This window comes from Xenopus laevis, chromosome 5L (genome assembly GCF_017654675.1).
Source record: "Xenopus laevis strain J_2021 chromosome 5L, Xenopus_laevis_v10.1, whole genome shotgun sequence".
Lineage (NCBI taxonomy): Eukaryota > Metazoa > Chordata > Amphibia > Anura > Pipidae > Xenopus > Xenopus laevis.
Window position 1 is genome coordinate 83,607,239 of NC_054379.1, and position 125,998 is coordinate 83,733,236.

Genomic DNA, 125,998 nt, shown 5'->3' on the forward strand with positions numbered 1-125,998 from the left:
TCAGTAAAATCTGCATCTTAGTGAATCTGACACATTTACATAGGCCTACACAAAGATTGTTCATCATATTGTCCTTGCCCCAGTGCTTACAGTTTAACATTCGTATGATATTCATACACTCCATGGGTAATTTTGTCAGAAGCTAGTTTGCTTGCCTTTATGTTTCTGGAGTGGGAGGAAATGCAGGCAGACATTGGGAGATAAATACAAGAGTCCTCTGCACTCAACCCATTATCGATATATTTAAGACAGAGACATTCTGTGCATACTGCTACTGAAAAATGCCTTACCCTTTAAACAAAACAGGGATTGTTTGTCCATATATTGCAATATATTTAAATTGGCCAACCATGTCAAAATCATCCCTGGTGTGGCCAGGCAAGAAGTTTCACGTTTTTTTGCCTGGTTTATTTTTGCTCAGGTAAGCGATCATTACTCCGCAAATTCATTAAAGTGCGAATTTTCCATTACGTTACCCATTTTGCCAGAGTTTCCTTCTCTAGCTTAGACCTGGCAGACTGATAAGATGAAGCTACCTCCTCCTCAGTCTTATGTCAGTGACATCATATCCTGTGTGCCGGAAACACATAAAATTTATAAAAAATGCTGGCGTTTTTTTCATATTTTAAAACGGGGTTGTCTTTAAAAGTTGTTTTTAACATTTTGAGGGGCATGCCACATTTGTTTTAGGGTGGGCTCATGTCTAGGGCAATAGAAGATTTCTTTTGTCTTTATTCAGGTTCCTTGGCCATTTGTAATAAGTGGCCACTTCAAGTGTTTGCACCAACATCTCTAATAAAGCCGTCTATTCAACCTATATGTACCAGTCCTATTCAAATTGACCTAAGAGTAAGAGTACTAATGAACTTTCACTAGGTAGAAATGAACGCTGGAGAAAGTTTGCTATGAAATGGTCGCACTGACAAATTTACGCTAATGAAACTTCACCAGCATTCAGCTGCTGAGACGCAACTTTGCATTTAAGTGAAGTTGCGCCTGATGAAGCCTTCATAGGCGAAAAAACGTCCATTAGTGAATTTGCCCCAAAGTTTTACCTGCAAATTACTTGCTTTTAAGTTAAAATTCCCAAATGGGGAGAACATACAAACTCGTTGCAGTTAGGTCTGGAAACCCATCTTCCAGAAAGCTGAAAATATATTCAGAGGAAGAATTTATGTGCAGATAATAGAATATATGATATTCTATATTGGAGGGAAAATTAAATAAACACAAGTCCCATTTTAACCTCTTAATTGCCAGGCTCCTTTTATCCTGCTGTATCACATGTTGCCAATAATCAAAAAAATCAAAAGGCATCAGAGAAACCTAGACTGGACCCTGCTGAAAGGATGATACTTTTGTTTTGGTGCCATAGATTACATGGCTGGTGGCTTTTTTTTATATATTTTGACGCAAATAATAGCCATAAGCAAGGAAAATAAGAAGAGAAGAAAACCCATAAAAGAAATAACAGGATACAGCAAGGTAACACAAGATATAACAACACATCACAGCGTGGAATGGGACATAAGGTGGCAGAACAACATATCCATTGTCAATTATAATATAGTCTGGTGGCATTTTAAGCCATATATAAAGCATATTTTCCCATTACAAAGTATTTGCATGCTTATCCATGTGGATGTCTCTGTATGTGTTGCAAATAAAGGAGGTTGGAAGCAATAATACAGCCTTGTTGGCTTTCTCTGTCTTCCCGGCAGCTAAGACATTATCTCCTGTTCTTCATTTCATAGAGCTGAATAGAGCCTAAGAAAACTAGAACAAGACAACTGTAAAGCAATCTGAGAGTAGGCAGATAGACTGGAGTACAGCTGGAAAAAGGAGAAGGCAAGGAACGTCCATGGGATTGGGGAGGTAAACACGGCTAGATGTTTAACCATTCTGCTGCACATTAATAGATATTATATTCAAGAACAGAATCAGTAGTCTCATGCCATGGACTGGGAAAACATTATACAGTCCTTGGAATCACCCAGAAAATAGAAATCATTCTAGCGGGAAGCAGAATATTGTCCTAAAAGGAAGTCTAGGAACATCAGCTGTACCTAAAATCGTCTTCCACTGGTACTGCATGTTTAAAGGGGCATTCTGCTGACCATTTCTGGAATCATAATTTTATATTTGTATGGCAGCTGTTAACATCATAATAAACATAAATGTGTGCAGAACTATCTTTTACTGAATATTTAATATTTAAAGTGAAAAATCTTTTTTAAAGTGAAAATGAAAGATGATATTTTCCCTACAAATAAGAGTTCTGGTTGTCAACTTGGAGATTACTATTATACCTGTTCTGCACTGCCCTAACGAAAGAAGCTGACATTAAAGGGGGTTGTTCACCTGACAAAAACAATTTTGTCCATTTAGTTATTTTCATATTGAACCAGAAATAAATACTATTTTCTCATTTCCAGCTGTGACAGTTTTTCTAATATTGAAGTTTAAAGCTTGATTTTTCACTTTTTTATGTCTTTCTATAGCAGCTCTGAGAGGGGGGTCATCGACTCTGTTCTAAATTGATACATTAGTTGATACATTTCTTATCTTTGTCCCTGCTGAGCAGAATCTTTGGGTTTCATTAAAGGCAGCTGTTAGAATTGATACAATAGTTGTTCACACAGATGCTGCTGAGAAATGTATCAACTAATGTAGCAAATTGTAACAGTTCAGAATCTGCACCTGAATTACTGAGCTGCCAGACTCAAACACCAGAGACATTAACTTTAAAGTGGTGGTTCACCTTTAAGGTAACTTTTAGTATGTTATCGAATGGGCGATTCTAAGCAACATTTCAATTGGCTTTCATTGTGTATTTTTCATATTTTTATAGTTATTTGCTTTTTTCTTCTGACTCTTTGCAGCTTTCAAATGGGCGTCGCTGACCCCTTAAAGAGAAAATGCTTTGTAAGGTTACATATTGTTATTACAAAAAAGAAGGGTTGTGGGTGCACACCTGAGGCCAATTTCAAAAAGTCTAATTCCCTGTCTCAGTAATTAGAGTTAAAATGCTAGTGCATGTAGTTTTTTTAGTTACAAAGTTATGATCATAAAATTGATAAGCCACCATACCACGTCAAGGTAAACCCCATACGGTGGTCCCTAACTTGTTTACCTTTAATCATAGTAAAATAGGTATCTTACCTCTCTTCTTAATAGCATTACTTTATGTGAAAAACTCATGTGCCTTGGTTTCAAACCACCCCTTTAGATTTTTGGTGGTCCTATTGTCCCTTTAACATTGTGCTTTGGTTTGTGCAATCACTCTCCCTTAAAAGCCGAAAATGCTAGCGGCATGGGAGGATCTAGCCTGAAGGCAGTCTCTCCCACTTAAAAGCCACATAGCAGTTGGCGGGGGAGGATTTAGCTCACAGTTTGAAACCAAGGCACATGAGTTTTCACATAAAGTAATGCTATTAAGAAGAGAGGTAAGATTCCTATTTTACTATGATTAAAGGTAAACAAGTTAGGGACCACCGTATGGGGTTTACCTTGACGTGGTATGGTGGCTTATCAATTTTGTGATCATAACTTTGTAACTAAAAAACCCTGTTTCAAAACTACATGCACTAGCATTTTTACTTGAATTACTGAGACAGGGAATTAGACTTTTTGAAATTGGCCTCAGGTGTGCACCCACAACCCTTCTTTTTTACATATTGTTATTGCTAATTGTTATTACTTTTATTTTTGATCAGGCCTCTCCTATTCATATTCTAGTCTCTTATTCAAATGAATGCATGGTTGCTAGGGTAATTTGGACTCTAGCTACCTAATTGCTTAAAATGCAAATTGAAAAGCTGCTGAATAAAAACCTAAATAACTCAAAAACCTTCAATAATAAAAAAATGAAAACCAATTGCAAATTGTCTCAGAATATCACTCTCTGCATCATACTAAAAGTTATCTCAAAGGTGAACAACCCCTTTAAACTTCAATTTTGTAAAAACTGTCAAAAATAAAGAAATAAAAAGCAACTGAAAAAAAATAATTCCTTAATTTATATTGCCAAATTGGAAAATAATATATGTAGACATTTATGTTTCTTTTATAGGAAAGGTTCCTATTTAGTTGCACACAGGATTTTTGGGAATTCTAAAGATGTCCAGATAACTGACATTCTTGGATGTTCAACATATCCTACTAGTTTTTTTATCAAATGAAAAAGTCTATACCTGTATTAAGCTCAGACTGTATAAAGGGACAAGTCATAGTAGTCTATGTCATAGAGTCAACTGTACCTATTAAGTGTCGTTCCAGCACTGTGCAAATAATAAACCTTAATTCTACCATGGGAAATGCTCATATTTAAACACACGACATTAAGATACTATTTCCAGAAGACCCCAGTTAATGCTTAAAAATAAGAACAGAAGAACACAGAAATGTGAATTTTCATGTTGGTTAATGCAATATGGCAAGATGTTATTACCTGTAGATCTGTATTGTTTACTTGCCATGTAAAATTGCACTAGTTCTATCTTTATTCTTGTCAAGTAATAACCTGATGAGATAACTCTACTGCCCATACCATAATAGATCGGTCAGCGTGCTGGAGGCAGGCAATGTGGGTTGAAGGCACCATGTAGTTTTCTAATAACATAAAGCCATTCAAATATATTAACAGGTAAAAATGACTCCTAACTCTCCTAAGGCTTATGAAGGAGTGATGCAGGGCAGAGTGGACACAATTATTATTTGCAGTTGTGTACACATTGTCCCCGTTTAGTTCTTATGCTATTTAACACTTTAAAAACCTGCTCACAATAATTGAAAAAGTATTAAGATGTGTGTTCTACCACTGAGGAAGGGGTTCAGGAACCCCAGAAACATTTGGTTGTTACACACTCCGCAATAAATCACCCAGAGGTATTTTTACACCAATTTATTTGTAAGTGTGTGTCCTTCCTATTCCTGCTGTTTTGGATATCCCTGCACATTAAACCATGTGAGTTTGGAGGGGGCTGCACTGACCGGATGAATGCTGGATAATAATGTGTACTTGCTGTAACCATTAGTGTTGACTGTTATTTATAAGTATTAAGATGGGCTGACCAGATGGGACCAGTGGCTTTTTCTTACATAGATGTTTGTAAGATTCTAGTTTGCATTTTTTAGGCTTCATACATATCTGGATTCAGATGTAACTCAGATCTGGTAAACTCAGATTAGAACTGCACCTAATATTGTTTGGACCAAAGCTTTAGCTGGCCCCACAGTCTGTGCATGTGCTATATAACATTATCTGATGGCATTCTAATGCACCTGGCTGTCTTAGATCAGATTCGTATAAAATTAGTGTAAATGTATATAAACCAATGTGTGCCCTTCACTACAGAATTAACAAGGGATGCAAAGTATATTAACATAATCATAAACTCCTGCTTAAAATGATAACAAATTAAAGTAGCTCATATAAAATGCATAATATAACTGTCCAATATGGAAGATCTAAAGTACATTATGAAAGACAATTAGATAAGTAAAAGAAATATATTGTGTCCAGTATTGATCTTTACTATTTCAAAATACTTCTTTTTTAGTCTGTACTTATTAAAAAAATCTTCTTATATCTGAGACGCTAAAAAAAACAAGGATAATCATTTTAAGGATGGCATAAAAATGTCACTTTTGGCTTAGATACAAAAAGGGACCAAATGCAAAATGAATAAACATTTTACAGCTACTGATATTAGCAATGATCATGGGCCTTGTACCACTGCCATAGCAACATGAGGCCTCTGATTGATCTGCTCAGACTGCACTTGACAACAAGCAATGGAAATGCGTTTGCAATTGCTTAACCTTTTCCAGATTTTAAGTAAAAGCTGGGCTGTAAGTTATTTTCAGAGCAGGAAAATGTAAAAGATGTCTGTTTCACAATATAAATATTGCATTGTACCTATTTATATAGTACCACAAATGCACACACTGCTTAACAAGACATAGACACAAACAGGGGTATCATTATTATAGATTATAAAGTGAGAATAAATACTTAAGTGCTAGGAGTTTCAGTACACGGTTGGGACGAGGTCCCTTCTCCAAAGATTTTGCAATCTACTAGAAAATGTATGTGAAATGTATGTCTAAATGTATGTGAAATATCAGTATTGAAGAGCACAAATTAATTATATCTGAATGTTTCAGTGTTTGTTTCTCAAATCAGATGTAAATGAAAAAAACTTGTCATGTTGTACAGTAATTGTATTGTATTCTATATTTAATGTTTTATTTTCCTTGGTTATATTTATGTGAATGGTGTGTTTGCCTAGTGGTCTTAATAAAGTAAATTAACATACTTACATAGTTAAATCGGGTTGAAAAAAGTCCATCAAGTTCAACCTCTCTAGATGAAACCCAGTGCCCATACACACTGACGCCTCTATACATTCACATAAACTATATATACAAATATCTATGCTAACTATAGAGTTTAGTATCACAATAGCCTTTGATATTATGTCTGTCCTATAAATCATCCAAGCCATTCTTAAAGGCATTAACTGAATCAGCCATCACAACATCACCCGGCAGTGCATTCCACAACTTCACTGTCCTGACTGTGAAGAACCCCCTACGTTGCTTCAAATGAAAGTTCTTTTCTTCTAGTCTAAAGAGGTGGCCTCTGGTACGGTGATCCACTTTATGGGTAAAAAGGTCCCCTGCCATTTGTCTATAATGGCCTCTAATATACTTGTAAAGTGTAATCATGTCCCCTCGCAAGCGCCTTTTTTCCAGAGAAAACAACCCCAACCTTGACAGTCTACACTCATAATTTAAGTCTTCCATCCCTCTAACCAATTTAGTTGCTCATCTCTGCACTCTCCAGCTCATTTATATCCCTCTTAAGGACTGGAGTCCAAAACTGCACTACATACTCCAGATGAGGCCTTACCAGGGACCTATAAAGAGGCATAATTATGTTTTCATCTCTTGAGTTAATGCCCTTTTTTATGCAAGACAGAACTTTATTTGCTTTAGTAGCCACAGAATGACACTGCCCAGAATTAGACAACGTGTTATCTACAAAGACCCCTAGATCCTTCTCATTTAAGGAAACTCCCAACACACTGCCATTTAGTGTATAACTTGCATTTCTATTATTTTTGCCAAAGTGCATAACCTTGCATTTATCAACATTGAACCTCATTTTCCAGTTTGCTGCCCAGTTTTCCAGTTTAGTCAAACTCACATGGAGTTTTGAATGGCTATTTAGAATGGTTCCTGTGGGCACAGTCTCTTTTTTATCCTTTTATTGATTTCATGTAGAGGTTGGACTGTTTTTGGATTGTTTCCCTCGCATTCACTGGGGCAAATTTACTAAAGGGTGAAGTGACTAAAGCTGGCGAAAATTTGCCAGTGTGACGTCATTTCGCTCAATCGCCAATTTACTAACGGGCGCAGGTGTAACTTCGCTAGCGAAAAAGACTGACGCTGGTGCTCATTCACACTCAATCGGCAGGCGAAGTTGCGCTCTGACAAAGGGATGTGTCTGTGCAAATTCACTAAGATGTGGATTTTACTGAACGTTACCTCTTACGCCAGACTTGCCTTCGCGACCAGGCGAAGTGCAATAGAGTAGATAGGAGTTCCTAAAAAAATTGTTAAAATTTTTTTTCCAAAAAACACTAGCGTCTTTTCTTTTTTTCAGGGTGATAGGCTGCAAAAGAGCGTAAATTTTTTTTGTGTTAACCGGCTTCCCCCCTACATTTCCTTACATATGGCACCTAAACTATACACTGGGCTCATGTGTAGGGCAATATAACAACTCTATTTTCTTTTATTAAGGTTTCCCGGGCTTGTGTAGTGTAATGTATTTGCTGCAACATATACATCCATTGAACTTTAACTTCCCTCCGTATACAAATTAGACCCTCTGTTTGCCGAATTAACGCTAGCACAAGTTTGCCAGTGTTCGGCGCCCTGGAAGCAACTTCGAATGTTAGTGAATTAGTGTTGTCTGAGCAAATTTTCACCTGGCAAAGTGTTGTGCTGCCTGTGAAGCCGTCGCTGGCGAATTTCGCCGCTTAGTAAATTTGCCCCACTGATTCATGTTTTTCCATTACAGTTTTTTCTTAAATCAGAAAACATCCGGATTGTGAGTACATTTGAGGTATAAAAAACCTCACAAACCTCTAAAACTCGACCTTTGATAAATAACCCCCTTAGTGTAATGACCTATATTTATATAAAATTATGTTTGTTTACATTTTGCTATTGCTTGCCATTTTAAGTGAGCGTTTCAATGTACTCTAGATTTTCTTTTGTTCTTTGTTGCATCTTCTCTATTGTGAACATTACATCTCGTCAAGGCTAGCATTCATACTTAAATGCAGTGAAATACATGGGCTGACAACTCATCTCAAAAGAAAAAAATCACTAGACTTTTGTATTTTCTACTATTGGACACATTAGGAAGCCTTTCTAACAGTCAGAATTAATCAGTTCTTGAGGTGAAGAATAATAGTTAATGATACCTTAGACAGCCCTACTTCTGTTAAGAACACAAGGAAAAAATGGAATCCATCAAAAGAGAGAATAATTGTCAAAGATAGAATTTTTGCTGATAACAACATTCTTTAAAAATGTTTAAATATACAAAATAATAAATGGTCCATAATTAATGCCTTGCACAAACACACAAAAAATCCACTTAAAGAAATGATGCTTGGTGTAAGAATATAAGCATAATGCTGTTGGTACTAAGGCCATATACGACTGCCTTGTCAATAAAGAGAAAATCAGCTTTCTTGACAAGGTAAAAGTAAAATATTTGTATTATTTAGCAGAAAACAACATACTGTTATTTCAATAAATAGTTAATGACATTTGGTGTGGAACCCTATACACAATTGTGCACAGGATTGTCCTGCCTCCGCCCCAAATATATTTGGTCGGAGGCAGTGAGGGAGGATGGGGATTGGAGTGCGCCGGATCCCTCTGAAGATTTTTTTGCAGGGAGGCCCAGCACACTCTAGTTATGCCATTGTCAACAAGATTCCATTTTTGGCTTCTATGAAGAACTCACTCACAGTGAGCAGGTCAGATGTCACCACCATTATCCTTTTATAAGCCATCATTTAATGCACTCTAATAATTATGTTTTGTGTAGCAGTTTTGCCTGAAAGTAAGATAATTAAATTGGGATTGGTATATTATTCTACCGTTTCACCGGGTGAATAAATTAGCATCACTAACAGAAACATAACGGTCTTTAAATGAGCAAAAAAAAATAAAAATGTGTAACCTGTAAATCAATGAAAGGTTGTGCCAGAATTGTGACTTGTAGTTCTGTACCCTGAACTCTACTGGGGGTTATTTACTAAACTCCGAATACCCGAAAATACCCGAAATCTGAAGAATTTGTGATTTTTTTGTGTTATAATAGTCTTTTAAAAAAATCACGAATTTTTGGGAATTTATTAAACACCGAGGGCTAAAAAGCCCGAATATAAAAACACGGCATCTCAAACTCGACGAGGTTGCATAAAAGTCAATGGGAACAGTTTCACAATGTTTTCGGAGCTTTCGAGGGAAAATTCATGAAAAAAATGTGAAAATCTGAGCTTTTCCCGCAAAGGTAATTATCGGGAAAATGCTTAAATAAATAAGCATTAAAAACCCGAGCGGCTTAGATCGGAGTTTGTAGCAGCCAATATTGAGATAAATTCGGACCTTGATAAATAACCCCCTTGATGTCCATAATCTCAATCACTAATCAACCTTGTTTTCAGCATATCTTCAAGTGCAAAAAAAAAAACACAGAGTCTATTATAAAGGAACATTGATTAATAAATAAGGGCTATTGTGTAGTATTGGTAGTGCTTCACAATGTCTATGGAAGTAGTCTGGAAATTCAGAGCAATTTTACACTGTCTATGAAAGAAAATGGGTTAAGTTGGAGAGATGTGGCTGTTACCATAGCAACACAAACAGGCCCCCTCTTGCCTTGTGATGAACTGAACTGTCGATGCTTATAGATTGGCTACTGCATGAAATAATGTAGCTTAGGAAAGGAGATGGCATAAAACACAGAAATATGAATGACACTGTTACTTCAGCCATGGATATCAGGGATTTTCTTGTAAATCTATAATAACTGAAAGCACAGAAGTTCTGAATTAATATGGAGCCAGGCAATCATTTTGTAACATTGTCATTTTGCATATACTCTGGCAAGCTCACCGTTATTGATGTTATGGTATATTTATTGTATGGCTTTGTTCACGGAGCAATTAATGTGCAATGATAAAATGATAGTAACTAAACAAATTGAAATCTGTACTAAATTAATACTAGTTTAATCTAATTTAATAAGGCATGCAATATCTGAACAAGCATTATAGCACAATAAAGCCATTCTATCTCCTTTAGCCTCTTTGTCCTTCAGTCACTGATTGTTTCAACTACTATTGTTCCATATTAGCGCTTGCTCACTGATCCTGCCTCTCGAGGGGAGCCTTTGCCTACACAGCACAACATTACAATGGAGACACTCACTAAACATGAGGCTTTTGTGTCTTTTACTTTTAAGATAGGAAAGCAATGGGCATGGAAATAATAAAGCTGCACCTTGTCAGCAATTCTGATTGGCACTGGCCCATTTATGAATATGATCTTCCATATGAATTTATATTGTAAGATTTATTCTGCTGTTATAAATGCTAAAATGTGGCAAGCTTTTCCTGCACTATATAAATGACTCCTAAAGTGGGAAAATGGATTACAAACACTGTTTATGAGGAATTATCATCTGTTTTATTTGTGTAAAAGGTCATTTGTCCCTGCACTTATATATTTCACATTTCAAATAATGATTCCCATAGGTCTCTATGATCATGTTGATATTGCTTTTAACCCTTCTATTGTGTTTAATGTTGTGTTATATTTTTGTGTCCAAAGGTGACTGGAATTGGACTTAATGACAAGAGACTGTAATTGTCACAATAATCAAGTCCTTATATAAAATAGCTTAAAGGCCTTGTTTTTTTTTTTTAATAAAACACAAATCAATATATTGTAGGGATTTTAATATGGGGCCTGTAGTTTCTGGAGGATTATATTCCATAAATTTGCAGCATAAATTTGTCTTCGCAGTAACATAACTAAGCAGGGTCAGGCCCGGGTGCAGGCCGCGCAGCCGTGTCCCCCACCCCCTTCCAGACACAGTTTTCCATGCACCTTCACATAGGGCTCCAAGGGGGTGCAGGCCCAGGTGCACCCTTGGTAGTTACACCCCTGTGTCTTTGGCCCTCTTCTATTGAAAATCTAAAGAAAAAACTGCAGTTGCCAGATCTGGTAAAAAAGGGTTACTGCTAACTAGTAAGAGTACAAAGACCTCAGACAGAAGTTAAAAAAAAAAGTACTCAGTAATTTCAGGGACCACTTCTGTTCAGGCTCTGGCTGCATTCTCCACTTCGTGCCTGAAAAAAATATATAATAATAATAATAATAATAAAGGTGCAGTATTTGTGTGCACACCACTAACTGACTTGCCCAACTGAATGACCTATATGTTACGGAGGCAGGACATGTAGATGGCAGGAGAGGGGATGCCTATCGTAAATAGAGTATGGTTTAACAGCCTCTAGAAACCTCCTATAGCCTTTGATGACTGGATTCTGGATGGTGGTATTTTTGACCATTCGTCCCTACAAAATCTCTCCAGTTCAGTTAAATTTGATGGCTGCTGAGCATGGACAGTCTGCTCCAATCATCCCATAGATGGCCATTTCAGAATATTGTTCAGAATAATTATCAAAACCCCTGTGGAACTTCAACTTTGTGACTTTGTGACTGATGCTTGAAATTTATCCTGAAGAATTTGTTGATATTGGGTTGAATTCATCAGACCCTCGACTTTAACAAGGGCCCCAGTCCCTGAACTAACCACACAGCCCCACAGCATGATGGAACCTCCACCAAATTTGACAGTAGATAGCAGGTGTTTTTCTTGGAATGCGGTGTTCTTCTTTTCTTTTCTGACCAAATAACTACATTTTTATCTCATCAGTCCAAAGTACTTTGTTCCAAAATGTTGCTTGTCTAAATGAGCTTTTGCATACAACAAGTGACTACTGTTTGTGCCGTGAGTGCAGAAAGGGCTTCTTTCTCATCACCCTGCCATACAGATGTTCTTTGTGCAAATGGAGCTGAATTGTAGAACGATGTACAGATACAGACCTGGGTTTTGCAGCAACAGTGCCTGTGGCCTTCCATTTCCTGACTACATTCCTTACAGTTGAAACTGACAGTTTAAACCTCTGAGATAGCTTTTTGTAGCCTTCCCCTAAACCAGGGATGTCCAAAGTGTGGCCTGGGGGCCAATTGCGGCCCGTTTTCAAATTTACACCGGCCCTCAGCCTCAATCATGAAATTAATAATAATGAGGCCCCCTAGCACAGTGCGATCAGGAATCCCTTAGCAGTAATATTAAGGTACATTAGTAAAATGATCTGCCAATTACTGGTATGTACAGACGCGCTGCTCTCACATACTTCTTTAGGGCTGAAGGTGTCAATAGACATACTGATGTGCCAGTACAGTAAACTAAAGAAGTATGGCGTCACTACGTGCCAGTATGTGTCTATTGCTATCACCTTCAGCACACAGGCAGCAGTATAGACCAAATGGCAGATCATTTCACTAATGTGCCCAAATATTACTGCTACGATTACTCGATTCCTGTAATTTAATGTTAATGGTTCAAAGAATGTTGGGCTGAATGGTCGGCCGCCACATATTTTCACCTCACCAAATCTGGCCCTCGTTGCAAAAAGTTTGGGCATCCCTGCCCTAAACCATGATACTGAGCAATCATTGTTTTCAGAACTTTTGAGCATTGCTGTGAGGATCCCATGCTGTCACTCTTCAGAGGAGAGTCCAACAGAAGCACAACCTGCAATTGGCCACCTGAAATACCTTTTCTCATGATTGGACACACCTGCCTATGAAGTTCAAGGCTTAACAAGCTAATCCAACCAATTTGGTGTTGCCAGTAATCAGTATTGAGCAGTTACATGCATTCAAATTAGCAAAATTACAAGGGTACCCAAATTTTTGCACAGCTGGTTTTTCACATTTGATTTAATTTCATACAACTAAGGGCGAAGTGGCTAACGCTACAACGCTTACAGAGGACCTGGAAGATGGATGCGTAGAACTCTGCTGGAAGAATCTGCGGCAAGGGGTAAGTATGGAGTATGGGGCATTTCCCTGGGGGGGGGGTAGGGGGGTCTACGTGGGGTGGGGTATGTGTTATTTTGCCAAAGGGTTTCCTTCTCCTTTAAATAAGAAACCATTCCTGTTGTGAGTTCATTCGAGGTTTGATAAAGGAGTGAACCACCCCTTTAAATAAAGAGGGGAAAATTTCAAAAGCTAAAGAAGAATTGAATATGTATGGTAAAACAGCTTCATATTTATATAAAATATCAATATGCTGATTTTGATATGTAAATAAATAATGTGTAGGCTATTTCTTTACCTTTAAAGAAACCTAGTTAGATACAGCAATCCCCGCAGCACCACATCAGAACTATATACCCAGCCCCTAAACTTCATATACTCGGATCCATACAGAACGATCTACACCCTCCTTGTTTCTTTCAGTGGGTATTAATTTGACATTGCTCCAGTAAACCTTTCAAAGATATTTATCTTTTGCTACATACTCATGCACTCTGGCAAGCTTCCAGCTAAGTTATAAAGAAAATAATTGTAAAGGTGAACCTTTAGGGGCATATTTATAAACTTGTGAAAATAGAGTAGGTCCCAGTTGTGGAATTCCCCAGCTTTTTGTTCACTTCTATATTTGATAAATATGGCTCTAAAATACTACAAAAGTACACAGAAGCTGTGGAATTTGAGTGGTCAGTGCTTAGTGATGTACAACGTAACTTGTGTTATGTGACTCAACTAAACTTGTGGATCATAAAAATAATTATGTACCCCCCTTTGTTATAAAATATAAGGATATTAGAAATTACCTTGGAGTACTATGTATACCTGTATAAAAGCACTGAGGCTTCTGCCTCGTGCCTTTATAGGGTCATAGAACTCCTCTGTGACATATAATATGCTTATAATACACAAAAGCCATGAATATCCTGTAAATTATATCCTTATAAACGGTGAGTTCTGATGTCATCAGTTATAAACGGTGAGTTCTGATGTCATTTCTGTCACATGACTCATTGAAATTTGTGTATTATAATAAATAAAGTACCCCCAGTTGTAAAATATGAGGATATTAGAACTTACCTCGGAGTTCCATGACCTGTATAAAAACACTCGGCCTTCGGCCTCGTGTTTTTATATGGTCATGAAACTCCCCGGTAACTTATAATATCCCTATATTTTACAAAAGGGGGTACTTTATTCACTATATATTTTCCAATAGAGGCACATTAGTCTCTATATAAATAATATTTACATATGACATATAAAATAATGTTAAAGGGGATCTTGAGCAGGCACCAGCTTTTGTATTTTCTACACCAGAGAGAAAAAACAATTTTTACTAGTAAAAATGCAGTCCTGGAATTTCCTGTTTTATTATGTTAAGAAGGAATAATGCTCAACTAAGTTCATATTTGGATGGGTGTAAATAACAGTAAGATCAATGGAAGTGGTTAGTTACATAAATGTTTTCTCTTATTCTTAGAGGATTTCACGTCAAGTAAAAATAAGTGAATATAGATAATATTGGGAATCTTTTGTTTCTATGCAGACATATCCAGTATTTCGGCACATTAGTGAAATGATCTGCCTGTGTGCTGAAGGTGTTAGCAATAGACATGTACTGGAACGTACTGGCACATATTGCTGAAGGTGCAATAGACGTACTGACGTGCCAGTACAGTTAAATAAGGAAGTATGTGAGAGCAGCGCGTCACTACGTTCCAGTACGTGTTTATTGCTAACACCTTCAGCACACAGGCAGCAGTATAGACCAAGTGGCAGATCATTTCACTAATGTACCAAAATATTATTGCTACGGCTATACAATGCTTTGTTTAAATGAGTTAAATTATGTTAATGGTTCAAAGAATGTCGGGCTGAATGGTCGGCCCCCACACATTTTCACCTCGCTAAATCTGGCCCTCGTTACAAAAAGTTTGGACACCCCTGCCTTAGGGTTTGCAACACACAACACATTATAATTGTATTTTATTTGCTGGTGCCAGCATTAAGTATGAAAATGTAACATTTGTATTTTAGTTTCTATAGATGCCACATGTACTGTATGTATATTATACTATATGTAGATATTGCTACTTGAGAGTGAAGCACTGTACAGCATAACTATAAATTAATAGAACAAACAGGGTGTCATTACAATAAGTACAAATAAGTACAAAATACAATAAAATAAATACAAAGTACGGTTACAATAAAGATGAAGTGCTTAGTGACAAGGAGACAAGAGGATGGAGTTCACTGCCCCGTAGAGTTTACAATCTGAATGGAAGGGTAATTTACAGACACAAATAGGGGATATTATGTGCTGTAGATTACAGTGGGTAGCACTGCCATATAATGTGCCAGTTCCCAGTTCATGACTTATTGATCCTCAATCCCCCATTCCCTTCATTCCCAATAATTAACACTGACACCAAAACTGGGTGGAAAGGCCACAGCTTAATTTATTATACATGTTACCGTAAATACCTTCAACATCCAAATAATTAACCACCCATACATATACTTAAACAATCTTACAGTTACCAAACCTGAGGCTAGTTCCCAACACGCCCACTTACTTTGGTAAAATGTCTACCTCTTCTCCACGACCAGCCTACTTATACCCTCAGTTACTCCTCCCATCACTCTACCAACTACAATCCCCACAATTCTACACCCCCCGTGAAGGCCCTGATTCGTCCCTGTCCCTTAACCCTTCGGCTATGCTCCCAGGGGCCCTGGAGTTATGCACATGCTCCAAGAGGTAGTCTTTGAGTTTAGTTCTGAAGAGACTGAGGGGGGGATTCTTTCCTGAAGAATTCAGGAATGGCATTCCAAATATATAGAGCAGCAAGACAGAAGGGTTTGGGATAGGAAACAGCATTAGTAGTGGGGGGCACAACCAAGTGGTGGCTCTGAGAAGAGAGATGGATCTGGCCAGGAACATATAATGACACAAGAGATGAATGTAGTTAGGTGCAGAGGAATGAAGGGCATTGAAGGTTATGAGGAGGAGTTTGTAAGTTATTCTTTGTTTTATGTGAAGCCATCATAATCACTTAAGCAGGGAGGAGTCTGTACCTTCTTAGATGAGAGGAGGAGAATTCTGGCAGCAGTTTTTAATACAGACTGTATTGAGGAGATGGGAGTTGGGGAGGCCAGTTGCAATAGTCTAGTCAACCTCTCCTCCTCTGTCATTCCCTGCACTGGCTTCTCTTGATACTTGCTCCTCAACTCTTCTCTTATTACTTCCTCAGATACTCGCATTTAAAACTTTGCAAGGGCTGCACCCCTCCTCTGGAATTCTCTCCCACAGTCTGTCCAACTTTCTCCCAAACTTTCTACTTTCAAAAGATCTTTTAAAACACACTTATTTATAGAAGCCTACCCTCACTTTATTTAGCTACCAAATGCAATTCCATATGCTACATCTCTCACCTGTATATTTCTGATCTTGCCCACTCCCACACCTTGTGTGTCACTCCCTTCCCTTTAGACTGTTAGCTCTTTTGCACCGGGCCTTCCTCACCTTTTGTACCCGTACTGGTTTTTATTTATGGAACTCTGTATGTTCTATGCATGTAATTCATGTGATTTCTTTGTATAAACACGTTTATTTTACAGCGCTGTACAATATTTTGGCGCTCTTAAAATACATGTTGATAATAATAATAAACTTGAACTAAGCATGTGTTGATTTGTGACAGGGACCCCATATTATAAAGTCCAGTAAAGCAGGAACTGATGTGAATGATAAACAATTTCTGTAAATTTGTCTGGGCTTTTTAAATGTTTAATAATACAGAAATAGAAATCGCTTTGGCTTGTTGATCACCCTAGCTGGTCTCCCATACTGCTCCACTTGGTCCTGACTCCTTCCTTTGTTCAGTAGTGATCAACAGCTGCAACAACAAAAGAAAAACTGGTCAGTATGGTTTCTTTGTTCAGGTAGCATCTCCACAACCTTTAAGCCCACCCAGTTTCTCCAGCTCAATCTTTTTTCCAGCTCCTTTCCTTGTTCTTGTCCTGCAAGGTGAGTCTATTTTTTAGAGCTTCTTTTGCTCTTGCCTACTCTAGTTCTGTTCAGGGTTTTTGAACCCTCTGCCCATTACCAGCATTTGTTCACAGACTGCTGCTTTTCTCAGTACAGCCATTCTATTCCCTGGAGTGTGGCTGTCCTTCTCCTTCAGCTGTTGTTGTTTTTCCGTAGGATGCTCTCAATGGTTCACAGCTCCCTCCCCCTCCACTTGTGGGGTAGAAGCCATGCTCTTTATTAAGAAAACCAATAGAGAGCTCTGTGTTTGTCCTGTCCATTCTGTGAGGGTGTAGGGGGCGCTGCCACCCGGGATCATCCCCACCCCTGTGTCCGCATGCGCACAGTGCAGGTGCACCCCTGTCCTCTCACTGTGAGATGGTAGAGCTCAGATCATTTGTCCCCTGGGCAGTAAGTAATTCATTTGTGCTTGTCCGGACGTAGCTTCTGTTTGTTGCTTCTTTTGCTTGCTTCCTGTTGCACGACATGCCCTTTCTAGTTCTACGGCTTCCATTGATGATGCGGGTGTGTTGTCTTCATAGATATATATATATATATGTGCTTGCTACTTTCTTCTTCCATCAGTCAGTGGTTATCTTAGATATCTGAAGCCTGAAGGAACGCTCATAATACACTGCCTCGCTTTTCAATTGAATGGAGCCTCTGTTCGTTACGAATCCAGATCAATACATTCATGCTGTGTGCAGTGGGGGCAGGGCTCTTACAAATAATTCACGGAAGGACCCATGTGCACAGCTAGAATGTAAGCACTGCTAATATTCCATAGGGGTTGCATTTCTTTGGATGGGAGCTACACAGCGAGTTCTACCATTGCCGCTCATAGAACTAGTGGTGTCCAGCCATGCAGTCCTCCAGCTGCTCTTCAGCCTACTGTCTCCCTGTGCTGATAGTGGGAGTATTTTTACAGCTAATACACATAGGCTGCTGTAAGTTGGACACTTTTTTTTCTAGTTCAGCAATTTTGTTGGAAAGGAGTTTTGTAGGTGGATTTCTTTTTTAATTTGGAGGCTATATAAAGCAAGGAGGTATACAGTATCATGTATGTATAGTTTATTTGCAGAAGGTTTAAATAAAATGAGTTTGTTTGGGTTTTCTACTATGTTATATTGTAACATTTGCAATGAAGGCCTTTATTGATGTGCAACTGCTAAAGCAGATTGATATGCAAGATCATCAAATTAGAAGGTCAGAGGTGGCTAACTAGGTTGGAGGTCATACAGCTCATTTTCAAGCAGTCGGTTTATTTTTTTCCAGTGCTGAACATAAAGTTTGAAATATTTAGTGACGAGGCCTAGATGTTTGTTTTCCATGTAAACACAGAAAATATACTTTTTTTCAAATTGTGATGCAGTTTAGAGTATAGACTCCACCTGCCTCTTCCTATTTGAATCAACATATTAATTTTCATTCTGTATAGTTGCATATTATTGTGACTTTTGCTGTAATTGTTTTTGGAAATACACAGTAGGGACATTGTCTTTTATGTTATGTTATGCTGTCCAGCTTTCTACAAATTGATGTTTAATTTGACACTTTTTACTGTTTAACTTATTTCAAATAAAATAAGTCACTACTAAATAAGCAGTGATGCAGTGACATGTACATGGAATATTTTCTGGTGAGATTTTATATTGCAGTTAATGCTGTCTATGATTGTTTGGAAATAGTACGAGAGTGATGAGTAGTTTTCTATAAAATAATTTCAGGCAGTGATATGGTGTGTCACTAATCTGATTTTCTATTTAAAAAACTGCTTTTATTTTTAAGATACTATATCCTTTTAATCACAATTTTTGATTTATATTATTTCTGTTTTGTATGTTTACTACAGCAGCAGGGGTTTTACTATCATTATATATTCTGAAACCACAAATTGTCCGTTACTATCTCATAATCCCCAAATAGTAACTATATATATATATATATATATATATATATATATATATATATATATATATATATCTATATATATATATATATATATATATATATATATATATATATATATATATATATATATATATATATATATATATATATATATATAGTTACTATTTGGGGATTATGAGATAGTAACTTGAAAAGACTTTTGCTGCATCTCTTTTTACACATATACAGGTGTGGGATCTGTTATCCAGAAACCTGTTATCCAGAAAGCCCATCTCCCCTAGACTTCTTAATTTTAATCAAATAATTAAAAATTTAAATAAATTCTTTCCCTTTTCTCTGTAATAATAAAACAGTACCCAACTAAGTTAAAAGTAATTAGAGGGAAAACAATTCCATTGGTTTTAATTAATGTTTAATAACTTTACGTTATGGAGATCCAGGTCCCAAGCCCCAGGTCCTGAGCATTCTGTATAACAGGTCCCATACTGTATGTATATGTGTATATATATCTATATATATATATATATCTATATATATATATATATCTATATATATATATATATATATATATATATATATATATATATATATATATATATATATATAGATAGATAGATAGATAGATATTGGTGGAGTTTTTTTGCCTTCTACTCCAGTATAAGAAAATCTTTATGGGTTTTTTTTTTCTAACCTCAATATCTATGCTCTATGTGCTAGTATCTTATATCATTCTTCATACCTCACAGCTAAGGACACTATGTCCTTTGCTAGCAAACCTCGCAGGGTGGTTAACTGTTGAATAGTACACTGGCACATAGCTCTTAACGTTAAAAACAAAAGTCCACAAAGATCTTATGTCAGAGCCGTCCGCTGCAAGACAAACAAAGACTCCACTGGTAATATCCTATTTTGTCTGAAGGGGGCGGGATGAGATTCCTAAATTAAATCTGGTTTAGGATCTAATAATTTTAGCAAAATTTGGATGTTTTTTATTTACTCTTCATCTTAGTTTCTGTACAATTGCATCAGAACTGGATATATATATATATATATATATATATATATATATATATATATATATATATATATATATCTATCAGTAAGCTAATATAATTAAATTATTGGACAGAAATGTATTAAAAGATAGTTTCTCAAAATATAAAAGTGCAGTATTATAATAAATATTTGTATTTGCATCTATTTGTATTTAACATCAGAGTTAAAATGCTTTTAATTGCACAAAATTCTAGAATAATAATATAAATGCTTGCTTACTAGGAATGAAGGTTTGATTCAGGCAAAAAACATGTTAATCACTTAATTTAAAAAACTATGTCATCTAGACTATATCAAATAATTTGCATATTAAGGCCCACTCATTGTGTGCCTGAAATAAAAGAGAAACATTCTTTGCAGTTCTATCATGTTTATGAAAAGAGCTTATTGTTGTTTCTTTAGCCTCATACTTAACAAGTAATGGAGATCACCTGCTCCAAAAGTAAAAGTTAGTTATAAATTAAACGACTCTTGTTTTCTTTATATAAGACAAAGGGACAGATTTATTATAATTCAAACTGGGGAATCTTAAATTACCTTCCAGTTTCATTACATTTGTTGACAGCAGGAAAGTCTAATAAACTGGCACATTTATCAAAGCATTCACTGATTTGATCAGTGTCAGTTCATCAGAAAGCATTAGAGTGCTTTTGACTACTTTGAACAGCGGAAATACATTCTTTTATAGGGATGTTAAAGCTCAACAGCACTACTAAGCACTAACACCCCACCAATTCCTTGAGCTCCAGGTTAATAATTAAGCAATTTGAAAAAATCTTACACAATTAAGAGCTTATAAAATCTTAAGCGATTAAGGTATTTTTTTTTCTTTTGTTCTATCCATTCAATTTCTAAATCAGATTACAGAGATGATTTGTATATGATATATAATATTTGCTTGAATAAATTATTTTAAATATTGTGTGCTTATATTTAATAATAGTAGACCTTCATATTATTCTATTGACTGCTGAAATAAGCTTTATAGAAACTTTCTGTGATTTTTTTGTTAAATGTGATTGCGCTTAGTATACACACACATTACATATATACATACCTACATGCTATGATGGTTTGTAAGTGCATAATAATGTTTGTCTAGAAATAATTTTGATGTGTTTGTCATTATCATCAGTATGCTGATAACAAGGAATTGCTTTCAATAAAAAATGTTGCATAACGGAACAGTATATTAGTTAATGTGGTTTGTCATTTGCAGAGCAGGAAGGAAAGGAAATACATTTTAATTTGATAAAAACATGATTTTTTTCTGTAAACAAATCAGTATCTCTTAACTGTAGGCAACCTAGATTAATCTCGATTAAATACCAAAATGTAAGTTATTCTTTCAAGTTTCACAAGTGTCTTTTAGAATACTTTGTTTGCTACAATACGAGAAATCCTTTCTAACCTCTGCTCTTTTAAAATGCAAATGTAAGACATTTTATAACAACAAACGTGTATTTGTTTGGAAAAGTTGTGACACAGAGCATAGTTTTAATTTGGTTTAAATTGATAAGATTTTAGGAAATCGCCTAACTTTGTTAGTAATTTCAGCATGAATTGCATTGCCTACAGCACTATGCCAACACATCACTTAAATTGTAAGTAAAAACTGTACATGAACTGAATTTTATTATTCAAAAAGTGTACAATTATTTTCAGCAGGGGAAATTTTGGTAAGAAATTATATATCTTTCTCTTTTACAGACATTGAGGTGAATTTTGCAATTTTTTTATTTAATTTAAAACATAAAGAAATTCTCTGGAGGACGAAATAGTTAATAAAATGAAGAAATACGTTATCCTTTGTTTTGGTATTTATCATTAGATTTTTCTTAATAAAATGTACCATTTCTTTATTCATCTTTATATAGCTACATAGTAATAAAGGCTTCCGTCTTTATCAAATAATACTTAACAGCAACTTGTTAAATTAACTTACATGCACACCCAATGCAGTTTTCTGTAAAATTGAATTGCCTGCATAATTTTAGTTTCACAGCAGTTTAATATTTAGAAAGTACAGATAGTTAATACTGAAATGTATTAGAAAACACAGACTCTTACAACTATTTTTTCTGTAATGCCCTCTAAAAGATCGTTTCAGTAAATTGAAATAAAATACACTATCCTTTTTTCTTATTGGACATTTAGATATTAAATAATGACATCAAATTTTAGTTCTGATATGCTCAATAAGTGAGAGAATTTTTATAAAAAAATAATTAAATGTCACTCGAAGTGTGACTTTTCTTATCAGTGTGACTAATATAGCTTTAATATCTACACTTTGAAAAAAAATAGGAATGCAGTGCATTGGCACACGGTTTAATTACTTAATTAAAATTCAGGTAGTACAGATGTATTCGTTAGCCCTTACATTATTATTTTTGCCATTGTTCTTCTTAAATAGAAGAACTTATTTTCACTGGTTTCCTCATTATCAAAATGATCAACATTTAAGCTCGCCCTTACAACCAAAGACTTTATCCAACTTCAAAACACTGTACAATGGTGATAAAAACTAAAATAAAACTTGCTAAACGTGTTTATAAGGACCCCAGATAAAATTACATTTTTTATGATCAATAGATATTTAGAATAGTTTGTAACAAGGTATTGGATGCTTGCAGATCTTAAATCGAATTAGCCAACTGAATTCAGTTTTAACTGACTTAAACGTTAAACTCTGTGTAATTTCACATTATTCTTATAAGGAATTTCAAATTACATGCAGCACTGTATTCCCCACAAACATCTCAAACTTGGCAAATTCCAGTCTCACCTATAATCTAAGAACAGATTAAAGGTTTATTTGACAAAACTGAGATTACAAGCAGTAAAAAGGAATATGTTATGTTCCAGTTTAACGTCATGGCCTAGAAATCAGCTCCTACATTTGCCAAAAAAAAAACCCATCAACAACTTGAAACATTTTTCTAATACAATGTCAACACTTGCTAGGCATTCAAAATGTTTTTCTTGTACCAATATGCTTGAAAGTTGCTACATTTACTTATTATCAGGAGAGAAGTAAAATAACTATAACTTTATTTATATCATTATTATATAGTTCACACTATTATCTAGATGTAGCTACCAAACCTCCTTTCATTTATGGCTATATATAATATCTACATACAATATATTTTCCTAATTTTGTCTCAACAGTGAATATTTCTTCCCCAATTTTATTGCCAAAACAATTAGAGAAGTACTGAACAACAGACAACAGAGCATAATCCTATTGGGTTACTTAAGAGCATAATTGTTACATATTTTGGTTGTATTTTGTATAAAACATTAATAAGTTTGTAGTAACAAAAAAATAAATAAATAAAAAAACACTAAAATAACAATTCCATTATGGGAAACAAACAATAACAATAATGTAAGCTTAATATTGCAGTTGTATTCATGAACATTAGGTTTCTGGCAATCCAGCTAAGAATTTGAAGCTTAAAGCTAACATTTATAAAGTTTGGCATTGGAAATAACTGACCTTGCATATTGTATGCTCCAGAAGGATATTTTCACTGATAACATTTTCTAATAAAATTCACTAATGGAATTAAAAATTTACTTTTGGGTTCAAGTAATCTTCTCCGGTTACTCTTACTATATTTGAGTTTAAGGGATACAGTCATCAAAAGTGTTCAATTATGGTCAAAAATGAGACATTTTGGGTAATAATATTTTATTTTACTAATGACAACTTTTTGAGCTTGCATGGAAAAAATAGCATGCACAGGAAAAATAGCAGGATCAATAAACCTTTGAAGGCTGATTTACTTTATTACACTGTTGCCTGGAGATGCCTGTGACAGCCAGTTGAAGAGATAAGAAAGCCTGGCTGAGGCAGAGCTGATCCTTTAAAAATAAAAATAACAGCACATGACACACAGCCCTTTTACTATATCTGTATATATTAGGTTCAACAAGAAAGTAGCATGATAAAATTATTACAATCTTTAGCCTAGATTTTAAAATCCTACATAGTTCATGGGACATTGATCTTAGCCACCAAAAAGCAGACTGAGGTAGACACTATATTATTACATGTTCCCTATCTTCCACCCCTCTCTTGTTTTAAAATTTGGTCTGTTATTCAGACTACTACCAAGAAAGTTCAATTTTAAGCGAGAGGGCCACAAAAAAACACAAAATTGCAAACCATTGTCTACAAAATACTAAAAGTTGACTTAATATTTTCCCATTTAGCCATCTCAGGATTAAAAAAATACCTGTGGAATAAAATTCTGGATGTAGTCAGCAGTAGTTGTTTATTGTGTTTGTGTGTGATAAATAGAAAGTTTTATTTAAAAAAAATGCTGTTTACATCATAGTTATTTGCGTTGCTTTAGAATAATCTACAAACAAATCAAGAAATTTCTACTTTCGGTTAGCCCAACAATGTCTACTGAACCTGCTTATTTATACTAGTCATAAGGTACTCATATATATATATATATATATACTGTAGGTATGTTGTATTATCTGGAAAGCTTGGGACCTGGGGATATTTCTGTAATTTGGATCTCCATGCCTTAAGTCTGCTAAAAATCATTTAAATATTAAATAAATCCAATAGGATTGTTTTGCAGCTTAGTTGCAGGTACAAGGTACTGATTTATTATTACAGATAAATAGGAAATACAATGCTTAAAATGGGGTCTATGGGAGATGGCCTTCCTATTATTAAGGGATCCCATACATGTATATTATAAGGCACACACTGGGGGTCATTTATAAAGTTTGAGCTGAGCATATTTTTTTGCAAATGGTTGTATTGCCCATGTTTTTTCCTGATAGCTAAAATATTGCACTCCTATGCCGTCTTTACGTATATTTTGCGAATTCGCATTACAAAAAAATTTGCATATGTGATGGGTGTTTGCAGCCAGTGCAGGCACTGTGTGAGATCATTGTTCATTGACAGTAATAAAATTCGCAACTTGCAAAAAGTGTTTTGCGAGAATTTTCTCCGATGCCACAGTCCTGCTGTAACTCAAATGCAGCGTGTTCACATATGTATTCTCAATTTGCGATTTTTGCCATATTTAAAAAGCTCTTATGGACATTCGCAGTGCGAAAAAAAATTCACAAATCTGTTTGCACACCATTCTCCAGCTTTATTAATATAACCATGTGCAGGGCAAATATATTCACTGTGCAAACCCATCTTCCCTGCACAATGTTTATAAATGAGCCCCACTGTCTACGTTGAATTACAGCATCATTTTATTTTCAATCAGTTCTGATCTACAGCACATGTATCAATAGATCTGCTACAAAAACTGATGTTTGTGCTAGTCAAGATGCAAAAATGACACTGGTTTATCAGCACCTGCAAATAGATCATTATTCAATTCCTATGAAAGGCGCACAATGGTTGATTTGCTTGATGCTGGAAATAATGTTAGGTAGATGAAGCACAGTAACAGGTAACAGGTTTACAGTGGATTTTAAATTAGACGTTTTATGTCTAAACACTAGTAAATGCAAAGTGGTTATAAATGTAAATTGTCTTTCATAAAAGTTATGTAATCTGCCATAGCAGTATTCTTATCCAACCTACATCTTAAACATTTATGTTAAGGGTTATCTAGAACACAATTTTTAGTACTTCAAATTAAAAGGGACAATAACCCTTAAAATAAATCCTCTCAGTCAGATTTATCATAGGTCAAATTGTTTTTGATGGGTAAATATAGAATTGTTCCTCTTTGTTTTGCATTTATGAAAGCTTTTCCTAACATTTTGAAACTTTCATGACTTTTCTACAGAACTAAAATTACTTTACCAAATCATTTCTTCACTTCACCCATTTTTTTCCTCCAGAAACCATTCTCCAGCATTGACAAGTCAAACATTCTCTTCTATGTTCTAACAACTTCAAAGACTACTACATATTCAAATCAGTTGAAGAAAGCAAAAAGTTTGGAAAATGTTTTCCATGCTGCAGGAAACTTATCACAATACAAGTGCATGGGAAGTTCCTGTAACTCAGTAAAACAGTTATGGTAGGGTATAAATACACGAAAATCCTTATCATCATCAATTGTTTATATAGTGACAACATGTTGGGGCAAAGTAATGAAGTGTCGAAAAGAAAATTCAAAGTAAAAAAAAAATCGAATTTCGAGCTATTTCTGTGTACTTCGACTAGGGAATAGTCCAAATTAGATTCGAATTTGAAAAAAATTCAAAAATTCCAATATCGAAATTTATCATATTTTGTCTCTTTACAACTTCGACCATTCGCCACCTAAAACCTGCCTTATTGCTGTTTTATCCTATGGGGGACCTACTAGAACCAAATTGGAGTCAATTGGTGGACTTTTTTTGAAAATACTTCAAATCTAATTCAATTGAATACAATTTTACTTTGATCCGAACAATTGAATACAGCCTATTCACAAGCAGAATTCTAATTTCGAAGTTATTTTATTTATTTTCAAAAAACTCCCATTACTTCAAAATTTGACCCTTGATAAATCTGCCCTGTTGTGCAATGCTTTACAGTCAGTAATGTATAACAAACAGGGTTTTACTAATAATTTAACAAACAAGAGTTGCAGATTAAAAGAGGATTGGAGGATCATGCTCACAATAGCTGGCAGTTTTTTTCACTAATTATAAAATATGAAAAATACTATTTCCTGGCAATATTTGTTTAAGTGCCCTTTAACGTGATATAGATTAGGGATGCACCGGATCCACTGTTCGTCCAAATCACAAATCTTTAATTAAGGATTCGGATGAATTAAATCCAAACTCTAAGTTACATATGTGAATTATGGTAAGGAAGGGGTAAAAATAACTGCAAACAAACCACAATTTCCTTGTTTGCGTGACATAAAGGTCACATAACTTTAAGGATTTGGATTCATTTGGCCAGAATTTTTTAAATATATAACATTTTTTTCAGTAGCAGCAAAGGCATAGTTTCACGGTTGCTAGGACTACTGATCTCAGCAACCAGATAGCAGCCTAATTTACAGGATGGAAGGAGCAAGAAGAAGAAAGGAAATACAATTTCCATAGCTGGAGTCTTGCATACAACAGTGTGAGCAAACTTTATGTCAAGGTTACGTTAAGAAAAAATTCCTCAGTTGGCCACTGCAAATGCAGGAAAAAAATGTAAGGACACTATGGGGCCGATTCACTAAGGGTCGAATATCGAGGGTTAATTAACCCTCGATATTCGACTAGGGATTAAAATCCTTCGACTTCGAATATCGAAGTCGAAGGATTTAGCGCAGATAGTTCGATCGAACGATCGAAGGATAATTCCTTCGATCGAACGATAAAATCCTTCGAATCGAGCGATTCGAAGGATTTTAATCCAACGTTCGAAGGAATATCGATCAAAAAAAGTTAGCCAAGCCTATGGGAACCTTCCCCATAGGCTAACATTGACATCGGTAGCTTTTAGATGGCGAACTAGGGGGTCGAAGTTTTTTTTAAAGAGACAGTACTTCGACTATCGAATGGTCGAATAGTCGAACGATTTTTACTTCGAATCCTTCGATTCAAAGTCGTAGTCGAAGGTCGAAGTAGCCCATTCGATGGTCGAAGTAGCCCAAAAAAAACTTCGAAATTCGAAGTTTTTTACCTTTGAATCCTTCACTCGAAGTTAGTGAATGGGCCCCTTAGCTTTGTAGCTCTCTTGATTTCCACTGATTGATTACCAGTAATCAGGGTTGGACTGGGCTGGTATGACACCGGGAAAAAACCTAGTGGGCCCCAGCTCTTGTGGGCCCTGCAGGGCCAGACCCACTCCCTGCATTTCTTCTTCCTGTCACGACCTTCCTTCTTCGAGAAAAAACACAGTGCACGCGCATGTGCACTCACACGGCACAGGGGGTCGGAGGGGGTCCTGAGACAGCAGCCCCGATGGGCCTTGGGCCCCCCAGTCCGACCCTGGCAGTAACCAATCAATGACTTGGGGGGGTCAGATGGGTCATATCTGTTGCTTTTGAATCTGAGCTGAATGCTGAGGATCAATTACAATCTCACTGAACAGTTATGTCCCATGTGACCCCCTTCAAGTATGCTGGAAAGCAGGAAGTTGTGTTCTGCTCTGTTATGTTAGATATTTGCTCACTCCAGCCTTTATATATTCAATTTTTGGCTAACTGACTATATTTGAAACATTTTTTATCTTGCACAACTGGGTTATTTTGCAAAACCCAGTTTTTCTTTTTACACTTAACTGTTATTTCTTGTTATAATGTGTAATTTGTTACTCCCCATTTACTTTACATTTATGAAAAACTGCAAAGAAAGAGGAATGGACCAATAATAAACATATACAAAAAGGTCAGGTTTCAGCCCTGTGTAGTGTAGTATCCCTGTGCTTCAGACCCCAAAAACATGTAAAGTGGGAAACGCAGTCAGGTTTGAGGAATTCTGTTTTAAAATGGAAAGCTGAATATGTACTGTTCTATGAATAAGCTTGAAGTTAAGCATTTCCATGCACTTATAATTCCCTGAATTTGACAAAAATATTTTTCTGAGGTAAAAGATAAAATAAAGTTTCAAATCAGAGTATAAATTCAAACACTGAATCCTGTCCACAAATGGGTTGACTTTCTGGATAACCTCTAGATTGGATCACAGGCCAGACATTTGTACGAATTTACACCAGATGTTGATGGAGATATTCATTGCCAAATTGCATTGATGAGTGCTATACAGTAGTGGCGGTCCTTGCAATTTTATCTCAACAGATTCCGAGCACGCTAAAAATGAGGAAATCAGCTGCCCAATCAGCAGTGGTCATGCAATGCAATAGAAAATGAACTGAACATATAGGGTTACTAGGGTTGCCACCTGGCCGATGGTTCATCCCAATGTTATTAATAGGGAAATAAGATAAATATATAGGAAGGCAGGTATTTTTTTCCAGAAAAGGTGGCAACCCTAAGGGTTACTGAAGATCACATTAGGAGCATCAAACATTATGGGGGGAATTCACAAAAGTGGTGATATTGAGATAAAATAAAGTGGAGATAAAAATGTCAGATTTCCAATCAAATTCAAAAACCTCTATCTCCACTTTTGCTAATTTGTCTTTTAAACAGTCAGTTTTCAGATTTTGTCTTTTGCACAACATTTTAAATACATTTTTTCGGAGTTTGTCTTTAACTCTTACTACACCTGTCGGTCAGACATCAAATTAGAATTTTTGGGGGAGGGGGTTTATTTTACCTAGGAATAGTATACATCATTAAAATTCGAAACTCAAAGTAATTTTTTTGGATACTTCGACCATCGAATAGGATACTACGACTTCGAATCGAAGTAAAATAGTTTGAATATTCGACCATTCGATAATCAAAGTACTGTCTCTTTAAAAAAAACTTTGATTTCAATACTTCGCCAAATTAAACCTGCCAAAGTGCTATGTTAGCCTATGGGGACCTTCTAGAGCAGTTTTCTACGTTTTTTGAAGTTGAAGAAAAATCGTTCGATCGATCCTGAAATCCTTTGATTGAACGATTTTACTTCCACTGCAAATGGCCAAATTCGATGAAAAAAACTTCGACTTTGATTATGAAGTATTTTCAACTACGAAATTCGACCCTTGATAAATCTGCTCCTACATGTTTGTGTAATTCCACTTCTGTAAAAGGATACAAGGTTCTAAATACAAGAAATGCTATTTTGCATAATATTGAGATTTGTATCATAAATATGTTCTATCTTAGGTCTAGTGTCTAATTGCTGCTAAAACTAAAAAAAATGTCTGGGAGGCTTTACTTTTACTTTAGATAATATATTCACTCAAATTGCTAATCATTCATTAATCTTAAACTAGTAAAATAACGCAAGTGAGAGTTAAAAACGTTTTACATATTAAATTGTATAAAATACACTATTTTGTGTAATCAGTGTTTTACTAAGGATTATAATAAGGATTTTATACCTATAGGGTTAGACTGAAACTTGTGCCCTGACTATAAAATGCTTATCCCTATTAATATGCTAATAATTAGCCAATGGGGCACCTACAAGAGGTGTGAAGTGAAGTTTGGGAGAACCAAAGCAGAGCAGATTATATTAGAATTGATCTGACACATGGGGAAGAGTTACACTGAGCTTTACTCCATTTTTAAAATGTCGGGAGAAAATGTTGTTTAAAATGTCGTTTTTGTGCCATTTTTATGTTGTTTGAAAGACAAATTCATAAAAGTGTCTGTAAAGTGTCTGTCTTTCACTAAAATATCAAAAGTGGCAGTTGAGTCGGAATTTAGGCAGATTTCTGTTTGTGAATATGGAGAAAGTATTTTACTCTAGTTTACTACCACTTTTAGACAAAAATGGGCTATCTCCACTTTTGTGAATTACCGCCTATGAGTCCACTCAGAACAACACTGATGCCACTCGGTTAAGTCCCCTGACAGACAGCAGAAGTGGAAGACAAAGACGGAACTAGGTGGGGGCGGTCCCTGGTGCGGGCCGTGCGGCTGGGCCCCCGCCCCCACCCTCTTCCGTGCGGCGCTGCAGTGGGCGCGTGGGGCGTGTGACTGCCGGGGGGGCCCTGCGGGGGTGCGGGCCCTGGCCCAATTGCACCCCCTGCTCCCCCGGTAGTTACGCCACTGGTGGAAGATGAAAAGTAAATTTTCTCATGCAGCATTAAAATCCATCATATCTTGTTCCTGTATACTTATCAAATATTTCAGTTGAAATGTATTTGTGTGATTGCAGCCATATGAGCAGTTCACATAATTACAGGGTCCATCATGTACAGCAAAATTGCAAACAGGTGTCAACACACACCATGTTCTTTTATCAGTCCTCCTTTTTAACCTGGCCATATAAGAGATAAACGCCCATGGCCTAAACAACTGAATAGCATGATCATGTAGTGGCCTTATAAATGAAGCCATAAAACCTAGTTTGTTGGGCTTTTGATAGCTCTAAATCGTTATAATGGGGAACACAGTTATTTGGAATTTGGTTGAAAAGCAAACAAATTAGCTAATTATATTAGCATATAATGGCAAGTGAATAATTAAGTGTGTTTGTTTGCAGTCAGAAGGCAGATATGAACATATCTGCATGAAAGTAGGAGTGCAGTGTGGCCTCTCTCTCCTTCTAGTCTGCCTATACCACATCCCCAACCCAATTGGAAGCATCATAGAAGCAGATCAGGCTGCCCCCTCCCACATCATCTATTGTTTAGACACCGTGAGGGGGAGGGAAGCTTTAAAAGTTGGCAGTCTGGAGACTCTGAACTATTTACCCAACCCCCATATGCAAGATTTGCTAAATGTTTCTTTAATAAAATCTGCTCTTTTTTTTAGGTACTTGGTCCAGTATCAAGAATTACGGTCCTCAGCATAAAAATGAATTCTTGGTTGATTTGCAACGCATCCCTGCACACATAGGCCAGAAAACAATACAGTATTTACTCTGTATTGCCATTGCAAAGACTCACTGTAATGCGCACATTACACTGCAGAGACTGCCTTCATTCGAACACTGTGACACAGATATAGTGAAACAGTGAACAATGCTTTCCATGCATTTACAGATGTGTATTCACTCTAGTTTTGCACTCAGTAATATTCAGGCCCCTCTTCTTCTATTCATATGGGCAACACAGGATCAATGCAGACATAGTACTGTTAAGAGGCTACAAAACCCTTTACTGCTGGGTGCCACATGAGCAGGAAAAACCTGAAATGCAAGTGTATTAGGAAGGGAAGTCACAGTGTATGGCATTCCTTACACCATGTCCCCTGCTGGCTTTCTGTAAGCAATACAGTTTTGGTAGGATATAAGGAATAGTGTAGGCAACCAATAATACCTATAGAAGTTTGGGAAATTAAGGAGGAAATTTTGAAGGCCCTAAATGAGGGGAGCATAAAGATTTCAGGCTTCATTGCAGTTACAGATACAGTTGGGACAATGGGCTGTTGATCGTTATAGTGAAGAGGTCTAAATGTTTTCTATTTATGTCTTGCCTGTCCTTTAACTTTTATGCTTGAATATATTGAAATGAAAATAAAAGGAACTCTTTATAACATTAAGGTAGCCTTTTTTGTTACTTTTTATTAGTTCCATAACAGTTAAGGTTGATAAGAAAAACAATTCCACCTTTCCTTTTATTTAAAGGAAAGCCTTCTAGCCATTGGCAAGGAAAATTATACAAAAGATTTTTGCGCAGTTGACAGTGTATTGCCAATGCATAACACAAACAACACCGACATCAGATATTGTACAGTGCAAAAAGTTTTTTTTCCTCTGTAAATACAACTGTAATGTTACATTCACTGCATACCACACATTATCAGAATGATCAAGCACATATTGTACTGTTTTGAGAACATGCTTGGGGCAGTGTATTTCCATTTGTGTACGTAAATATGATAAGAGATTGATCAATGCTGAAAGGATTTTTGTCCTAGACACCTAAACAGACAAAGTCATAACGGCATTCAGATTAAAAGGGAATGCAGACTAAAGGGGAATGCAGGCAGGATATTTGTTACTGGACTGGTATATATTATGGACTGGCTTTTTAGTGTTGCCTGGAAGCGAACACTGCCTGAGGGGATTTCCATTCCCACCTATCTTTTATACACACACAACTGTTTCTGGTTCCAATTTCAATTTGCACCAGGTTTCCTTCAAGTCTCTCCTTGTTGTTGGGAATCTACTAGGTATTGTATAGTCATATCATATGCACGAGAGGCAGGGTCACTTTTAAACTGTTGCTCTGCATACACAGTAGTGTAAGGTTATACTATTTATAAAAAATCTACTTATAAAAATTAACACAGTCACCTTCATTCTGGGGTTTTAATTCGTTTTTTTTACTTACAAAATGGTATTTATGTTTGAAAATTTGACTCTGGTGTACTAAATTTTCATTGTTTCCATAAGTAAAATGGGCTACTGCCAAAATTGGATAATACTGTACTGTATTTCAGGAGAGTCCTGCGTAATATAAAGGAGCTGGATGTGACCCCTATTTTTTTAACCGTTAGTACCTTTCCAAGTGCTTTTTTTGGGGGTGGAGGAAACTAAAATATGTAATCTGCCTACTAAATGTAAGGACTCAAACATCACTAATGCCTACAAATTTTATTAAAGGCTTTTTTTCTTATTTTATTTTTAAGCATCTTCTGAAAACATTACCATTTGCAGTGGTAAAAAATGTATAGAGAATGATCATTTGTGTGCAGATATCAGGGTATAAAAATAATGAAAGAAGAGATCCGATATCAGGATTGTCTGCCCAACCCATGTATGGAAAATCGTATCAATGTAATGCAGTCTACACTAACCAACTACACAATTCTTTTCAAAATCTGGTGCACATGACCCATGGTCCACTCACCAACTGGATTATAGAACTCTAATATTCAATACAACACTGCTGAAGTATGAAGTTTTAAAAGCCTTTATTTATGAAATATGGCTTTTGATCTGTTGCAAAGTTTCTGGCCTGCTCCGATAAAGGACCAGGAGCAGGCCAGAAACATTGCAATTGTCATAGATTGAAAGCCTAATGTAAATAAAGGCTTTTTAAACTTCATCTTTGGGTGGTGCTGTGTCGTATACTAGAGTTGGAAAATTATATGAAATTTGTTTTGTACATCTTATTATTTTCTGTTTTATCAGTTTGTAATTGGTCAACTAACTTGTAGCTCTCCTGGCCCCCTCTCCAGTGATGCTACAAATATATTTGGAATAGCACAGGCTTACTTGGAAGGCAGACAACAAGTGAATTCTTAATTAAACAATAGAGCTCAAAGGCGTTTGTTGCCATTTAAGAGAAAATTATATAGACCATTCAGCAAGTTCAGAGCTGGGGTAGTTCTGCGGTGTAGTTAAAACTAGAAATTAATGTCATTTTTTAGTAATTATTGGCAAGTAGCTGCTGATTTTTGTTTTGTTGTACAACGGTGGATTTTTTTTATTCATGTTCCACAAAGCTATAAGGAATTATACAAACTGCTGCTTAAGAGCACTGCTAATTTTGAACCGGCCACTTTCTGCAAGGCGAATGTAGGTTTTTTTCAGTATCTGTGGGAGGATATCCTCAGAGGAAATTGGTTCTAGTGATATTAACCCTAGTATAGACTGATGTCATAAGGATCTTAGACTCTGTGCACCACTGGGACACTGGGGATACATCATCTCTGAAAAGCCCTATGTAAATGTGTCAGTGCTATATACAGTAAGTAAAGAATGATAATATTTTGCCCACAGCTGTGTTAAATCCACAGTTACAAGTCAAGAAATTTGTAAGAAAATGGTTAATATACAGTCAGGCCAAAGATTTTCCCACTCCCCCGGCATAAGGGCAAGCATATCAATATACTGATCACGCTTCTGATACTTTATCAATGATGGATTGGAGGAAAGGGGATTAATCAAGAGCCATCATTAATTCAACAGATCTGCATCCTTTCTGTCACTAAACTTGCCGGGAGCGATTGATTTGAAATTTGAGCAGTACACAGTCAATGATATGAAGTACATGTCATTGATGCAGAGTAGTCTAATTAACCTGATCATCAAGGGCCCCATAGTTACTCAGTCATTTCTATTGACCTCTTTGTGCAGTATAAGCATGGCTGAGGTATAATAACTTGTCCTCTGGTTTCTTTTTTGCCATGAAATATTAATAGGTGGAAAGAACACCTTCTATTGTACAGGGGATGTGAGGTTTTCTGATGTGATACCATCTATTGTATGACAGACTGTCAGTGTTTACCTTGTCCTGTCAAAATACGGCAATGGCCTTGATAAAATTGGATCACTGCTGGGTTTATGCATATACAATGTTTTAAAATTGGTAAGATTTCCTTACGTTAAGACACAGGTTGACGGCTTACCATAATTCTTATTCTGCGGTCTTGTGCTAATTGGGGATTTGAAGCAATGTTTCATAATTATAAGGTCGAACAGACTCAAATGGCCATGGTACTGACCTGAGATCTGACTTCTAGGTGCTGCAGAAGATGATTAGACCTTTCAAGAAAATGTCCATGGCTCCAGGTCAGTTAATTCTGCATGTATGTGTTGGCTTCATTTCTCATTAACCCATTTATTGGCAAATGCTCTTAATAGAGCACTGATTCCACATCTCATTAGAGAGAAGCTGACATTTTAGTGGGAGGCAATCTATGCTTTTAGGTACTTTTTAAAAATAGTCAAATCATATTTATTTTAAAAGCAAGGGTAATTATAAGCAGGGCAATTATATGTAATGCTACAAATGTAGGATATGCAGATGATTATTTTGTAATTTATAGGAAAAGGAATATTATACAGAGTTCTGTTTGATAAATCCACTAAAATATGGCACATTTTGCTTTAGCCAATTATTATTTTTTTTAATGGCACCCAGATAAAATCTGGCAGGCAGCCTTGGGGCCCAAGATTCAATATATAAATATGACCCAGTAAATAGCCCATGTTTCAGAGCTTCTGTAAGACAGAATAGCCCAGTGATACAGAAATCCAATCTTGGTGGTCTCTCTATGCATTGATTGCAAATCTGGTTGTATGTGTAATGTGTGTGCTCCTTAGTACTTTATGAACAAAGTCTCTTAACATGGCTCTGCATGCATGGTCATTGAATAGAATGAATTGGATCAGGCATGTTGCAGCATCAAAGTGGTTAGTTTAACTATCAACAGGGCTGCTATACCTCAAAATATGTACAGCAGTCGCTATGGTATAAATTAACACAACATTATTGCTTTCAAATAGCTTTAAAAATATACCAAGGAATATTACCAAGATGTTAGTGACATATAAAGAAGGCTATTATAATAATAGGCCACTCACATACCTTATAGCAGTAAAGCACATTTACAAACACAGCCACTGTACTCGTGCAAATCGTTGTGTATTTAGACAGCACTCATTAAGGTACTGTACTTGCTTTTAAACATTCTCCTATTGTTGCAGGGGAACCTGGAGCTGTTACCACCCTGAAGGTGACAGTGATTCCAGAGTTCCCACAGAAGGCTGTGTCAATAGGCACAGCAGGCTTACACAATAAAAATTACACACAGATTTCAATTTTAATGCTAAGTGCCAGAAACGATGCCGTCTCACTCCTATTTGTGAAAAACATGGAAGCGCAGTTAATGCATGGACACAACACTGCTGGGATTATTGGTAAATATACTGCATTCTGGGTAGAAAACATGGCACATGGAACGTCACATAAATCTTACAAACTCTAATTTATGATAAAATATCCTTCAAACTCTTATTTAATTTAATAAGCTTTCCTAGTTCAAATCAACTGCTGTAGTGATAAAATACACTTATTACTATGTGTTCCAGCATGAGGACTTGTCAATTCCAACATGGAAATTATGTTTGCGGAATGTTATTTATGCTGACCTGTTGAATTTACTGCCTAGCCATGATGAAAAGGTAATAAGCAACATGGTTTATCATTGGAGCACTGGTGGAAGGACAATTTAATCAGAAGCTCTCCTACCTTCCACTATTTTTGTATGGCAGTTAGAAACAAGAACACCTACATAAAGCTCCCTAAACACAAACAAAAAAAATACTGTCTGTGTTCAAATGCAGCTCCTAAGTCACTACCAAACCCAAAAACTCAGGGTTACAAGGTACAATGCTGGATCAAAACACACTGGGAAATCTAACGTTTAATACAGGCAAATGTTTATGTTAAAGGCTCAGCCTTTTGCAATGCATGATAGATGTCTACAGGGCAGCCATCGGGGGGGACAGGGGGGAGAGTTGTAGGGTGCCCCGAGGTAAGGGGCCCCCCATCTTTCTGAGAGCTGCTGACTTCGGGAAGGCATGGACGTTTAAGGGGCCCTGGCCACCAATTTTTTTTCTCATGTGGGGTCCTAGCCACCAATATTTGTTAATGGGGGGCCCTGGCTATAAAATGTTTTTTTATGGGGGGCCCTGACCACCAATATCTTTTTATTTTTTATTAACATGTGGGAACCCTAGCCACCAATATTTTTTTTGTTTTTTTAACTGTGTGGTGGGGGGCGGACCTGTGGGGTGGGGAGGGCGGACCTGTGGGTGGTGCTTGCGGTGGGTGCAGCCCAGGGGGCCCAGGAAATTTTGTCGTATGGGGCCCTGCGATTTCTGATGGCGGTCCTGGATGTCTACATGTGATCAGTCTGAAATGAGTGATTCCATTTTTATCATGTGTTATGTATGTGTTCATTCCTTAAATATGTTATGCTAATGCAGATGAAGCATTATTGTTAATACCACAATCAAGATTTCAATAGCATATTTTTTGAAAGACTAAATTTCTCCTATATATGTCTACCCCCTACAAAACTTGATCAGCTAGGATAAAAAGTATGACGGACATCTTGCAGAATTCAAGGCAGCACTGCAGGGGGGTCATAGTAGAAAACATGATTCTGGCCTTTTAAGAATCCCAAGCAGGATTATCATGGAGATCCACAGACCCCATGCAGAGTTTTTCAGTTTAACCCTACTGCTGTCAAAGGCACAGAAAGACAAGTTACTTTCGATATATTTTAATCCCTCTTCAAGAATGATGTTGCCTTATACACTGCATTGTTGTTGATTATAACCAGTGTGATTCATTAGAAATAGAATAAAACAAAATAGAGTGAAAAACATGAACTTCTTTCTTCAGAATAAAAAGTAGAATGGTGTGATTTAAGTCACAACTGTTTGGATATAGTCCTTACAATTCAGGGGATCGATTGCACTCCAGCTGAGCATTAATGGTCACTGTAGTAAATAGCAGTGACAGCTGGACTAGAACATAAAATACGTAATTTGCCTCTAAGGTAATATAACTATGACTGAAAAACACTATCACACTCAGATCTTACACAGTAACACTCAATGTGAAGAAGTAGGATAGTTATTTTCAGTGTGTATGAATGACTGCATATTTCACATTTACTGAACTATATATTGCATTATTATCTAATTTCATGATGTGCCGACTATAATACTAAAGGTACTTAGTGATTAAGGATATTTACTGTATACCCACTGGCTGCTGGGGTGCCCAGGAACATAGAGGCACCATTGGGGACCTTGAAGTGAAGTTTCAGTGTAAAGCTTTTGAATCCTTGTTGTCTGGGCCTCTGAGCCTAGTAAGGTCTAGTAACCCCACTAATAACTACTGCAATGACATTTAGTAGTTCTTTAAAGTATTATGATGTAATACAGCAAAAAGTAAACTTGATTGATCATCTCTGTTATGTTATAGCAGAGTTCTGCAATTTAATCAAAACACTTCAGAATATCATATTTGTATGTTTTTTTTAAATTGTACAGGAGAGAATCTCTTTAGTTGTAAGATTTTGCGAGTAATACCATTTTGTTCCTTTGGTTCATTATGTAATTATGTGTTAATTTATTGAAAGTCCCCTATTATTGAATAGGGCTGCATAATTTGCTATCTATGCATATGATCATGAAGATCCATAACAACATATATCATTGTATGTGTGTTTTGCCTTTTTCACTATCATCAATGATCAAAGGATCATGTTCTGAAAGGTGGAAAACAGCAGGTACTTCTGAATGTTGTGTGTAGTGAGGGGTTGTTTTTTTACTTTATGTTTTACAGATTACTTCATTTTCTTTTTTTTTTTTTTTACAAACTTGAACCATGTATGGGCAAATAGTTTTCCCAAACATAGACATCATCAAGTTTAATGTGGAGGTATTGCCTTAAAGGGGTTCTGTCATGATTTCTATGGTGTAGTTTTTATTTCTAAATTACACTGTTTAAACTGCAAATAATTCACTCTACCATGGAAAATTTCATTTCTAACCCAACAAGTGTATTTTTTTAGTTGTGATATTGGTGTGTAGGCAGCCATCTCAGGTCATTTTGCCTGGTCATGTGCTTTCAGAAAGAGCCAGTTCTGCATATGGAACTGCCAGGCTATTGTTTCTCCTACTCAATGTAACTGAAGCAGTCAGTGGGACATGAATATTTACTATTGAGTGTTTTTCTTATATCTACCAGGGAGTTATCTGGTTACCTTTCCATTGTTCTGCTGATGGGCTGCTGGGGGGTAAGGGAGGGGATGATATCACCAGGGGCATTTTAGGGGCTGCTGCCACACCAATGTTAACGGTCTTAAATATATTGATAATGGGTTGAGTGCAAAGGTTCTCACCATGCCTCATGGCAGGAGTGGCCCTGGATATCACTCCAACTTGCAATGCAGCATTAAAGAGTGACTGAAGTTTATCAGTCAAGTGCAAGTCACATGACTGGGGGCACCTGGAAAACTGACAATATGTCTAGCCCCATGCTAGATCTCATGTTTTCCCATGATAGTATCCCTTTAAACCATCACTAGCCAGGATATTCTCCAGTCTAGTGACTGGCCAATTTGTACTAAATGGAATGCTTCACAGTTGAAAAAAAAACATCTTTATGCTGATGCAGCTGCAAAAATGTCTGTCTTTCTAATATTAATGTTCAACCCACGAGTGAAATGACCAGTGCAAACAACTAGAAATGCAAGAGAGGGTTTATTCCTGTTAAAGAGTAGGTTAATCTGCAGTTAAGTCTCACCACTACAGTAGAGCTAGAAAAAATAAGCATTTTTGACAATGCATTGATTTAAAAAAAATCATAATAATAATTTAGCATCCCACAATTTATTTTATGTCTTCTGATGTTAGTTTGATTAAGACGCATACAATGAAAAATGCTAAACATTTTAATGCACATTGCTAGTTAATGCACATAAAATGCTTATTTTGATAAGTTATTCATGACATTACTGGTGTGACTTAATTTGTACGTGAGCTTTACCTACAAGACAAAATAATAAAAACAGAATTTTCAATTTTCTATAGAGGACTGGCTTCACATAGGTTGGGACATCCCCAAATCAACATATAATTGTATTCCTAAACTTTTGTATAGTAAGTGATTTTCTCTGCCTCCCTTATTAGGCAGATGTTTATGCTTGCAATCTTTCTCTGTCTACACATCACATGTCTATGCATTACTTTTAATCTGTAACGAATTTATGCTTTTGATACAATAAGGGCCCCACTAAGGAAGAATGTATCTGCAAGCCTCCTTATATACATTCCACAACATTCCCTCATTTAAAAAAATCCAAAATTGTTGATTGACTTTGGATCCAGAACTGTTATTTTAATAGGATAAATAAAACCATGCCTTCAGGCCACATTACCAACTTAGCAAGCGGACAATTTAGATCTTGTCACAGGTGAAGGACTCTTACAACTAACTCTTGTATAACAAATGTGAAGTAACCAAAAAGAAAGAACCAGTACTGTCATGCTGAGGTGGGTTAATTTTTGGTGCAGTCGCTTTGAGGTGTATTTCTTTCCAATTAGGGCATTCTGTTTACTTACAAAATTGTGCCATTCAGAAGCCATTTAAGGTTTCTTTCTCTCATGAGATCCATTAAAAAAAAATACTTCCTTTTTATGACATAACAACATAAAGTGTTGCCTTATGATCCGGGAGATTCAAACACAGACAGAGATTCAGCATCAGGGAAAGAGAAATTGTAGACGTTAGAAAGGCTTGAGCACTTCTGCACATGCGTGGTCATTCATTTGAATACCGTTAATCATACAGACAACCTATCGGCAAATTATCTATAACAGTGAGGGCATGCGCATAAGTACCTATTATCAATCTCTCCACTGTGGCTCCTTCTCTCGTTCTGTCTAAGCACTATACCTAGGAATTGTAACTTATCACATAAAGGAAACATTTAAAAAAAAAATACATTGGGAAAAGCTGTATGAAAAATGCTTGATAAATCTGCCACACTGACTTCAGTGATTAAAACTGAATAAGGTATATCTGATGCAATGTATTCTAGCTGATAGAGGGGACATACTAACATAGTAAGTTTTGTTGGAAAAAGACACACATCCATCAAGGGACGAATGGGAATGTTGATATCAATCATGATCGCATTTTACCAAGGGTTATTAGAAAATCTTCCAGTATGTTGCCTTTTCTATGTAATATTGGAATGATTGTTCTATGTACACTTTAAAAAACAAAATTCACAATTTGAAAGTTGGCGAGTCCATGTACAAATCAATGGGAGTTCAAATGTCAAGCTACTCCTCAATTTTAGTTTTCGAGAACTAAATGAAATTTGTTGTAAATTTCAATGTGATCCAGTTGTTTTTTCATGTTTATAAGTGATTTTTCGATTAAAAATAGGCTTTTTTTTGCTGATAGTCTTCATTGAATTCGTTGCAGCTTACAGAATTTAGCATTATCTATACATTAAAATATAATTTTTTTTAATAGTTCAAAGAAATTTTTTTAAAAAAGTAATATAATTTTTTACTTTTTACTGGTCAACCAATTTCATCCAATAAGACAACTATTTTGGTATTAAACATTGATACTTTAGAATATTTTTAAGGAATATATTCGCTGGTGCTTATTTTAAATGGAAGCCAAAAATGTAAAGGCTGCTACAGTCAACACCATATAAAGATCTGCAGAAAAACATGTGGAAATTGCATTTAGGAAATACAAGCATTTCATTACAAAGTAATTCAGGTTTCTAATATCTTTCAATACATTTGAACTGAGTAAACATCTCATGTAAAGGAAATCATACTTTTTTAAGATGAAATCTGCTTTTTATCCATATATAAGTGTGTTGGGGAAAATGTGGTCAATTTGTTGAGAAAAGATGCCAAGGGATTTGAACAAAGCCAGGAGTAACGGCTATGCCAAAATCTATTTTTCTGTTTATATATGTCTCATTAAACTTCAGCACTGGTCTTCTTTTTGGCACAGCTAGACATTTTTGGCATAGCTGTATATTATGGTCAGTATTTTAATCATGTCATTGTAACACCCTGGTTGAAGGTTTTTGTCTTCTTTATAGCAGTTTATAACTGTATTTGGGGATGAATTATGAGGGAGACTATTATTTGGCTACACTCAACTGAAGGCACAATAGCAGCATCAGGAAATCACTTGTCAAAAATTGCATAATGGGAAGCATGCCAATGTGTAACAAAATTGTACAATAGCAGCCTTAGGACATCACATGTCAAAAATTGCATAATGGGAACCATATAAATGTGTAACAAAACTGTGCTACCAACTCTAAATTACCACTCAGAATTGAATTGCAATAATATGTCTTATAACTAATAAAGGTGAAATAACCTTTTCTAATTAACACATTAAGGGGCACATTTACTTAGGGTTGAATATCGAGGGTTAATTAACCCGTGATATTCGACCCTCGAAGTTAAATCCTTCGACTTCGATATTCGAAGTCGAAGGATTTAGCGCTATTCCTTCGATCAAACGAATAATCGTTCGATCGAACGATTAAATCCTTCGAATCGAACGATTCAAAGGATTTTAATCCATCAAACGAACGATTTTCCTTCGGTCAGAAATTGGCTAGAAAGCCTATGGGGACCTTCCCCATAGGCTAACATTGATGCTCGGTAGGTTTTAGGTTGCGAAGTAGGTGGTCAAAGTTTTTTTTTAAAGAGACAGTACTTTGACTATCGAATGGTCGAATAGTCAAACGATTTTTAGTTCGAATCGTTCGATTCGAAGTCGTAGTCGAAGTAGCCAATTCGATGGTCAAAGTAGCCAAAAAAATACTTCGAAATTCGAAGTATTTTTTATTCTATTCCTTCACTCGAGCTAAGTAAATGAGCCCCTAAGTATTCGGAAAAGTGTATATTTTCTTTTTTCAACTATAGTAACTATATACATTGGCAAAGGCTGTGTGAGGATAAAATCTATGAAATATTTTATAATCAATGTGTTTCAATTTGGTCAAAAACTTTTCATTTTTAAAATGATTTGCTCTTTGTTTAAGTGGTCATGATGCCTGCAAATATCTGTAGACTGCACCACTTTGCTCTTTGGAAAGGCAGACATCACTAGTTGACATCCATTTGTTGCATGGTTGATTAACAAATACTTTACATACATGCAACAGACTACTTAACTTTCTAAGCAGTCATGCAGTATCTTCATATAATCTTGCCATCACATTATATTTTAATAACAAATGCATTTAAAACATAGCTATCACTTGTTACTATACAGAGGATTTGTTCATTAAAGAATTGTTTTATTGAAATGTATTTTTAAAAAATGAATGGATTTGTTCTTTTTGGGTAATTCATTAACATTAACTCAAGTTGTTGAGGCATTAAGTTATTAAGTTAAAAAAGGATACAATTATTACTGTACAGATAAAAGTGGATTTCTTTTCTTTTTTTATCATAATCCTCAATCAAAACTTCATGGTAGGATGTCACAGATGAGTTAAAAAGATCACTGATGTGCATTAGTAACGTACATTAATGTCTGTGGTATCCTATAATGATTCTACCAAATGAGTTAAATTATGAATGTTATTTGAATCATTTGAATATTTAATATAATCCATGTTCGTGATAGCATAAAAGCACAAGATCTTAAAGATACATTTAAACTGTGAAGAAACTGCAAATGAGGCAAAGAAATGTGCAGAAACCATGAAAAATTGTCTAATTTGTAAAATATCGAACAATATCTGTGTAATATGTGCAAAGCTTAATATATTAGGTATCACGGTTTTCAAAATCACCCCCTAACTCACACACACAAATTTACGCTTTCAAGAGTATGTACATACAGTTTTCTTGATTGCCTCTCTAATCTGCTGCATGTGGACAAGATGGAGAACACACGTATTTAAATTTTTTTTGATACTTTCTGAACATATACTTAAGTTGTCTTCTTCATAGGTCACATTTTGCACTGTAAAATACACAAATTCAAATTAATTACACGATAAAAGAATTTATTATTGAAGTTCTACTTCGGCATGGTGTAAGATGCATATATGTATATCAACTTCTGAAGGCATTAAAGATATATGTAAGCATGCAATACACATATTTCTAGTCTAATATGGGGTGCCATTTGTAAAAGAATAACATTTATATTTATATGTGGCTATTGAAACAATGTAGCAGAAGATACTTGATAACAGAACTGTGAAAAAGAATGCATGACTGTGAGAAAAGGAGTCTTGGCTGGAAAAGTACTGACTTCTGCTCCTCTATTGTACAGCGCTATGGAACACGTTGGTGCTTTACAAATACATGTGCACTAACACATTCATTAGCAATTATATTTAAATACTAGAATGTATTTAACGTACATACTTATATTTTCTTTCATTGGGTAAAACTGTATTTTTGGGTTTCCATCCTCTATAATATCTTCCAACAGTGCCTGCTCAGGGGGTGAAAGCATAGCATGAAATGTAGAGTGATGTTAATAGCAAGCAATCATTTCATTGTATTTATATAATCCCAGTACATATTATAGTAGTTATTTTATCAAACATCAACAATAAATGAACTAACAAGGGTGCGAGAGTTAAACTGGAGGATGAGGACAAAGCTACGTTTACAATATAAAACATTTACGGTAAATAATATAGGGATATAAAATAGAAATCGATTGTATTATTGTGTATATCTGTAAAATGGCCGGTCAGTGTTGAAATGAAGGCTAGCAATACAGTATCATCTAGTAGCTTTATTTCTAAATATAAACCAAAATAGCAGTCAACTGGTAAGGTGGTGCCAGTGTGCAGATGAGACAGCCTGGTCCATCTAGGCACCCGTTCTCATAAACATTCCACTGATATTTAGCTGTTTTCTCAAGGAAAGGGTTGCACAGAGATTAGATATAAGGCTGGTTTAAACCAACAGTGGCATAAGGGAGAATGAAGTAGAGCGATATCGAGACGAATTTAATTCTCTTATATGTGATGTGTTTGCTTTTCAGAGCGGCAAGGGGAGTTAACCCCACCAGTGCCGCCTTTTGTTTCACACAGCCATCTCGCATTCATTTGCTTAACAAATGCAATAGGTGCAAGGTCCAGATTGACCGCGTGGGATTCTGGGTAATGGCAGTGCGACCTCCCGCGCGCGCTACAGACACAGAGGGCTGCCTACTGATGAGCAATGTACAGATTAACACGAATTCGAATCCCGTCAATTTACGGAGACATGATTTATAGCATGTGTGTGTGTCCTAGTGTCAGGCTCTGTTTATGACTATCTAGCTAAATTGTTACAATAAACCGAAAGGGGTGGGTTAGGTCGAGTAGATCGGCGTCATATCCCTTCACGGTGTGGTAACTAGTAGTGCTGATAATAAAACGGGAGATACTACCTTGGCGGTTGTAGAGGGTGGTGGTCCTATGATTAACAGGGTGGCTAGAAATGCCGCAATTTAGGCAATTAGTATTATTTTAGGAAAGTACCCAGTCACTAACAGATGAGGTATTGCTTTCCGGCGCTAATTATTCGCGCTGACAATGACTAACCATTCAAGAAGGCTGTATAAACGCTTATCAAGTATCTTTTTGCCTCTGTTGCGCTTTTGCTTCATACGCACAGCAGAAAGAGCGGGAATTACCCACGGCGGGTCACGTGCTCCGCGGTGTTGCACCGGGTCACATAAACCAGCACAAATTCCGAGCACAGAAAATTACGTCACGGACCGTCTTGTGAAAGCCCTCTGGCCGGTGTTAATCACCAATATGCCCAGGGCCAGGCGAGGACATGTTGAGCGGCGGAATGTTTGTGTCGCAGCCGGGTTCTGTTTGGTTTTATGCCGTCTTTCTAGGAAACGCCACTTACTGTCGCCAGAATGGCGGGGTCCGCATGTTAATTGTGACCAATGTAAACAACACATACTGGTACAGCTTTTGCCTGATACCCATTTAAATATGACACATATGGAGCGTGCTGGTTAACCTTATAGTAATGGGAAGGCAGAATGTCTGCTGACCAATGAAGAGAATGAAAAAAAACGATATCATCTGACCCCAGTCACCGAATTAATGACCCCGACCTTTATTTCCTCAAGTACAGCCGGCTCACTTCCTATACATAGTAAATCTCACCCCAACTGGCAAAAATACTCATTTAGATGCCTTGCGGCCAGTCATGTTGGACCACGGCAGCTCCCGTCCAGCATGGGATTCATGGGAGTTGTAGTTCCAAACAATCAGCTGTAGCTATCCATGTGTTACAACATGGCAGCAATGGAACCTGTAACAGATCAGGAGAAGACTACAAAAATGTCCACCCTTAAAACTGAACAATGCTAAAGAGATTAATAATATTATTAATAATAATATAAAAAATAATTATTTAAGAGATGCAGGAAATTGAGTGTGAGCTTTAGCTTCTATTTGCATAGAGGAAACTATATCCATTTAATGTTAGAACTACTAAAGTGAATTTACTGATGATACAAGCAGATAGGAAAGACTCCCAATAACTGAGAACAAAAAAAAACAATTACAACAATCACACACCATTATTTATCTATACTCACATTAAAAACCCATCTGTTATTCCTTTTTTGAGTCAAGAATGAACTAAACATCAAGAAAATACCGTTTTACTTGATACAAGTACAGGAAAAAGCAATCACATTCTACTACTCTCTAATCTCTATCATTCCTAAACCCCAAACCGTTTTGAAAGAAAACTTTAATGCTATCTGTACATGTATTCTCAATTGAAAACATGTAAACACATTCTCTAAACGTCTGGTTCTGACTCTTGAACCAATGTAGCCGCATTGCATTTACATATAACGTTTAATAAAAAAATGAAATGTGTGATTTATATAGGAAAGTTGCTTAGAATGACATGTTTCAGTAGTCAAACTATTAACAAAATCGTGTTGGCTTATTCCCTTGTTTCTGCAGTATGTGTAATAATGTGAGTGTGCTCCACATTTTATTCCCTCTGTATGTTTATAGACCTAAAATACAATGTAACAATATAGGAAGCTTTTAAACATTCTACTCCAAGCTATTTTTGCTTAATAAAAGAAATTGTAACGCTTAGTTTCCAATATATATTAAATATTTTCAGAGTATGTAAAAATAGCACTGCTACTGAAAAGGCAATCAGGCTGTTTACATTCTTTGCACTTATGGGTCTGAATCCTGTAACAATGTTGCAAGACATCTGATTAAAAAAGACCTGGAGGAGATCTGACTCCTATTACATTGTTTTTAAAGATTCAGACAGAAAGCAATAAACAGACATTGGTTTCATTGCATTAATAAATAACTTTAAAACCATTGAACATTTTCAGTGAATGCACATTGTATGTAAAGTTGCATATTTTCTTTCATTAAGCAATGATGGAGCACCCCTAAAATTCCAGATTGAGTTAAACATTTTAACAAGCTTTAGTGGCTGCACAGAGAAGTGGTGTATATTATTGTGTGTTTTTACTACGAATATACGATGGAATGTTAGTCTTTATTATTCATAATGGGGCGTTCACACCCCCCCCCCCCGACAAATTCAAGCTGGCAAGAATGTAAAAGCAACTCCTCCCTATGTGAAGGGCAATTACTATTAGTTGTTGTTTTTGTAGAAAAGAGCTGGGTGTGCTTGGGAGAATGGAAGAAGCAGACTCGTTTGGTCATCACAGTGTAAATTGCAAGTGTTACAAATATAATATGTTCATATAAAAGATAGAAACTATCCTAGCGATTAAAAGATTTTAGACAGTAAATTCCAGCCAAGGTGTTTAGGTATTTTGTGCTATTGCACTAACGCAATAGTTTGATTCATTGTATCAGTTACCTAAACGAACATCCGTGTAATGTCCTGACAGTGAATATAATATTAATATATATCTACAGACGATACGATCAAGTCCCATCGATGGCGTTGTTTTCCAAAAATGCCCTCCAAAGAATATTTTCCGAGCTGATCTCCTAATTAGACTTACACTGCTTGACTCGAGGAATGTTTGAGATATGCCAATAAATCTGAATGAACAGGAGTAAGTTGAAGGGGGCTGCCTTTAATTCCGCTCCGTGTTATTCCCAGCGCCTGTTTGATAGTAAATGTGCATTCCACGTGGGAACAGCGCTCAGTGATTAGGCCCCGCCTCTATATGGGAAGGGCAGGTCATTATAGGACAGATATTGCCAACACAACCTATTGAGAATTTACGGTTCAAGACTGCAAAGGAATTTCGGGATTAGGCTTCTGCTCCATTTATCCGATTGCTTTTAACTTTGTTTTTTTGTTGGATGGGAGGGGGAGAATGTTGCTTTGCACCCCCAGTTGCACCCCTTATTGTAGCTGGCTACCGGTGTGACTGCTTTCTTTATATAGAAGTGGGTAACTCCAAGAAGCAGTGCCTGTCCTAGATAAATAACGGCATATTTACTAATCTGAACCCAAGTGTGTGCCTATCGTGGGTTATTTAATTAGGATGCGGTATATAAGTAACTTGCAGTGAGTCAAATACAACAATGTGTAACTAAGGCGCTAATATGGTGAACGTATAGATTTAATTTGCTAGATGCCACCTATACACGTTGCAGCCATACCTACCCCACTGAATAGGATGTTTCTCAAGCAACGCCATCTATGCCAAGAGCTGCTTTATCGCTCTATTCTGATGGACGGGCATTGTTAGTTTCGGCTGCAGAATCGCAAGTAGCAGGAGGCAGTTCTCTCAGTGAAGTGCTACTTGTATTCGGATAGAGAATGCCTGGCGTTCTGAAAGGTATTAGCGACCCTCCCCCCACAGCTGGGACTCGCACATCAATTGAGGCAAATACCTCCTGGCATTTGGGAAGCAAGCTGTAGTGTTTGACCTCACACTGGTAGGTCAGCAGCACACTTACATGTCCTCAACGTGGCCAAACGGTGTGCTTTTTGGGCTAGTTAACTGCACCCAGAATGTGGGGGGCCCTTTGGCCAGGGACTTCTTATTCATCATGTCATAGAGCTCTGAATTTGATGACAAATTGATCTAGATATAGGTTTTTGTATTAAATGATTGGCATCTCAAGGATTAAACCCATACATAAGATTCTTATATCATAGTAAGTTGAAAAAAGAAGACATGTCCATCAAGTTTAACCTTTTTAGCTCTATTTAAACCTGCCAAACTGCTAGTTGACGCAGAAGAAAGCAAAAAAAAAAAACCATCTGAAGCCTCCAAATTGGGGGAAAGAAATCCTTCCTGACTCCAAAATGGCAATGGGACTAGTCATCAACTTGTCCTATCTTCCATAACCTTGTATTCCCTCACTTGCTACAAAGCCATCCAACCCTTTCTTAAAGCTATCTAATGGCTGATGCCTGTACAAGTGACTCAGGGGGACTGAGTGGAAATAGACCTATACTTGTATCTAGACTAGCTGTGGATAAGGTGACCAGGCTAAATTAGCTTCATGGCATATGGAAGTGACTTGTGCCAACATGTTAGCCATGTCGGCTCAGTGTGCGTATGAGAGATGACAGTGGCTGAAAGCAGCCAAGAACAGTTGCAAGTTCCTAATTGCAGACACAAATAAAAAGCCTGCAGTGGCTGTATGAAATACATTCCTGTTGTATGAATAGGGTGATACAGGCACATCTCCAATGGAATGGTGCTTACTCAGTCTCTCAATTTTTCTCCTTGTCTATTTCTAGCCCCCTCCAGTGACTCCCAAAGAACAATCCACGTTGATGAAGCCTTTTTTATTTTTCTCCCCCTTCCAATGCTTGGCTCTTATTTAGGAAGTCATTAATCACATCCCCTCCCCCGGAAAGAGATGGCTGAGAAACCTGTGAAGTCTGATCCAGCACCCGCCTCTTCCCCACCCCCTCCTTTAAAAACACAGGGAAACCTCCACGCTTAACCCCACTGCTGCCACGCCATGTGGCCTTGCCACGACGTGCTTAATGAAGCGCATTTTGCCACCAGAAAGTCAGTGTTTGCCAGGAAACCCCCTCATGCTATTAAATAAAATGGGCAATATGTTGCACTGGCCATGGACTAAAGCGCAGTAAGAATCAATAACCAGTAGTTGTTGTTGAGTGAATAGAGCACATCTGTCCGTGCATTGTCAGCTGAGTCAGAGCAAACGTACTCTAGTCACACAGCTGTCAAGCAAGCCATTGTATAGGCGGCACTCTATTGTAGCAGGAATCTATCAGAAAGCACCGGCGATAAAGACGGCCAGAGTTAGGCCACGCTATTTCCATAGCGATCTGCACACTGCAGGACCAAACATGCACATCCTCCTCGTAGTAAAATGACTCGGCGTGTGCGTGTGTAAGAGCTCGGCGTGTTTATAAGGTTTTTTTTTTTTTTCCCTCGTTCATTCATAAATGTTTTCCGTGGCAGCCTCGGTCGACGTAGCGATTGGCTGCGCCCAGCTCTTGCCAGCCCCTTCAGGATGAGCCCTGAAATTAGCAGCGAGAAGGCATGTAATTGACAGAGTCACGTGTGCTCGAGGGGCCAGCGAGCTGAGAGCCGAGAGAAGGGAGCAACACAAGAGGGAGAGCACGCTAGACCATGCGAGCTAAATTTGGGATCGCTTCAAATCAGGATGTCACATTGATGCTACAGATCACCCCCAGCAAAAAGGAAACTTTCCATCTGTCGTTTCTAGAGCAAGAGGCATCATGGCCGAAGGTGCATTAGCCGTATTCATTGCTGCTGTTTTCTGGGCATTTTCCTTTCTCACCGCGATGTTCGGTAGAGGGGCACCAGATTAGGAGGAGGGGCACCTTCCAGCTGCTTACATATCACACTTGTATCGCGGTCGGGGAGGCAAGCACTGCTATTCTTTTTCTGCAGGCGTTTCTTTTTCTGCGTCTGTGAGCGCTTTTGCGTGTAGAAGTCATCCCCGGGTTTCTGCCTGCCCCACCTGCACGCTGCGCGTTTTTATTTAATTACACTTGACACTTGCAAGGGATGCACACTGTGAAAACAATATGAGATCCCGTGCATAGGCAATAACAAGTTGTGCAATAACCCTCGTACCTCGCTTCACCTCCCTCCCCGCGCCGCCCTTCACCAGGGCCATTCGCTTTTTGGAAGTGCTTTATTCTCTTAACAATAATATAGAATGGCTGGAGCACCGAACTGGCCGGCTGCATTGCAAGCACATGGCTTTATAAATAAACACGCTGCGATCTGAGTTCTAAGGTAGCTTTCTTATTCCTATGGTTCATTGTGCTCAAGAACTAAATGATAGATGCAAGTGTTAGTGTGCACTCTTTATGGTTTGCCCTATTCTTTCTGTTTGCTATGCTTTGGGACTGATTTTTATTGTTTTCTTCTATTCTCTCCCAGGAGGGGCTGCCAGAGGTACAAGAGAAGAACAGGGGAAGCTGCCAGAGCAAGAAGAAGAGGAGGAGGAGGACCCCCAGGTCTTGCGTGGCTCAGGCCATTGCAAGTGGTTCAATGTGCGGATGGGCTTCGGTTTCATATCTATGACTAGCCGGGAGGGAAGTCCCTTGGAAAACCCTGTTGATGTTTTTGTCCACCAAGTAAGTCTCTCCATTGCCCCCTCCCTTCTCTCACCACCCACAAGGAGAGGGGAAAGCCACCCGCTTTGGCGTTTCTCCCCATTTCCTGGTGCAGCAGGAATGTGTGTGCTTAATAGACACTTGCTCTCTCCGTGAACTCCTCACTTTCCTTGTGTGCAGCCACTGCCTCTACTTTTTTTTATGGGCAGTCGTTAACTCTGCTCTCTTGTCATTCTTTGTATCTGCAGGGCTCTTTGCTCTGCCTACAAAGGGTTAATCAGTGCACTCCTTTTTGTTTAAAGAAACCTCTTTTGAGTGCAAGTGAAACATAACCAATGAAGAGCATGGTGTGCGACTCCACTCTTCTGCTCTAAGCATTTGTAAGTTATCCAATTAAGACCATTAGATGTGAAATATGTACCTATCTGCAAGCTACAATTCTGACTGCAGAACTGGGTTCAGTACTCAAGGTTATACCACTGTTGCATTCTAAATAGTCTGGTAGGTAAGGTCCAATTGTAGTTCTTACTGTTTGCCCTAAGGAGTAAGAAAGTAAATAACCACATTTGTTTAGCGCTGTGCATTTTCCTCCCCATTGTGAGTAGCAGGAAATCTCGTGTGAGCTGCTCTGCCTCTTTAAGGACACTGAAGTCAAGAAAGCATGTGGCCAGAGGCAGTTCATGTTTACGCTTTAACTAAGGAGTTGGCTGTGCTCCTCCTGCACTTTCTCCTGTGTGAAATCACAACAGCGCTCCACAAAAAATATAGGTTGCCATTTTCATGGATTAGATCTGTGTATAGATATTGTTGTTTGTGTAACCATGACCATGGAGTGTTATTACCAAAAAAGCAAATACAGTTTGAGAATGGATTATCACCTGTGCATGCATTTCTTTGAGTGCTAGGAAGGAATACCTTTAAATGTAATACCATGCATTACAGTAGTGACCTACAACTGTGCCTCTTCAACTGTTGCTGAAATATGAGTCCAAAATCCCCAAATTGTGTACTGTGATTTATTAACAGCCGTAGTGATGCAGCTTCTATATTTCTGGTTTATGCTGTGATCTTGGTGTTGTTGACTGGCTTTAACAAAGACTATTGCTGAAGAGTATTTGGTATTAATTGCAAGATTTAGCATTTTTTCAGTCACTGATTACCTTAAATACAGAACAACAAAATTTACATGTATACATTCTAACTGTAAAAATTCTAAACTATAATCCCATTTACTTGTATAACAATGAAAACAAACACATTTTTTTGTAGTAAGATACGTTATTATTGGAACCTTGGTATTATATGACCCTCTGAATCAGTTTCTACTGCAATCTTTTAAATTTGCATTCACAAAACTGATGATGTGATTCTAGGGAAAGCAACCCTAATGTTTGCTGATCTATATTTCTACACCTTGATGAGCACTTATTGTTGGTTCTGATTTTCAAAATAGCAAAAGAAGCCATCTTCATTGTACACTTTACTTCCTGTTGTGCTATAGACAATAGAATAATTTACCACTGTTGCAAACAAAGAACAAAGAGTAGAAGTGACAGTGCAACATCGCTGATATGACCTTTTTTTTTTTTTCTTTAATATCAATAACCTCTACGTTGTTATATGCCTACATTTTATTATAACTACTCTTTTTCCATTAAGGAAAAGCTTTATGACACTGCTTTGTCAGGCATATTTAGATATTCCGTGGTATGTGTTGTGTGTCCTTTTGTGCTCAAGTTTGTCAACAAGCCCGTTATAAAAAAATATATATATATATATATATATATATATATATATCAGAATATTATAATCATAATATGTTTTTTATATCTCATTTAATTGCAGCTGGTTTATCTTTACCCTTCTGGTTTGTTCTTTTTACCTTTTTGTGTTGCTTTGAGTTGGGCCACAGTTTAAACCCAAAGAAACAAAGCTTTGGTGACATGACTCCTGATGGGTCACATGGGGACATCTCTGTCTTATTTGCTGTGTAGCATTTCCTTAGGCCCACTCTCAGTGCTTTGTCTGGTACAGAAAATAAAATGTGTAACGTGTGAAACCAAATGCATGCTTGGATTAATTTTATGGAAAGAGCATGCTGCATTTGTTTTTCCATTCTTGCTTTTTGTGATTTGAATCATATGGTCATGTTTTTAATCTGTTCTCAATATTTAGTTACCTTTTTTTTCGTCAGATCTGATTGCTATAAGTCTCATGGCTCCTTTATTCATGTGAACCTCTCTTAGGTCGTTAAATTGTTTTTTACGATCTCATAAATTTAGTTTTATAGATGAATAAACTAAAAATGAAAGGAACTTCCTCTCTATGTAATTGTATCTATTTGTTTTATATCTTTTCAAATATATATATATATATTTAACGAAGGATGAAGCTGGCCTTCAGAATTTTATATCTATAAATATTTTTCATAAGACTGCTGTATACCTCAAATAACAATCAAATAATATTTTAATTACTTGTAGTAAGAAAAAAACCCTTGATTTTCCTGTTTCACATTGGCAAGTTATTTTGTAATTTTATTCCCCTTGATTTTGATGGTACTTTAAGACCTTCATATGCTTTCACATACTGTTTTAAATATTGGTGTCTACATGAGGTCTCAGATAGGAAAATATACCGTTATAACTTTGTTGGTTTTAGCTAAATTTCAGACTAGTATTTGTAATCACTAACTAACCAAACAATATACAGGCAACTCCTGCCTATGATAAGACCCTGGTAGGAGATTGCTAGGAATACCATTTGCTAAATGCTGAAATGACTTAGCCTTGTACAAGCATATATACTCTTTCCTCTCCCTCTGTATGGATGGATGTAGGTTTGTATATAAAATATATATATTTTTAATATCAAACTTTATTTAAGGGGATAATTCAACTTTGTCAGCATTGCATTTTTCTTTTATATGGCTATTTTATAGAGATATTTAGAGATGTCTTATGCCAGGTTTTCTGTTTTGTACCAGTAACTTAAATCCATTCAATAAGATACCATTTCATACCTATATTACCTAACGTAAGTGCTGTAGTAGAACGGTGTAATACATTATGGATACCCTTTAATTCACATGTCTTGAATTGATAATATTTCTTAATGAGCTATTTTTGATTTTGTTTATTCGAGAATTTGATTATTAGAAGGCTGTAACATTGAACTAAACAGGTTTACATTCATTGATACAGTCACTATCCAAGTAAATGTACGGGTCCCTCCTAGTATTTTATAAGAATTAGAAGAGCATACATCTTGAACACTGTCGTAGATTCAGATACTTTTTTAAGCAAATAGAATAAATCTGTAAACAGTAATTACCTTATTAAAACATGTATAATAAACAAGCTTCTTACTGATCCTGTTCTTAGAAAACAAGACTTTAACATTCTTATTCTGAGGAAAGAATAGTAACATTTTGCATGTGATTGGACAAGATAATATCTTATACGTTATAATAATAGAAATGTACCAGGTTCTGATTACTTTGTTACTGAATTCACCAGCATAACAATAAACCATTTGTCATCCTTTACAGTGAATATAATTTTCTATAAACACTCCGTATATTTAATAGAAGGCTACTAGATATTTTATTATGTTGTGAACAAACTACGTGTTGCACTGATCAATGCACAATTTTACTTAAGGTAAATGGTAAACATTTGTTTTAATCCTTCAGAAAAAGGTTATCGTATGTTAAACATGGACAAACCTGTTGGATGTTGGGCATTTTAATAGAACAGTAGATGGAAGACTCTAGGTTTGGCATACTTCTACATAGAAATTATACACTTTGGGGCTAATTTAAGAATACTTGAGCCCTTGGGTACTAAAATCACAAAAGCGTTCCTAAACTCTTGCATGGTTTCTTCCTTCAAATACCTTGGCTTCCTGCTGAGGGGATTTTTTTGCACCCCCCAAAAAAAACAAACTTGTTGCCTAAATCCTGCAGGTTAAGAAAGACACCACCCAAGAGTTTATGAACTTGCAAGGTTTTTGTACCCCAAGTAGGGCTGCACTGAATCCAGGATTCAGTTTGGTATTTGGCTGAGTCAAAGTGCCTGGCTGAAACAAATCCTTAAAATCACATGTCTTTTCATCACATAAACAAGGAAGTAAAACATTTTTCAACTGCACGCTTAGATCTCTTTCACCATTCCTAGCCCTAATTTGCATAGGTAAATTATGTTTCGAATTCTGTTCTGTATTCGACTGAACCTTTCAGGAAGGATTCAATGCATCCCTTATCCAAAGGCTCAAACATTCTTACATTGCCCCCCCCCCCCATTTAGGAGTGTAAAACAATAATTTGTTTTAAAATCCCTATTTCAAAATCTGTTATTTATGCTTGCTGTGTACAATTGTGAATATCATCTGTCCTAGTGGAACACAGTAGGTCTGAAACCCTTTGTAGTCCCTTTGTGGTATATAAACGTATACCCAGTGCTCCTCACGGTCTCTTCTGTCTTGAAAAAGGGACAGTGATACTGTTACTGATTGTGCCTAAAGTGCTTATTACAGGTGCAGTTTTCAGTGGCTATACACATATACCATACATTTGTAATGTGGACCTTTACTACCCAAAATCAAATTTGGATATTTATAAGTGCTATCCAGTCTTTTTTGACTGGTCATTCTCAGCCTAATGACACTTTTGCCTTAGAACCAATTTGAACCTGTCTCCAAGCAAACATTATAAATAAGAAATATTGACCTGTAAATGCTGCTCAACTCTGCAACAGTTTCCATCAGATAATGTGTCCATAGCTACTCTGCATCTTTGTTTTGATCCCAAAGATTAGTTAATGCAAATACATATTTTGACAATCGAACACCTTCCAGAAGAGTTTAAAATTTCTTTGCTCAGGCCTCCCTGTGATTCATAGGGCTGGAATTAACCACGCAACTGTGATATTGAAATAAAAAGTGACTAAATTGAAAGTTTCTGAAAAAAACAAAAAAAAAATTAACAAATGAAATTCACATTTTTGCCATTTTCAATAAAGTTACATAATTGAGACTGGCAGAAAATAACCTGAACATCAACTTGTTTGAATACTGAAGAGATTCATAAATGGCATTTTTTGGTGGCACGAAATTTCCTTTAGTTTTAGATCATAAATCTACTACTAGAGTAAGAACTCAAATGTGAAAATAATAGTTTTTGAATATTAATAAACCTTCACCTAACATTAATTCTTAATAAATGTCTCAATGTTGGAATGACAAAAGATTAAAAGAACCAGTAAGTTTTCTCCATATTCAATCCTGTAATTACCCGTGCTTCATTCCATCAAGCCCAATGCTAAGTGATTGGCATATCTACCTATATGGGTGGGCACACGGTGATTGGTGTAGGTGAACCTACTATTTAGTAACCAATCCTCTTAATACAGGTATGAGATGTGAACCGTATAATCTGAAAGCTCTAAATTATCGGAAAGCCATTTCACAAGGCCTTCATTCTAAGCAAATAATTTTCCATTTTTAAGATGTTTACTTTGCGGTAGTAATAAAACAGTACCTGTACAGTGACGACTAAACTGCATACTCCTGATTGGTTGCAAACAATCTTATTGAGTTAGTTAATGTTTTAAAAAATGTTTTGGTAGACTTAAGGTATGGTGATTCCAGTCGGTGCCAAGTACTCTGGATAAAATATGCCATACCAGTACTTAGCTTGAGGGAATGCAGGAGCACGAATTATAGATGAAGGCATGGGGAAACCTTTCTAACTCTTAGTGGTAATTACATGAGCAGGACTGGCAGTTTGATTACTGTACTCTTGCACATGGGAATAATCATCATTTAAGTGGTACACACAGCAAGGTGTTTATCTAAAATAAAAATATTTAATATTAGACCATTTTTTGAAGTTACTGTCCACTTTATATATAAACTTTTAGTATGTTATTAATCTGTTCTAAGCACCTTTTACATCCGTCTTCATTGTTTGTTTACTTTAATGTCTTTTCTACCTCTTTGCAGCCTGCATCTGAAAATGCTGTATGACTTTTGGGGTAACTGATCTCCATAATTCTAAAAAGAAAAAATAAACTGTTTTATTGTGTTTTCTTTTTTTTAATTTCTAAATCTTTCTTTGCAGGCCTTCTTCTATTGGTGTTTCTGACGTCTAAAATGCTTGCTAGGGTAATTAAGATGTGCAAAATAAAAAAAAAATGTAGATATTTTAAAACATGACATTCTTTCAATGAATTACAAATTTGAATACTGCTACCCATAACATATTAAAAGTAGGTTTTAAGGCAAACTTTACCTGTTATATTATTCATAACAATATCCTGTCTGTCTATACCTTCTGTTCTTACCTAGTGGGAAAATGGCTTGGTAAGAATCCAATGAAACCTTGTTACAGAGAGCAGAAGCAGGAAAAGTAAACTGTTCCCCCAAAAATTTGCTCAAAACATGCAATGTGAAAGTACATGTAACTGCATCTGTACATGTGCTGTATAAGAAGTACTTTGACATTTCTTTTTTTTTTTTTTAAATGTACCTCTAAGTTGCCTTGTGTGAAGACTATTTAGTCATATTGTTTTTGCTAACAAGTATAAAATACTCAAAGATTTGCATACAGATTGCAATTTGTATTTTAATTATTTTGTTATAAGTAAATTTTTTTCTTTTAATCTGTGTAAGTTTAAACATTTTTATGAAACCATTAAGCAAAATATAATTAAAGGACTTGCAAAATATTTAAATGTATTAAGAGAGATATATGTGCTCCTTCTGTTTGGCATATGGATAACAATATATGACTGCCATGATTTTCTTAATGGCTCCTAAATATTTTAAATGAGCACAATACGTCACTACAGGTATATGGCTTTCTATAAGCATAATAAATAGGACATTTGTCCATTACCTTTGCTTTTATATAAAGAACTAATGAAAATGGTTTTGTTTTCACCTTCACTCCTTCCACCCTTATGTATGAGGTAACTATTTATCCCTGGACTGGGGATTTATTTTACCATTTAGTAGTCACTCAACAGGACCAGTAAGTTATGAGGTAAAAGTGGTAACATGTCTTGTTTATTGTAATAAATAATGAAAACAATTCTTAATGCAAGCAACAGACAAAAAGATTTTTTTTTTTTATTGACTGAAATCTACCGTAGAACATAGGTTCTGGAATTTGTCTGGTGCTGAAGAATGAAGATATTATTCATTTGTTTGTTTATAATACTACATACTATACATATTGTATAGTAACAGCGGTTGTATGCTGTGTATAAAGTTACATTACAAATAACCAGCTTTTTGTTTTTAAGGTAAAATGTCTTATGATTGGGCCTGTTCTTTATTGTAAGGCAGTATTGCACCAGCCATTCTAAACGAAGTACAGTTGGCTTTGATCAGTGTTGCACAGTTGAAATAACAGATTTTAAACTCCAGTGTGACAAGGGCTGGTGTGAATAGGTGAACATTTTGTAGTTTATGGCTTAATGTGTTGATGCTGTATGAATAGGTTCTGCTTTCTAATAAAGAAAGTAAAATCCAATTTATGTGGGTTACTGCACTTGCGAACTTGCACCTGCACTTGTAGATAAACCTTAGGGGTAGATTTATCAAAATGTGAGATTAGAGCTCACCACAGAAAAAAATATCAACCACTCTCCATTCATTTTAGAAGCATATTTATCATTAGGTGAAAGTTAGAGTTCACTGTTTGATAAATCTGATTCTAAAAATCCCATAGGAATGAATAGAAAGTGGGTGAGTTTTTTTTTTTTTGTGGTGAGCTCTGCCCTTTTGTGTTGTAAAGAAAAGGTGTAAGAACACCTTTTTCATCAACTCCAACTATAAACCTTAAAAACAAGTATAGGGCGTCCGTGTGTATGTATGAGATGTATGTGTAACAAATATTCAGTATTCCACAGAAGTAGGAACGCACACTGGGATTTTAAAATTCTTAATCTTTATTTGTTCATACCTTTTAAAAGAAAACAGGTCAACGTTTCGGTCCCCTACTTAGACCTTTATCAAGATAAGGAAATAATGCCTTTGTTTAAAAAGGATTTCCTTTTCTCTGTAATAATAAAACAGTACCTTGTATTTGATCCCAATTAAGATATAGTAATCATAATAATCATCCTTGTTCAAGGCAAAACAATACTATAGTTTATTTAATGTATATATTATTTTTTTATTCGACTTCATATTTGGAAAGCCCCAGGTTTAGTGCATGCTGGATAACAGATCCTATCCATGTACAGTTTTACAAAGGTAACATAAATATATGTACATGGCTGCTATTAATGCATATACTTGTACAGGTATGGGATCTGTTATCCAGGAATCCATTATCCTGAAAGTCAAGGAAAGGCCTTCTCCCATAGACTCCATTTTATCCCAATAATCCAAATTGTTAATACTGATTTGCTTTTTCTTTGTAATAATAAAACAATACCTTATACTTTATCCCAACTAAGACATAATTAACATAACAGCCCACGGGCTTATTTAATGCTTTTGTGATTTTCTAGTAGACTTGAGGTATGAAGATCCAAACTACGGAAACATCTGTTATCCGTAAAGCTCCAGGTCCCAAGCATTCTGGATAACAGGTCCCATACCTGTATTAACAATAAAATAATTGGAATTATCAGCAATTATTTTAATGTAATGCTTAGCTACTAATGTGGCTATATGACTTAAAATAGTATAAAAGCAGTACTCTCAAAGCATTCATTCCTCTTCCTGATAATAAAATTGTTATCTTTTTCTTGTACCAAGATATATTTGTTATCTGCAGCATGTGAATTTTAAGGGTCAGGGCACACAGGCAGATTTGGGGAGATTAGTCGCCCGGCATCAAATCTCTTCTGCTGGGCGACTAATTTCCCTGAACTGCCTTTCCGCCGGCCAAAATGTAAATCACTGGCAGGATGGCACTCAGAGCGATTCGTTTTCCGAAGTCGCCAGAAATTGCCTCACGAGGAAGGGAAGGCAGTTTGGGGAGGAGAAGAGGAGATTTGTCGCCAGGTGTCCTGACCCAAAGTTTTTTTTATCTCTTATATTTTTTTTACATTCACACAGAAATATCTTAATTTATTGCAGTTTTATAATGTTTACCTTGGTTACCAGACAAAATAAACGATAAGAAATTAACCCCTAACTATTAATTATTATTATTATTATTAATTCAGTGCAAATTGACTATAGATAGATTTCTTTTGACACTGAATTGAAAATAAAACATGCATTATAGGCTTGATGAACTACATTCCACCAAAATCATATTGCTTGGTTTGGGCAAGTGGGCAGAGCAAGCAGTCTAGCTACAGTAGAGAAAGAGTTAATGGTCCCCCCCCCCTCCATTGAAGAATTTTGAATGAGAGGAATTTGCACCCTTTGGCTCAGGTTGCAGAAACTCTTGATCAAACCAGGGCAGTGGGGGCCATGCTTATTCCCAGAATACGGTTTCCTTGGGTGTTTTTTTTTTTTTTTTGTTTTGTTTTAAACCCCCATGATTCCACATAGTGTTTATAAAAAATACTAGACTAGGGCTTTAAAGCTTTAACCACACATACTGCATATTTCTAAACTGAAGAAAATATTGCTTTTAAAACAGCACTTTATCCTTTTTACACATTTTATAATTAGAAGGCATGTTCAGATGACCGTAGGAGATGCTGGGAATTGTAGTGCATAGGTTTGACTGCCAGTTGTTCTACAAGAGATGAGCATTGTTATTCATTAGTTTTATAACTGCTATAAGGCTATGTATGTAATTGGTTGCATGGAAATGTTCAGTCGGTTTTTTTTTTTTTTTTTAAATGATCCTTTAAAATTTCCCAGCTCAGTTTTCTGTATTTTTCATTTAACTGTTTTTTATCCTTTTTTTTTTTTTTTCTCTAAATCATATGGTTTAGTATCCTTTTTAAGTATAGGTTATTGTAGCGTGTTTGTACGTTTATTGATGGACAATTGTCAGTATTTATGTTGCTAGTTGGCGTAATGGGTTGCATCAAAAGTGATCTATATTTACAGAGAAATATAAACATTTTAGTGTACTTCTTAGACGAGGCCTACTATTAACACTTGGTTATTTCTTTATCCCCAATAATGTGCACAGCGGTACCCAGCAAGCAATTCAGAACCATGGAACCACCAAAGTCATTGAATTCTCCTTTTAATTTATTCATTTGGCTTCTGAAAGAAGAATGCAGCATTTACATTTGATACTTGTCTAGTGACAAAAATTCCCCTCTTATTAATTGGAGGGGGATATGTTCTATGTGTCACAGATGAGTGACCTTGTGCAGACAGTACCAAGTTTTGAACTACAAAATGTTTTCCCTTTCAGAAAGGAAGGAAAATGGTTCTTTCTGTTTCACTGGTCTGATCACGTGACTTCTTTTTAGTGAGTAACTAAAGGTGAATCATAGAATGATTCAGGCAACAAAAAATGTCTTTTGCTGTTAAAATACCTCTTCTGGAACATAATACCATTCATCTTTTAAAAAATGTATAGGTATTCTTTACAGCCCTACTTCAGTTTTCAAGACCTGCTGTTTTGTGTTTTTTTTTTTCTTTCTTTTCTTCTCCAGTGCCTTTCTGTAATTGTATTTTTAGTATTCATCTGTATCCGTTTATAACAGTAGTCATGTGTATTGATTTGTCGCCTGTATGTATGACAATGCCTCATGTATATTTTAATTTGAAAACAGATGCACTTCTGTCTGTATATTAAGAAAAGATATATACATATGTTTAATAATGTGCATATGTGTTACATATAGACAAACAAATTGAAGCAAGACCAAATTTGTTTGCCTACCCTTTTCACTCTTTATACTAAAAGCAGACATTTAGTAGTTATGGATAATAGGACACTGGTGTAAATGAGCTATCATTGCTGTCATCTAAAATGGTTTTTTCCTGTTTAATTCCATGTCATTCTAGCTCTCTGTTTTTTGAGGGTAGTGAACGTTACCATATTTTCTCAGAACTCACATGGCAACTACAGTGGGGGAGGGGTCCCACCCACCAAGCTCCTGATGGGGGCTGGGATTCTTCCTAGAGAACTGTGTGATAAACACTTTTACAATTTTTTAAAGAGCAATAACATAGCAAACCATTTCAAAGGTGTAATGCCTATTCATACAAGATGTCATATCTTGGCAAAGATTATGTAACCTAGTAAATTTGAACTAAAATTAAAAATGATTAATGCATATATTCAGGATTTCTTTTTGACATGCATCTGAGCTAAGATTGTGCTATGTCAGTTTACCAGAAAACCTGTTAGTATGTTCTTGTTTATTTATGAAAGAAGCATTTATGTTTTTTATTATGTTATTTTTTTTGTGTGTGTAACAGGTTAAAATTTTTTGCACTTTTCCGTACATCCAATACTGTTACTGTCTTTACTTTGAAATGAACGATCAATCACTATAAGTAAATTCTGCTTTACGCTTTGTAATAAGCAACATTTGTTGGAATACTCCTAAACTAAAAAGTAACATTATTCTAGTAATTTTGTGCATGCGGCAACCTAACTTTCTATACTTTTCAAACTGGTTTTAGCTTTTTCTCTGTCCAATTTCACATTATGTAAATAAAATCATAGAAATATATTTTTTAAGTTAATTCACATATTAATTCATCGTATTTATTTTACTGTCACTTTCGAGATCAAATGCTGCTGTCTAATTGTAACTATAAGGTCTATTCCTAAATGTTAAACTGTTCTTGTGCCAAGAGGTCTAAAAGATTTTTTTTTTCTTCTGTTAACGAATAAACAAAATCTTTCATTCAAAATTCATGGAGTATTCTTTTGTTCCTCTTGTAGCTGTTGCAACCTTTAATTGACTGCAATTTGAATGGTGTATATACCTGCTAGAAAATAAGGATGTTAAAAAAATTTTAAAATTGCAAATTATGCAATCCTATGAGTTTACAGGTTAGTTTTGTGCAGGCATAATATTTTTGATTCCCTGACGGCCTTTGTTTAGCCTGTTTAGCCTTGAATGCAAATTAGTATCTGTGTTCACCAGTGTTCTGTAACATCAGCATTGATCAAGCAGATTTTGTCAGTGTCCAGTGTCCTATTTTAGTGGGGGCATGTTCTTATGGGGAAATCTTGCCTATAATATTAACTGATAGCAAGCAATTAATGGTGTCTATATTTTTGGTTACCCTTTTAAAAAGGTTTATTTGCAAGTTAACCTAGGGAAACATTTCCTCAGACTGTTTTGTTCAAAATACTTTTTCACTGGAGGGAAACATAGTTATGCATTTTCACATTTGTTTTTATTTTAAAATTTAAAACAATAATATATTATAATTACTGTGTAGAATTTTAATTATGATGGACAGTTATCTGCAGCTTTCATTTTGTTATGGAAACTATTCTATAAAAAATTTGCAGAACTTAATAAAACCTGATATATATCATTTTTAGCACTTGTCAATGCCAATGTAATGGTATTTCAAATTATGGACTTTGAAACCTAATGATGAAATAAAAGAAAGCTGATGCAACATAAAATAAAAAAGTTAGAAAATACATTAATGAAAAAACAAATCTGTCAAATATTCTACTATAACATCTAACATTGTTGAAGTTTTCACTTTTTGTTTGAAGTTCGTAATTATATGGACATAATGCTTTTGTTTTATTATTATACAGACAATATATTGAGTAATGTAATGCAGAGATTATTATCATCATCATCATCACCATCCTCTTCACCAGCACTGTTTACAACCCTACCAGTTTACAAACTCATTGGGAGTTTGGAGTGGGAGAAGTTGGAATACTTGGAGGAAAGCAGTGCCAAAGAACACAGACTTTATTGTCAAACTAAGGACCCCAGCTTTTCCATTTTTGTGTGTTCACAAGTTCACAAGTAGTGCTGGGCAGATCGGTGGTTAAAACACACAGAATTGCAGTCACTATCTCAGGGATGGCATACACTCTGTACAGGTCTTTTAGGCTCGTAATATACTGCTTATGTACTCAGGTTGAATGGATAAAAGGCATACCTGGGATTGGGGAGAGAATGGCAAAGGAAATCTGCATTTGTAAAAGAGGCACACCAGCCCAGGAGTTATTGTCATTGATTGTTATTTAACCTCAAACTACAGTATATGCCACTACACAAATATTAAACCCTATGACATATACTGGGTATAAACTGTAATCTGCAGGAAAATGTAAAGATATAGTGGTCTTATGACACAAGGCGTGTGCCCTATGCTTGGCCGGCTTTCAGAGATGGGAGTTTTCATTGCCAAGTTAATTTTGCCACTCTAAGGGTGGTGTTTGTTTATTTTACATTGAAGGGTTGGAATGTAAAGTGTTTGTGTTGATAAAATACAGCAGGCCCCTTAAAGGCCCCAAGGAAGTTAAATATTGCTAGGTCTGCATAAAATATAAAGGTATGGGACCTGTTACCCAGAATGCTCAGTACCTGGGGTTTTCCGGATGATGGATCTTTCCATAGTTTGGATCTTCATACCTTTAGCTACGTTAAAATCATGTAAACATTAAATAAACTCAATAGGCTGGTTTTGCTTCAAAAAAGGATTAATCATATCTTAGTTTTGATCAAGTACAAAGTACTCTTTAATTATTATAGAGAAAAAGGAAATCATTCCATTTGGATAAAATGGAGTTTGGACGATGAACGTTACGTAATTCAGAGCTTTCTGGATAACAGGTTTCTGGATAATGGATAAGTTGACTTTTGGCTATCTTTTGTGTAAAAGTGGGTTAAAAGCATTTTTTGAGAATATCGAAATAAATAAATACCATAAGGGAATTTACATATAAATAAAGGGACCACCACTGAAAAAACCTATGGCCACATGGTTTACTGAACATGGATACATATACATTTATGGACTTGAACAATATTGTGTAGTTATGCATTCTGTGTAATGAAAATTGTAAGATATACAGTCATATGAAAAAGTTTGGGAACCCCTCTTAAATCTTTGGAGTTTAGTTAACCATTGGCTGAGCTTTCAAAATAGCAACTTCCTTTTAATATATAACATGCCTTATGGAAACCATAGTATTTCAGCAGTGACATAAAGTTTATTAGATTAACAGAAAATATGCATCATTACAAAATTAGACGCATAGGTGCATAAATTTGGGCACCCCAACAGAGATATTACATCAATACTTAGTTGAGTCTCCTTTTGCAAACAGCCTCTAGACACCTCCTATATAGCCTTTAATGATTCTGGATGGTGATATTTTTGACCATTCGTCCATTTATGGCTGCTGAGCATGCACAGCCTGCTTCAAATCATCTCCTAGATTTTCCATGATATTCAAGTTGGGGACTGTGACGGCCATTTCAGAATATTGTACATTAATTTGTAGATTTTGAAGTGTGTTTTGGGTCATTGTCTTGTTGGAATATCCAAGCACTGTGTAACTTCAACTTTGTGACTGATGCTTGAACATTCACTGAGGCAACTTTGGGCGACTATTGAAAACGCATTGCCGCGTGTGCATTAGCGCAGGCGACTTTTCATTGTAGCCTATGGGGAAAAACGATGAGGCAGTTCGGGGAGCTAGTCGCTCAAAAGACAAGGCGATTAGTCACCAGGCGACAAAATCTCCCCGAATCTCCTCGTGTGGCCTTACCCTTACAAGATTCAGTCTGCTTCCTTGCTACAATCAGAGACCACACTGTCAACACCAGAGTTGGAGCACAGTAGGTGTGCGAGCTTGCAGTAGACAAGTCCCTGCACTGTGCTGTAGAGACATACCGGCTTATTGTCTTTCCACTCTGATCTGTAGACAGTAGGCCACTAGCAAGGGAATTTGATCTTGTTCTTGTTGGTCCATCCTCTATTCAATAACAATTGGACCCAAAACAATGGAAAACAGGTGTCTTCATGCATACAAATGTAAAGCAATTAAAAAAATAAAACCATTTTTGAGTTTAAATCAGGGTTTTGAGCAACCGGCAGCTTTTCCTATGTATTTAAATGGGGATTCATTTGTGACATGTGGTGTGTTAAGGTGGCCATACACGGGCCAATAAAAGCTGCTGACAGACAGTCGGCAGCTTATTGGCCCATGTATAGGACCCTCCAACAGGGTTCCCCGATCAATATCTGGCCGAAAATCAGCCAGATGTTGATCAGGCAGGGTTAAAAATATGGTCGGATCACGGACCACATCTGTTCGTTGATCGCTAAATGAGCGAATCTCTGTGTAAGGCCGCCTTAAGTCCCTAAGCTCAAGTAACTGACAGCAGTGTGAATAAGCAGAAAAGAAGATGGGGAGCTACTGGCAACATCTATGTTGGCACAGATTTTTACTGCTAAGGGGCTGTGGTTGCCATTTTCTGGTACAGACCCCAAACATAATGTACATGATTTCTACACTACTGCTTTAGTTAAAAGAAAATAGAAATTAAGGGGCATATTAAAGAATCTTACCAAACTGGAATACATATGTAAATATTGCCCTTTTACATCTTTTCCATTGAGCCCCCCTTTTGTGATGGTCTGTTTGCTGCCTCAGTGATAACCTGATCAGAGCAACTCTAACTGTAGCAGGAAGACATATGGAAGCAAAAGACAGAACTTTGTCCGTTAATTGGCTCATGTGACCTGACATGTATGGTTTGTTTGTGTGCACTGTGAATCCAAGGATCCCAGGGGCGGCCCTTAATTCTTAAAATGGCAATTTTCTATTTAGAATTACCCGATGGCACATACAGGTATGGGACCTGTTATCCAGAGTGCTCGGAACTTGCGGTATTCCAGATAACGGATCTTTCTGTAATTTGGATCTTCATACCTTAAGTCTACTATAAAATCAAGAAAACATTAAATACACCTGATAGGCTGGTTTTGCTTCCAACAAATATTAATTATATCTTAGTTTGGGTCAAGTACAAGGTACTTTTTTATTATAGAAAAAAATTAAATCAGTTTTAAACATTTGGATTATTTGGATAAAATGGAGTCTATGGGAGACGGCCTTTCCAATAATTCCCAGTTTTCTGGATAACAGGTTTCCGGAGAACAGATCCCATACCTGTACTATTTAAAAAAAGTATATTATTATGAATTTTTTTTTTTTTTTTTTTTTCATAAAGCAGGATTTTACATATTAGCTGTTTTATGTAATATGCTTTAAGTTTTAGCTCTCCTTTAAAAAAAAAGGCACATTTGGAGGATAACTGCCACCTGAATGATAACTGAATGAATTAATTGGTTTTAGTTGGTCATAGCACATAAGAAGGAAACCTCAATTTGAGTCATAGCCATATGCTAGGGCGAATTAAAAGGAGTGCATACTATGGGACCAAATGTCCCATTGCAGCCCTTCCCCAGCAGCGCAACAGGGATGAAGCATTTTTTAAAGATGGCTTATGTCACCTCTAGTTACGAGCTGCTCTCAGTCAGACCAAGCTCTTGCGCAATTCGTTCATTTAAAATTCTGTGCATCCTGTGCATGCGCTCCTATGATCCAGTGCTTCTGAATATACAGTAACAAGGATATCACGCGATAGAGGTGAATGGATTCAACAAGTGGATTGCTGCAAAATTGGTTGTGTTTTACTTAAATCACAACCAATTTTGCAGCAATCCATTGCGTCTGACTGAAGTTCATCACACCTCTCGTTTGTGAGGATATCACACGGTACCAGTTTCCTAGGTTACCCGCAGTTCGAAGCAGAAAGTTTAAGCCACAAAGCTCTTCTCTTTGCTGCCTTGAAAGACAAGTAGCTTGTGATCTTTAATATTACACGCATAAGAACTGATTTCTTAGGCAGGATCAGCGGGTATGGATATTCTCAGCTTAAACAAATTGTCCCAGAGGATGACATTGGTTGAGGCAATATGGCGGTTGCAATCCTCCCAAACTAGGTGAATATGCCCAAAATCACTGCAGCCAAAGTATGGGATTTAGAGCAGAATCAATATAGCACTTGGCAAAGGGCTGTGGTGGTATTTGTATTGGGTGTTGCCTTGTACTTTAAAGGGTAGTAGTTACAAACCACTTATTGGAATTGCAGCAAAATGAGCCAGGCCAACATACAGCTGGAACAGTTGGAGTTTTGCTTCATCTGCCAATGCACCATGCACTGTCCGACATATGATGATATCCATAGCACTATAGCAATATTGATAGGTATTATCTGCCCAGCATTAATATGCACAGAACTGTATGAAACATTGTTTTATGCAATTTTATTGGTACCTGGATAGCCAGTTTTGGAACCACAGTTTGTGATGTCCCCTGCATTAAGCTGTTTATTGTGGGCTAATAATGGCTGATTGTAACATCCAATTGGCCCATGTAAGAAGACATAACAATAGCCACATTGACAGATAACCTATTCAAAGCTAAGTAAAGTATCAAGCATGATGGTTAAGTTGTACCTGGAGCAAAGATTGCATTTGGCCATGGATGACCACTTTCTGGATGTGAGCATTGGATTAGATTTTGTTATGATTGTAGGACAACATATTATTTATCTAATAAAACTAATATCCAGAATGGGATATTTATTTTGAGTACAATGCACAAATAAAACAAATCATTGAGAGATCCAGAGAAACATTTGTATTTTGCACACTGTACCTTCCTCTAATCAACATAGAATAGTTTTATAGTGGGAATGTTACAGTATCTGTAATTTACAGACTTAAAAGGTGCTAAATCCATAGTGTTTCATGTGTAGAAATCTGTATGTATGAAACAATATTTAAAACATGGCAACACGTCGCAGCATTCATGAAGACGAGTTTAGATGTGATTTCCACCAGTGGGTCCCATTCAGTTTGGCGGTGATCAGCTTGCAAGTGTCTCAGGGTGCCAGTGGCCCACTAGTATCTCAGTGGCCCACTGGTATCTCAGGGTGCCAGTGGCCCACTAGAAAACATTAGACCAGAGACCCAAACGCCAAACTATTTTTTTTTTGTTTGTTTGTTTTTTGCTATGGTTGAAGCATTTTCCGTAACAAAAATAAATTTTAACATAAATGGTGCTGTTATAAAATGATGAATTTCTAGCTGTTTTATTACAGAAGATCCCACTTATTTGTACAGACATGCCAAGTTGGGAAAAAAGTGAAGTCTAATAAAGGAAAAATGTTGTGCTTCAGAAAAACAGGGAGGGAAGGCATGCCTTATTCATGAGTGTGTCTTATGTGACTAACATATGCATTTTTTCCCCTATTGCGTAGATGTACGGTGCATGTAAATGTTTTACAATCCTTATAGCAGGCTGTGCTACTTTCGGTGGCTCTTCAAAAGCAGCTAATGTGCCAAAAATGAAATAACTGCGGATTCTTCATGTTGGTTGGAAATACATTGTAGTAAATTAACAATAGACTTGCCAGTAATACAGTTTGCTCATTGTATTATCCCAGATATGCCAGTAATACCACTATAGTCGGTGAACTCTTTACACCACAACAGAGGATGACTCTGCATTTCATTAAACCCAGATATGCCAATAGCACTATTATAAGGAAATCTAAGTTTGTGCATTGCATTAACCATCATCAAACCAGCTACACCCCTGTCTGTAGTAAATGGACTCTGTACATTGCATTAACCACTAAACACAACTTTCTTTCCTATTCCTGCCTTCTTTTGCAAACCTCACTCTTCTGGCACACACACACTCTTTTGCCATTTTCACCGCACACATGCTTCCTCCCCCATTTTGCTGTCCCCTGCATACAGCCTGCATCCACATCCTCCCCCTCCTACACACAGCCTCCTTCCCCATCCTCTCTTCCCTGCACACAGCATTCTTCTCGTCCTTCCTTTCCTGCACATAGCCCATCCATACTCTCCTGTATTCTGACTCCTCCATTTTTCCCTGCCTCAGGACCATCTCTTTCTCCTTCCTTTTGCACACAGTCACCTTTTCCATCCTACCACTCCTACACAGGCTTCGGAATAGGTGGACAATTGCTACAATTGAATATTTCCACAACAGTGTTTAACTGCAGGTTTTATATACTGTTTCTTTAATCTTTTTTTATGTGGGTGTCTTCTCACATAAAGCTCTTCAACTGCAATTGTAAACTTCAAAAATAGTAAACAAAGACTTTCAGTTTTCACCAGTGAAACTCCTGTATTTGTCCTATTCTAAACATTTCCATTTGTTTTGTTAGTGAAGAAGTGGTGTTGAAACTGCTACTCTCCCATGAAGGCTGTCTTTATTGCATTCAGCTGAACTATATTAACTGTAGTGGCAATAATACTTAGGCACATAGGTGTTTTAAATACATTCCAGGAGGTTGGTTTGTTGTGCATGGGGACACATGTTAATAGAACCCATTCACTTCTAGTAACTTGTACTCACGGGCCACACTGAACGCAGGTAAAGCACAACATACATTGCCTCACCTGCCTTTGGTGGTTCAGTACATAAAGCAAAAAAGCCAACGAGCTGCAATGCATTTTAATACACCTGTGTGTAAGAGCCTTAGGGCTCTTACTCATGAGCGTTTTTACCTGCGCTCCCCTGCGTTCCGTTTTTCGGCGTTCAGCCGCAGGGGAGCGCAGGAATAGACACATTTCATTATTTCAAATGGGGCTGTACTCACACAGGCGCATGTAGGCGCCGAACGCAGGTTGAGACGCAACATGCTGCATTTTTCCTGCGTTCGGCGCCTACACGCGCCTGTGTGAGTACAGCCCCATTTGAAATAATGAAATGCGTCTATTCCTGCACTCCCCTGTGGCTGAACACCGAAAAAAGGGAACGCAGGGGAGCGCAGGTAAAAACGCTCATGGGTAAGAGCCCTTAATGCTAATCTGTAATAGTTGTTAACATCCAACACACACATAATGATATGTGAATAAAGTGACTATAAAATTATTATGAATAAATCAATAAATACTCTTGAACAGATCTTTGCAAAGTGATTTATATTAATTACAATTAAAAAACAACCCTTTTAATATAAAATATCAATTGATTAAAAGTATTTCTTTTTTAAATAAAAATTCTTCTTGTTGGATTTTTAGACCGTACTGCATATGTTACTTGTAATGTGCATTAGAGAATATTTTCATTTATCAGTGCTGCATTTTTAACTTTTAATCTTGTTTAATCTTTTTTTTTTTGTTGTTTTTTTAAATTCTAGAGCAAACTGTACATGGAAGGATTTAGAAGCCTGAAAGAAGGAGAGCCAGTAGAATTTACATTTAAGAAATCCTCCAAAGGTTTTGAGTCATTACGGGTAACTGGCCCCGGAGGAAACCCATGCTTAGGAAGTGAAAGACGACCCAAGGGGAAGACCGTTCAAAAAAGAAAACCAAAGGGGGATAGGTATGTCTGTTTGTCATCTGCCCTTAAAGGGACACTGTCATGGCAAAAAATGATTTTTTGAAAACGCATCGGTTAATAGTGCTGCTCCAGCAGAATTCTGCACTGAAATCCATTTCTCAAAAGAGCAAACAGATTTTTTTTTTTATATTTAATTTTGAAAACTGACATGGGGCTAGACATATTGTCAGTTTCCCAGGTGCCCCCAGTCATGTGACTTGTGCTCTCATAAACTTCTTATCAATATTTAGTCGGGAATCCATATCTGATTTCTGTGTATCCTCCATCAAGCCTGAGGGACTTGCCCCAGTTCCACGGGCAATCAACGTGCAATAAATTATATCAAAGGATATATGTCCCAATGCTTTTCATTAGTAAAAACAAAATATTTATTTATAATTGCATTAAAAAATTCGATACATACTGGCCCCACATGGCCCACCTTATGCGTTTCGTATCCTCCGGGACTTAGTCATAGGTGTCTCTGTTGACAGCATGTTCCAACCCCTCCCATTTTACTTTAAAACCAATCTGCATTCAGTGGGTATTAACCCTGTTTTCTTAGTATACCAATCTGCATTCAGTGGGGATTAACCCTGTTTTCTTAGTATAAACACAAAACCTCCACTGTGGGGCATTCGTATCTTATCCTATGTAACATTAGTTACAGGTTAAAGTTACATATTAATTTTAACAACGTTGATTAAATTCTTGTATAGCATGTCATAAAAAATGATCAAACATCAATTGCACATATGTGCTCTGATAAACTTTTGTCACTCTACTGCTGTACTGCAAGTTGGAGTGATATCTCCCCCTCCCTTTCCCCCTAGCAGCCTAACAACAGAACAATGGGAAGGTAACCAGATGGCAGCTCCCTAACACAAGATAACAGCTGCCTGGTAGATCTAAGAACAGCACTCAATAGTAAAATCCAGGTCCCACTGTGACACATTCCGTTACACTGAGTAGGAGAAACAACAGCCTGTCAGAAAGCAGTTCCATCCTAAAGTGCTGGCTCTTTCTGAAAGCACATGACCAGGCAAAATGACATGAGATGGCTGCCTACACAACAATATTACAACTAAAAAAAATACAGTAGAAAAAAAAGAAAATTAGGCTACTTCAAACTCACCCCCTGTGTGTTCCTCTTAATGTAGCTCCATTCTTGTACTCCGGGTGCTCTGCCATTAGCGTTCGCACTGAAATAATGTTTGTTCAAAGAAATTGGAAAAATCGGCACTCCGGTTAAAAGAAAAGGTGGTTTATTCTATGATTAAGGCAGTTGCTCCCTAATCGTGTCAGGTGATGTTGGTCATGTGACCTGTTGGAATAAACCACCTTTTCTTTTAACTGGAGTGCCACTTTTTCCAATTTCTTTAAAAAAAATACACTTGCTGGTTCAGGAATTAAATATTATATTGTAGAGTGAATTATTTGCAGTGTGTAATTTAGAAATAAAAACATCATAAAAATCATGACAGAATCCCTTTAACTTTGCTATGTTGTCATAATTGTTGTTTTCTGTAAAAGGTTATCATGTTTCTTTAGCAATGAAATATTTTCTGTGTTAGGATGTTTTATTCTTGCTACTCCTTGGAAATAATCATTGTATTGCCTGTTAAGCACTATTCAGACAGAAGAAAGAATATTGGGTTTTTAGCCTAGGACCCCAAAGGCAACTTGGCTGGTCAGATGTATTTAACCCCAGGAGGAAATAGCCAAATCAGTCAAATCAGTTAGTGTGAGCCTTTCATCATTTAGGTGCGCCTTGAATTTATTGTAGTACATGCAGCATTTAACCGAATGATATATAGCACTGGCTATGAGCATGCATAATGCATCAAGAATTGGAATTCTTCAGACTGCAGTTGTACAGAGACTCTACTGGCTATTTTAGACTTTGACTTGGTTCTTAAATGCCAGGTAAAAGTTTGTCTGTCTTACAGTGTGCATAATATTTTTGTTTTAAGCAAACACACACACAATTTTTTTACAAGTGCAGGGTAAGAGCATATTTAATGTTACTGGTCTCTGTTAGTGTACAAAAATGGAAGTTTCAGTTATGACTCCTGCCAAGGTAGCAGATAGGCACTAGACTTTAAGAAGGGTGAGCTCCGTTTATATCATTCACAACCCGTGTTTCTCAGGCACTAGACTTTACATGTATTTCCACTGAGCATTTAAGAGGTTGTTCACCTTCCAACACTTTTTTCAGTTCAGTTGGTTTCAGATAGATCACCAGAAATAAAGACTTTTTTCCAATTACTTACTATTTTCTATGTGTGACTGTTTTTCTAATATTGAAGTGTAAAATTTAATTTTCACCTTCTAAAGCAGCTCTGGGAGTGGGAGGGTCGTTGACCCTGTACACTGTTCTAAATTGATACATTTAGTTGATACATTTCTTATCTTTGTCCCTGCTGAGCAGAATCCCTGAGTATCATTACAGGCAGCTGTTTAAATTGATACAGTAGTTGCCAGTACTCCAGAAATTCTGCTAAAAATGCATCAACTAAATGTTGCAAAATTGTAGCAGTTTAGAGTCTGCACCTGAATTACTTGGCTGCCTGACTGAAACCCCAGTCAGGGACATTAAACTTAAAGGGGATGTATGGTCAGAAATATTAATCCCCCTTTGCCTTTGTCAAACGAATATAAGCATATTTCAAATAGGAATGCATTTTCTTTTTATGAGCCTGTTTCAAGTTGTCATCTGGTTACCTGGCAGCACATTAAATTTCCCACATATCCGCTCACTTCATCAGCGCTCCAAATCTTCTCCTGATTGGCTTGTCTGCCTCTTCTGCAAGTCTCACCCGCCAACCAATCAAAAACTAGTAGGCAGTCTTGTTTACAGATGCCTGAAGGATGTGCGTGTGCCTCGCTTTCAAAGGTGGTAGCGACTTGCGAGCCGAGCAAGCGCAGGGGAAAAAAGCGCTCTGGTATCCACATTTTTAAATAAATATATTCGGTCACACAGAGCGAGCCCAGCGAGCGCATGGGAAAAATCGTTCTTCTCTTTCTGCATCATTTGAAATTCTGGCAGGGAAGGAGGAATAAACACTGATATTACAAATTGTAACAACTTCTCCACAGCTTACAGACAGCATGCAGGAACTACATAACCCACAATGCATTGCACTGTGATGTTTGGAGGATGCAGGCTGAGGACAGCTGGCTGTGGATACAAAGTAACAGTAGTCAGCCAGCTCAGCAAAGTAGTCAGACAGATCAGCAGGAGAGCAGATGGCTAGCTAGGCTTAGGGAATTGCTCCAAACCATTAAAAAATCATGAAAAATCTGCATATTTTTTAATTGATGTATATTGATAGTTGTTTGAAATTATGTTTACTTTTCAAAAAGCTTGTTATTTTTTGTGGAGTTCCCCTTTAAATTTTGTAAACGGTAAAAGATAAAAAATTGAGTTATTGAAAAAAGTCTTTATTTCTGGTGAACAATCTGAAAACAGTTTAACTGAAAAAGTGTTTGGAAGGTGAACAACCCCTTTAAAATGTATGGGCATCTATTGTATGTTGACTTGGATGTACAGTGCCTTGCAAAAGTCTTCACCACCCCACCTTTGCATTTTTCATGTTTTGTTGCCTCACAACCTGGAATTAAAATAGATGGTTTGAGAGTTTGCACCATTTCATTTACAGAACATGCCTACAACTCTGAAGATGTTTTTTTTAATTTATTTATTTTTATTGTGAAGCAAACAACAAATTGGACAAAATAACAGAAATCTTCAGCGTGCATAACAGTTAACCCCAACCCTCCCCCCCCCCAAAGTCAGTACTTTGCAGAGCCACCTTTTGCGGCAATTACAGCTGCAAGTCGCTTTGGATAAATCACTATGAGCTTGCCACATCTTGCCACTGGGATTTTTGCCCATTCCTCAAGGTAAAACTGCTCCAGCTCCTTCATGTTGGATGGTTTTTGCTTGTGAACAGCAATCTTCAAGTCTGACCACAGATTCTCAATTGGATTGAGGTCTGGACTTTGAGTAGGCCATTCCAACACATTTAAATGTTTCCCCTTAAAGGAGAAGGAAAGCTATGGAGGCATTTTATTGCCAATAGATTAGCTGCAATAGTGCAAGCTAGAATGCTATATTTATTCTGTATAATGTTTTACCATACCTGAGTAAAAAGCTCTAGAAACTCTCTGTTTGTTTAGGATAGGAGCTGCAGTATTAACGTGGTGTGACATCACTTCCTGCCTGAGTCTCTCCCTGCTCTGGGCTCAGATTACAGTAGAGAAGGGAGGGGGAGGGGGAAGAGGAGCAAACTGAGCATGCTCTTGCCCAGGGCAATGAGGTTTAAGCTGAAGGCAGGAAGTCTGATACAGAAGCCCATGTGTACACAATAGAAGGAAAGAAATGCTGTGTTTCTTTTGACAGGGGACTCAGAGCAGCACCACTTTGGGGGTTTACTGTTATATTTAGATGGGCCTTTCTGATAAGGCTTACTTAGTTTTAACCTTTCCTTCTCCTTTAAACCACTCGCGTGTTGCTTTAACAGTATGCTTTGGGTCATTGTCCTGCTGGAAGGTGAATCTCTGTCCCAGTCTCAAATCACAGGCAGACTTTCACACGTTTTGCTCAAGAATATCCCTGTATTTAGCACCATCCATATTTCCCTTGGACCAGTTTCCCAGTCCCTGCTGCTGAAAAACATCCCCACAGCATGATGCTGCCACCACCATGTTTCACTGTGACGATGGTGTTCTTGGGGTGATGGCATGTGTTGGGTTTGTGCCAGACATAGCATTTTCCTTGGTGGCCGAAAAGTTCCATTTTAGTCTTATCTGACCAGATCACCTTCCTCCATACATTTTGGGAGTCGTCCACATGCCTTTTGGCAAACTCAAAACGTTCCTGCTTATTTTTAACTTTAAGTAATGGCTTTTTTCTGGCCACTGTTCTATGGAGTGTACAGCTTATTGTGGTTCTATGGACAGATAGTCCAGTCTCTGCTCTGGAACTCTGCAACTCCTTCAGGGTTACCTTTGGTCTCTGTGCTGCCTCTCTGATTAATGCCTTCCTTGCCCTGTCTGTGAGTTTTGGTGGGCAGCCTTCTCTTGGCAGGTTTTTCTTGTGGTACCATGTCAGAAAAGGTGTGTTTATACTGACAGATCATGTGACACTTAGATTGCACACAGGTGGACTTCATTTCACTAATTATGTGACTTTTGAAGGTAATTGGTTGCACCAGGATTTTTTAGGGGCTTCATGGCAAAGGGGGTGAATACATATGCACATGCCAATTTTCATTTTTCTTTTTTTTTTTTTTATATATATATTTTTCTCATTTCACTTCACCAACTTAAAGTATTTTGTGCAGATCCATCACATAAAATAAGAATAGGAAGGCAAGGCAGTGTAGGTATTCTATTTATATTGTGCTGTGCATGTAGCACTATTAGTATGTTTAGTATGTAATATATTTGCAATATCAATGTTTTCATCAATTTAAATGTATTTTAAATAAAATAAGTTACATTTAGCATTTATGTTTAGTTATTTGATGCATTTATATTACATATGGTTCTTCGACAGGAATATTATAATATGTCTGATTACTCGGCACTTAGAAACATTAGAGTACCTAGAAGATTGCAGTAGGTAATATATATATATATATATATATATATATATATATATATATATATATATATATATATATATATATATATATATATATATATATATATATATATATATATATATATATATATGTAGTTGGTGCCTATTTCCAATGTTTTGCAGACATGCAAAAACTGTATGGTGGGGTATGGTTGTGATGCTGGTGTGCAGGCAATACAAATGCACATGGGGTGTATATTCCAGTTTCTCAGACTGTACATTGTTTTATTAAGACTGGAATGAGGGTCTCCACAAAGTATAATTATTACTCCCCACATTTGGGAAAAATACTATGGAGCAGGCACTCAAATGAAGGCAATCTTCCACCAGGTAGTTGAAGCACAGTAAAAAAGTGTATTTTGTCCAAAGCCTAAACATTTGAGTGCCTGCTCCATAATATTTTTGTGCATTCTTTTAAAACTGGCGATGTCTATGTGCATGATTTTTTGCTACTCATACATGTAGGTGAAACTGCATCCTACAGAGGCTATTTAAAATACAGGCAGTCCCCGGGTTACATACGAGAAAGGGTCTGTAGGTTTGTTCTTAAGTTGAATTTTTATATAAGTTGAAACATACATTTACACATTAAATGCAACAATACAGATGTTTATCTTAACATAGTATTTATTTTTACCTTTCTGAGCTCTGCAGTAGACAACACATGCCAGAGGGGATTGGGGCAGGTTATTTATTAAAGCTAATTGCTTATAAAGGCCAAGCAAACCACAGTACATTACTGTAATAGCCTCTGTCTGTAAGTGTGAGTTGTATGTAAGTCAAGTTTATGTAACTCGAGGACTCCCTGTACTAATTTGCACAAATGTGTCTTAAAAGTTTTTTTATACTCCTAAATATAACATTCAAGCTGACCTAGCAACAGATCTTTCTGTTTTTCTGAAGAGGCAATTAAACCGTTTTTAACAATGCCTACATCAATCACAAAACACGCAATGCCTACATCAATCACAAAACATGTAATCTTTTCATTTTCTTGTGTGTTTGTTTTTTGTGTGAAAGTTTTAAGTACACCAACTGTACTGCATCCCTTCTAAAATGTATTGCTGTAAATGAAGCTGTTAATATATACCTGCTTTAAGGCTCTTGCACATGGGTGCTTTTTTTTTTTTTTTTTTTTAAATGTCTTTACAAACCCAGGCTGCGTGTGAAAAAAGAATAAATGTGTTTGTCAGTTACAAATGCAACCCTCTGCTATTGGTTTGTGAACACTCATCAAGAGCAAGAAAATGCAGCATGCTGTGTCTAAAAACGTGATGAAATTCCAGTGGAGTAAAATGTACCTAAACACTCGGAATATAATGGAATCAGCTAAGTGTTATAAATAATGTAATTTTCCAAACCCTTCCTTCTTATGGTTGCTGTCAGTATTGTTGCAATCTGTTACCACTGTAATACTTATGTAGTGGCACAGAGTCCCCTGTGCAGGTGAAGGGGCACAATTTGGTATCCAAATGCTGCTAGTGGCAGTGCGTGGTCCAATAGCAATTTTATTTTCGTAGATACAGGTATGGGATCAGTTATCTGGTAACCCGTTATCCAGAAAGCTCTGAATTACATAAAAAATACATTATAATAAAATAATCCAAATTTATCTGTAATAATAAAACTGAACCTTGTACTTGATTCAAACTAAGATACAATTAATACTTATTGAAAGTAAAACCAGCCTACTGGATTTATTTAATGATTAAATGATTTTCTAGTGGCTTAAGGTATGAAGATCCAAATTACGGATATAAACCCCCAGGTCCCGAGCATTCTGGATAACTGGTCCCATACCTGTTCTACCTGGGGCGTAACTACAGAGGAAACAGACGATGTGGCTGCAGGGGGGCCCAGGAGGTATAGGGGGCCCCATGAGGCTCTAATCAATGAGCATTTTAAATATATACTGGTAATACAGGACAACCTCTGAATATGTTGGGGGCGCTAAAATTTATTTGCTGTGGGGCCCAATAACATCCAGTTACACCACTGTGTACTACGTTCATCCAAACTGCAAAAAAGGTTGTATTGACCTGTCCGTGGTTTATGTACCCTATCTGCAAAAAAAGTTCTCTTTTTTTTTCCTTTTTTATTTTTTTTTTACAATGTTGATGTTGGGTACAATTAACTTTTGTTTTGCATGTGCTGGAAACCATGAAAATACACCACACACCAGCAATTAAAACATCTGTGGGGACGTACCCTTCACTATACATCACCCTATACAATTAAACCTCTGCTGTTTACCACCAGAGGAATAAAGTTGAAATGTGTAGCAATTCTGTTCAGTATCATATTTCATTGTTGTCGCCCCATGGGCCCCATTTTATCATTATTTTTGATATTGTCTCCACAGCGGTGATACAACATGCATTTTTTTACCCTGTCTGTAAGCTGGCCGTATAGCTGTATTTCTATTTTTTGGTTCTGGCACAAGAAACAAATGATCTCTGGCTGTTTTCTCTATACATGCTGATCTGCTTTTGTTGTGAATGTGGAATTTTGCAAACAGAGAAGCAGCTGCAGAGTGTAATAATATGCTTAGATCCAGCTGCAGTGCTTGATGTATTTAGTTCTGTTCTTTTCAGTTCCCTTGGCCTCAACCCAGTCATTGGTATTTGTGGTAATTCAGATTGGTGACAGTAGGTAGAAATATTGACCTGAATTAAGCACACCTCAGCCTTTTGATGCTTCTAAGGCATAGATTAGTATTTTTTTTTTTTTGAATATTATTTTTTTCTTTTCTCTAATATTTTTGTTTATTAAACAAAGGGTGTTTGTTATTTTAGATTTGTGTATTCTCTTTAGATGTATCATTGTACTTCAAGAATCGAAACTGTAGCATATGGTAAAGGAAATCCTTTTTTCTTTTCTTCTCTGACAGTTTGCATGTGCAAATATTAGTAGAACATCACCCTACACTTGTATAATATAGAAGTTGCTTAGCAACCTGGAAATGCTGTTCTTGCATGATCTGCAGTGTCAGGTGGAGCTTCTGAGACCTCTCAGTGTTTTTGTTGCTAGGTAACCAGAGGTAATCTTGAGACCCCAAAGGAAAATGGATACGATTAAAATTGAAAGAGAATATTGCACTGCAGAGGCCATTATATCAAGCAACCTGTTGCCATGAACTGATATGAGAAGTTGCAGTTTTGTGCTTCCTTCATGTTTTTCTCTCATAAAAACGTATTGTATTTGCAGTGTATTTGTTCTACGTGGCATTTATCATTTTGGATGCAAGCCATTTGAGAATGTGCATTGTATGTTCCATTGTCATACAAAACCAAACTCACAGCAACACCGTCGTACTCTAAAATGCAAATAATTTTTTAATCAGAAATTGTTTATATTAATGATTTCCTTTCGTCCCATTGTAAATTTTTTTTTGGTAAATATTGCAGGTCTTAGAATGCAGAACCCTTTGTATAGCCAATATCTTCGATTTCTAGCCTTGTAGAAAAAGCCATATGACTTGCATACTCTTATAAAATGTTCAGATGTTCTTCCTCCCCCACGCTACTGCATGTGGCCTTTTATGCCATCTTTCAAGTAGAAATCCTGTGATGCCTGCTGGGGGAGGGGAAAGATAACACTATTCATCCAATGCATAATGAGACTCAACTTAACCCTTTAAATGAATGACAAACTAAACATTAAATGAAAACATAATTATCAGATTATTAGTAATTGTAGGAAAAAGTACACGACTTCTTCATATCGACAGGCAGTAGCATTTGTAGCCGATTGATTTTTTTTTTTTTTTTTTTTTTCAATTTAACATTTAAAGCTGGTATGATCAATAAGGGCTAAATAATCCTAGTTCTTAAAAAATAAAAAAACACTCTGAATACTTACACAAGATATTAATGTGTAGTAAGCAGCATTGTATAAATTCTGAATGGGCATTCTATTATTTTAAAATAGACGAGCGATGCAGTCCATACATAATACGAACAGATGAAAAAGGTGGGACGGCCTTACAAATGGGATATTATCCTTCTTTGTTTATGAAGTGCTGACATTATCTGCCATACTCTGCAAAGGGCAATGAAATAAATGTATGTATGCAGTGTTATAACCCAGTTTGGTGCTTTATAAACATGTATTAATTATAATGTAGAGAGGATCAGCTTTGTTGTGAAAGCTGAATGGCATAAGATACTGGTAACTCTTTAGACTGAAAAATTAAGATTTGTTATTTATGTTTAAGCGACAAAATCATTAAAATTTAAAATAAAACTGAAAAATTAAAATGTTAACATACAATATATAAAGTTACTACTAAAACATATTTTTTTTTTTTTAGATCATATAATATATTATATGACATTTAGATTTTGATATACTTACCATGGTTTTAGGACCCCTGATTGTTTTAGATATTTAAAATATTTTCTAAAAAAAAATTAAATGCTGAGAAATGTTTACATGCGCTTTTGTTGGGTTCTCTTTGATGGGGTACCCAAAGACTTTTCAATGGAGGATTCCACCTTTGCCATTAATATGAAGTTCCTATCCTCTGCATGTGCATAAGTTACAGATATGACATTTATATTTCAAACAAACTTTTCTTGCCTTGTCTACACAATCACACATTGCTTTGAAAAGAGGAGCTTGTGCAAATGCTACTGTAGTGCTAGAAATGGTCATGCAGTCATATATTTAATATATCATACACAACATTCCATATTTCTGGCCACTTGTGCTCTGATTATGCACATGCTTAGATTTTAATGAAAAAATGGTCTTGTACAGTTTTTAAAATACAGGCTGTCCATTAAACCGATTTTGATGGGCAGACTTTATTCACGTGTCATTTCTTCACCTGCAATAATACATTTCTAGCAAATATTTTTATCTATTATTTCTATAGTGTACTTCTGCAGTGATTATACGTCATTTAAATCAGTCCCTGCTCAATTGAAGCTTACAGTGGAAGGTTCAATCACATTCACACATAGCAGCGCAAATTAATGTTTTTTGCTGCCATATTAGTCACCTGTATGAAAATGAATATATACATGTTATTTATTGTATTTGCCATTAGTCATGAGCAAATCTGTCCCGTTTCACAATATTTCGCAAAACTGCATATAAAAGCTAAATATTCTCAAAACACATTGAAGTCAATGGGCATAGATTTTTTATTTGCAGCAATTTTTCTCACTCTAAATGCATTAAAGTCAATGGATGTTTTTTCTTATGACAACTTTTTTTTGTCCAAATGCATTTTTATTAGTCCACAGGCGTTTTGGTTTTTTTGTTTCTTTTAACATTCCAAAATTTGCAGTTGGTATGTGTTAACTATTTTGGTACTCATATCATATTAAAAACTAGCGAAAATATGGAATTAAAATTGCTTAGTGAACATATATATATATTGAGGTCTGTGTAAGAGACCTGGGCCACTTGCTGGGGTACATGTGATTGCCAGCAAATCTCACTAAATAAAACGTATTTTATACATTGGCAAGAAAGACCGTTGTTGATCCAATTATTTTTACCCAACAAATTTAAGAAAAACTTGAAAAGTAGACTACAATATAAAATGTTTCTACTGATGGTAAATTGGTGACAGATTTCTACATTAGCTTTGCAGAGGACATGCTACTATGTAAGCATATATAATACACAAAAGCCATGAATATCCTGTAAATTATATCCTTATAAACGGTGAGTAGTGATGTCATCAGTTATAAACGGTGAGTAGTGATGTCATTTCTGTCACATGACTCACTAAAATTTGTGTATTATAATTAATAAAGTACCCCCAGTTGTAAAATATGAGGATATTAGAAGTCATCTCGGAGTTCCATCACCTGTATAAAAACACTCGGCCTTCGGCCTCGTGTTTTTATATGGTCATGAAACTCCTCGGTAACTAATAATCCTTAAATTTTACAAGAGGGGGTACTTTATTCACTATATAATATATAAAAGCCATGAATATCTTGTAAATTATATCCTTATAAACGGTGACTAGTGATGTCAGTGTTATAAATGGTGAATAGTGATGTAATTTTTGTCACATGACTCACTAAAATTTGTGTATTATAATAAAGTACCCTTGTTGCAAAATATGAGGATATTCGAAGTCACCTCGGGGGTTTAATGACCTGTATAGAAACACTCGCCTTCGGCCTCATGCTTTTACACGGTCATGGAACTCCTCGGTGACTGATAATATCCTTATAATTTACAAAAGGGGGAGTACTTTATTCACTATATTATTTTCTTGTAAGTGGTATGGAAATCTATAGTGAATAAAGTACCCCCTATTGGAGAAATATACAGATATTATAAGTCACAGAGGAGATCCATGACCAAGGCCTTGTGCTTTTTTAAGTCATGGAACTCTAAGATGACTTCTAATATCCTCATGTTATTGAACAGGGGTTACTTTAGTAGAATACACATGTTCTAGTGAGTCATGTGATCTAAGTGAATTCACTAAGCTCTGATTATAACTGATGACATCACTAAGCACCATTTATAAGGATATAAGCTTCAGGGTATTCATGCTTTTGTGTATTATATAGTTATTCTCTTTTCTGAGCCTTATTTACTTCTGTATAGTAATATTAATGGGCATAACTATTGTAGATACTTTGCTGTAAAATTGCGGTTTCACATTGGAGTGTAAATAAATAATACAAAAAGTATTGTAGAAGTGATACCTATATTGGCTAACAATAAAAATACATTGCAAGCTTTCGGAGCTCCAAGGCCCAATCATCAGGCAAAACTTGGGCCTTGATGCTCTGAAAGCTTGAAACACCACAGTTTTCGTTTTATGCTTAACTTTGGAGTGTAGAAACAAGATTAGCCGTTGGATAGAACATGGTGGAATGCTGTTTGGTTTTTCAAAGCAGATCATGGTAAGACAAATTAGAAAGAAATTACTAGCTGTTTCTTGTGGAAATAGGTGTCATTCCTTCAAGTAATAACTAACGTTCCTTGCTTTCTAATCTTGTGAGCCCTTTACTCCACTAACCCTGTTTGCTTTGTGGACATGACAGACTACTCTCCCAACAGTAAACCGTTCTATATTTAGCTACAAGTAGCCAAGTTTTTCTCTTTGACATAAACCTTAGGCATTCCTCTGGTGATGAAACACCAGTGAATTTGTTTAGCTTGCATCTGTCTGTCACTGTACACATGGGCCAGATGTCCGTCTGTAAATTAACACTTTGATGTTTTCAGACCAAATCTACTTTTGTGAACACGGTGTAAAAACACTTTTTGGATATGTCTGCAACATGAAATACTCTTGATTTGCCTTTTATAATCTAAACAGACAATACATTTAATGCTTGGACTAGCTAAGACATTATTTTGAGGTGTGGCTTTATGTACAGGGAGAGAAGAACGGTCACCATCCGTCTTTCATTTTTTTGTTTTTAACTTCCAAAGACAAATGGCACAGAAGGCGTGTCAGTGGCTATAGTGCATTCAGGGAGCATTGCAAATGTCACAACATCTTTTCCTGGCTGCAGCTGCCTCCTGATCATATAAATGAGAAATGCATTGCCTATAGAAGATATTAATGGTGACAGGCAGGAATCACTCAAGAATGCTCACTTCTGCCAGTGTGCTTCTAGAAGACTTACTGCCTGTTTAGAACAAAAGGGCACAGAGATCTGATCGAATGCTAAGTAAATAGCATGGGGGAAAAAGTGACATCTACAATGTTAAACTCAAAAATAGCAGAATCCCACATGATTAGAATGAAAATTTAAAAATCCTTTATTTTTTTTCCAGACAACTGCTTTTTGAATTTTTAGAGATCAGAAAAGTTACTCGACACTAGAACTTAATTATTAAACTATTATTAAAACTTGTGCCATGATAGGTATTGTTTTGCTAAGTATGGTTTATAAGGTTTTTTTCGTTGTTTTTTTTTTTGTACATTTGTTGCTTCACACACATCTATGTGCCTGTCTTCACTTCCAATTGAGTGGCAGTGCAATCAGGTGTATGTAATCAGTAATACAGGGCTATTAAATGGTGACATTGTTTTTTCTTCTTGTATACTGGGTCATACCACAAAATTCCACATGCAGTTGATATAGGAGTCATCACCAGAAAAGCAGGCATCCCTGTGCCATAGTGCAGATATTTCATGACTGAGGCAGTCATTTCCTCCATTATTTTTAGTAGCTATATTTATTTGCTATCTTCAGAATATGAAGGAAATGGGTGCATGTGCCCATTGCTGCTTTTGACTTTCCAATGGTTTCTTATGATCATTTACCCTGAAGTCACACCTCCTTGCTGACATAGTGTTAGATATTCATCTTATAATTATCTAGTTAATAAAGGATCTTTCAAAAGAGAGAATGATAATCCACAAACCACAGAAGATGATGGGGCTTACCGGAAAGATAAGGGTCTATGGGCTCATGTAGCAATGTGTGATCAAAAAAACCCACTGATGTTCTTTTAATTGATAAAGAAAATATGGGGAATCTAATAATAATTTGTAATATGTAAATATATTTAAGAGTAGATGATAAAATAATTTGTGAAATATTTTTATACATCATGGTTCTATACAAACTGACAAAATAAAGAACTGAATGTTCTTACGCATTCCATGCAAAATGTGCTATTCTTTCACCAAGCCGCCCTAGTGTTGCCTTTACTTCAACTTGCACACAGAAAATGAAAGCCATGGTATTTGAGGAATGTTCAGACATTTCAAAAGCGAATGGAACATCTTGTTGTTTTCAACTACTACACAAGGGATATATGTGTATACTTGTTCTATTCCAATGGTTCGTTCTGATGATTCTATCTGATGTTTTGAAAATTTGGGAGTGGGCTAAGTCCACCAAACATACAGGTTTTTATCGACAAGAAAGTAAATACTGTAAGGTAAATGGCAAACAAGACTTTTTTTTGGGAATTTACTGGGCTTTTAATAACCCCAAGCAGCTACCCCATATATTCTATTATAAATCAAGTGCCTGTATCAGGTTTTGTCAGTTGATAGTAGCCTGGAAAAGTGTAATGATGCATATCCATGCTACTATTGGCTAATCTGTGCTGTTGTTGTGCACTTGTTGTGTATTTATGTTCAAGGCTGTGGGGGTGTTTTTGTGACACATTCTGAGCTACTAAAAACAGTGGTGCTTTATGGTCCTATGTGGAATTGCTCAAACAATGCTATGCAGTGATTTAACTTATATTATTTAGAGGTCACTGCAGTTTTGTCTGACAGTTAGCCTGCAATTTGTGAAATTGTCCTTGTGTTTTTACATAGCTTTTGCTGCTTCCATAGCAACATGTTGTTAAATGTGTTTTTCTACATAATTGCATTCCGCCCAGTTGTTCCGGTTTCTGGGCTTGGTATTTAATCAAGGACCACCCACAAAAAGGTGTGGTTAACAGAGCATGGACTGGGTTTTGATTGTAGTACAAGTGGGTGGGGCAGTGCCATTTTTATTATTTTAATTAGTTGGGAGAAATTATTGTAAGATCTTTATTTAAAGAATAAACGTCTTAGCTACTTCTAGTTAAAATCCTTCAAAATAATGGTACCGTGACTCCATAGTCATATAATGACTGAAAATAATCACTATGGGGCAGATTTATCAAAATGTGAGTTTAGATTTTGATAAATAAAAACATATCTATCTATCTCCTTATAGTATGTAGCAATGCAAGCAAAGAAAAAGCAGCATCATTCAGATCCGTTCCTTCCAAGACAGTTCTCTATCACATTCACACAACGCACTGTGAGCCAATTAACCTACATAAATGTGTGACCTTAAATTATTAGCTCCACTTCAGATAGGATTTATGTGAAAGCTGTATGCAATATGTTGGCACATAATACATAATAATAATCTTCTAAGTGTCATCTTAGAATGACTAAATCTGAAAAGGCACGAATGTTAAGTGGCAGCAGTTTCTTTTGCTTTTCTTTGAAGGTCTGCTATGCTTTTGTCATCTGTAATCCGCCATGTTTGGTTATCGCAGAGACCACTCCAAACAGAAATACCAAGTCCAAATATCTGAGTAGTTTTGCTTAAATGGTTTAGTTTGTGTCACCATATAAGTTTTCAAATGTTTAACCAGCTGTCTGCCACTGACGACAACCTCTATGAAGCTGGTTGTACTTGACTTTTAGCACCATAGATACTATGTTTCTGGTTTTCTCATTGATTTATGCAGTATCATGTATTGTCTGCTAATAGGAGGCACAATAAGACCAGAGGCTTATGCAGAAAGGGTTAATTTATGTTTTTCATTTCATTTAGAGATACCTTACCCTGTAAAATGTAGAAAGTCTTGTTTAGTTTAAGACAGAAACAGTGGGTATTTTATTGTTTCCATAGTAAACCAGATAAAAATATATATTATGCTGTTACTAATGGTCCAGCCACACATGCAGATTCGGGAGATTAGTCGCCCCAGTGACAAATCTCCTCTTCATCAGGGTGACAATCTTCCTGAACTGCCTTCCCCCATGTCCTCCGCCGGCTAAAATGAAAATCGGTTGCGGGAAGGCACACGCGGAGCTTCGTTTTCCAAAGTCGCCTGAGTTCTCTCACGAGGAAACCAGAGGAGGGCAGAGGGAAGGCAGTTCGGGGAGATTGTCGCCCCGAAAAAGAGATTTGTCGCTGGGGCGACTAATCTCCCCGAATCTGCTCATGTGGCCTGACCCTAAAGGGGATCTATTGGGAAAGCTTCATCTCACTGAAATAAAAAACGTTCTAATACATTTCTAATAAATTTTGAAATAATCAAGTTATTCTTCACTGTCCCACACCCTGCAACCGCGTGGAGTCGGTTTTTGACGGACAGGCCTTATACATCCTTTGGGGGGGGTTGCAGACTTTGCCTGAGTCTGCCAGAGTCTGAGCTGAAGCTGATTATTTGAGTTGGCTCTAAAACATCTGCTAGGAACATGAGCCCCCCTAAAAGATGTATTAGTCCTACCTTTCAATCAAAATCTGACTGAGACCTCTGCATGAAGAGAGCACTGATCGTGAAAGGTTGCTGAGAGTGAGTTACTGAAATGTAACTTTATCATTTCATAAACTGTACTGCATGTTTGATTGTATTTAGAAAGTGCCTTGTTTCATTTTTAAAGCTTATACATTTTCATTTTTGCAATAGATCCCATTTAATATTGCTTTCTGCATTTGAACCTTATGTGCAGCAGTTAATCCATTTGATCCCATGAAATCTGTTTGTCTGGGCAGAACAATCTAGGTTGCAATTGCCTCGGCCTCTAATCGACAGGTAGAGAAGTTATTGACTGAGTAGTAAGTGGTAGAAAGTGTCATTCTTCTGAGCTGCTTTGGTATTAGCTGGATGACTGGATCAGTTTAGTTTTTATCTGTATGGGGAAAATTGCACAAGATCTGTACCTTAGGCCCAAGTTGCTGATCACAAGGGAGTTTAGTTCCATGTGTTGTATACAGAATTTATCTATGTATATGCTGCTTTGCTGCACTTATGTCACGCATATTAAAGCTTCAATTATATTGGGTTTTGAACTATGCTTTTAAAATGCATTATTTAGAAAGATATTGTTTAGGGCTCTTCAATGCAAGTGATTCAGGCTGCATTACCTTTGAGCAGATCTCAGGAAGAACTGCAGCCCCTTTTTTGAAATTGCGCAGGCAAGTGCCGAATACAGGTAGTTGTGTTCATCTGCGTTTGTTGCTTGCCTTTTGGAAAAAGGTGTTTAATTTCTTTCTTCGTTCTCCTGCAGTGCAATGCAGAAGAGATTCACTGCAGGAAAATGGGGCCAGAAAAGCCCTTGTGTAAGAGCCCTTATAGTTCAGCACTTATGAAAATGTTAGTAGTGTTTTGCAACAGGGTTTCTTCTTACAGCCCCCCAAAATTGAAGTTGCACGTTTTACTCTGAAAGGAAAAGGGCGATTAAATTGAAGCAGACAAGCCCTGGGATGAAGCAGAAGGGGGGGTACTAGTGTAGTAAAGTGAATGTTTCAGAAAATGAGTGGGAAGATTATAAGATGACCGTATAAACAGATGAAAGCATGCATAACAAAATACCTTTGTAAACAACCAATGCTTCCATTTGATCGGTGGCCTCACTTTTCTATGGCTATTATTAATGTATAATTAATATGTAGTATTTTTTATAGCAAAATATTGGAAATTGATCTGACTTCAGGCTCACTCTTTATTTATGTTTACTCTCCCCACAGAAGTTCAACTGACTTGTGTAATGTATTTAAAGTACTAAAATAATGTTTCTTCAAGAGCACATAGATTTCTTTTCCAGACTTTTTAAAAGTACTTACTAAACTATGTTCCACAGTGGGAGAACACATTGAAGAAATTAACTTGCTAATTAAAACCAGCCAAGTTGTATGGTGGTGTATTGATTGCGTAAATACATGCAGAACAATATGGCAACACCAATCTGGCTAGTAATTGGATTAATGTGGTTAATGTGCTTGGATAACCTATAAAACTGAGAAACCGTTTTACCATGTATAATTTGTGTGTAGTTTCTTGTGCTAATGTATTAAATACAATTTAATAGTATTATGTTTGAAAAATGTTTCCTGGTGTATCATGTTTTTTTTTATGTATGTGTTTGAATAGATTGTATTTATAATGCATAAGACATTCCATTCAGTTGATCATTTAAAGCTTTTTAAGTTATTTCTCCTATAAACTCTCTATAGTAAATTGTTCGTAATAAAGTAAAAATCTGAAGGCAGGAGATTAGACTGTTTGGATATGTTCAATACTAAAAAAATTTTTGCCTATGGGACAATTTTTTTATGAAGAGATACTGATTACCTATTGAAATTTAACAATAGATCATCACCTGACTATCTTGAGCAAATCTGCCTAGAAAAACAGGCACATTTCTTGCAAAGCTGGTGTATGCTTCGCCCAAATGGCTTAATTCTGTTATTATGAAAAATATGTTTAAAAATTAACTGTAGGCAGAGAACTTGTACAAAGAGCATAATAATATAGGATCTATTATGATGTTTCAGTCCTTTTGGGACACAAAATGGGACATAATAAAGTCTGTTATGAAGTCCTGGGCTTATATATGGCTTTATCTTGCTCAAGATAGCACCCGGGCATGTGCTATATATAGATAGATAGATAGATAGAAATATATAGATATAGATAAATATAGATATAGTCAGTGAAAAAAGACCGCACTCACAGGACTTTGTATGAAAAAAAAGCCACAAGGGCTGTGATTTTATTCCTCAACGTTTCGCCTATCAAACCTTTGATAGCCGAAACGTTGAGGAATAAAATCACAGCCCTTGTGGCTTTTTTTTCATACAAAGTCCTGTGAGTGCGGTCTTTTTTCACTGAATATATGTAAATTTTACCATCACCAAGGCATTTAACCATTTTATTGTGGCGTGCACCAGGTCGGATTCTTGATATATAGATATATATAGCTTTATATGTAAAATCCCACAGTACCAGCACTCAAACAGATGTGGCCAGCGGTGCACGATCAATAAAGCATGTATGTAGCACGATGGATCAGCACACAATGTTTTGAAATTGAAGTAATAGTGTTTATTTCAAGCAAAACACATTTTTATCCGACGATTTTCAAAGATAATGTCGTGCAACAAACAATGGCTTAAATACCCACCCCCTGAGTGAATTATGGCGCCAACATGACGTCATATAAAAATTTAATCTATTCAAAACTGGGAAGGTTACTTAAAAAAAAGAAATTAAATAAGAATTGTTTTTAACCCTTTGTATTGATTAGTGTATTTATGTGGTAGCTTATATTTATCATCTACTATTCGTTATATTTCTGTGGAGAATTTTTTTTTAATTATTTGTACGATAATATAAATAAATAAATAAATATATATATATATATATATATATATATATATATATATATATATATATATATATATATATATATATATATATATATATATATATATATATAAACCTTTTGCACTTGATAGTCAGATTTGTTCTATAGGAAATACAGATTATAGCCAGAAAACTAGATTACTGCAGTGCGTTTAGTAATATGAATGTGATATTTTAATTGATGACGATTTGAACTAAAAATTAACATTAACATTATTTTCTTTAGTATGATTCTAAACTGCTAAAAATGTTTCATTGCATGTATATTTCACCTGTCACCTTAAGAAATAGTTGCAAATCATTTTCTATGGTGTTGGTTAAACCAAGTAAACTTTACTTACATTATATAAATTATTTAAAGGGGTTGTTCACCTTTGAGATAACTTTTAATATGATGTAGAGAGCGATATTCTGAGATAATTTGCAATTTGTTTTATTTTTTTATTATTGAAGGTTTTTGAGCTATTTAGCTTTTTATTCAGCAGCTTTTCAATTTGCATTTTAAGCAATCTGGCAACTAGGACCCAAATTACCCTAGCAACCATGCATTGATTTAAATAAGAGACTGGAATATGAATAGGAGAGGCCTGAACAGAAGGATCAGTAATAAAAAGTAGCAATAACAATACATTTGTAGCCTTACAGAGCAATTGTTTTTTTAGAAGGGGACAGCGACGCCCATTTGAAAGCTGCAAAGAATCAGAAGAAAAAGACTAACTATAAAACTATAAAAAATAAATTATGTAAACCAATTGAAAAGTTGCTATACAATTGGTCATTCTATAACATAATAAAAGTTACTTTAAAGATGAACCACCCCTTTAAATCATTTTTCCTTCAGTTTGGAAATTAACAAGCAGGCAACCACCATTTTGTGGACACTGTTATTAAGGCAAGCTTTGCATCATCCCAAAATCTTGTTTATGTGACAATATATGGGTCCTCATGCACAAGCACACAATTAGACAGTGAGGAGGGATGGGGATTGTGAGGCGAGCAGTATGATCTAGGAAGTGCTAAATGGAAAGTGAAAGTAATTGATTGACAGCTGAGATTTCAAAATACCTTTTTATAACAGGTATGGGCACTTTATTAAAAAAATTAATTTGGGTTTCATGTTTAATTTAAAAAAGATTTAATTATACAGATTTTTATGTCTGTGTGACATGTCCCCTTTAAGTAATGGAGAAAAGTCCATCTACCATTTAAACGATATGTATGAAGGACAAAGAAAACTGATGATTTGTAAATTGTGTTGTCTGTGGGAATACACAGAGGCAGATAAAAAAAAAAAACCCTTCATTTTTCAATGAGTCTACTAATGAATGCCAAACTCAAGTTGAAAACTTTCATAATTATTAAGATAAGGCTATTAAAATATCTAATTCCAGTGGAAAAGAACTGTTTCTTTGGCTCGGTTAGCCAGCTTTTGCTCTGAAAAATGTTCCTATAATTACAGACCAACATACACAGTTAACAGGACACCTTGACAAGAAAATAAATGTGCACCGATGCATTGAGAACGCAGGAGCACTACCCTGCCAACATGAGAATACAATGGTGATTATGTATGTATAGCTGAATATATCCTCGTAATGTGGACATTTGTGCAAAAGGTTAGATCTACATTCACCAAAAAAATGTTCTATAGCCTTTTGGCTGTTTAGCACCCTTTCATGCAATCACAAGCAATCTGTTACCAAACAAAAAACATATCTTGAGCAGAAAACACAGTATAGGAGTTTACTCTTATTTCTGACATCACATGTAGTACTGACTGCTAGATAACATCTAACCGTTTGGTGGTACTACACAAGATTTTGTAGGATGGTGCGCCTGTCGGAAGGGAACGCTGTATGCTTATTCTTCATCCAATTAAATAAAATCTGATGGAGACATTTCATTGAAATGCATTGACTATCGGATATAAGTGTATGAACAAGACTTTATTTAATTTGACTTGAATTGCAGCTGTGGGAATCATATTATGTATAATCCTACAAAATCGAATGCTGTACTTTTGAATCACAAGATTTTTTGGGTCAGATAAACTCTCTTGTGTAGTTTAGCAGAATTATGTTACGTTGTCAATTTTGGAATAATAATCTGTAATAATAGAAACACCCACTCTCAAAGAATATACTTTTCTGTCTGTGCCACAAATTCTTTCAGACCATGCTTATGAGTAGATTAAGATGAACAGCAAGACTCCCTTCAGTCAGTCACAGTACTCCCCATTTGCAACAGTACAACATAATAGGATGGGTAAAGGGAGAATGATTCAAACATTTCTATTTCAGGGAATGTGGCAAAAAGCAGTCCTACGGTACATCAGGTAACCATGGGAGACTCGCAATGCAGGGTCAGTGTGCACCAGCTCAGGGGATTGGGTAAGTGATCATTATCACTTGGGATTGTGAACATTTATCATTCCCCCCCCTCCAGTGATTGAACCCTTTCTTCTCCTTTAATGCAAAAGCTATAAAAATAAATAGTGGAAAAGACTGGAGAAAAGTCTGATCCTGCCAGCAGCCGCCCATGTGAATAACTAGAGTGAATGAGATTTGTCTGACCCTGTACCCATGGAGTTTTTTGTTTTTTTTGGGGCAGAAAATACAAGCATTTTCAGGACAAATTCAGCTGCCTGTGAGATTTATTCCTGTTACTACAGGCATTGGGCTGCTACTGTGAGGATTGGTCTTTCCTCTTCCTGGCTCATGGTACAGCAGTGTTTTGGACCACATTGTCTTTTTTGGGAGAGCCACAGAAATTGAATGCCATTCGTGAATAATATAATAATATATTATAATAAACAGCTGCTCTTTATTAAAGGGAAACTGTCATGGGGGAAAAAAAATTAAAATGTTAATAGTGCTGCTCCAGCAGAATTCGGCACTGAAATTTCTCAAAAGAGCAAACAGATTTTTTTATATTCAATTTTGAAATCTGACATGGGGCTAGACGTATTGTCAATATCCCCAGCTGCCCCAAGTCATGTGACTTGTGCTCTGATAAACTTCAATCACTCTGCTGTACTGCAAGTCGGAGTGAAATCACCCCCTCCCTTCCCCCCCCCCCCCCCCCGCAGCCAAACAAAAGAACAATGGGAAGGTAACCAGATAACAGCTCCCTAACACAAGATAACAGCTGCCTGGTAGATCTAAGAACAACACTCAATAGTAAAAACCCATGTCTCACTGAGACTCCTTCAGTTACATTGAGAAGGAAAAACAGCAGCCTGCCAGAAAGCATTTCTCTCCTAAAGTGCAGGCACAAGTCGCATTACCAGGGGCAGCTGGGAAATTGACAAAATGTCTAGCCCCATGTCCAATTTCAAAATTGAATATAAAAATAATCTGTTTTCTCTTTTGAGAAATGGATTTCAGTGCAGAATTCTGCTGGAGTAGCACTATTAACTGATGCGTGTTTTCCGATGACAAAAGCCCATATACACCTTATTCAATATTAATTAATAGCAGCAAAAGTACTTAAATATCTAGCAATCTTGATTTCTCATATAGCAGCCATAATTAAACCACCTTAATAATGAACTATATATCCCTATACAAAAACACCTATTACAGGTGGGGGATAGTATGTTTAAAAACAAAATAACTTTCAACTTTAATGCAAGTATTTTAACATGAATTTATATAGCACCAACATATTCAACAGTACTGTCCAGTATATGGGTGTAAACATTAACTATACAGATTACATATAAAAGGCAGAGACCAGTTCAATTGGAATTGAATATTTAATAAAAGTAATAGACAATACATTTCAAACATAAGCTATTAGTTTTGCTCATTATTTACTGGTTAATATAGTCTCTTAAAGATATTATCACTCAGGAATCAGGAATGTAGTCTTACCACCAGTTTAATATGTTGAATCTCCGTCAGAAGCTGAAAATTTGCTTGTGGGACACTTAGGGGCCCATTTACTTAGCTCGAATGAAGGAATAGAAGAAAAAATACTTCGGATTTCGAATGGTCAAATATGGCTACTTCGACCTTCGACTATGACTTCAAATCGAACGATTCGAACTAAAAATCGTTCGACTATTCGACCATTCGATAGTCAAAGTACTGTCTCTTTAAAAAAAAAACTTCGACCCCCTAATTTGCCACCTAAAACCTACCGAGGCCAATGTTAGCCTATGGGGAAGGTCCCCATAGGCTTCCTAACAATTTTCTGATGGAAGGAAAATCCTTCAATCGATGGATTAAAATCGTTTGAACCGTTCGATTCGAAGGATTTAATCGTTCGATTATTCCTTCAATCATAGGAATAGCGGTAAATCGAATATCGAAGTCGAAGGATTAACATTCGGCAGTCGAATATCGATGGTTAATTAACCCTCGATAGTCGACCCTATGTAAATCTGCCCCATAGTTGAAAGGATGCAGCTTCTTCTCATTAACTGTCCATACAGTACTAAAAAGCCAAGTCAGAGAAGAACATTACTTTTATCTGAAAATACCCTGTGTGCGTGTGTGTATGTATATGTGTATGTGTATGTGTGTATATATATATATATATATATATATATATATATATATATATATATATATATATATATATATATGTGTATATATATATATATATATATATATATATATATATAATCAAACAGAATGGAATGCACAACCATTAGTATGCAGAAACCTGGGTGCTAGTCTGAGAAGTATGTAGACAAAATGCAGAGATTGACAGCACTCCAAGGAAATACATCAAGTCAAGAAAATTTTTCTTTCCCTGACGAAGGCTTCTGTGCGGAGCCAAAACGTTGGATCACCAATAAATCTCCACTTTCATTTGAATTATTGACTTGATGTATTTCCTTGGAGTGCTGTCAATCCCTGCATTTTATGAATGTATGAATGTATGTATGTGTGTGTGTGTGTATATGTATATGTATGTGTGTATATATATATATAATCATGCTTAAATGCTCGTAGTCAGCTGGTTATTTAGCATTTAAATAGAAAAGCTTTCTCTACACAGATTTACAATGCACCGACGCACACTTCCATACAGGCTATGGGCTCTGTTACAGCAACAAGGACATATATGTAATATTACAAAAATACATACATAAAATATATAGCTGCAAACCATAAATAAAATTAACAGAATAAAAACAATGTACGTCACAGGGTAGTAATTTCCTTGGTGTCCACTGAGGCAAAGTGGTATAATGGCCACACAATACAATATTTATATTTAATATTTATTTCTATATTTTAATATAGCTTTAGAACTTGCTAGTACCAAATATTACTATAGAAATATGAACATACTGTGGTCCGTAGGGGACCAGTCAAAATGAGGGATATCTGATGTCATAACCAGTGGGTACAGGTTGGTTCTGTTGGTATCCTTAGAAAGAATGTCATACTGTATACTCATGACCAATATGTGTTTTAAAAGGCTTTGAGCCCTAAGTCAGAGGTTATATATATCTATTTAAGCAATGCATTTATTGTTTCATTACTGACTCCCAATGCCTCCATCTCTTTATTCACCAGCCCTTTCCTTTCATCATCAGCTCAAAGGGAACAAGCTGTTATTGGCTTCTTGCCCAAATGATGTGGCTCCAGATAGTCCAGATAGTTATTTTATCATCATCATCATTTATTTATATAGCGCTGTCAAGATACACAGTGCTTTAATTATTTGCTTTGTGCCATATTATTAACCCCTTTAGTACAAGTGTTGTCAATGGCCGTAGCAACCTACATTTTGGGACAGCATCAGAGTCAAATGGTTGTCTATCTAATATAAATAATTCTAAAACAAGTGGACTTGCTGAGTAATCATTGAAGACGTTTCACTACTCATCCGAGTGGCTTCTTCAGTTCAACTGACTGGTGTGGGAAATCATCGGCATATAAACTCTTCCACTAATCCAATCACAATGGCAATTGTAAAGGTTGGCCACACACAGGCCGATAAAAGCTGCCGACAGACCGTGTCGGCAGCTTTTTGGCCCGTGTATGGGGCTTCACCGATCGAGATCTGGCCGAAAGTCGGATGGGACGAAAAATCCCGTCGGATCGCGGTCGCATCTATTCGTTGATGTGGTCCCGCGATCCGACCACCCATTAATATTCGTTAGGATCCGATCGTTGAGCCCTAGGGCCCACGGTCGGATCAGCCCGATATTGCCCGCCTCAATCTTCATAGTCAAATTGGTTGTCTAATTTGTTGGAGCTTCTAGTAACCATGGCTTTAAAAATATTAAAGGGAAAAATCTTTATACTGGAAATCAGGCTCCGTACTCACTCTTATTTTGTGCAACAGGTGAAATCTTTACCTTTAATGTAGCAACCCATAATTACCACTTTTTTGTAGTGATTAATTGGTCAGAGGTGCTTGCTCGTTGGCATCTATGTTTACTACTGCAGGAATTTGTGAATTACTTTCCAGTGTTATCGATTCTCCTATCAGAAAACCTCACTTGCATTTTTGGAACCGTCATAAGAGCATTGTAATTGCTATTGACAGCAGTATCTGTGTGTTCCTTGCTATTCTCTTTACTTCTGGGTTTCATGGGAACATGAATTAACAGACCTGTGAAGCAAAACTTGTTTAGTAAACCGTTAAACTAGAAACACTCATGTGGTGCATGTTTGTATCAATGACTATTCCTCCTTGGGAGCAATAGGGATATTGTATGTGTGTAAGTGTGCCACATTAATATTAGCGTGGGATAAGGGAGTGCATGTAACTAATAAGGAGAGGGATAAGTGGAGCCCTTTAAGAACTGTTATTGTGAATTTAAAAGGGAAATTGTGTGGGTATTAGCTCTTTATAACTGGTAGAATAAGGATAAGAGCCAATGTATCGGTGTAACCAATCGGTATATAATGGGGGGGGGGGGGAGTGAAATATTATATGGATGCGGGCCCTTTAGCAACAGTGATAATTTAGTTATAGCTATTTTTATAGATAATGCTGATGCTATGATTTGTAGTCAAAGAGTTTTATACATGCCAGAGTATCTTTTGATTCAGCAATAAATGTAAAGAGGGATTCCAAAGAGGCTAATGAGCAGAAACACCAATCATCATACCTTATGCACCTGGAGTCACTAGATGTCTAACAGAACAGAACACTACTTCCTGCTGTTCAGCTGTCTAACTCTAAATTAGTCAGCGACTTGAAGGGGGCCACATGGGACATAACTGTCCAGTGAGTTTGTAATTGATCCTCAGCATGCGGCTCCGATTCAAAAGCAAAAGGTTATGGACCATGTGGCCCCCCTCAAGTCACTGATTGGTTACTGCCTGGTAACCAATCAGTGGAAACCAAGAGAGCTGAAGAGCAGGAAGTTGTGTTCTGTTCGACATCTAGTGACTCCAGCCTTTTTGCATTACATTTTTGGCTTACTAACTATGTTAGAAACATCTTTTATTTTGCAATGCCCATTTATTTACCTAGTTTTTATACCAACAATTTCTTTAAGAACAGAACTTTCTATTTCTTTCCCAAACATAAAAAAACATTCTATGCACGTTACGTGGGGTTGCACCTTTTATCAATGAGCAGGGTATGTTATGAGATGTGTTTTAGCCATGGGATGTATATTGGCCATAAATTGTACTTTGACAAGAGTCTTCAGGGAACACAGTTTGACCACCTCTAGATTAAATTTAGTATTGAGGAATAGAGATTTAACCCTTTGCCTGCCAAGCACGTACTGGCAGGCAGGGGCGTTAACTGCCAAAGACATACAATGTACGTCCCTGCAGAAACCCACTATTCTCTCTGCATCAGGGGCTTTAGCTGCCTCTGCAGAGAGTGGGCAGCACTGACAGCCCCCTGGGAAACAAGGCTGGGGGGCTATCTTGCTCCTGCGACAGGATTGACACAGTACCAACTTAGAAGCAGCAGATGGAGATGATCGCACTGATGACATATCTTGCTGCACTGGCCAACTTCCTGCTTCATATGAGCCTGCCCAAACACTTCCTACTTACCGAGGCTTGCAGAAACAATGCTCCAGGACCCCTCCAGTCATCAGATCGTCCCTTGTGCTCCAGGAACAGTAGTGGCCTTTATTTACACACTTATACACTCTTACTTACTCATTTTAGTAAAGATACTTTTTTTTATGCATTTTTTATTTTTCACAATTATATACACACACACACTGTTGCACAACTTTTAGAAGTGTATACACAAAAAAAAATTTTTTTCTTTTTCATTTTACCATTTTGTGTTTTTTTACCCTAAAAACTGTTTATTTTGGCAGCGTGAATATTTTATTTCATTGCAATAAAACCACAAAAATTGTGTAAATCAATTTTATACCTGCATTTTTGTTCCTTATGTATCTTTAGTATAGTTTGTCTTTGTACTGTTAGGAGGGTCTAGTGGCACATAATATGCAGTGGGGTCTTTGTTCACAGAAGGCGAATTGACAGCTGAGAAAATTCATATGCACGATTTTTATTTGGGGTCCGCACATGCCACCTGCTTTGGTATATCTATGCATATTGGGCATCAAGCTGTTCAGTAGACCAATGGCGTCAATATTTAGGGAGTTTTACAATTGTATTTTTAATGTCACAAAAACCGCTGCCTTTAGCGTAGCTTTGCAGTTGAGTAGTTTGGAGTATAAAGACACAATTAACCATTTTGGTTTCGTCAAAATGTGTATTTTCCAATGGTTTTCAGGGGTCACCATAATTTTTTGTACCTTTTTATCACACATAAATCTGGCATTGTTTATAATTAGTGTAAATGTAAGCCATTATAAAAGTATGCACAAGGTAGATTCTTGGGGTCTTTACATGCCTTGCATGCTTTACATGCCTGTACATCAGGCATCAAACTGTTCAGTGGACCCCAAGCTTTCATATTTGGGGTGATTTATCTTGATACCTAATAGTATGTGGGAAATAAGATGCTGCAGGGTGGTTGTTTTGAGGTGATTTTTGGAAATGTTACCAAAATCGCCAAATTTAGGAAAGGTTTAGTGCTTTGGAATAGAAAGAGATACATACCCAATTTGGATTTGGGGGGAATGTGCACATTCTGAAAATACATGGTTTTCTGGGATCAACTTACTTTTTTCTACCTTGCCCTCCCCCCAAAACTACGTAAATGTGTTGATTTTGCAGTATCTGAAATGACAGAACTAATATCTCAAATTAAGTCTCTACATACCCCTATATGCCACGTGCTTAAGTAAACCAATTCATATTGGGCATCAAAATGTTCACTGGACTACTGGCAATCATATTTAGGGTGTTTTGCATTGGTACCTAATGATGTGTGGGAGATATGATCCTGTAGTTTGGAAGCTTTGAGGTAATTTTTTAAAAAATTCACCAATTTCTATAAAAAATTATAGATTTAGGAAAGAATTGAAACTTGGTAGTTTGGCGTACATAGATATATTTACCCATTTTTGCTCTTTCTAATAATGCATAGTGGAGTGTTTGGCCTTGAAATCAAAAGTATGCCGTTTTGTGGAGCGGTGCTTTGGAAATTTGGTAGTGTACTGCTTGAAGATTTTGATCTATACAAGTGAGAAATCTCCATAAAACTGTATATATTTGGTATTGGCACATTCAGAAGACCTAGAACTTTCCAAATCTGCTGTGTTCTCGTACATAAAATAAATTATGTTTCTGATATTTGTGATTGTACTATGTGAAACATGATTTTTTTTAAATTTTATTAGACACTTCGAAGCCTATATCTTTTTACAGAAGTGGGATTACACCAAAATTCTAGCATATTTTGAAATATACAGGTTGTCCTGAAATAAAACAATATATTGTTTTCCTGGGTAAACTAAAAGACCCCCAGGAAAGGCCCTTAAAGTGAAAAGATACAAAATGTTTAAAAACTGCTTGACAGTAGATGTTCGCATTTAGGACAAATCGGGCGGCAGGGGAAGGGTTAATGGAAATTAATATGCTTTTTCAAGATATGAGTTTGCCCTGTGATAAAACAACATACAAAAATTGAAGTAGTGTTAATGTAAATGAGATCATGCTTTGAAAACTTATAACACTTTGTTTTTATTAAATATGTTGTGCCACTGTCGGTGGATAATTTAGTTTGATTTAGTTTTAGTAAAGATAAATGGTTCAAATTATTTGTGTATCTAGGAGTCACTTAATACAGACCTATTTGTATTTTCTTTATACTTGCAAGTAGCACTATATTGATAAAAATATACATAATTATATTATTGACCATACATTGTAGATTTAATAATGTAGGAACAGGTGATCTCAACAGATGATGAATATCCTCTATTCCATATGATTTCGGCACATAGGGCTTCTAATAAACATGCCTTTTGTATTCATTCTGAAAAATCTATGGTTTATTTTTCTTGAGCTAAACCGGACAAACCGAGAAATTGTATGTTCATTATGTTTGGTCCTTGCAAGGTAAATCATAAGATTACTGGTTTACAGATAAACAGGAATCATTATGCAGGTACTGGTAATCCTAATTATCTACCTTCCATGACCAAACATTTGGCATCTTCTGTTTTCCTGTTTAACTTAAAGGAAGAACAATTCTGTGTAAAAATAGAAACTGAATAAATAGCTAGGCTGTGCAAAATACAACTTGTCATCTATAAAGGCTGGAGTGACTGGATGTTTAATGTAATAGCCTTAACACACCTTTCTGCTTTACATCTCTCTAACTTTTAGTCAGTGATTTGAAGAGGGGGCACATGGGAAATAACTGTTCAGATTGCTGGCTTTTGATTCATGCAAGTCAGATGCAAAAGCAAACGGTTATGACTCAGGTGGCCCCCACTCAAGTCCGTGTGATTGGTAACTGACTGGTAACCAACCGGAGAGCTGCAAAGCAGGAAGTTGGGTTATAGCTATTATGTTAGACATCCCTTCACTCCAGTCTTTATAGATTACATTTTACAACCAACTATATTGAAAACATTATATATTTTACCCAGTTTTTATTTTTACAATGAACAGAAACCACAGATTTGTCATGATTCAAAACATAGGTAAAAGCACAAAGTATATTCGTTGACCTGCCTCTTTATACAATACTTGTGATGGAGTGTAGCATTTTTCCCATGAGTGCATGAATTATTCTATGCATAGACCAATCTTTTGCAATACAATTGTGTTTTTAGATGTGAAATGTTCTGCCAAGTTGTTTGTCTCTGGAAAAGTATTCTGCCATTTTAATTTGTTCTGTACCACCATCGATTAGTAGATCTGCGCATTAATGCATGCAGAGTGAGGCACAACTCTTTGCGCTTCATTCTATGACAGAAAACAGCACCTTATCTAAAGCTGTGACAGGGCAATAATTCCTCTTTATAACGTATGTAATAATAATTTGAAAACTATTGCTTTATTAAAGGTGTTAATACATTTTTTTTTGTTACTAGCTGTTTCAGATTATGTAAGATCCTCATTATTTCCAGTGACCGATTAAAATAACATTTAGGAATTTTAGTTAGGCAGGTTTCAGACAAAATGTTTAGTTCATATAATAATGCAAAGTGAAATGTAGTATTCCTAAATAATTGGTTAAAAGTATATAGGACTAACCAGACCAGCCGTGAGTGATTTAAGTGGCTGACAAATATATTGCAGTTATGATTATTTTGATTTTATTATTGTTGGTAGTAGTATTTGCATCCTTGATTTATATAGTTTGAACTTGTTTACACAATGCACATTAAACAAAACAGGAATTGCTCATTCATGTGTAAAGGGGGAGTGCATTTTCATAATACCTTTTTGAACAAAACTTCCTTTTCATATACAGTATTTGATACGGTTAAATGCAGAGGATCTTGTTTTCTGTTTGAATGCATTATGTTGTCACCCTCATTTATAATTTAATGTTTAGTAGTGACTACATTTTTTTCTCGTTTGCTGTTCAAATATAATTTAGAATAACTTAAAGCAACAGAGTTTGAACATAGATTGGGTAACTGAGAAAGAGGCAAGCATGTAACCAATGAAGTTTCTTAGTTTTCTATATTTTTGAACACCTGGCATGTGGGTTGGTGCTTTCCCATGATAACATATAGTAGTTTACCACAAACAGCCATTCATTGATGCTGTTGGTGATAGCTCATTATGTGGCTTTGCCATTATTCTAAATATTTTCACGACCGCTAACTAATATTATCTGAAATGGACTTTTCCCAGTAAAATAGTTTATATTTATAACAGAAAATTCTTAGTGAACTATGTTGATTTGAATTACCGGTATTTAGCATTCTTTTTTTTATACAATTAGCACTTTTTTTCTAATTTAGCAGATTTTAAAAAAAAATGTACATGTGGTTTGTCTAAAAATATAAAACGTATTCTCACGAATGGTTAAGTTATTAAAATATAATTTCAGACCTTTATTTTTCTATATCATTTAAAGTTAAACATGTGGAAACTAAATGTAGCTTACTTCTATTCCAGTTGTGAACACTTTTTTTCTGATTTTTTTTTTTAAATTAGATTCATAATGTAAATTTATATTCTAAGAATCTAAAACAACCAGGTTCACCAAGGGTTTGTAAGATTTAATTGAAATAAATTAGATTTATTTAGAACTAATCATTTTGAATGATTTACATAGATGTTCTAGGAAACTAGGATTACTAGAATTGAATATGGATATGAATGAATTTCTAACAGATAAAGACATTTAAAAAAAAAAACAAAAAAAAAAAACCCCTGTCCACAGACTACTGATGTGATTGAGCTGCTGAATCACATAGATGGCTATGGAAAATGTTCAGATTTTTTTTTTTTTAAACAAATCCTATATCCAATGATGAATATAATAATTTCAAATACTGACCAGCTGGATTTATTTAATCTAAGTTCTAATATTTTCATTTAGGACTCCCAGATCAAACTTTGATAAATATGTCGAAAGTTCTCATTAATATTAGTACTTCAGAGTTGTTTTTTTAATGATGTTTAAGTCAGCAGCAGCATTTTATTGGTAGAAAGTTAAACGTGATTATACATATATATTTTTGCACTAATTTACTACAGTGATTTCACTGCTTATTTGGCTTTTTAGAACTATATAGTGAAATTAAAAAAAGGCTTTTTCCCAAATAATTTTAACACAACTTTTATTTCGAGAAAACTCAATTTATTTTGTACCAAATAAAAACACGGTTCAGGCTGTCCGCATTAATGCTGCTTTGCCATTTTGGTCTTGAGATGAAATGTTGCCCTCTTGTGGTATCAGTATTGGCAAGGATGAAGCAACAATATTGGTTACAGTAGTAAGCGTCAATCTGTCATGCTGTTACATTGGTTTTAGGGTTGTACTTTTGTACACTAATTGTGTTTAAAAAAAAATCTGTATTTCTGATAATTAAAACTATCTATTATATATATTATACTATATAATAAACTATTGCAAAAAAATAAAATGTAATATAAGCGTCACGATAATGAAATTAGAAACTTTCTAAATATAAGTAATCTTCACTATCCTTTTATTAGCAGCTGTATTAGAGTTGATTCAAATAACTGATTCCAGGACAAATAAAATCTAGCAAAATAATTGACTTTGGCACAAATGCTGCATGCGCAGGATTTCTGGTGATTTTAATAGAATGAGCTCTAATACATCTTCTAGGCAAGAGGAGCCCCCCCCTCCAAAAAAATAAGATGTATTGGATTTAATGGTCACTCAAAATCGGACTCCTGCATGAAGAGAGATTGTAGATAGACAGGTGCTGAGAGGGGAAACGTGAAGCGTAACTTGCTTATTACCATTCAGAATTTTTAATTTTATTTATCTAGGACATTTCTTATTTGAGTATGATGAAGCTTCTCTTACATTTCATTATCATGATAGCTCTTTAATGCTCCTCCAACAGCAAAACATATGTGAAAGTCCAAATAGGTAGGGATGCAAATTCTAATTACAATTTCAGTGGGGTTTCTTGGCAGCATAGCTCATAAAACATTGATGCAGGTGTTGGAGTAAAGTGGAAAATACACTTTTCAATGTGCGTCTTAAAGATGGTTAACACAAACAGTTGTTTTTATAGCAGTTGGGATGGTTAACCTGTGAAAGTCCGAGTTCTGTGCTGGTGATACCCCGGAGCATTTATAAAGAGCGTGAAATAACACAGTTGTCAGAACAGATATGGAGGCATCTTTGTTTTCGAGGTTTTGGAAAGAAACCCCCAAAAAAGCAACAAATTTTGTGCAGTCTTTTCTTCTCAAACGCCAACTTTTTTAAGAAAAAAAAATGCAACAAGATTCCTCAGTACGTGCAAAGAAGTTGCACTCCAGCAAGAATCATTTTGGGCCATTCATTTTCAATGAAGCTAAAACACTCAACTGTTTAAATGAATTGGGAAAATAAATATGTCATTAAAGTTGTTAGAGACAATACCCATTGGCTCCTATTGGACCTATCCAGCTGACTTTTTTTTTTTTTTCTGGCAGCTGCGCAATTTTGTTCTTTATAAATCCTGACTATTCAAGGTTCCAAAGAATATTCTCAAGTGTATTTGCATTTGCAATTTCTTTGCCACATTTTTTTCTCGAATCGTAAAAAAAAAAACGACTTTTGAGAGAGAGAGAGCGCACCCTTGGGACATATGTTTGTGTATATATACCGGTAATCGTATTCATTCTGTTTAAGCCTGTTCTTTAAAACTGCTTACCTTGTGTCCTTTTGTTGCAACATTTGCTAGAAAAGTAACATTTATGCTTTTTATTTTGCATAGCATCTACCAACTTAATTTCCTGATAATTAAATTAGATACAGTTATAAATTTGGAATTGAAGAACATTTTTCCTTTTTAAAATAAAGCATTCTGGAGTTCCTGTTGGGGGGAAGTTATTTACATAATAGTCCTAGCCGCACATTAAGTTTAATATCCTATGTATTTTTCATTGTGTATAAACCCTGATGAAAGTTGTTTCAGTGCAGTCTTATGCAAAAGAGAACTTGCAGAAAATGTTTAAAGGGCACATATCACAGCCAAAATCAAACACATGTTAACAATCTGACCAGTACAACCTAAACACGTTTAATCAAACTACATATATAGTTTTTTGGAAAAAAATGCAGGTTTTCCAAAATCCCTCACTTTGTCAAATGGGTTCTTTCACTGAGGGAGGCCATACTGAGCCTATAACAGAGACTATAACATGCAAATTTCAGGAGCATGCTCAGATTGTATCACTGCCTTGAGTATACTACCCAGAATGCCTTGTTTTAGTAAACTCCTCCACTAGAAGTATCACAAGATTTTCCTATCTGTCCCCTGCTGGTGATGTTATTATGCAAATGAAGGGCACACACTAACTTTCAGAAGGTGGTAGCACTACTTTACAGCAGCTAACACACAGGTTTGACTGATTGAAAAATAGCTGAGACGAGTTGCTAAGCAACCAAGGAATCTCAAATAAGCATGTGCGAGATTTCAGAGCTACAGTTGGCTGGGAATATATAGGTAGGAGGAGCCAGTGAAATCCAAGATGCCTGCCTCAGCTAGAACTGCAGTGGAGATAGGGGAGATCTTGCAGAAGGTATAGTGAGCTGATGATTTACATTATACAAAAATTCTAACTGTTTTAAAAATCTTTCTTGAACTTTCACATAGTGTATTTACTTAGTAAATGATTTTAGTTATGATTGGTGCCCTTTAAGAAAGCGGAGAATCTCTGTTATAGGGAGATTCTTTGCTAAAACTGTTGCAGTAATAAAACAACATTTTGATGGATTTTTAAAGCTACTGCCACACTGGCCTGTTGCAAAGAATCAGCCCCTACCTCAAGCTCCAATCATGCTAATACAATCAACACTTCATGAGATCCTTGTTGATTACGATAAACAGAGTATGCTGATTGGAGCAACATTCTAGGGTATTTATTCCAGAAATATATTTTTATATTTTCATTCGGAATTGAGAAGGCCATTTGGATGACTGGTGAAATGTCTTCAAGAATACACACAGCAACTCCAGTTTTGACTTATTTCTATAGATATACCATGACCTGAATAAATGAGAAACTTCACAAACAAATCAGCCCCTACTTTTGAATCAGTGTTTTTTTTTGTGTCTGCACATGGAGGGGCACATTTACTAAGGGTTGAATATCGAGGGTTAATTAACCCTCGATATTCAACCCTCGAAGTAAAATCCTTCGACTCCGAATATCAAAGTCGAAGGATTTACCGCAAATACTTCGATCAAAGGAAAAATCGTTCGATCGAAAGATTAAATCCTTCGATCAAAAAAAGCTTAGGAAACTCATGGGGAAGGTCCCCATAGGCTAACATTGTAGCTCGGTAGGTTTTAAGTGGCAAAGTATGTAGTCAAAGTTTTGTTTTTTGTTTTTTTAAGAGAATTGAAGTCGTAGTAGCCTATTCGATGGTCGAAGTACCCAAAAAAAGTTTTTTTTTACTTCGAATCCTTCACTCGAGCTTAGTAAATGTACCCCGGAGTGTGAAATGCATACCGTATCGAAATCCACTCCATGTGGCTCCAAGGGGCAGAAACAGAAAAATGCTGATTCAATTATAGAGGCTGATTCTCAGCCTGCAGTTCAGCCTGTTGTAGTTGTAAGTTTTGTTTGTCTAGAAGGCAAATCATTTTCTAAGGGCATTGGTACACAACACATTTTTTTAAGCTACATTTCACCAGATCCTCAGCTGTGCTGCCTCCTACCTGGCCAAGCCCCCTCAGCTGTTTATGCCGGGTATGATTTAGCCTGTTGTATTAATGACATTCCAATTAAACAGAAATAGAATAGACTTATGCAAAAGCTATTGATGCCTAGACTTTCTGTGTATTACATCACTCAGTAGTGGGCAAGGACCATATATATATATATATATATATATATATATATATATATATATATATATATATATATATATATATATATATATATATATATATATACAATATCAAAACAGGGGGGTTGTGGGAGCACTCTAAAGGCTTTAAAGTATATATATATATAAGTATAATAAATGCTATTGCATATGTACCCAAATAGGGGTTATTTTGTTACAAAGTTATGATCATAAAATTGATAAGCCACCATACCACGTCAAGGTAAACCCCGAATGGCGGTCCCTAACTTGTTTTATATTTTATGTGCATTTTAGCATTACCTGTAATCAATGTCCGTTGAACGCTGTTTTTTCAGTGAGGGCTAAATCCTCCCCAGCCAGCAATCAGGCTTTTAAAGGAGAGATATTCCCAAAACAAACGCCCAATTTTAAAAGCATAGGAACACCACTAGTTTAAAGGGGGGGTATGGGGTGCTACAACCACTGAAGCTATGCCACAGCTCCTGGCTAAATATACAATATCAAAACAGGGGGGTTGTGGGAGCACTCTAAAGGCTTTAAAGTATATATATATATAAGTATAATAAATGCTATTGCATATGTACCCAAATAGGGGTTATTTTGTTACAAAGTTATGATCATAAAATTGATAAGCCACCATACCACGTCAAGGTAAACCCCGAATGGCGGTCCCTAACTTGTTTTATATTTTATGTGCATTTTAGCATTACCTGTAATCAATGTCCGTTGAACGCTGTTTTTTCAGTGAGGGCTAAATCCTCCCCAGCCAGCAATCAGGCTTTTAAAGGAGAGATATTCCCAAAACAAACGCCCAATTTTAAAAGCATAGGAACACCACTAGTTTAAAGGGGGGGTATGGGGTGCTACAACCACTGAAGCTATGCCACAGCTCCTGGCTAAATATACAATATCAAAACAGGGGGGTTGTGGGAGCACTCTAAAGGCTTTAAAGTATATATATATATAAGTATAATAAATGCTATTGCATATGTACCCAAATAGGGGTTATTTTGTTACAAAGTTATGATCATAAAATTGATAAGCCACCATACCACGTCAAGGTAAACCCCGAATGGCGGTCCCTAACTTGTTTTATATTTTATGTGCATTTTAGCATTACCTGTAATCAATGTCCGTTGAACGCTGTTTTTTCAGTGAGGGCTAAATCCTCCCCAGCCAGCAATCAGGCTTTTAAAGGAGAGATATTCCCAAAACAAACGCCCAATTTTAAAAGCATAGGAACACCACTAGTTTAAAGGGGGGGTATGGGGTGCTACAACCACTGAAGCTATGCCACAGCTCCTGGCTAAATATACAATATCAAAACAGGGGGGTTGTGGGAGCACTCTAAAGGCTTTAAAGTATATATATATATATAAGTATAATAAATGCTATTGCATATGTACCCAAATAGGGGTTATTTTGTTACAAAGTTATGATCATAAAATTGATAAGCCACCATACCACGTCAAGGTAAACCCCGAATGGCGGTCCCTAACTTGTTTTATATTTTATGTGCATTTTAGCATTACCTGTAATCAATGTCCGTTGAACGCTGTTTTTTCAGTGAGGGCTAAATCCTCCCCAGCCAGCAATCAGGCTTTTAAAGGAGAGATATTCCCAAAACAAACGCCCAATTTTAAAAGCATAGGAACACCACTAGTTTAAAGGGGGGGTATGGGGTGCTACAACCACTGAAGCTATGCCACAGCTCCTGGCTAAATATACAATATCAAAACAGGGGGTTGTGGGAGCACTCTAAAGGCTTTAAAGTATATATATATATAAGTATAATAAATGCTATTGCATATGTACCCAAATAGGGGTTATTTTGTTACAAAGTTATGATCATAAAATTGATAAGCCACCATACCACGTCAAGGTAAACCCCGAATGGCGGTCCCTAACTTGTTTTATATTTTATGTGCATTTTAGCATTACCTGTAATCAATGTCCGTTGAACGCTGTTTTTTCAGTGAGGGCTAAATCCTCCCCAGCCAGCAATCAGGCTTTTAAAGGAGAGATATTCCCAAAACAAACGCCCAATTTTAAAAGCATAGGAACACCACTAGTTTAAAGGGGGGGTATGGGGTGCTACAACCACTTATATATATATATACTGTCAGAGGGTCGGTCAGCAGTTGGTGGTGTTAACTTTGAAATGGTAAATATCTTTAAAGGGGAGCTTTTCTGATTAAGATCAGGGCCACCATCAGGGGGTACTGCATGAATGGGCGCAAAAGAGAGAGGGCAGGGTATAGGTATTAAGGGCAGATTTTTGCCATAGGCCTTTGTACGGGGCCCCATGGTCAAGGGGTCCAATAATTTAGTAGCATTGGGTCTCATGAATCTCATGAATGGTGGCTCTGCCTAAGATATTGGACAGTTTGACTTTTTTTTTTTTTTGCTTCAGGTTTTTTTATTTTGGGGTCCTGATAAAAATGAAAAAGAAAATACTGCTTAAACCAGCAACATTATTGTGTCATGCATCATATTTTCTTTTTTTTTTAATTCTCTATCAATTATTAATCAACAGAAAATAACATTTCTGAATGAGCCCATACTTTAAAAACACTGTATTTAATATTTTGTTTCCAGGCAAAGTGCAGTTGCAGTGGTTGTTCTGCCTTCATCTTTCCCACAAAGTATTTTTAAAAGTTTATTACACATGTGTTTTACCAGAGATTTTAACTTTATAGCAAAGCATAAAATTGACCCAGAACAATGTGGTAAAATAACATGGTGTTGTGGCAAAAGAGTAAATATAATTATTTTTAAATGAGTAATAATGCAAAAACAAATGCTCTTTTGAAATACTGTATAGTACTGTATAGCTCTGTTTAGTCCTGTGTTAAAATGAAAATCTTCAAAAATAGGGAAAGTGATTGCTGAATCTTTTTAAATGGATTATTATGTCTTAATCTGGCGCAATTATAACCATTGTTTGTTCTTTCACTCTTCCTTTTAGATGCTATAACTGTGGTGGCCTTGATCATCATGCTAAAGAATGCAATCTACCTCCTCAACCAAAAAAGTGCCATTACTGTCAAAGCATAACGCACATGGTAGCTAACTGCCCACACAAAATAGTTCCACAGCATCCAACAACTTCTCAGGGAAGATATGAAGCAGAACCACAGTCGTCAACTTCATCTTTTCAGAGAGAAGGGGGAGGGGCAATTGGCTATTCATCTCCGTCTTATTCTCAGGAGGGAAGATCAGAGCTCTCAGAACGTTCAAGCAGGTCGCCACAAGAAGCATCCTTAAGTAAGATATCTACATCGCCTGAGGAACAAAGCAGAAAGGGGCCTTCTGTTCAAAAAAGAAAAAAAACTTAAGGCTTTGTCCTGGTGTTTCCCTTTAACTTCACCCATTCTGGGAAGTTCTACCTCATACAAGTACAGGGGAAGTCATTTCATTTATTGCAACTGACCAGGAATTCTAACTACTGTTATGGAACTGTGAATTTAAGAAAAATCATGAAACGGACAAATCACTCCAAGCAAGTTTGAAATGCAGGGTGTTTTTTTTTTTTTTTTAAGTCTTTTGTGTCTTCATATTTGTGTAACGTTTTTGCCTTTAATGCATATCACAGTATAATTTGAAGGAAAAGGCATCTTAGATATAATTGTGTGTGTCTGTATATGCATACATATAAAATAAAGGTGCACACACCAGGCTCCCTTAATGGCAATTCTTAGTAATACAATAGAAAAAATCAGAACATTGAATAAAGCAAAATAGAGAGTCCGTTATAAAGGCTTGTTTAACATTTCCACTGGGATAGGTAGACTTAAGAAGCAAGAATATCACTGACTGTCCACCATAACAAGGCCCCATATACACACAAACAAGTTTCAACTACAGCTTAGATATCCAGGTTTTTGTAAGAGTGGAAACTAGATATCTAGGAGCAGTTCGTGTTTTTGTTACTAATATATATATATATATATATATATATATATATATATATATATATATACACACACACATACACGCACACACTTACACAGTTATCCTCATCCTCAATATCAAAGAGTATGAAGCAATATATTCGTTGTTCTTAATTTTTTACTTTTTTGTTAAACACCCCTGCTGTTTTTTTTTTTTTTTTTTTCATTTTTACTGTCAATGTTCTTGTGTAGACAAAGTTTGTAAGATTGGTGGACTTTTCACCTTCTCCATCCATCCTTCCTAAACAGGAGGGAATTTTTCCTGACCTTTTTGATCCATTGGAGTTGTAACTGACTCCCCACCAAAGCAATATTTTGAGCCAGATATGCTTTAGGTGTCCTTAAACATTATCTTCACATGTAAAAAGATCAACAAGAGACAATGAATGATTATTTTCTGTGATGTTGTATGATGTCCTGTATTAATTATGTGTACTAGATGAAGACAATGCAAAAAGCATCGCAGTTGTATCTTAATCACACATTGGCATAGTTTTGTTGTTTACGGTAAACAATGAATCTTGGCAGTGGCAGCAGCACAATTTTCATATATGTTACTTCACTTAATATAAACAGGGTCTTTGGGGGCCATTTAGGTCTAATTACATCCATGAAATTGCTATGGAGAAGCAAATTAATTATACACAGAATACCATATATGCGTTGCACATCTAGAGTTTTAACATTTACAGGCTTGCCATGCAATGGATCTAGTGTAACAGTTTTGTTTTTCTGAACAAACAAGGAAGCATAACTAAGATAAACCACTGATTGTAAATAACTTTAGTCAGCTGGTGCCCACATTTTGTCCTGGGTATGTAAATTGCTAAATTGACTACTAGGACACAACTCTTTTCAACGTTTCTTAGAGGCATGTTTTTATTTTTTGTTTTTAACTCTTCCAGAAAAAAGTAGTTTTAAAATTATCTGCCCTACTAGACAGTGGAGTCAACTATCCGATGTATAGAACTACTGAACTAAATGCAGGGCCCATATACATATTGCAGAACAATCCATCTCTTAACTGGTGGAAGAAGGGGTTGTCCTTTTTTAATATACATTCATGGGCTTTTATTATAAGCAAGCCAATCCCTGGCCCTGCCTGCATTCAAATGCTGCATCTTTGATGAGCAATAGGCAAGCAACAATCCTTGTTTGTGTTTGTATTTGCAGAAAGGACAGATGTTTCTTGCTGATCATCATAGAACTGCAGAGCAAAGGCAGTGAAATGTAGGTGCCAAAGGGACAGTCCCATTTTCCTTAAGTGATAGATTGTCATTTAGGTAGTGGAATAACACTTGTGCAATATTTAGAAAGGATCCATGCAGAGCCAGTTCAGCAAGTATTTGTGAGTTTACCAACCCCAACTGTCAGACATAGGCTGTTTTCTATTGAACACCTTAGTCTGTGTCTAATTTACTCAAAAATTAGTCCCAGAAGAGTGGTCACCATACAGTGACTGCAGCTCGTTTCTGGTAAAGTCACTCCAACAAATGGAAACCAGAATAACTTAAGGGTCTGGTTTACGAACATCAGTGCAGTAACCAAGAAGAGCCACTAATTAGTATTTTGCAACTTTAAAATGAAAGCAACTGGGCCGTTTCACTTGTGCAAGCCAGCATATATAAAATGATGTCACTAGCAATAATAGCCACAGTGCAGTTTTGCCAAGGCCAGTAGACAATGTGTGGCCACAGAATGGCTTGCTGGAAAATAATGTCTTTACAGACTGAGCATTGTAGATGTAATAATAATCAAGTGGCAGCTTCGGCCACTAAACGGTAAAGGAACACTACTGGGTCTATTTATCATGCTGTGTAAAAATTGGAAACGTTACCGGTGATGTTACTCATAGCAACCAATCAGATCTTTGCTTTTGTTTTCTGTTGAAATCTAATTGCGGATTGGTTGTTTTGGGCAATATCACCAGTAATGCTTCACTCTACTTTTTACATAGCATGATAAATAGGCCCCTACATGTCAGTGCTCCTAGACCACTGTTAGAAAATCCCTATTCTGCAAAATGTATAACATACTGGAGTTTGGTATAGGTTACGTTTTTGGCTATACAGGTATTGGGTCTATTATCTGGAATACTAGGGACCTGGAGTTAAGGTAGTAAAATGTTTTTCTGTACTTTGAATCATCAACCTTAAGTCTGCTAAAAACATTAAATATATCCAATGGGATTGTTTTGCCACTGATATAGATTTTTGTTGCTTAGATGCCACCAAGTGCAAGGCACTTTTCATTTCAAGAACAAGGCAGCTTATTTAAAAAATTTAAATGGACTCTGTTGGATGGCCTTTCTGTAATTCAGAGCTATCTGGAAATTGGGTTTCTGGTAAGAGATCCCATACCTGTATTACTAAAAGGAAATACATGGTTTTAAAGTTGTATCTGAGGGAGAGCAATATTTATGTCTTCCTGATGTAATTTAGAACAGTATGATAAACTTTTGCAACTTCTGGTTACTAAATCCAATGTATCTGTGTATCTACTATCCTTTATCAAAAGATCTGAAAGAAAGTGCAGACCTAGTCTTGAATTACTGAAATATCTTTAGCAAAGAATCAAAATCTCATAATATTTGATGTAGATTATTAAACTGTGATCTCCATTTTACTTTACTGGAACCAATAACACGGAACCCCCAAAATCACAGTTTCAACAGCTGTCTTTGTACAGTATATCTAAGCACATATTTTGCCTATTGTAAAAGGGCAGTAACATTGTTGATGCCAGCTGAATGTTCACTGTTCTCTTCCTACATAATAATACAGTATTTTTCTTTTAATCTAAGATATCAACATTTTAATCAAAGGATATCAACATATGGTCCTGAATAGTACTGTGGTGTTTCACATTGATGTATCTAGGATAATGGTTAGTTGAGTAGAAAATGCATCTCCTCACCAATAGTCTTGTGATTTTTCAGATGTATAGTAGACCTGAAAAATTACCCAGGAGACTTGTGTTTAATGTGTCATGGAGAATTGTTTTTTTCATTCTCTGTTTAAGATTGCTGCCATTTAAAAAATGATTTAACAAAGATGGACCAGTAATTGCAGTATTAGAAATCGTGATCAGTTTAGTATCGCTGCTGTTGCTTACAAAGGTTATCTGTTTCTACCAGGCACAAATCAAGTCTCTACACTTGAATTTCATTACTGTATGATGCAATGTTTGACTTTTGACGATATTGAATGTGATGTAACAATTTTGAATACTTCCTTGCCTTAAGTAAGGAAAAGCTATCATATTTAAGTTACGTAGACGAATCAAAGTGACATTGTATAACCTGGCAAATTGATGTAAGTGACTGTGACTATGTAGTATGGTCCTATTGCTCTGGTGCTAGAGGTTATGCACTACACAAAGGAACAAAATAGTTGTGAAAGATCACTTTGAATTTTTAAACCAAAGTTTCCTCATTTTCTACAAATAGAGTTTTTAGGGTCTTTTTTTTTTCTAAATGGACATTCCCTGTTTACATAGATATGGTTCAGAGCCCCAGACCATCTAAAATTTCTAGGCTCTTCCACACCCCTTTTTAGGGATGCTGTACATATATTCACCATAAGCATTTCTCCAGATATGGCCAGAACTACAAGGAGCACATATCAAACCTATGTTAAATCTAGGTTTTATTTTTGTATACGAAAATATTATCACAGTTTCAGAACATACTCAGGACAAAGAACTTTGCTCAGGGAATATACCATGTAATAATGTTTTTTCCATTACTGAATCGTCTACAGGCCTATTCTATCAGAACAAACCAAATAGATGTAGACTTTTATATCTTGTGTATTAAGTGTTATGTACTGGCATTAGTAACTACCTCTCAAATTCAACATAAACCCATAATTCTGATAATCAGATTCATATTTTTTGTGTATGTGTGTGTATTTCATGTTATTTGTAAAACTGTGTTCATATTTGGATTACTTATGTGAATACTTGTGAGCTCTGTTTTCGTTTTCACAATGTTTACGTAGGTATTTTTTGTTATTTTATTCTGTTTACAGCAAAAGGCTACCTCATTTTACCATATTACATTTTATGCTGCTTCAACCTTTTAGGTTAATTTCATGTCAATGGTACATCTTTTATTTTTCTCTTCCTTACATTATGAATATCTTTTTGAAATAAAATGTATTTGCCAAAAATGCTTAAAATCAATGCATGTGGAATTGGCCATAGGAAACTACTGCCAACATGTTACATCTAAAAGTATTCAAGGTTTCAGTTCAAAAACAAAAAGCTGAAAGCCACAGTTATGTATAATTGGCTTTTATAATTTACTCCGTTCTCCCACTGAACTGATTTGCAAAGTTCTCTGATGTTGATGACATCTAAAGTTTCTGAGCTTTGATACAAAGTGGGAATGAACATTTGGCTGGTATGCAGTTGTAAGTATACCTGAATATTTTCTGCATACCAAAATGATGACAAATCAGTTGTAAATGGTTATATTATGTCTAAGAAAAAGTTGAGAGTTCAAAGTTTTGTTATTAAAAAGAGCCTTGGTGGCAGAATCATTGCAAGGGTAGCTTCATTTATATTTTGAATATTAACATGCAATATGGCATGTTTATCATGTGTTCTTACCCTTGGCTTTCTAGGAGAATTTCAATGCATTGCTTCTGAGTACTGTGCATTTGTAAGCCTTATGGTGTATTTGAATATGGCTTCTACTGCATGTATCTCTGTAGAGATGGCATTAGCAGCTAAGGACAATGTGTGCTCAAAATTTAATTGAAAGCACATCCATAAAATGTTTCTAAACATATTATTAGTTTGGAGTGTTTAATAGATTTTTTTTTTTTCAATATTCATTTTGAGATTTAAATCTCATCAAATTTTGATTATTGTTTTAATTATCCAGTCCTAGAAACTAATATTCCCTTGATTTATTTTTCCTTTTAAGGTAGCATCCTAATAAGTTTTTTGTTATTATGCAGCAAATAACATTCTTTATTAAAAAAAAAAAATAAGACCTGAGGGATCTCAAGAAGTCTTAAGTAATTTAAGTTAATTTATCTCCTGTAAGAAATGTTTATCATAAAAAGTTATATATGTGGAAATTACCCTTTTATAAAATCGGGGTTGGGGCATAAATTATGTGCATGTGCACTGGGTTGATGTGTTGATGTCTATATGAACAAGACATAGATTAGAAAAAGCAGACCTTTAGATATATTGCATCTTTCCTCTTTTGCTGAATAGCAATAGGTTGGTCTATGAAGTTGAACAATATTATTGTGTTGTCACTATTACATAGTGACAAAAATGTTTTTTCATCAAGTGTCCGCATACAGTGCTAGATTGTTTCCCTGCCCAATAAAGTACACTAGCAATTACTTAAAAATAATAACTAATGTGTACTAGGGGAATTTTTTCCTCCAGCATCTATTTCAAAAGCAGGAGAATTTTTTTTGGTGTTCAGTAAGAACAATTAAGTAGAAGATGTTTATAGATTCAGCAATACCCAATTAAATATAAATATATTGATTAAACAATCTTCCCTTTTTAAAAACCTCGGCTTGAAACCTTCAATGTTCTTTAACTTTATTCTTCCTACTCTCTAGATCAGAAAACTTTGGTTAATGGTACTCTGTAGCTCATATTCAGTAATAGCTCTATGGGTATCTGAATTCTGTTTTGTAATAGTGTGCTATGTTACTGATAATTTACTCTTGATTATTCCTTCTATTGGCAAGATCAACAAAGTGTTACAACCTAAACATAAATATAAAGCGCTGTGTACAAGTTTAGCGCTTTTGTAACAAATGATGACCACCTATTGAATAAACTTAAGTAAAATTTGACTAGAGAACCTCATTGTGCTTTAATTAGCCTGATTTGAAGTTAAAATAACCACAATCGAGACCAAAGTAAACACTGATTTTCCCTATATATATTATATAGTATGCCTTATATAGTTTCAAAGTTAACTTTTGTAGAATATCCTCCCCATTTTTATTATAACACGTTTACATGATTATAAAACATTGCTTGAATTGTATGTACTCTTTGTGTAAAAAAAAAAAGTGGAAAACAGTCAATTGAAGTTATATGGGTCACATTGCCTGTTTACTGTCTTCTTGATGGACTAAAGCACTGATTGCCTTTCTTTATATCATGTATTTTATAATTTCATTTCATGCCTTATGTCTTTTTATATCTGTCAATCATGAATATTGTGAGGTTTTAAAGGAATTACTTGATTAAAAACAAATAAAACATTTAACTTTGGCATTTAAATGGTTTAAATGGTATTCTTTTTAATACTATAATGAACGAATTATTCTTCCAAACAGCACGGCAAGTGTGTCAGTTTACAAATATATGCTCTTGTTTCTTTGCTGGGTTGGGTCACCTAAATGTCCATCTCAGTTGACATAGCTGCATGCTCAGCAAATTGCCACCATGGAACACATGGAGGTAGGAGGTAGGATGAGAACCATCTTATTTAGCTTAGACAGCAAATAGTCTGGATCAACATTGTCTAGCTCAATATAGTGCCAATCTTTCCACTTCCATTGCACTTTTTTTTCCATCCGTTTCACTAGGTTTCATTAAACCAAACTTAAAGTTCAAGATCCAAATAACTGTTCCTGAAGTATCCGCTAAAGACCCAAGAACATATAGACGTAAAGGAATTATATAATGATTTTCATTGTATAGTTTATATTACTACATTACACTGTACATTTCAAGTAATTCATTCTACCATTTCAAATTTTATTCTTGAACCAAGAAACCTATTTTTTCTTTGCTGCAATATTGGTGTGTAGGCAGCCATCTCAGGTCATTGTGCCTGGACATGTGCTTTCAGAAAGAGCCAGCACATTACAATAGAACTGCTTTCAGATAAGCTATTGTTTCTCCTACTCCGTGTAACTGAAGGAGTCATAACTTGGGTTAGTCTGACATGGATTTTTACTATTAAGTATTGTTCTCATATCTACTACTAGGTGGGGCATGGAAGCAATGCAGTTGTCGGGGAGCTGTTATCAGATTATCTACCAATTGTTCTGTTGATAGGCTGCTGTGGGGGGGAAGGAAGGGTGGTGATATCACTTCAACTTGCAGTAAAGTGACTGAAGTTTATCAGAACACAAGTCACATTGCTGAGAGAACCTGGGAAAATAACATGTTTGGACCCCAAGTCAGATTTCAAAAGTTTGCTCTAATGAAAAAAAAAATGAAATGTTGGATTCTGCTGGTGGAGAGCTATTAACTGATGATTTTTTTAAAAAACAAAACATTTACCCATGACAGAAAACCTTTAAAAAAAAATGTAAATGTTAACAATGCAGTCTTTCTTACATATGTGTTCCACTGTATTTACTTGACCCCATCCCTAGAAGTGTAGCGTGGCCTAGTTAATAAACCAGTTCAGATATTTAAGTTGCAATATCAATATCTTGATTTCTGACTGGAAGAGAGAGAAAGAGGGAGAAAATCTGAATCAGATCCTTAAAGGGATCCTGTCATCAGAAAACATGTTTTTTTCAAAACACATCAGTTAATAGTGCTACTCCAGCAGACTTCTGCACTGAAATCCGTTTCTCAAAAGAGCAAACAGATTTTTTTATATTCAATTTTGAAATCTGACATGGGGCTAGACATTTTGTCAATTTCCCAGCTGCCCCATGTCATGTGACTTGTGCCTGCAGTTTAGGAGAGAAATGCTTTCTGGCAGGCTGCTGTTTTTCCTTCTCAATGTAACTGAATGTGTCTCAGTGGGACATGGGTTTTTAATATTGAGTGTTGTTCTTAGATCTACCAGGCAGTGGTTATCTTGTGTTAGGGAGCTGTTATCTGGTTACCTTCCCATTGTTCTTTTGTTTGGCTGCTGAGGGGGAAAGAGAGGGGGTGATATCACTCCAACTTGCAGTATAGCAGTAAAGAGTGATTAAAGTTTATCAGAGCACAAGTCACATGACTTGGGGCAGCTGGGAAATTGACAATATGTCTAGCCCCATGTCAGATTTCAAAATTGAATATAAAAAACCTGTTTGCTCTTTTGAGAAATGGATTTCAGTGTAGAATTTTGCTGGAGCAGCACTATTAACTGATTCATTTTGAAAAAAAAAAATTTCCCCATGACAGTATCCCTTTAACAAATATACAGTATATAGTAGCATTAAGCCTGAATCAACTGACATTTCAACCTTTAAAGGGAACCATTATGAAAACAAGTAGGTTTCAATGGTTTTTATTAGCAGTTTTCAAGCAATCAATTATAAAGAGGAATTCAATACTTCAATTACTTTAGACATGCCACTACTGGACACTACTATACATATAATGAAGAGCATATGAAGAGTCACTACTGGCTACTCTATAACATAAAACGGCACTGTCCTACATTATGGGATCAACCACAGCAATGGTACATAAGGGTTATTTTAGCAATTTCTCATATTTTAACTGGTGATTAATGCTTTAGAATAACTTTTGTTAAACCTGTTTAAGTAAAACTGTGGACCTTGTTCAACACTTAGATATACTGGATATACTATTTCCATTGTAAGGGATAAAACTGAATTGTAGGCTTGTACAGTGTATATATTAACATGTAGGTGTTGAATTGTAGTGGTAAACAACACTTGTTCAGAAAGACATATATCAAATGCAGTGTGTTGTAAGTCTGTGCCGAGGGCCTGTCCTGTATTTTTATTTTCAGCACATAAGAGAGAAACTGAAATGTATTTTGTTGATGACTGTAAGGAGGTGTACGTTACAAGTGTATTAGAGGGCATAATAGACAGCAGGGGATCTTTTTTCCCCATGAAAAGGATCAACTCATCAGAGGCCACCCCTTCAGACTAGAGGAAAAGAGCTTTCATTTGAAGCAACGTAGGTGGTTCTTCACAGTCAGGACAGTGAGGTTGTGGAATACACTGCCGGGTGATGTTGTGATGACTGATTCTGTTAATGCCTTTAAGAGTGGCTTGGATGATTTCTTGGACACGCATTATATAACTTCTTCACAGCTTACAGACAGCATGCAGGAACTACATAACCCACAATGCATTCCACTGTGATATTTTGTTCCTCATTGAAATCACATGTGCAGGGAATTGTGGGGTTTGAAGGATGCAGTCTAAGGACAGCTGGCTGTTGATACATAGTAATGGTAGTCAGCCAGCTCAGCAAAGTAGTCAGCCAGCTCAGCATGAGAGCAGGGCGCTAGGCTCCTGGAACTGTCAGAAACCATTAAATATAATGAAAAGTCTGCATATTTTTAAATTGATGTATATTGCAAAGTTGCTTGAAATTGTTTACTTTTCAAAAAGCTTAAGTTACCGGTATGTTTTTGTGGCGTTCCCCTTTAAGAATACAGGTTGGACACTCCTGCAAACTCCTGTTTGATGAAGGGTTTTACCCAGTGTCTACAGATCCATGGGGAAGAATTAGATCTGTAGATACACCAAACCTTACTGCATGTGGGGTACATTTCCTAAAAACACATGTATCAAGCACAAATGTATCTAACTCTTTAATATAGTCAAAGCACTACTATTTTCTTCATAGTGAAAATGACAGCAGGTATTTTTCTTTCTATTAAGTGTATTAAAAAAACATTTGAACTGGAAGAGAAATCTTTATACTGTACTTTAATAAACAAGTTTAAAACATCCCTTCTTATTTAACCCTAAAGAAAACTGGAAATTGGCTTCATGTTACAGTGCTAGGAGGAGACTTGTGGAACCAGATACACTAATTGCAGGCATCTGTTTCAATTTCTCTAGATCTCATTGGTGTCATTTTGTATTCTAGTTATTTAATTTTTTTAAAAGTCCAAGGCCAATAAAGTTATCTCTACCATATAAGCAGTTCTCTTATGAAAACTGCTAATAAAAACCATTGAAACCTACTTGAAATAGTAAATGGAACATTTCAGGTTCCAGGAGTCTGAAGAAAAAAAAGACAGAATAAATCAAACCACAAAGAAAAGCCATATCATGGTAGTTTGTTAAAAGCAATTTCACCTAATTCCACCATTTCCTTCATCTCATGAAAGTCTTAATGATTTAGTTGAACGTTCCCCATTTCTGTTGAATAGAATCTCTGGAGCAGGGGAAATCAAAGAATGGGCACTTCACTTCTGATTAGTAATAACTCATATTTGTGGATACTGTGAACTACTTAAAGTGCTAACTAGTTTTTATTGCACTCGTATTAGGATGTAACTGAAGTATTGTTCTCATTAGTGGTTGTGTAAAGTGCTTCTCTTCCTAATTAAAATCCTTACAGAAGTTCATGTCAAGGTCAATGTGAACAAAACCAAATGTGCGTTCTTACTTTGGTCTATTGTAAACATATCCCCTTCTTTCAGAACTTCTGCAAATCTACAAAACAATATACATCACCTACCAAATCTGGCTAAATAGGCCTTCTAAAATGGTTTAAAACCAAACCTAGAGTTCGACCCTTGATAAATCTGCCCCTAAGTGTATAAACCATGAAAAACACCAATACAAAAGGTTGCCGTCTAAAAGTTAGTGAGGTCACATAGAAGTCAGCTGGGGCTGTTCTTTATCAATTGTAAAATCTTTCTCTGCTTTGAGCTTTTAGAGGGATTTCAGTGTTTTTTCAATCTACAATCACATGATAATTCTTAAAAATATAAGTATTTCAACATTATTGTTTGGACTGGTTCTGTGTTTTTATTCGTTTTATTCGTTTTTTTAAGTGACTAACGCTGTTACGTTTTTTGCCAACGTGAGGTCATTTCGGTACTTTGCCGATTTACTAATGGGTGCAGGCGTAACATCGCTAGCGAAAGAGACTGATGCTGGCGCTCATTCGCACTCAATCGCCAGACGAAGTTGCGCTCTGGCGAAGGGACGTAACTGCGCAAATTCACTAAGATGTGGATTTTAATGAACATTACCTCTTGCACCAGACTTGCCTTCGCCCCCTCAGAACAGGCGAAGTGCAATAGAGTAGATAGGAGTTCCTCAAATTTTAGTTGAAAAAGCCCCAAAAAACGCTAGTGTCTTTTCCTTTTTTCAGGGTGATAGGCTGCAAAAGAGCATACAAATTTGGGGTAACCGGCTTCCCCCTACATTTCCTAACATATGGCACATAAACTATACACTGGGTTCATGTGTAGGGCATTATAACAACTCTATTTTATTGTATTAAGCTTCCCTTGTGTAATGTAATGAAATGTATTTGCTGCCATATATACGTCCATTCAATTTTAACTTCCCGCTATATGCAAATTAGCCAACGCTAGCGCAACTTCGGTCTGCTTGCCGAATTAATGCTAGCGTAACTTTGCCAGCATTCGGCACCCTGGACTTCGCATGTTAGTGAATTAGCGTTGTCTGAGCGAATTTTCGCCTGGCGAAGTGTTGCACTGCCTGTTAAGCCGTCGCTGGCGAATTTTTGCCGCTTAGTAAATTTGCCCCATAGTCTATTGAGGCGTTATGAGGGGCTGCTTGAGGAAGACAGGCAGTAGGCTGTATTACAAGTTGCAAAAAAGTCACTGTCATAACAGGTTGATAAATGAAGAGTGCTTTAAAGGAAAACTATACCCCCAAAATGAATACTTAAGCAACAGATAGTTTATATCAAATTGAATGACATATTAAAGAATCTTACCAAACTGGAATATATATTTACATAAATATTGCCCTTTTACATCTCTTGCCTTGAACCACCATTTCGTGACTCTATCTGTGCTGCCTCAGAGATCACCTGACCAGAAATACTACAACACTAACTGTAACAGGAAGAAGTGAGGAAGCAAAAGACAGAACTCTGTCTGTTAGTTGGCTCATGTGACCTTACATGTGGTTTGTATGTGTGCACAGTGAATCTTACGATCTCAGGGGGCGGCCCTTATTTTTTAAAATGGCAATTTTCTATTTATGATTACCCAATGGCACATACTACTAAAAAAGTATATTATTATGATAATGGTTCATTTACATGAAGCAGGGTTTTACACATGAGCTGTTTTACTCAGTATCTTTTAATAGAGACCTACATTGTTTGGGAGGTATAGTTTTCCTTTAAATCAGGAATTCTGCCAAGCCCACAGACCATTAGCTGACACAGTGCTGTCTACAATTCACAAGCAAAATGTGATTACCTATATGTGACTACCTCTAATCCACAGACTGGGTTCATTTCATTTGACTTCACTGTACTCTTAGGGGCAGACTAAGCACTGCCATGTAAAAATGGCACAATTATTTATGTGCTTTTTCTTTGAGCAACGTCCGCAGGAATGTACTTACAGAGGTCTGAAGCAGTGCCATTTTTTCGGCAAATTTCATTTTACACAGCATAATAAATAGGCCTCCTAATGCCACCTTGGAGAAAAATTATTATTGCTCATTTCTGTAGTTTCTACAATAGTTACTACTCAGTAAAAAATACAGCACATTCCTGATTACATTTTTTTCCTGCTGTGGAACAATTGAACTTAAAATATCGGATTATATTTCAATGGAGTGCCCTTGAGCCCTAACACCCCATAGAGCACAATGATGTTTCATTGCTCAGAGCAGCTGAACACATTCTGCCAATCTGACACATTCATCAGTTTTTATAAAAGGTTCAATTCAATGAATTTGACCTGAACAGTCAGGAAAGTTTATAAAATCATTGAAAACTCCTCATTTTTCGTTTCTGGGCCAAAGCTATCTTCTATAATATATAATAATTAATAACTCCATAAGTGTTTTATTCTTAGCACTAATAGTACGTTGAGTACCAAGTGCATACTGCTTACAAAATGGCTCATAGTGTTACACCGCTAACTGCAGCTCTTGACTTATGATCCTTTACTTAACTCATGCAGGATGTTTCTGTGTTATTACCCTGAGTTCAACAGTCATGAGCAATTACCGGAGCCACTTCCTCATCCCATGCCTCACACAGACACTCAAGCATTCATTAAAATAGAACTTGATTTCCTGAAATATAACATCTCCATCAACAACAAAAAAAGTCTAAAAAAAGTAAATTAAAATAGCATGTCAGGGAAGTGTTTGGGAACATTGAAAATAAATTTTTTTTTTTTGCTTTTTGAGATCTCTCTGTGCTAAAATAGTTACAGAAAGAAAACAAACATTCATCTTCATTGTCATCTTCATCAAACAAGGACCATTTTATTACTCGATCTATAGACAACTCACTTTTCTGTCCTACTAAAGAAAAAATCTAATGTATAAAAATTGTTTGTTTTCATAAGTCATAAACATAGATCAGACAAGAATTAAAGCAAATAAGCACAATGTGTGGGAGTCATATATTGTTGCCATATCAAATCAGTTACTGAAACTGATGATACTGTAGGCTATACTTCAAGCCACACAGCTGTATACTAAACAAGTATAGCATACTCAAATGGTATGACACACAACACATTATAACAAGTTTCACTCCATAATATAAAGAATAAAGAAAACAATAAAAAAAAAGTTTCTTCTAATGAACACAAGTGAAAAATCAAGTATTTAGAAAAAAAATGTCCAAGGTAAGACAAACATATGTCGTTTTTGCAAGAAGCAGGGCTTTATATAGGTACAAGATTTCTTATCCTGAATTACAGAAAGGCCATCTCCCACAGACTGAAAATAATTAAACATTTTAAAAATTACCTCTTCTCTGTAATTATAATAATAAAACAGTAGGTTGTACCTCCCAACTAAATCCCAGCTAAGATATTATTAATTAGTATTAATTAGTATTTTTTACTGTTACCCTAACTTTTACAGGAAACCCCAGCTTTTATGTACTCTCATTTTTTATTTTCCCGGATTTTACAAGGTTTTGTTCTGGTTTCCTGA

General features: G+C 36.1%; 1 protein-coding gene and 1 long non-coding RNA gene across 8 annotated transcripts; one reads left to right on the top strand and one right to left on the bottom strand.

Annotated features, from left to right (window-relative positions):
- Nucleotides 1-17,020: 17,020 nt before the first annotated feature.
- Nucleotides 17,021-17,445, bottom strand: LOC108716856. Its single transcript, XR_001935773.2, has 2 exons — nucleotides 17,316-17,445; nucleotides 17,021-17,105 (listed from the first exon to the last, which is right to left on the bottom strand). It is a non-coding gene; the product is annotated as an uncharacterized LOC108716856 (long non-coding RNA).
- A 70-nt stretch (nucleotides 17,446-17,515) lies between these two features.
- On the top strand, nucleotides 17,516-118,439 carry lin28b.L (lin-28 homolog B L homeolog). Of its 7 annotated transcripts, none has more exons than XM_018263361.2 (6): nucleotides 17,516-17,647; nucleotides 35,182-35,230; nucleotides 51,372-51,568; nucleotides 71,680-71,864; nucleotides 93,684-93,773; nucleotides 111,185-118,439. In XM_018263361.2, exons 1-6 carry the CDS (start codon nucleotides 17,615-17,617, stop codon nucleotides 111,552-111,554), a joined length of 924 nt encoding a protein of 307 aa, XP_018118850.1. In that variant the 5' UTR covers nucleotides 17,516-17,614; the 3' UTR covers nucleotides 111,555-118,439. The 7 variants fall into 7 exon arrangements, with proteins under 7 accessions (XP_018118850.1, XP_041418942.1, XP_018118852.1 ...); XM_041563008.1 differs by having other exon boundaries at nucleotides 93,684-93,745; nucleotides 111,185-111,419; XM_018263363.2 differs by lacking the exon at nucleotides 93,684-93,773.
- The last annotated feature ends 7,559 nt before the right edge of the window (nucleotides 118,440-125,998 follow it).

Excerpts from the sequence above, each read along its gene's own strand:
- lin28b.L (XM_018263361.2), top strand. The coding sequence starts at position 17,615 with ATGGTAGAGCTCAGATCATTTGTCCCCTGGGCA. Across the intron at positions 35,231-51,371 it reads GAAAATGTCCATGGCTCCAG|GAGGGGCTGCCAGAGGTACA; the intron begins GTCAGTTAATTC and ends ATTCTCTCCCAG. Across the intron at positions 51,569-71,679 it reads TTGATGTTTTTGTCCACCAA|AGCAAACTGTACATGGAAGG; the intron begins GTAAGTCTCTCC and ends TTTAAATTCTAG.